The sequence below is a fragment of the Ovis canadensis genome, chromosome 4 (genome assembly GCF_042477335.2).
Source record: "Ovis canadensis isolate MfBH-ARS-UI-01 breed Bighorn chromosome 4, ARS-UI_OviCan_v2, whole genome shotgun sequence".
Taxonomy (NCBI): Eukaryota; Metazoa; Chordata; class Mammalia; order Artiodactyla; family Bovidae; genus Ovis; species Ovis canadensis.
Genome location: NC_091248.1, coordinates 39,851,098 through 39,995,276, shown reverse-complemented (window position 1 = coordinate 39,995,276; position 144,179 = coordinate 39,851,098). Strand labels below are relative to the sequence as shown.

The 144,179-nt window shown below is 40.1% G+C and overlaps 3 protein-coding genes across 6 annotated transcripts; 2 read left to right on the top strand and 1 right to left on the bottom strand.

The window, feature by feature from the left end:
• Window positions 1-8,205: 8,205 nt before the first annotated feature.
• AGR3 (anterior gradient 3, protein disulphide isomerase family member) lies at window positions 8,206-21,076 on the top strand. The gene is made up of 8 exons (XM_069587633.1): window positions 8,206-8,337; window positions 10,722-10,853; window positions 15,138-15,201; window positions 18,637-18,689; window positions 19,221-19,297; window positions 19,533-19,596; window positions 20,063-20,146; window positions 20,855-21,076. Exons 2-8 carry the CDS (start codon window positions 10,745-10,747, stop codon window positions 20,902-20,904), a joined length of 501 nt encoding a protein of 166 aa, XP_069443734.1. The 5' UTR covers window positions 8,206-8,337; window positions 10,722-10,744; the 3' UTR covers window positions 20,905-21,076.
• Window positions 21,077-58,041: 36,965 nt separating this feature from the next.
• AGR2 (anterior gradient 2, protein disulphide isomerase family member) lies at window positions 58,042-77,955 on the top strand. 4 transcript variants are annotated; one of them, XM_069587602.1, is made up of 8 exons: window positions 58,042-58,147; window positions 67,852-67,997; window positions 68,258-68,321; window positions 68,439-68,491; window positions 69,746-69,819; window positions 72,836-72,899; window positions 75,685-75,768; window positions 77,653-77,955. In XM_069587602.1, exons 2-8 carry the CDS (start codon window positions 67,859-67,861, stop codon window positions 77,700-77,702), a joined length of 528 nt encoding a protein of 175 aa, XP_069443703.1. In that variant the 5' UTR covers window positions 58,042-58,147; window positions 67,852-67,858; the 3' UTR covers window positions 77,703-77,955. The 4 variants fall into 4 exon arrangements, with proteins under 4 accessions (XP_069443703.1, XP_069443702.1, XP_069443701.1 ...); XM_069587601.1 differs by lacking the exon at window positions 58,042-58,147 and adding an exon at window positions 64,853-64,938; XM_069587600.1 differs by lacking the exon at window positions 58,042-58,147 and adding an exon at window positions 64,861-64,956.
• A 6,965-nt stretch (window positions 77,956-84,920) lies between these two features.
• TSPAN13 (tetraspanin 13) lies at window positions 84,921-122,595 on the bottom strand. Its single transcript, XM_069587599.1, has 6 exons — window positions 122,146-122,595; window positions 97,968-98,135; window positions 96,921-97,001; window positions 96,017-96,130; window positions 93,147-93,260; window positions 84,921-85,971 (listed from the first exon to the last, which is right to left on the bottom strand). Exons 1-6 carry the CDS (start codon window positions 122,206-122,208, stop codon window positions 85,897-85,899), a joined length of 615 nt encoding a protein of 204 aa, XP_069443700.1. The 5' UTR covers window positions 122,209-122,595; the 3' UTR covers window positions 84,921-85,896.
• Window positions 122,596-144,179: the final 21,584 nt, after the last annotated feature.

Sequence of the window (144,179 nt, the reverse complement as noted above, 5' to 3'; positions counted from 1 at the left end):
AGCACTGGAGAACCAGTTACCCATTCTGCCTCCTCATGGGATCCCTCTTCCAAGCTGTTAGAACCAGCCTCTCCTTCGCTGGGACTCTCACTCTTCACCTCCGTGTATGATGTCTCCCTAAGTGGGAAAAACACATAATCTGTATTCAAAAGATCTAAGTTTGAAACCAAGCTCTGTCACCATGAGCTTGGGCAAGTCACTGAATCTATCTTGGGCTCAATTTAAGGGCAGTAAACGGTAGCTTTTGGCCCAAGATGGCAACCTAGTAAGTCCACATTCTTCTGAACTCTCCTTTGAATGGAGTAGGGAAAAGACTATATATACTTCCTTGTATACCAGGAGTCCCCAGTCTTTTTGACACCAGGGGCCAGTTTCCTGGAAGACAATTTTTCCATGGACCAGGGTGAGGGGGTATGGTTTTAAGATGCTTCAAGTGCATTACATTTATTGTGTATGTGTGCTAAGTCGTTTCAGTCACGTCCGACTCTTTGCGACCCAATGGACCATGACCCGCCAGGCTCCTGTGTCCATGGGATTCTCCAGGCTAGAATACTGGAGTGGGATGCTGTGCCCTCCTCCAGGGGATCTTCACAACTCAAGGATGGAACCTGCATCTGTTACTCTACCTGCAATGGCAGGCAAGTTCTATACCACTAGCACCACCTGGGCAGCCCACATTTATTGCGCACTTTATTTCTATCATTATTACACCAGCTCCACCTCAGACCATCAGGCATTAGATCTCAGAGGTTGAGGACCTCTGTTACAAACTATAGAAAGCCATACTTACTCAAACTGAAAATTCAAAAATACAGGCAGGATCAGAGTGAGAAAGGACTGGTATGCCCATAATCTAAAACATATAAAGCAAAGCTTTCAGGGGCAGAAGGGAAGGGACCCCTCCAGCAGCTCTGCAGTGGGGCCTAAAAATAAGGCTAAGTCACGGGATGGTGGGTGGGAGTAAATTTCAACTTTGCTGGAGTTTCTAGGAAGTGCAATAAAACATGGAGTCTTCATAGAGTAGGGGGCCCCAAAGGCACTCACAGTAAAATCAGGCAAGACACTAACTTCGGAAAGTGACATCATTCCCAGGGTTTAGTATCTGGCTGGACACACCTCTGGAAAGGCATCTTGGCTTGTATACACTGCAGCAAGATTTGCAGTCATACACAGAACACTTTGAAAACAGAAAGGAGGTTTATAATCGAAAAGTGTGACTGCTAACTTTTTAACTGTAATAGAAGCAATAAATACTAAATTGAATGCGACAGGAATCAAATCAACAAGTTAGAAAACAATCTTGAGAAATTCAGGCCTCCAAGGAAGAGGCTAAAGAGATGAAAATCATCAAGGACACATGGATAACAGTATCTGAAATTTAATCTGTGCCAAACAAGTTTTCCAGAAAGAAAAACGTAAACAGAATGAAAACCAATTCCCAGCTACAGAGCAAGAGAAAACACTTCTAGGAACTCAATGCAGACTTAGGCGTTTAAACAAATTTATCAAGTCCTCAGCAAACTTAGGGAGTAGAAATTTATAATACTTTTTTTTTGTTGTTCCATTTTAAGAACAAGCAAAAGACTCCCACAAGTATCTGGACAGAAAAATAAAGTCAGACAGTACAGAGTCAGACTGGCCTCAAATCTTTCCTCTACACTAAACAGAAAAATATTGTACACTAAACAAGCAGAGCGTTAAACAGCTACATCTAGAATTTACTGAACCACCAATAACTCAACATCCAAGCAAGTCTCATTAGCATGAGAGTAACAGACATTCTAGGTTTACACAGATCAGTAAATATCACCCACACACCATCGCTCTAAAATACCACGAAACAAGGAATTCTGGTGGAAAGATATGACAAAAGAGAAATGTCATAAGAAACGAAACCAATATAACTGATTGTCAAAAATGGTCAAAAGTTTCACTATAAAACAAATAAATGCTAAATAGTTTTGTCAAATAGGATGCTATTGACTAAAAGTAACAGGAAACTGACTCGGCTATTTTCAACAATAAGATAAATATATTTAGAATGAGCCCTAAAAAAACGGTGATGATGATATTTAAACACACGCACGCACGCACACACACACACACACACACACACACCCATCTCTACCAGGCTCTTTTAAGATATAGCCACTTTGTCCTCCTTAACTACCCTCATGATACCAAGTTGGCTGCCATAGTTCCATGCATTACATCCAAATGTGATGATATACAGTGAAAAAAGGAGACATCTTCTTTACATTTATTCATTATCATTAATAAGAAAAAAAACTTTTCTTAGACTCCCCCTCCTAGTTCTCTGGCCAGAATCACATCATAAGTTTATGCTAAAACCAAGGCTGGTTGAGAACGGGACCACCATGACTGGGTTAAAACAACCTTGGAGTTCTCAATGTCAGCACTTTTGCCATTTGGGGCTGGATAAGTCTTTGCTGTGAGAGCCATCGTGTGCATTACAGGGTATTTCAAATCATCTTTGGCAGTTACTCACTAGATGCCAGCAGTACCCCCTCTCAGTTTAGTCACTCAGTCATGTCCAACTCTTTGAGACCCCATGGACTGCAGCACACCAGGCTTCCCTGCCCATCACCAACTCCTGGAGCTTGCTCAAACTCATGTCCATTGAGTCAGTGATGCCATCCAACCATCTCATCCTCTGTTGTCCCCTTCTCTTCCTGCCTTCAGTCTTTCCCAGCATCAGGGTCTTTTCCAATGAGTCAGTTCTTCACATCAGGTGGCCAAAGGATTGGAGTTTCAGCATCAGTCCTTCCAATGAATATTCAGGACTGATTTCCTTTAGGATGGACTGGTTGGATCTCCTTTCAGTCCAAGGGACTCTCAAGATTCTTCTCCAAGACACAGTCCAAAAGTATCAATTCTTCGGTGCTCAGCTTTCTTTATGGTCCAACTCTCTCATCCATACATGACTCCTGGAAAAACCATAGCTCTGACTAAATGGACTTTTGTCTGCAAAGTAATGCCTCTGCTTTTTAATATACTGTCTAGGTTACTCATAGTTTTTCTTCCAAGGAGCAATCGTCTTAATTTCATGGCTGCAGTCACCATCTGCAGTGGTTTTGGAGCCCAAGAAAATAAAGTCTGTCACTGTTTCCATTGTTTTCCCATCTATTTGCCATGAAGTGATGGGACCAGATGCCATGATCTTAGTTGTTTGAATGTTGAGTTTTAAGTCAACTGTTTCATCTCCTCTTTCACTTTCATCAAGAGGCTCTTTAGTTCCTCTTCACTTTCTGCCATAAGGATGGTGTCATCTGCATATCTAAGGTTATTGATATTTCTCCCAAAATCTCAATTCCAGCTTGTGCTCTTGCCTCTTCAATATTCTTGCCTTGAGAACCCCATGAACAATATGAAAAGGCACCCTTTCTAGTTTGTCGATGAAAAATGTCTCTAGACAGTGCCAATGGTTTAAAGTCACAGCAATAGAGTAATCAAGATTTCCCTTTGGGGCTACTTGTGAAGTCTACCCCTCCTAAATATATAGCTGCACAGAGACAAGGCAATATCTAAACTAACAAGTTTCTTTCAGAAAAGAGACTTGTATTAGAGAAAATAATCTTAAGAAAGCAATTAACAGTATTTAGTTCAGTAATCCTGTAAAAGGGATATGTATGTTAGTCACTCAGTCACATTCAACTCTTTGGGACCCCATGGACTGAAGCCCACTAGGCTTCTCTGTCCATGGAATTCTGCTGGCAAGAATACTGGACTGGGTAGCCATTCCCTTCTCCAGGGATCAAATCTGGGTCTCCTGCATTGCAGGAAGATTCTTTACCACCTCAGTCACCAGGGACATAAGCAAATGTAACACAAAATTAAAATCTTGTATTATCTGAAACAAAACAGAGGAAAGATGAACGCAGAGCTTTAGCAGGGCTGAGACTGCTAGTACATTGTTTACTCATCAAGCACACAAAATATCAGTCCCTATTAGAAGAACTACAATATGCGACTTACTTGCCTTAAAGAAATTTGTCTTTGAATATTAATTTTCATTGTGGATCTGTATGTTCAATATTTAGCCCTAAGAACCGTGACCAAGAACTGGCTATGTGAAGGGGAAGATCAGCTGTATCCTTTTCAGGGAACACACCTCAGTTAATTCCTTTTGAAGTTATACTCAAAGATGTATACTTCCCCTAGAAACCTAATTTATTCCTTGTCTTGGTGCTTTCACAACTGCAGCTTATAAATATAATTTAGATTTTACAGATCAAACCATAAGCTGTGACTCTTATTTATCCTATTACAAACATTATGTCTGCTGTCTTAAGACCCTTTGTCCTCTAATCTCATGATAATAAGGCCATATCTGCACTTTCTCCAGTTTTTCAAATGAAGCCAGCTCTCCCAATATGATCCAAGAGCCCTGCCCTCATCCACCCAGACCCACTGGTTACTTCTCTCCTTCCCTGGGTCTGTGACTCACTCACTCCTCTTTCTTCTTCCTACTCTCTGTATCCGTTCTTCATCCATTTGAAAACTCTCCTTAGATTCCTCTGAAGGCGTGCCATGGCTGCCTCCCAATTCCGCACGTTCCACTTTAACTTCATCCACAATTTCCAAAACAGGTTCTCTCCAAACTGAATCTGGGGACCCAAGTGGCCAGTCTAAGTCTCAGATCTCCCTCCATCAGAGAAAAAATGTGTTGTCTCTTTGTAGGCGGAGGAACATTTTTATGGATGATAAGGAAAAAGGTTGCCTTCAAAGGTTACAGGTACAAGCCGTAACTGAAGGACTGAATTGTAATGCAAAAAGCAACCTTTGTAATTGTAATCTTATGTAGCCCACAGGACAAGTACTAAAGAATAAATCCCATTTATATCCATACTGTGAAAACACTGCATGTTTATCAAGTGTTTAATTGTAGCAGCCTCAAAGTTCAGAGACTTGAGATACTTAATGGAAATGAAAGGGGTATTGTTTTGCATTGGGAAATGTAACTGCTCTTGACAGAACAAGAATCTGCAGACATTGACCAGGAGAAGCTCATCAACACACTATGCTTTTAAATGTCTGACATAAATTAACATGGCTCAATAACAAATTCTGGAGATACCTATTCCTTTAAAGCAAAGGTGCTTTTTTCTAGAAATCAATATTTTTAAAATAAATATTTGCCTCTACAAGATTTAGAACATAAAGACATATAAACATTTTCCACAGTAGATTCTTTTCTCTTTGAAACTGAATGGTTTCAAAACTTCCTCTTCTTATATGGTACAATATTCAGTATTATTAAATGAAAAAGAGAGAATTAGAAATATTGATAGAATGGCAATATTTGTTCTAAAATAAAAAATACATAGATATATACAAAGATGATAGGTAATAAGCGGAATGGGGACATGCTTGAATACTGAGAAAATATTTCTAGAAAAAAGCTGAAGAAGCTGATAATAATTATTGCCCTAGGAAGATGGAAAATGGAGACCTACTTCCGACTGTCAACGTATCTGTACTGTTTATTTTTTATATATCCTCAGTGAAAGACAATTGAAACACAGACAGACACACAAATGCATGGGCACACACACACAAAATGGAAGATACCCCTAATCCTGAATTCGATTTATGATTTATGTGACCTATTAATCTTGTAAAATTATGGGTCACTGCCCTTAAAAGAATTAACAAGGGTAGACTATCTTGACTGATTAAAAGTCTTTTAATTAGATAAATGTATATACTATTCCCAAGTGAAATGAAATGGTGGTGAAGAAATGACTTGAAACAAAAACTTAAAAAAAGGTATTTGAGATTTTTCAGCAAAATTAAATTATAAGATGAAAAATATCACGTGCCATTGAAGTAAATTTTCTCAAATTTAACAGCTAACCAAGCAACTACAGAAAGAGTTATTTTCTTAAAAACAGTATGGTCTACAGAGAAGTAGCAGTTGAAGCTGATGACAATCCTAAATATACTAATCCTAAGGGCAACTTTGAAAATGATTGCAGGCAATTTTATGAAAAAATATAAGATCACAGTGAAAAATAAAGACCAATAATACCAGAAAAACCTTCAGAAAAATACCAACCACCTGGTGTCTGAGACAAGTATACTTAAGAAACTGATTAATGTTTATTAAAGAATTTTTTAAATTTTGCTATAATGTACATATATTTTAAGTATTTTTACTTGAGAGAAAAATCTTCAATAGAACTATTTGTGACCTACTGTACAACAAAATCAATTTTGGCTGACGTGTATATGTTTCAAAATACCATCTAAAATTACCTAATTCCAATGACCTTTATTAGCTCCTTTTACTCTCAGCGTTGTCCTAGTTTACAAGATATACTACATGGTCACACTAATCAGCTCAGACACCTTGGGACCTCATTCCATTACTCCTCAAGTAGCTGACTTTCTTATTCTCACTATCGATTAAAACCGATCATCTCTGGGGCATTTGACAGGGATGTCCTCAGAATGTTTTAAGATTTTTCTATAAACCACTACCAGTCAAGAACAAGGTGAAAGCTCTTCCATTCTACTAAGAGGAAAACTTACGGATGACTGGCCAGCCGTTCCTCTGCTTGTAAGTACTGGATGTAAAATGAACACTATACCTCAAGTTTCTGAATCTTCAGCAGGAAGGATTCTGTTTCAATAGCATGTTCCAAGGAAGGTTCCCTTTGAGGATTCTATAGAAGAAAGAAAGTACAATTAAACGAACACATGAATCAGAAGTATACTAAGAGAATAATAGAACCTGGCTAATTGGGGTCTCCCTTAGGATCACAGGGAGATTTTAGCAGGAAAACTATAAACTTACTGTACAAAAGGAATACATTTACCACATAAATTTACTATCTCACATACATACATACGTCTTCATAAAACAAAACTGAACATTCCTGCCTTTAAGAGACATGATGTAGGAACAATGACTACTTTCTTAACATGATACAATCAAGCCAGTACTCTATCCGAAGTTAAAATACTAGCAGGACACTCTTTAATGTCAGAAGATAACCACCACCTCCACTCTTTAGCAGTACATTTATTAATATAGTGAATAATCAAAAAAAAAAAAAAGAGAGAGAAAGACAGGGAGGGAGAAAGGAAGACAAAAATTTGTTGAACAACCACCTAGATTAAAGATCAGCCAACTTTTTCTACAAAAGACCTGAGAGTAAATATTTTAAGACTTCACGGGTCATACAGCCTTTGTTTCAGCACTGCACTTCTTCGTTAGAATGCAAAAGTAACCAGAGATAATAGCAAGGCAATGGACATGGTTGTGTTTCATCCAGTCATTTCTATTTATAGACACTGACATTTGAATTTCATACAATTTTCACATGTCACAAATTATGATTCTTTTTATTTTTCACCCAAAAACATTTTAAAATGTAAAAACCACTCTTAGCTCTTGGTCTGCACAAAAACAGGTGGGCCAGGTTTGAAGACTCTGCCCTAGATCACTTTAACAACAATTAAGTCCAAGAAGTAGAACGTGGCGGGGTCAGGTAGATGTGTGTCTGTTGGGGAGGGGGTGAACAGAAAGACAGGCAGTACTGGGGACGGGCAAGAGAAGCTTACTTTCTTTTTGACGCAACTCCATACTTTAAAAATGCTTTTCTGTAATCATAGATTAATTATAAGAAAAAATTTTAAACTATTAGATAAATATAGTATCTAATTACCCGCTTTCCTTTTTTTTTGGGGGGGGGCATGGTAAGGTAAGGGATTTTATACAGAGTCAAATTCTTAAAATGTTAAATTTTAAAACAGCATATTTCTCTTTTCCTCTTTCTCAGAAAAGAAGGGGGGATCTGCTCTCTTCAGCTATTAATTCTAGTTCTGTAAAGAGAGTAAACCTTAGGAATTCCTCTGTTTTATATCTAATCTCAAGCCTCACTGACCTTTCATCGAGAACAATAGTGCGCACACAGTTCCGACATTCAGACCAGTTCCTCCCCTCCCACCACCCCCCTCCCCCACCTTTTCCTGGTGTTGAACTCTAGCCAAACATTAAATTACCCTGGGAAGTAAAAGGTGGATGAAAAAAAAAAAGTACAAAGGTGGTATTTGGCCTCATTCTATCAGGACACTCGATCTCAATTTAGAGAAAGAAGACTCTTTCTTTCTTAGTGTGAGAGGCTAAGAACTGGAGAACAGCACAGATTTTTCAGACAAGCCCATTTTTGTAAGTTTGCAGGTGGACTGTGCTCTTGTTTCAAGGCAGGTGGGGCTCTAGTTCAGGTGTGTGTGTGTCTATAAATCCACACCCATTTTTAACCAGAAACATCCAGAATACACTTCCAGCAAGAGCACTGACTATTTCAGGTAAGCAAGCAAAATTTCCAGATTATTTAATCAGTGGTCAAGCTCAGTTGTATTTAAAGGATCACCTTTTCACTGTATAAAACTGAGGCCTTCAGTAAGTCAGAGGGAAGTTCAGCGAAATTTTTCTTCTTTTAATAAATGAGATTTTCTTTGTTGGCTTCATACTTTCGTCAGGCGAGCGTAGGCTCCTCAGTTTTTGTCTCGTCACAAAAATTTGGAACGATGCTTTTATTCTCTACTTGTATTAATGTTACTATAATAAATTAACATTGATCAAAAGTGACCCTTTAAAAATTATGCTGCAAGTAACAATTGTTCCTCTGTTTTCTTTTTTTAATTTTCATATTGAAGTATAGCTGACTTATAGTATGCAAATTTCTGCTGTACAGCAAAGTGATCCAGTCATAAAGGACATATACGTAAGGAATATAAAGAATATATACATATATATATACACATTTTTATTTTAAATATTCTCTAAGGGGCTCTCTTCCCCAGGAAAGAGAACGGAGGGATGGAGTGAAAGTTTGGGCTTAGCAGATGCAAACTTATATATAGGATGGATAAACAACAAGGTTCTACTGTTTAGCATAGGGAACTAATTTTAATATCCTGTGAAAAGAATGTAAAATTTCACTCCCTCTTTTCTTTTACAGAGAATTTTTAAATATTTAAGTAAATGACATACGTTAAATTACTTTTGAAAAGTAAAGTACTGTCCGAAAATGCTGCCAGTGTTTATAACACCTAACTGTAGACATGTGGTTATTGGCCTCCGAGTGCAGTGTGAGCTGCTCCCAGCACATGACCACATCATGTTCATCTGTGTCCCCCAATTAGATTAACCCAGGCATCTGATACTAGAGGATTGTAAGTCATCATGTTCTATTCACCAGGGAAATGACTACTCATCCGAAACAGTAATATATAAATTGACTGTCTTCATTATAGGATATATTTAATACCTCTTTTACAATTTATCAGTGTCAAACAGAAAACAAATATTTTCATTTTTTTAAGTAGAACACTCTGACAATTATACCTAATAACTTGAAATCTGAAAAAAAAAATCAGTTCCTATTTAAATTTGGCAGCTTTAAACTAAGAAGAAGGTGAAGTTGTAACTTTTTTGCTAGAGATTCTACCTACTTATTTCTGTCTATATCATAAAGAATTTTTTCTCATGCTTCCTCCAGATTAACTGCTTCTTAACTCCTTGCTTCTAAAGATACCTGGAAGAATCTTAAGGCAACTGGGGGCTTTCTTCCCCAGAAAAGAGAATAAAGGCTCATAAAATTTTACAGTCAAATTCAGAGACTTTGAGACTTCAGGGGCTCAATCACAGATCACCTAGAAGCTCCCTGGACCCAAGTTAAGACCCTGCCTTAGATGGTTGCTTCCATTTCTACAGCCACTTTCACCCCAACAAAGCCTGCCCTCCCCACATTGGACTCTGTGTTCCAGACTCAACCATCTTTATCCCCTCCTGAAATCTACCCTTCCTTTGTTCCAACCTTTACAGTACACGATGACATCCATAAGGTAAAAGATGGCATTCTGAAATGTTTTACAGTATTACCAAGTTATAAGAACTTAAACTGTGATACTTATCAGCACCATGATTATTGTTTAACAGGGTTTCTCAATACAAAGAAATTTACAAGTGAATCCTTTCCAGATTAGGAAAGAAAATAATTTAAATAGAACCAAAGCAACCATTTTCAATCCAGGAGAGAACCGAAGGGATGCACCACTGGCAAGAGAAAGATACTGAAATGGGAGGCCTGATTTTTAAACAGGGCAGAGTTGCACACTGAAGGGCAAAAGGCTGAGTAAACGATGGGAGGATAAAGATAAAGGACTATCAAGGAACTGAAAAACAAGAACCTCCATATTCCATTTTTCCTCCCATTTCCATTTTAAGCACTAATTTTTCATGCCTCATCTTACTGTCTTGGTATAAAGTTAAAATGGTGTTTTAATCAAAAGGCAAAGATTATTAATGCATGACACTTGTCACCTTCCCACTGCATTCAGCAGGGGCAAGCCCTTTAATCAACATGATTTTATCTGAGATTTAAAGCAGCACTGTAAGCACTCAAAAGCTGTCAGAAATAGGCTTTGGGTGACTATTTGGGTGTCAACGTCATTGTACCACCCACAGGAAGCCCAAACACTGTGGCTTTTCATCAAGTGGACTTTTATTGAATTGACTGCATTTTTACAATAATTTAAAAATAAAATGTGAAAGTTCTAGATGGTTGTACCATGTCAACTCACACAAGCAAAGCAACCTGTCAGCCTAAGTTTGGTCTAACTCTTAACAAATGTCTTGATGACAGCCTGAGGTAACCTACTAGATTCTGACATTTTTTACCATCCAGTTCTGAAGGATTCTTGAGAAGACATGATGTCACACTCAGCTCTGGTCCTCTGCCTCTTATTCACCACAGTTTCTTCCAACCTTGCCATTGCTATCAAAAAGGAAAAGAGACCTCCTCAGACACTTTCAAGAGGTACTGGAATTTCATTTTATTTTCTAAACTCAGTCATTTGGATTGTTTTAAAATTCTTCATCTCTTGCCCACAGTCTAGTTATAAAACCAACTCAATTAACTGGAATTTTTTGTTGTGCGTTACTTGAAAACAGGGGAAAAAGAACTCCAGAAATTATCAGTTAATTTTAAAGAGAGAGCCAAATCAAATGGAAAAAAAAAAAATGCTGCATCTTCTATAGAAATAGTGGGAAACTGGTTTCATTGCCTATAACTTTGGTAACCAGAGTCCTAGAAAATTCTGGAAAATTCTATTGATTGATATGTCATATTGATATCCTAAATGTAATCAGGATTTCCATAGAATCTGTTCCAGTGCTCTGTCCAGTATTTATTCAGGCAAGAAAATAATTTGGAATGATTTTATACTGGGATCCCTCAAAAATTATTTTATCTCCATCCTCCAAGAATTCTGGTTAACCAAGTGTTTGCTATGCTGACTCTGGGAAACCGCTATAGTATTTTTAGACAACACTACACTGTTTAGAAAACATCTGTTTTGTACCAACTGCTTCGGCCTAAGAAACAATTATATCTTCACCTGTAAAGATATATAAATAAGATCTCAAAATTGATTCCCACATTTCCAACTACCAGAAGTGTAAAGAAAATTATTCATCTGCACATAGCTAATTCTAAATTAGTAGCACATGCCAAAAAAAACTTGACCACTAGTTGGAATGGCAATGTGAACTAAGTAATAAACAAATAGAGATAAACTATAGCATAATTTCAAATTTGAAAATATTGACTTTCCTTCCAAGTTAATTTATCCCTTAATAAATGTACTGGATGCCCACCAACTGCTCACCAATATTCATCCAAAATAATTAATTCTACTTTAGTTTAAAATCACAGAAAGTCTAAAAATATCAGTAAGCTTTTATAAAATAAATAAAAGAGGGAAATATTTTCCTAAGTGTAATTTATCATGTTATCTCCATATATACACATACAATAGTCATAAAACAATGAACTCATTACCTTAAATTGCCGAAGTCCAAACTAGTCACTGCCCTTAAAGACCCTCGAGGGCTGAATTAAACACCCTGTGTAACACCGAGTAGCATACGGAGCTGCTTGGAGTGGGGAGCAGCACCAGTTAGACAGAGACATTGTTAGGGAGAAGAGGGAATATTAATTGGAAAAAGGTAAGAAATTGTTCAATATAAAAGTGAACCCCAAAACCTTAATTTTCTTTGGAATCAAAAGAACTGCTCTGCAACCGGCACCTAGCATACAGTAAGTACTCAATAAACACATATTGAAGATGAATGAAATCTCAGATGAGAAGTAAACATAGCCAGTACTGAATTAGGAATTATGGTAACTAAAATCATGGCATCCAGTCCCATCACTTCACGGCAAATAGAAGGGGAAAAAGTGGAAACAGTGACAGATTTTATTTTCCCGGGCTCCAAAATCACCGTGGATGGTGACTGCACCATGAAATTAAAAGACACTTGCTCCTTGGAAGAAAAGCTATGACAAACCTAGACAGGATATTAAAAAGCAGAGATACCACTTTGCTGACAAGTTAAAGTTATGGTTTTTCCAGTAGTCATGTATGGATGTGAGAGTTGGACCATAAAGAAGGCTGAGTGCCAAATGATGCTTTCTAACTCTGGTGTTAGAGAAGAGTTAGACTTCTCTAGAGTCCCTTGAACTGCAAGGAGGAGATCAGACCAGCCAATCCTAAGGGAAATCAGACCTGAATATTTATGGGAAGGACTGATGCTGAGGCTGAAGCTCTAATACTTTGGCTACCTGATGCGAAGAACTGACTCATTGGAAAAGACCCTGATGCTGGGAAAGACTGAAGGCAGGAAGAGAAGGGGACAACAGAGGATGAGATGGTTGGATGGCAATATCGACTCAATGGACATGCATTTGAGCAAACTCCAGGAGATGGTGAAGGACAGGGAAGCCTGGCATGCTGCTGTCCATGGGGTTGCAAAGAGTTGGACACAATTGAGTGACTTAACAGCAACAACAATGAACAGAGACCCTGAAGACAGTTTAAATTCTGTACCACCTCTGACCTATTGTGATTATGAGGTAAAGTATATAAAAACAATTATAATACAATTATTACTATTTTGCCAAGCTATGAACAAACTGTTTGAGAGCAGGGACTATACTCCCCCACCTTTGTACACCCAGTGCCAAGTGGAGCAAGGCATATAGCAGATGTTCCTTTAATGTTTGCAGAACTAAGTTCACCAAGGGCAGAGACCAGTAATTCTTCCCATTGCTGACATTGTGGCATTGAATGGTATTTGCAAAGGAATAGGGAAATTAAGTAGGAGCCTAGTCTCAATGGCTGTTTCCAAAGGAACTTTTATAGAATGCTAAATATAGCATAAAGTTACTACATAAACTCAAGCAAAGAAAATCCTTCAGGATTACTACAGACAGGAATGATTCCTGCTATGGTGGGGGTACTAAGCTAACATAAGTTGGTCTTCCAATGCCCAGCTTCTAAAATCAGGCAAAACAAACCAACAATATTTCTGGTAAGGGAGTATAATAATACAGTCACTTTGGAAAAAGTCTGGTAGTGCCCCCAGAATGGTAAATGTACAGTTACCATTGGATCCAGCAATTCCACCTCTAGGGATAAACCCAGGGAAGATGAAAACATATGTTCACACAAAAGTTCTCCACCCATGTGTTCACAGCAGCAGTATTCATAAAATCCAAAGAGCAGAAACAACCCAAATGTTCATCAAATGATGAATGGATAAACAAAATGCAGTAGAGTGTTACAGCGGAATGGCCCAAGAACGAAGTCCTAATACGCGCAATGACGTGGATGAGCCTTGAAAACACTGTACTGCATGAAAGCATCCAGCCGTAAAATACATCACATCTTATAGGATTCCACAGACAAACATCTGGAATAAGCTAGCCTACAGACAGAAAGTGGGTTCGGTGTTTCTTAGGGTTGAGGAAATGAAAGGATTAGGTGGTGATAACTGAGTGGTAAAGGGTTTCTTTCTTCAGGTGATAAACATGTTCTCTATTGCAGTGATGGTTGCACACTATGTAATTATACCCAAAAAGTTATCTACTTTCAATGGTTGAATTATATTGTTATTAATTATATTTGATAGCCTATTAACAAACAAGCTAAAACCTGACAAAAATCATACAATCATATTTATCTTGCCTCATAATTCTGCTTCATAAGTCCTGGCCATCTTCTAAGCCATGGTATCAAAACCGAGAAACTCCAGTCTGACACACTTGAAGCATACAAAAAAATCTTGAGTACAAATTAGACTGCAAAAATTTCTATTTTCAAATTAATTCAATCGTTTCCATCTGTAGACTGAGACATTTCCAGAAAATACTTTGAAATACTTTGTGCATTCTCCTCGACAGTCATTCTTCAATCACTAGTATACATCCCCAACTCCTCCCATCACCTCTTTAAGGACCAGTAGGTTCTCTCTCTACTCCTTGTATTCGGTTTCCCTCTCCTCCACTCTTTTGGATGCTTCCAAAATAACTGTGTTTTATTGGTTTATCTCTCAACCATGAAATTTCCACAGCAGAAGTTTTTATCTGTTAAAACTCAAAAGCAAAATTTGAAATTCTGTTTTTTCATGATGTATTCTGATTTTAAAGGCATCCACATCTCTCAGTACTCAAGCTTCAAGGACACAAGACAGTATAGTCCAATATATTCCTAATAGATTTACAAAGTGTGCATGGGGTTCCCAGGGGGCGCTAGTGGTAAAGAACCCACCTGGCAATGCAGGAGATGCAAGAGACTTGGGTTCCATCCCTGGGTCAGGAAGATCCCCTGGAGGAGGAAACGGCAACCCACTCCAGTATTCTTGCCTGGAGAATCCCATGGACAGAGAAGCATGGCGGGCTACAGTCCACAGGTCACAAAGAGTCGGACATGACTGAAGCAACTTAGCACCAGCACTTACAAAGCATGCAGATTACCTAGTCTTCTCCTGTATAATCTGAAAGCCAGAGTTCTCCTGTGGTCCAAAGATATCTTATCAATCACCACTAACCATAATAGCATCTACTGAATATTTACTAGGTTCAAGGCCATGGGTGTTGAGATGTCAAACAGAGTTACAAAACCTCAGCACTACCATCTAAAAGGATACAACCTCTTCCTATCTAGTTATAATCATGCCCTCTATATCAAATTTCACATGTGCATTTCAGAACTCTTCAGGGGTCCTGAGTTGATACACAGATTTCCCTTTTCTGTTTTAGGATGGGGAGATGACATCACTTGGGTGCAGACTTATGAGGAAGGTCTCTTTCATACTCAGAAAAGGTAAAATACCTCTCATTCAGCTTTGACAGATGATACACATACCTCATCATTGAGAGCCAAAAAACTAGCAAGTTAGCTTTTGAAAGGACACAGTAACAATTTGCTCTGATATTGAGTGCTGTTTAAACTAAGAGTTGCTATTAGAATTTTTTATAAACAAGAGTTCTAAATATCCTTGTGTTAATTCTTCAATAACCCAGGCAAGCTTTTATACTGAGGAATAAGTGACTTAACATTTTATTAGTGTCAGACATACAAAATAATGATTGGATATTTGTATATATTGCAGAATGGTACAGCAATAAGTCTAGTTTAGACTTATTAAAGACTTATTTAAACAACATCCACCAAGTAAACTTTTGAATATAAGCTGCATACACAAAACACCTTTACACACTGGGCATTATACAAGCTTAGAAAGAAACCTGGTTTACAGCAGTGCTTCTCAAGGCTGTCTGATTATCAGAACAATTCAGAGAGCCTTGTTTAAAATCCACATTCATGGTCAGCCAGTCCAGTACTTACTGAGTACCCACTGCTATGTGCCAGGCATTGTTCTATACTCAATGACCAAGAGTGACATGATTTTTATCCTTGAAGATCTACTGACTTTGAGGGGATAGAGCTGAGACACTTACATTTTTAAAAGCATCCCAAATGTTTATCAACTGTCAAAAGAGCATTCAATTCAACTCTTCAAAGAAAAAGGAAAGATTCCGAATAATTGAGTAACACACTCTCAACACTGGACGAACATTACCAAAAACCACAGAAAAGTTTACAGAATAATCTTATTATCAAAGAGAAATGCAAACAGTAAACAATATATTAGCAAAGAGGAGCCAGCAGAATACTTAAAAAACACACTCTGATAAAGTGAAATTCAGTTTGGGAATGCCAGAAGATTCAAGATTAAGAAATCTGTTAAAATAATCTAATATTCATAAGGACACAAATCATCCAAGTGTCTCCTATCAACATCAATGGTGAAGAGGCATTTACAATAATGCCAAATCCATACTGGAGCTTTTTAAACTTTTATCCAACAATATCCATTTATTTTTATTTATCCTAACAAAGAAATATCCATCCCAGTAAAAACAAACAAACAAAAAAAACAAACAAACCTAAAAACCCAGTATCACGCTTACTGGGAAAATCAATTAAAGTATCCCGCTGATGGGATTCTTTAATCACCACAATTACTAACATTGTTCTCGAGACACCAGTCAATGCAATTAGATGAAAAAAACTTAAGAAGAGTGTGAAAGTGTCTTCATTTGCAGACGTTGACTGTGTACATGAGAAACTTGACAATCAACTCTAAGTATTTAGAAGTATGGAAATTAAGTTAAATTGTGAAGTCTCTCAGTCGTGTCCGACTCTTTGCGACCCCATGGACTGTAGCCTAATGCCCAGAAACCAGTGGCAACCAGTGGCATATATATATATATATATATATATATATATATATATATATGTAAATAAAATTAAAGGACTTCCCAGGTGGTGCCAGTGATAAAGAACCTGCCTGCCAATTCAGGAGATGTAAGAGACATGGGTATGACCCCTGGGTCAGGAAGATCCCCTACAGGAGGGCATGGCAATCCACTCCAGTATTCTTGCCTGGACAGTCTCATGGACAGAGGAGCCTGGTGGGCTACAGTTCATCGGCTGACAGAGTCGGACATGACTAAAGTGACTTAGCACACACACATAGAAAATTAAAGTGGTTAAATAGCAGAAAAAAAGACAAAACATCTCAGGATAAATGACAGAAAATGCACGAAATCTATTATGAACTGAATGTACTACTGAAAAAATTACAAAGCTATGACAAGAGTTCTGTGTTCTTATATAGGAAGACTCAACATTGTAAAAATGTCAATTCTCTTTATACTTCAAATTTTTTAAAGACAATCACAATATATTAGTACAATTTTTGTTTAAAATTTAATTCTAAAATTGAAATGGGGACACAGACACAAATAGGAACATTCTGAAAAAGAAACCAGTGGGGACTAGCCTTTAATCAATATGTAACATTTTACCAAACTACAATAAAACAATATGTTACTGGTAAATGAACTGAACAGAAAGGAGACAATAGAAATAAAACCAGAGACAACAGAAACTGTGTATGTGGGAAAGTAGCATTTTAAATCAGGAATAGGGGACACAGCGTATGTAAAACAATTACTGTTAGAATTTGAGAGTCATGTGGAAAATAAACTTGGATCCATACCTCACATTTTACACTGAAATAAATTACAAAGATTAATTACAAGGATGAAAGCATTAAGGTACTAGAATATACCACTGCAATATTTTATTTCTTTAACTTCTTGCAGTATGGAAGGGCTGATATCACGGTGAGGCATGAGGCATGCCAAGGACGCAGAAACAAAGCACATAGTTTTTTGCCCTCGGTGCTACTCTTGCCTCAACTTTGTATTTCTTCAGGCTTGAGTATTGCCAAAGTTAAAAAGGAAAAAAAAAAAAAATAGGAAATGTGAAGCTGGTAAATGTTAGCTTTCTATGTTATAAATTTTAAAAGTTGTAGGATTTATTTTACCTAAAATTAATGTAAATTCTAAGTTTGAGGATTAAATGAAATTATTAACAACTCAAAGTTTGTTATTTTCTTTGAGGTCATATTTCATATAATTACCTCTGTTCTTTTAAAGACTTATGATTTATATTTTTACATGTCTCTTTTTGGACCCAACATCCTCTCAAAATTAAACATTAAAAAATATCTTATGTATCCAAATCATAATTCATTTATCCTTTACTATAGTCAACATTCTAACTTTTCTCTAATTCTAAACAGCAGTCAATTAACTACCATAAAAATTTTTTTTCCAACAGTTAAAATCAATCTGACACTGAAAAATATATAGGAAGGGAACTGTCATTGAGATTGCTTATAGAATTATGACAAGAGTGAAAGTTGGTAAAAATAACCAAATATTAATAGCCTTTTTGCAAACTAAAAACAGAAGAAAATAAGTAAAAACTTTATTCTCCTAAAATTTTATACCACATGTTCACTGGAAATGAACGTCTTGTTCATATCCTTTCAACTTTGGAGACAGAATCGACTCTTTCTAACTGTACTACAGTATATGTAAGAATGATCTGGTCAACTTCTTAAGCTATGATTCCTGGACCTCACTCCCAGATTCTGATTGGGCGGACCCGGAGGGAGTCAGAAATTTATGTTTCTAATGAGCTACATTTCTGGTAAGGCTGATGCTTCAGTTCTGGGGTCATTTTATGAATAACACTACTATAGATTACAATGCTGTGATTTGTCAACCTGAGAATTTTAGTTAATGTCTTACAGAAAGTATGAAAACCTTAAATCTAATTTCCTTGTACAGTTTGACTTGAATGAATCACTTGACTCAATTTCACACTCTCTCTGTTTAGTAACAAGCCTCTGATGGTTATTCATCACTTAGAAGACTGTCAATACTGCCAAGGTAATTTACGCTTTTAAGATCATATTGTATTTTCAATATGAAGTAAGAAAGTGACCTAGTTACAAATTAAGAAGGCACTCGAAACTGAAAAAAAAAAAAAAGACAATTGATAGAGTACCACCATTTTACTAAGGGGCTTACTAACTACAATGATTGTTAGCAATCTACTGAATATATTTATATTATGTGTCCTTCAGGATTTTACATCTCTCTGCATCCCCTGCCCCCGAGAAAGGTGGGAAAACTGGCTGAAAAGATGATGCTTTAACCAATGAGTCAATGAATTAAGTGACATTATAAAACTGGTGATTTCAATGTGATTATCCCTTGATGTTCCCCCCCACCTTGGATAGACTGGATAGCAATAGTCCCTCATTGCTTTCCAAAGAGAGACAGAGTAGCAATGGGCCAATCAACTATTAACATCCAAGTTATAGAAGCAAACAAACGCAAAATACTAGCTTTATTTTGCTACATTATTTTAAAGTAATCTTGATCCTTGAAACTAACTGGCATTATCTTTCCCCACAGCACTAAAAAAAGTATTTGCCCAAAATACAGAAATACAAGAAATGGCTCAGAATAATTTCATCATGCTGAATCTCATGGTACATGATCTCTACAATTTTTTTTAATATTTCAATTCAATGGAAAAGTTTAATCTCTTCTAGTTTTTATTTAAAGGCTAAAAGAGCTATACAATATTAGTGGACATAGAATGTTATATAGAATTATAAGAGGCTAAAATATACAATTTACTGAAAATCTGTTTACATAAAGTGTTTTTAAATCAACTGTTAAAAACAATCCAATCCAATAACATTTTTTTTCTTCTTTTGCTAGCATGAGACCACAGATAAGAATTTATCACCTGATGGACAGTATGTGCCTAGAATCATGTTTGTGGGTAATTGTGTAATCTCTTTCCATCAGATTTACAAAATCAGTAGCCTTCTTGCTTTCATTTACTTTCAAATGTTAGTTCATTTGAAACTATTCCTTTTAATACTAGTTGAAGTACTATTCCTTTTAAAGGGGAGTCATTAGTAACCCAGTCAACAACAGCTCTTGTTAGCTCAACAATCAAACTCATTATATCTATATTTGCAACTTATAAATATTAAAGTTTTATTTGTAAATTAACTCATGCTATTAAGTCAATCCCCAAAATACTTTCAATACAGTTCTCTAAACTATGTTGATAGAGAGCTATAGCACACTAAAATGGAAATTCTGATTAATTCATCATGAATTAACATGTATGAAAACTGATTTAGCTTGTAAATATGCTTAACGTTTGTTTCAGAGCTAGAGGCATGAATGGTTTTCAGAAATTTAAAAAAATACATAAGTAACTTATTTTCTGTGGGCAGATCCTTCTTTAACAGTCAGAGCTGATATAACTGGAAGATACTCGAACAGATTATATACATATGAACCTCAGGATTTACCACTATGTAAGTATTCTCATATTATCTTTAACAGTGATGCTAGCAACACTTGACTGTTAGAAGGGTGAGTGATGCCCTCCATCAGCACTTTCCCTCAAACAGTGCTTCCCACCCATCATAGTTCCTGGGGTTGGCAGTGGTGGTTGTGGTCAAAATGTAAACTCTTAGCTCCAGTTGACATCAGAATTTCTGGGACAACTTGGAATCTCTTCTCAACAGGGATCTCTAACAGTCCTTGTGATCACTAAATGTTAAGACCATCAAACAGGATAGAGTACACACTAAAATTACACTTTAAGAAAACCAGTCCATTCTCTTATCAAAGATCATATATGATTCCCTCAAAGTGATTAACAATTAAATCTCTTCCTCAGTCTAATTTGGGACTTTCATTCTTAACAACAGTCACTATTAGCTATGCTTAATAAGATAGTTATGCTTGTCATATCCAACAAAACTAATACAAAATAATCAGTTCACAAAACAGATACCCCCTCAAATCCCTCTGATAAAATTCTTTAACATAAAGGTAATTAATCAGCTCTTAAAGGTCTAATCCCTAAATTTATGTGTATACTTTTATATAATAGTTTTTAATATTGCAGATAAATCCCCATATCTTTATAGTTGTTAAACAGGTTGATTTTAGATTCATGGTTAATTATAACATTTTATACTCTCATTTACTGACAATATATATTTACTTTATTACAGTGATAGAAAACATGAAGAAAGCATTGAAACGTATTCAATCCGAGTTATAATATATTACCTCTAAGAGGTCAAAAGTCATGAAGAAAATCTTCTGGTTAACTGACCAAAACTAAATGGGTGGGTATATGAATTCTGTAACATTATCATTTAGATTCTGAATGTGCTTGAATATTCTTATGAAGGTAAGATGATATTTCAATAAAAGTCAAAACCTGAGCATGACAATGTTGTGGTCTGCCTGCCCTGGTAGCAAAGAAAGCCTTTCCTGAGCTGACAGCTACAGTGGAGACCTAAGAAAAAGGCATCGGCGCTGGTTGTTTCTATTTTCTGATCTATCATTCCTTCCACCAAGTAATCTACTTATTTCTGACCCCTCTATCACATAGAACATGCAAGCTTAGGTCATGCTTGATCTTCATGTCCCCAAAGCAAACGGATTCATCTCTATCCACTTATTGTTTGAACTTTTAGCAGCGCAACTCTTACAATTAACCATTTACTTTTTATCTCTGATTATAATAAATTTAAATAACATTTTAAACTTTAAATACGTTTTTCTTATTAGGTGGATATTTACCACTTAATAATTTTAAGAAGAACAAAACTGTCTCCAGAATAATAAAGAATTCCTCCAACTAACTAGCTGAAGAGCAATCTATACACTCTAAAATTATCAAATGTTCAACCACCAACTTAATTCTTCACAGGAAACTTCTGGAGGATCATATCCACGTCTTCTATGCCTTCAAATAACAGTCCCCCTAAATCCTAATTTTTTATGGACAAAATTTCCATCATCAGTTGGAGTAATTCTAGTTACTGATGAAAATCTCTTAAGCAGCTGAGATTAATATTCAGAAGGGTGTGAATGTTTGAGATGGGCAAAAATTATCCTAATCCATAGGATTTGGCTGCATTTAAATAACTTGATCTTAGACACAAAGGTACACTATCTTATAAGACAGATATACAACATTCATGATGTTGATATCTAATTAATTCCAATGTTTCATGAGTCAGAGAAAGAAAAGTTTCTTTCAGATTTTACTTATTATTCAGTTCATTTTAAGCAGACTTTTAGCAACTGATCAATTAGATATAAATAGGTTACAATGCAGTTCAGTTGCTCAGTCGTGTCCAACTCTTTGCCATGGACTGTAGCATACCAGGCTTCCCTGTCCATCACCAACTCCCAGAGCTTGCTCAAACTCATACCCATGTAGTCAGTGATGCCATCCAACCATCTCATCCTCTGTCGTCCCCTTCTCCTTCTGCCTTCAGTCTTTCCCAGGATCAGGGTCTTTTCCAGTGAGTCAGTTCTTCGAATCAGGTGGCCAAAGTATTGGAGTTTCAGCTTCAGCATCAGTCCTTCCAATGAATATTCAGGACTGATTTCCTTTAGGATGGACTGGTTGGATCTCCTTGCTGTCCAAGGGACTCTCAAGAGTCTTCTCCAACACCACAGTTCAAAGGCATCAATTCTGCAGCGCTGAGCTTTCTTTACAGTCCAACTCTCACATCCATACATGACCACTGGAAAACCATAGCTTTGACTAGACGGACCTTTATTGGCAAAGTAATGTCTTTGCTTTTTACATAACCATCAATATTAGATATCTATGTATCCCCTTTGCAAAAGAATATTAAATATCCTATTTTTATTTTAGATCAAAGTCTAGAGTTTTTTTTAATGCATTCTAAGAGACCAAAGTATATGTGTATTCTCTATAGTAATTTAATATATGAAGAGTAATATAACTGATTTCATTGTTGCATAAATAGTACAGAGGCAGAAAATGTCAGTGGTTATTTGCAGTGAACTAAGAAGGAATTAGCTGATAGTTGCAGTCTTAAGAACTAATAAAATAGAATATTCACTTGTTTTTCTTCAAGTAGTGTAAAAATGTTACTAAATGATAAACTGATTATTCTTTACCATGAAAATATATGTGCCTTTATATGTTTTCATATGTAAATTATATAATTCAAGTATGAATAGAATTACACATACAAGAACATTTACTATACATATAATGTAACTTATTTTCAAATAATGTGTACAATCAATGTAATCTTGCAACCAATTTAGTCTCCATCTCTACTCTAACAATTAAAATTCTATATCTTAGCTGATATTTCTGATGTCTTCATTTTATAAACTCAGTGGTTTAGACTCCATCATTCGTGGTTACCCGAGATTTGAAATGCAGGACTAAGCAGAGAACACATGTGCACATGTAACTTAACTTCCATTACTTTCAGCCGTGTAACCTCTAAAAAGGTATTTATTCCATCATTAATACACCCAATATTAAGAATTATATTACTTATGCTAACTATCTGAAACAATATGTACAATTCCGAGTGTACAGGCATTTTCATAGAGAAGTCTGGGGAACTTTCATTTACATTTCAAAGAAATAATAGTTTTTAAAAGTTACATATTCAAAAGGAGATTAGGATTGTCAGTAAAGAAATTCCAGTTGAATTTAAATGAGAGATTAGCAACCTTTTTTTAAAAATAAAAGTATATCCTAGGCAACATGTAAGACACAGTTATACTAAAAGCATATTTGCCGTTTATGTGAAATTCACATTTAACTGGGTGACCTGTACTTTCATTTCCTAACACTGGCAACCCCTGTCTAGAGTTACTATACAAGCTGCCCCATCTCATTTTTTGCCGAAAATAGCAACATTCCTCTTTTTTGTAACATTTCTATTTCAAGTCAATCAATTCCTAAATTCCAGAAAGTAACTTCAATTATTTTATAGCACTTAATCTGTCCCAATTAAGTTTATATGCTGTGCCATACACTGTGTTTGATACTATAGATCCAAAGGTAAGATAAAAATAAGGCAATTCTGTTCCCGAGAGTTCCTAATCAAATGGTAAGATCCATCATGAGGCTGGCCCTGACTCCAAGTGGGGCTTCACAGAAGATGCAGTGTCCATGCATCTCTATATATCCCACCATCACAGAAATCCACATGGTTAAACAATAAAACACATTATAGGGGCTAAAGAAATTATCTTCATTGATTTTAACTTGAAAATGCAAAAGTGTACCAGGTTTCCTTAGTAAGGTCCTTCAGAATTTTAGATTAGGTTAAGATTCTGTGCCAAGCTTCAGACGAACTTTAACATAGAGGATCACATACTATAAAGACTGAGACAGATGTGCTTGAGAATCTCCAGTAGCACTCCTTGAACAGTACTGCACTGAAAGTGACCGTAACAGGACGTCTGTGTATTCACAAACATCCTTACTGTGTAACAAAAGATAACCTCCCCTCCCCCCTCCTCCATTTTAAACATTGTTTCTAATGCAACGTTTATTTTTTCACAAAAGAAAAGCACTTGGCTGCTGAAAGGCAGCCTCTCTCACATCCACGCATGCACACCCCCTCATAAAATACATGGTGACTGCTTCAGGGGGAGGCAAGACCGTGGCAACCACCTAGAGTACGATGCCATTACGTGTGTAATTCCCCCATGGTTACAGTGCTGAACTTTATGAACATCAGTTTATGAACATCAGTCTGTCCTTAAAAGATGAAATGAACCCACAGCTTTGAAATCAGGCAACTGGATTTTTGGGAAGTAGTGACGGGCTCCTGCAACTTCTTGAAGTACCTTGTAAGTGTTTTCAAGGACAGGATACTGTTACAGGTTGAATTGGGTTCCCCCGAAATTCAGGGGTTGCAGTCTTAAATCCTCCAGTGTTTCCAAATGTGACCTTATTTGAAAATAGGGTCACTGAAGGTCTTATTGACCAAGATGAGGTAAGACTGGAGGAGCGTGGGCCCCAAAACCAGTATGACTGACATTCTAACAAAAAAGGGGATTTTGAACATAGAATCATGCACAGAGACAGAATATCATGTGAAGAGGAAGGCAGAGATCCCGGTGATGCTACAGAAGCCAAGCAATGCTGCACGTTACAGGCAACAGCAAGAAGCCAGATGAGAGTGAACAGATCACCCTTCACAGCAATCAGAAAGAACCAGTCTTGCCAATCAATACCTTGATCTGGGACTCCTAGCCTCATCTGTGAGAGGATAAGTTTCTGTTGTTTTAAGTCAGCCTGTGTGTGGTCGGGGTTGTCAGGACAACCCTAGCAAACCAATCCACATGCTGTCCCCTCCCCCACCCCCAGTTTGGGGGTAAGGAGACACCAAAGTTTCTCCTACGACTGGAGAATCATTTCTCCCTGTAAATTTGCTTTACTCCCCTACCCTCCAAACAAATTTCTGCCCAGCAAAATGTTACTTTAGTACACAAAGACCTTTACATAATTGGTCGTCAGGTTTATGAAACATGAAAACTAATGCTGCGGTTTTAATGCAGAAACAAAAGTCACACCCAGAGAAAGAGCTGATTATCACATTTGGTATTTTTAGTTATTATTAAAGCAAACATACCAAACTCTCTAGTTCCGGGCACTGAGCTGAGATCTTACTCATTAATACCTCATCACAAATGTGAAATACCGTGCCCCTCACTTATGATTAGCTGGGGCCTGAAGATGTTCAATAACTTGATGAAAAAAAAAAAAAAAAGAAATGTCACAAAGCTAATTAGCAGAGCCAGTACTCAAACCCAGCAAGTTTGGCCCCAGGGTCAACACACTTAACCACCATATTATTCCGCTTTAGAGCTGTATGTTGTGAAAAACAGGATTTAATCAAAACTGACAGTGTGCAATAACGGAAAACATGTAATGTGTATTCTTTATAAAAGAAGAGCAGTGCACATTGATTCCAATTAACATTTTATAGAAACACTGTACGCAGTCCCGCTATTCTCGGCTTGGAGATTTCACCCCCAACAAACCAAAAAACTCGCTTCCACCAGCTTTCGGTGATTCTGCAATTCATTCCCAACATGGGCATTTAAGGGAACCAAGAGAAACGGACAGGACGGTGTGATTTACGGTCCCAAACACACCTCCTCGTGAACAACGGCGGATATAAATGACCCGCTAGTCCTACTTTATCACTCTACTGCACCGTACCCACAGGAAACTTTCCAAGAAAGCAGCTTCCTTTTGGCAGAATTCTTCATTCTTAAAGACGTCCTTCCAGGTACCACTACTACGGAGAGCGCAGCTTGCGGGACCAGCTCTCCGTCAGTCCTGACGTCAGCAGCGTTTCCCCCGCCCCTAAAACGCTTGTGATTAGTACTCCCACCTGTCGTCTCCACCCTTAACCCTGGAACACAGAGGCTGTTGAAGCTTTAGTGCCTCCAGGTACTAACAATAAAGGGGCGTTCAGCGAGTTATTAAGAACACCTGTCTACCTGAAACCTAGAAACTGTATTGAAGCGCTCTCTTCTGACTTCATTAGCCCTAAGAGGAACTTAAGAACTGCGTTCACATCAATCATATAACTTTCTCGTATCCTAAGAAAAAATGCTGAGTAAAGCAACACAGCCCAAAAGAGCCGATATATGTAGCTCGCTTTGATTTCATATCTAGATTTGGCAAATAACTTGTATATATCACAGAGGAGTCTTAGCCAATCATGTTTCTTAGGTCAGACATGCTAATACCAATCTAAAACCTTCATAAAAATTACATGGCTGTTGGTTTGTTTCGAAACCTTCAACCTCTAAAATACAAAAATTAGTCATCTTTCTGTGTCCATTTTGTATTAGAGTCTTTTCCAAAGGAGGACAGTCTCAGAGGTAAGCCCTTCAGGGGAACACCACGCAGTGTGATCATCCTGAAATTTGTTTTCTGGAGGGAGGGGGTGAGGGACTGGGCCGTGGGCTGGTGGGTAGCTTTTCTTCAAGAAAGCAATGGCAATGTGCTGTACATCTGAAATCAACGTGATATTCTAAGTCAATTGTATGTCAATTAAAAAGGATATGCAAAAACAATAAAATAATAGTAAAAATAAAGCAAAGGCAGCTGCTTCAAGGAAAAACCACTCCACTACAAATTCATTTTCTAAATTGTGTAAGCTTATTGTTAAGTAGCAAGAGCAAGCTTTTCAGGAAGAACTCTTAAGGTCAAGTGTCAGCCAAATGTCTGTAGTTAAAATGAGGACTTCTACTTATTTCAAAAGATAAACCACTGTGTGTAGAGGGTCCTTTTTTGCTGTCATCCTCTCCACCAAGGATGATCTCTTTCTCTCAGCTAACATGGGCCATCACACCTGTTGCTACTCAGAACAAGATGTGATGTATTTGTTGATTTTATCCCTTGCACCAGGATCAATCATTATCCTGAAGAATTCACAAATGCACCCACATGCCCAAAGCTGAGGATCTTTTTTAGCCTCCGTTTGACCCCACTCCTGGAAAAACTTTTCTCTAACAGAACCTGAAAGCAATCTTTATGGGTTGCAACAAATGTACACACCCTTTGTAACTGGATCAGGCAATCGTAGCATGGGGCAGTGCAAACAAACCCGGGCTCCATAGCGTCAGCGACCTCCACTTAGGAGCTGGAGGAACAGGATGCCAGCCTGCATCCGTCTCCTTACAGGTGGGTGTTGGCTTACTTTAGGCAGATGGTGGGTTTATGAGTCTAATGTATTATATATTTCTCAATAGACAAATATTTGCACTGGACCAGAATGAATAAGAAAAAAATTCCTCAGTTTAGTTTCCAAAGTATATCTGAAGTTTTAGGACACCTCAGCATTTAAACTACTGTAGGAGGTGGGGGAGGGCATCCCTGGTGGCTCAAGCGGTAAAGAACCCTCCTGCCAATGTAGAAGCAGGTTCGATCCCTGGGTCAGGAAGATCCCCTGGAGAAGGAACTGGCAACCCAGTCCAGTATTCTTGCCTGGGAGATTCCATGGACAGAAGAGCCTGGTGGGCTACAGTCCACAGGGTTGCAGAGTCAGACACAACTGAGCCATAAAACAACAGCAAGAGGGCAGGGGAACGAGTCATGAGCCCTGGCTTTCTTTTTTCTTCTGCTTAAAACCTGACCCAGACAATAAAGGAATGGAAGGGAGCCATGTAGTGAGGTCTATTGGGGACTGACTAGATTTTTCCCATTTGGAGGGTTCTTTGACATGTAAGTACATACAAATTAATAAAAGGGTACTAATCAGGTTTCCAGCTTGAATCAGAAAGTGTGGCCTATCTAGTTGTCTTTCTCTAGTAATTTATGTTGTTCCTTCCACAGTATGACAGGGTCATTTTTTATCTTAAATGTGAACTGCACTGGTGAAGAAATCTGAGTAAATGTTCAACAGGTTTAACAGAATATTAGTTTCACATTATGCCTCTAGAGTAGGAGTATACGTACCTGTCTCTTCCCTATAGGCCTGTTTTGTTTTTTTTTTCACTTTTGTTTTTTCTATACTTACTGAAAAGATGGAGGTTAGTATTTAATTTGGGTTCCCTGCTGAACCTGAAAGAGCTTCCTCACTGCAGGGGCAAGGAGACAGATGGATTTCAATGGATGATGACATTATGAAAAACAAATCACCTTCTCTAAAGCAGCAACCCAAGAAAAGCCAGATTTGGCCACTGGAATGAAAATTGATTTCATAAATGCAATAAATGTTTTAAGTCCTCTAAATGTGGTATTTTGACTTTTGAAAATGAGTCACAGTAGGAAAACTTATTGTAAAAAATACTCCCCCAGAAAGCAAAATAGTTTGACCCATAAACTCTTTCATATAGCATGACTGGAAAATTCGATTTAAGAAGGAAGATAATTTGATTCATCTGATTTTCTCCACAAGGAAAAAGCAATCAGAGTAAGATAAAATTTCCAAAGAACTTCTTGCATTTACTTCCAGAAGAAAGGTTCAGAAAAATTCAGTAATTGAGTTTTCCAGTCATGAAAGAGTGTCCTGATATATGGCTTAGAGTAGGACCACAGACGAGAATCTGGGGAAAATATCAAGGAAGGACTATTTTTCTCTCCCTTTTTTTTTTTCTCTCTCTCTCTTATAAATTAAAAATAATTAGAGGAGAACAAAAATGACTTAAAAGAAGTGTCATGACATGAATATCCATTAATGTTCTTTAAGAAGTATGAGTAAAAAATAGGAATAATTTTCAATTATTTTTGCTGGATGGAACCTATACAGCCTGAGAGTTATCTGAGTTAGAATAATTATTTTGATCAAATATTCTGCTTAATTATGACTCATGATACATGAAATATCTTCAAAACATAGATTTTTTAAACTGTCTTAAATAAATGATAAAATTAATCTTTGACTATTGACAGCCTTCTAGTATCTCCAATTTTCATCATACCCAAACAAATAGTTCCCTCTCTCCCTATTGCTCAAACTCTCAGGAGGCTTCCGCAGGCCTGAAGCCTCTCTTGAAATACTTCCCTACTTTTGTTATGTCAGCTCTCTCTTGTTGTCATTCAGTCACTTAGTCGGGTCTGACTCTGCGACCCCGTAGACTACAGCATCGTAGGCTTCCCCATCCTTCTCTCTCCCTATCTCCCTATCTCCTGGAGCTTGCTCAAACTCATGTCCATTGAGCTCTATGCCATCCAGCTATCTCATCCTCTGTCATCCCCTTCTCCTCCTGCCCTCAGTCTTTCCCTGCATCAGGGTCTTTTCCAATGAGTCTGCTTTTTGCATCAGGTGACCAGAGTGTTGGAGCTTCAGCATCAGTCCTTCCAATGAGTATTCAGAGTTGACTTCCTTTAGAATTGACTGGTAACTCTCCATACTGCAGATTTTCTACCTGCCTTTCTAGTCAACCTTTTCTAATGTACTCCCTAAATCTCTGATCAACCTCCCTACTTGGCAAGCACTAGGGCTCCATCCAAGGACCTTCTTTACTTTTTATGTATAATCTCCCCATAAGTGATCTCATCTAATTCTATTTATTTAAAACCCACACATAAACTGATGAGTCACACATTTTATCTTCTGACCTGATTTCTCCACCGGCTAACAGACTCCTTATTAGTAAATGGCACCATCTTAATGGTTCAAACCAAAAACTTCCCATGACTTTGGAAGACTCACCCATGACTATCCCTATTCCTCATTCCCCCAACTAACCCTTCAACAAGTCCTATTGACTGTACTGCTGAAATACATTTATTTGCATATGACCTTTCTTCTGTCTCCAGTGTTACCCTTCCAGTTTATTCATTATAACCTTTCACATAGACAACTGCAGTCGCTTCTGCATGATTCTTCTTGATCCAGCTTTTCTTTTGTAAGTCAATAAATCTGCTTTCTTAACCTAGAATAACCTTTTTTAAAAAAAGGAACAAGGGCAAACCACTCCCTGGCATAAACCCACTTAATGGTTTCCCAATGGGCCATGTCTCTGCATGTTAAGATAAGAAAACCCAGTTGAAATTGACGTAAATGATAAAGGGAATTCTCTGACTCACACCAGGAAGATCCAGAAATAGGGCATCTCAAAACCGTCATCAAAGTTCCATTTTCTGCTTTCTTCTGCCACCTACGGTGTTGAATCTCTTGCAATAATGGGTCATAAAATGTGTGTCAGACACAATCAGGATAACAAAATTTTTGTTCATGTCCAAAAGGAGGGAACAAGTGTCCATGGTCGCCCCTAACTGGATGTCTTGGGTCACAGACACACTCCTGACAAAAATGACTACAATTGGGAAATGACAGAATTGGGAAATGCTGAGAGGCCTGAGCCAACAAGGACCTGAAGCTGGAGATGAGGTCAGTTTCTCACTGAAGAATAAGGGCAATGCATGAAGATGTATAAGATTCACACATTCAGAAAAAAAGGATGTCTTAGTTTGGGTTGCTGTAACAGAATATCATAGTCTGAGTGACAATAATCATTCATTTCTCACAGTTCTGGAGGCTAGAAATGTGGGATCAGAGTGTAGGCAAGGTTGGGTTTTTGGTGAAGGCTCTCGTCCTGCTCTGGGCTTCTCCAGTGGTTCAGTGGTAAAGAATCTTGCTACAATGCAGAAGACCCAGGTTTGATCCCTGGGTCAGGAAGATCCCCTGGAAGAGAGCATGGCAACCCACTCCAGTATTCTTGCAGTGAAAACCCCATGGACAGAGGAGCCTGGCAGGCTACAGTCCATAGGATTGGAAAGAGTCAGACACAACTGAAGTGATTAAGCATGCACACGAACTCTACAGAGAGCTGTCTTCTCCTTGTATTCTCACATATAACAGACAGACAGACAAAGAACTCTCTTGGTCTCTTCTTATAAGTGCGCTAACCTACTCATGAGGATTCCTCCCTCATGACCTAATTACCTCCGAGAGGCATGCATGCATGTTAAGTCACTTCAGTTGTATCCGACTCTTTGTGACCCCATGGACCATAGTCCACCATACTCATCTGCCCATGGGATTCTCCAGGCAAGAATATTGGAGTGGATTGCCATGCCCTCCTCCTGGGGATCTTCCTGACCCAGGGATAAAACCTGTGTTCTCTTATGTCTCCTGCATTGACAGGTGGGTTCTTTACCACTAGGGTCACCAATCCTCACATTCTAATACTATCACATTTGGGAGTTAAGATTTCAACACATGCATTTTTGGAGAGATGCAAACATTTAGTCCACAACAAGGAGAAAAGGAAAGTTAAGTAGGCAAGCAACAATGTTCATGATTCATGGCCTATAAGGTACTACTGACCCGTTTGTTTTCCCAGCCTGCCCTCCAGCACTCTTGTACCAGTCTTCCTTCGCTTGCTGTGTCCACACAAGCTGGCACTTATATTACTCTCTCATGTCAAGAATCTCTTTCTCATTTCAGATTATTTTAACTCATATCTCCTGCCTGAAACAGTCTTCTCACTCAGCTTTTCAACTGGTTCCTTTTAATCCCTCTGATCTTAACCCAGAGGACTGCCTCCTGCCTCTTCTGCTCTGGGCTGCTTAAAACCATGGCAGTTATACATACCCCCATTCTAACCATCGAGCCTTAGATTTCACTACATCTCTGAGAGATTTCATCACAAACAGCCTAATGGCCTAAAAGTTCATTTTACCTTTAATTATTACAATTTGTATGTTATGAATTAAAATAGAGGTTTCATTTAATTCAAAAATAGATATTTGTTACTTTCCCCTTTGAATCAAAAGGAAACTCTCAGAGGAGTATCAGAGAAACCAATCTGGAAACCTTGCTTCCTCAGCAGTCAAGAAATCCTATTATTTGAGAAATAGCCCCAATCAATAAACTAGCAAATCTGGAGTTCCTGAGTCAGGCATCCCATCTGCAATGCCCATAGCAGGCACACCAGTCCTGAATACAGGCAGCTGTTCTGCCAACCTGGTCAGGGCAATGCTTCCTTTGAAAGCACTTTCTGCAAGAATCCCATTTCCTACTGCACTGTGATCATTCCTCCAATGAATATGAAGCTCTTAGACTGGTTTGTTGGAGTATATAAAATCCCTAAGGCTTTAGGAACATGACTGATATTTGAAAATTAGATACTGAGGAGGAAGACAATAACCAGCAATATTTAGCCCAGTTACCAAAAAAAAAAAAAAATTAGCCCAGTTACTACTACAATGAGTTAAAAACTACAAATTGACATAAAAGCTAGCAAACATACTGTGATAAATTAGAAAAGATAACTGTATGATAACTGATTTATAAAACATAAATTTGATAAGAGAAATGTCAAGATAAAATGAGGTACTGGAGCCCTTGAATGCAAACGATGCCTTTATTTGCAGAAGAGGAAAGTATTTGGCAACACCAGCAGGTACCCTAGGAAATTTCCCTGGATTTTGGTTGTGAAAATCAAAACCAGTCATGGGTGCGACTTAGCACGCACATAAGGGCTGAATTTTGGTTATGAAACCTTATTCCAGCAGAGACCCAATTAAATACTGATTACCAAGTGTCTATCTGTGATGACAGTTCTCTGGGTAAAAATACATGTATTTGCAAGACAAATACTGAAAGGCTAATGCTGGCCTCATTTCAGAGCCTGTTAGATTTTTTACAATCCTTGACTTTTCAGTTTAACACTGCATCAATCATTTAGAAGGATTCTTGGGTTATTTATCATTTCCTGTATGTGTATGCCCTTGTTGTAACAATAATGTTTGCCAGATTCTATCATCTCATAGGTTGAAAATGTAAAATACGTACAAGTTACTGAATTAAAACAATCTATTGCAAGATCATTATTTTATACATAACACTAAAAATGATGTAAAGTGTTGCCAATTCAACTATGACACATGATCCATTGTAAAAGCATTATCATTCTTTAAGCTGTTAAAATGCTGAAAAAATGTGCATCTTAGAGGAAATGTGTTTGTAAAAGACATAAGGTAATGCTAAATCTTGGTTTTTAGGGTTAGATTTACTAATTCAGAGTTCCCTGAATCCCAGCAACTTGTTAAGTTACTAAAAGAATAGGTAACTTCTTGTATTTTCTTTAAAGCTCAAAAGGAAGTAGTCTTAAATGAATAAAATGTTTTTCGTGTATTTGGAACCTAATATTTTCAATCTATGTACCTATGAAGTAAGCCAAGCTCTCTCTGACCTAGAATCATGATTGCTACTTTCACTTGCCTCTGTAATTTTAAATGTAAAATGAGAGGTTTGGAGCCAACAATAAATAGATGTTTGACCTTGGACAAATTATATAACCTCTGGATTTTTCTCCTTTATAAATTCAGATAATAACAGGGTTCTCATATAGTATCATTGGCATTGTTACAGTAATCTCCTAGAGTATCTAAGTAAGACAAGTATTATGGCTGATTCATGTTGTACAGCAGAAACCAACACAACATTGTAAAGCAGTTATCCTCCAATTAAACATAAATAAAAAGTAATCAGGAAGAATGCTTGCTCACACACACACACACACACACACACACACACACACACACACACACACAAAAGAGGTGTAACGTGCTTGGAACCAATGGTGCCCAGCACAGTGCAAGCACTGAATAAATTATCATTTCACATCTACTCAAACATGTGAGTAACACAGAATTAAGTTCTATTGACATGCCCATGGGAAGAGGAGTGGGAAAGGAAAGGAAAGTGTTCCAACTACTACTGCTAATTTATAAACCACCTCAAAATTTAATATCTTAAAAGTGCAGTTTTATTATGTGTACTGATTCTGTGGGTCAGGACTTCATACAGAGCACAGGTGCATGATGTTGAGAAGACTTGAAGGTAGCCAGTGACTATAGGGCCTGGCACCCTCTCCAGTACTCTTGCCTGGAGAAGCCCATGGACAGAGGAGCCTGGTGGGCTACAGCTCATAGGATCGCAAAGAGTCGGACACAACTGAAGCAACTTAGCACGCACCTAAGGGCTGTGATAATCATCTTAAGGTGTCTTCATCTGGGAGTTGATGCTGGGCCCTGAGCTGGTCGTCAACCAGAAAATGTGTATGCGTATTTTTCTCATGGTCTGGAAAGGTTTGGGGATCCTACACCATGGTGGCTGGGTTTCAAAGACAAGCATATCCAGAGACAGGCAGAAGTTGTATTGCTTTTCCGACCTGGCTTTAGAAGCCACATAACACACAGTATCACCAGATTGACAAAGAGGTAACAGAACCAATGTTTTAATGGGAGGAGTGTCAGAGTTACATTGAAAGAAGAGCATGTGGAATGGGAGGTTTTGTTGCAAAGTGCCTGGAAACACAATCTTCCAGAGAGAGTGAGAGAAAGTAAGAGAAATTTTCAAGACAACCTGAAGGATGAAAACCTCTTATGGCATAGATTTGCAGCAAAACAATTTGGAAAGGCACTTAATTTTGAAGTGCCAAATAAGCACTGCCTAAATACAGAAACTCACTGAAAACTATCAAAAGTGTATTAGGCTCATATACTTTGAAAGAGAGCAGACTATAACAAAAAACTTTCCTAAACTTGCTTCTTAAACTGAGCAGAACAAAGATAATGAAAAAACATAAAGTTATTGTTAGATATATAGATACTCAGGATTCATCATAAACTAGGTAAGAGGAGAAATTCAGTAGTCAGCATATGCCTGGGAAAAAGAGTAAACAAAAACAGATTGGTTCATAAAAATTCTGTTAGTTTTTAACATTGAATTGTAGAATTCTTATGATTTAAAAATAATTGACCCGTCATTGTACAGATGCTTGCTCCTTGGAAGAAAAGCTATGGCCAATCTGCTGCTGCTGCTGCTAAGTCGCTTCAGTCGTGTCCGACTCTGTGTGACCCCATAGACAGCAGCCCACCAGGCTCTCCTGTCCCTGGGATTCTCCAGGCAAGAACGCTGGAGTGGGTTGCCATTTCCTTCTCCAGTGCATGAAAGTGAAAAGTGAAAGGGAAGTCGCTCAGTCGTGTCTGATTCCTAGCGACCCCATGGACTGCAGCCCACCAGGCTCCTCCATCCATGGGATTTTCCAGGCAAGAGTACTGGAGTGGGGTGCCATCGCCTTCTCCATGACCAATCTAGACAGCATACTAAAAAGCAGAGACATTACTTTGTCAACAAAAGTCCATCTAGTCAAAGCTATGGTTCATCCATCTTAGTCAAAGCTAGGTCCATCTAGTCAAAGTTTTTCCAGAGTCATGTATGGATGTGAGAGTTGGACTATGAAGAAAGCTGAGCACTGAAGAATTGATGCTTTTGAACTGTAGTGCTGTAGAAGAGTCTTGACAGTCCGTTGAACTGCAAGGAGATCAAACCAGTCAATCCTAAAGGAAATCAATCCTGAATATTCATTGGAAGGACTAATGCTGAAGTTGAAATTCCAATACTTTGGCTACATGATGTGAAGAACCGACGCACTGGAAAAGACCCTGATGCTGGGAAAGATTGAAGGCAGGAAGAAAAGGGGATGACAGAAGATGAGATGGTTGAATGGCATCACCAGCTCAATGGACATGAGTTTGAGCAAGCTCTGGGAGTTGGTGATGGACAGGGAAGCCTGGCGTGCTACAGTCCATGGGGTCTCAAAGAGTCAGACACTACTGAGTGATTAAACTGAACTGATGCAAAGTACTAGATTATTTACTTCATATCTGAACTTTGCAACATTATGAAGTTGCTATAATTGCCCCCCTTTTACAGGTTAAAAAAAGTTGAGGCTCAGAGAGAGACTAAAAAATTTGGCCTATTTTATCTGATCCCTGACTCTATGTGTTTTCTACTACCACACAATGCTTTTGACTTGCTTATAAAATTAACTTCTTGAGGACATTAAGTTAAAAGAATCAGACAGGCACTTCTGGCCAGAACCGGAAACGGGGAAATCCCAAGTATCACAGTAAGGTTTTTATTTGAAATAGACTAAAAAAAAATCTGAAGAAGAGGGCATTTAAGGTTCCCAGCCAGCCACAGACCCAACGGTTCTTCAGAGCAATGTGCTTTGACAGGAGCCCCATCACACAAGGCCTAAGTTGATTTTAAGTATTTCTGCAAAGAGTATGAACCAAGAGGAAAAAATAAATTAACTTCAAACAGGAAGAAAGTAGAAATCTTCGGGGATGTCTTAATGGGCCAAAACACAAATTTTGAACAAAAAATTATAAATGTTCCAAAGGTAGTTCCAGAAATCAATAGGGACAAACAAATGACAAAGTACAAATCTGAAGCTGGCTGTGTTAACTAGCTAGAAAAATAAATACAGATATTACATCAATGTTTCTGGAGCTTACTACGGCTATTAAAAAATAGACCGACAGGAAACTCTTCTGGAAGCTTTAACGTGACAGTTCTCCTAAGCCCACTTTCCCGTGTATTCTTCATAGGTTGTATCCCGGACTTTCCTTAGGGACATCATCAGATTTGCATTTTTCTCACTGTCTGAATTAACATGCCCTTCTAGACTTCTCTCAGATAATAAAGTAGTTTATTGAGCTACTGAAACTTTTTTAATTTGGAAATATTTCTTTTAAGATGGTGTGATAAAGTCCTTTTATTGAGGTTTGTTACTTGAGACAAAAAGAATCCTGCATATTTTTTTTCAAATGTTTGTCACAGCACAAAGCAAATTACAGGACTGGACTTTATAACTGATAATCTAATATTGATACTTTCATCTAAGCAGTACATTAAGTTTTCATATGAAGCTGGCTGTTTACCTGAAATCTCTTGGAAAAAGTTAGGGGAAAATGTTCATTCTTAAATTGGAAAGTGAAAACAACTCTCAATGTACTGGCCTTAGCAGAAAATGTAAAAGCAAATTAAGAGTACTAAACTATATTCTTTCCACAAATAAGGTAGTCCAAAATCACTGCAGATGGTGACTGCAGCCATGAAATTAAAAGACACTTACTCCCTGGAAGAAAACTTATGACCAACCTAGATAGCATATTGAAAAGCAGAGACATTACTTTGCTGACAAAGGTCTGTCTAGTCAAGGCTATGGTTTTTCCTGTGGTCATGTATGGATGTGAGAGTTGGACCATGAAGAAAGCTGAGTGCCGAAGAATTGATGCGTTTGAACTGTGGTGTTGGAGAAGACTCTTGAGAGTCCCTTGGACTGCAAAGAGATCCAACCAGTACCTTCTGAAGGAGATCAACCCTGGGATTTCTCTGGAAGGAATGATGCTAAAGCTGAAACTCCAGTACTTTGGCCACCTCATGCGAAGAGTTGACTCATTGGAAAAGAGTCTAATGCTGGGAGGGATTGGGGGCAGGAGGAGAAGGGGACGACAGAGGATGAGATGGCTGGATGGCATCATGGACTCTATGGACATGAGTCTGAGTGAACTCCAGGAGTTGGTGATGGACAGGGAGGCCTGGCGTGCTGCGATTCACAGGGTCGCAAAGAGTCGGACACGACTGAGCGACTGAACGGAACTGAACTGAACTATTTAGAAAAACAAAGCCCTTTGTTGGAACAAAACAAAGCCCTTTGTTGGAACCTCTCCCTGTAACAGTTTATGTATCACCATTTATAATAAAATTCATCCCAGTTATTAATTGCACATGAGCAATTTTAAATTGACACACACAGACACACAGAGGCACATAGACACAGCCTCCATAGAATGGATCAAGAAACAAAAAAGGGCTGGTATCGTCCCTGCTTAAGTGTCTTTCTATGGTACCTAAGGCTAGTTACTGGTGGTTTAATTCCTTTCCTATTCAAAAGCATCTATATCTGAAACCTGCTTTTTTAAGTGTTAACCTAGAAAGCTAGAATAAATCATTAAGAGTATGTTTCTTACCACTTATTATCATTTAGAGATAATTTAGAGAAAAACTGCATTTAGAATATTTCTGCAGCTAGCAAGGGATTACCAGGAGATCATTTTAGCATTCATCTCTAGATTATCTGACCCAGGATGGATGGGCTTGAACAAAGCCAGAGACTAATCCAGTGTTCCCTGGCTCATGTAAATGAATTGGCTGCTGTAACCTCATCCCTAAAATGGGAGATATTTTCAGACCCTGATATTTCATAAACATTCACCCTCCTATAAATGATGACTACTCAAAGGGCCACATTTTAGCATCTTCAACTTATCTTCACAAATAGGAAAAACACTCTCTTTGAAAATGAACATCATTATTCTTTTGTACCTAAGGGTCTAGATTTAAATTCATTATTGAGTAGGGTGTAATTTGAGACTTTTCCCGAAAGCTTTGATTTGGAACTATAAGTAGGATGCTGAGGGAAGGTACCTAGTTAGCAGAAATCCATCCTTATATACCAGGTTTTATATATATAAAACCTATAACTACTCTGTGGTGGCTTAATGGTAGAGAATCCACCTGAAGTGCAGGAGATGCAGGAAACATGGGTTTGATCCCTGGTTGGGGAAGATCCCCTGGAGGAGGGTATGGAACCCACTCCAACATTCCTGCCAGAGAAATCCCATGGACAGAGGAGCCTGGTGGGCTACAGTCCACAGGGTCGCAAAGAGTCAAACACAACAGTAGCGACTTGGCATGCACGCATAGTAAGTTTTATGTCAAACTGATTAAGTTTTTAATTAGCTTGTTGTCTTAAATAAGTAAATATTCCCACCTGAAATCTTATTTACACCACTTTTTGGCACAGACCCACATTTCCAAAGTCATATCAAAGTTTAACGTCAAACCAGCCGGATATCCATTATCATAAAGTCACAGTCAGTGATAACTGACAGTGAGACTCCATGCAACAAAAAAGGCCTTGTTCCAAAGTGGTACTTACCATCTACACAGTTGCATTATTAAAAATGTTGAAGGCAAAGTTCACGTTCTTTTCCCTCTACTATACCAAGAAATTCAGGCTCATCAATGGCAAAGATTTGGATTAACAAAGCAAACAGGGGCTAGAGAGAAATACTGTTATACAGTAATAATTCCCTCTCCTCGGGAGTCATAAGACTACCCCAGGGCTTTCCAGAGGGAATGAACGAACTGGGTAAACTTGGGGCAAATGTCTTTGAGTCTAAGCATCAAGACAAACCAACAGCACCCCTAAAACGGCAAACCTGAAGGGCCTACCTACATGGCTCCACTGGCAGGTTTAATTAACAACATAATTTGATCCTTGATTCAGACAAAGGACTATTTACAGGATGCTTCTGCTCAGTTCCCTGGTGCCTCAGGCAGTAAAGGATCTGCCTGCAATGCTGGAGACCTGGGTTTGATCCCTAGGTTGGGAAGATCCCCTGGAAAAGGGAATGGCAACCCACTCCAGTATTCTTGCCTGGAGAATTCCATGGACAGAGGAGCCTGGCTGGCTACAGTCTATGTCATCACAAAGAGTCGGAATGACTGAGTTAACTAACACACTTCTGCTCATTTGTTCCACCCAAGCACTCAGGTTCACTGTATTCCTTGGCTTGTGGTCAAGCATCTAGGCTTTTGAGTGGTTCTGGACTCAAATCCTAATTCAGTCATTCAAACCTAGACAGCATTTTAAAAAGCAGACATCACTTTGCCAACAAAGGTCCATCTAGTCAAAGTTATGGTTTTTCCAGTAGTCATGTATGGATGTGAATTGGATCATAAAGAAGGTTAAACACCAAAGAATTGATGCTTTTGAATGTGTGGTACTGGAGAAGACTCTAGAGAGTCCCTTGGACAGCAAGGAGATCAAACCAGTCAATCCTAAAGGAAATCAACCCTGAACACTCACTGGAAGGACTGATGCTTAAGCTGAAGCTCCAATATTTTAGCCTAGAACCAACTCGCTGGAAAAGACCCCGAGGCTGGGAAAGATTGAGGGCAAAAGGAGAAGAGGATAACAGAGGATGAGAAGTTGGATGGCATCACTGATTCAATGGACAAGAACTTGGGCTAACTCCAAGAAATGGTGAGACAGGGAGGCCTGGTGTGCTATAGCCCATGGGGTCACAAAGAGTTGGAGAAAACATAGCAACTGAACAACAACAACAACTAATCCTGACCGCTTGAAAACCATAGTTATAAATTCATTGGCTTCTGGGTTATTGCTCCATGTTCAGAAATTTTTGTGAAAGTAAACACAGCTTCACAATGACCAATCTCTATCATTTTTTTCATGCTTTAGTGTTATTTCAACTCTCTAGAACACACATGACTACCTCTGTTTTCTCCTAGAGTGTTCTTTTTCTATTTTCAGTTCCATAGCCATTAATGTCTCTTTCCACATCAGTCCGACATCTTCCTAAGACCATTAATGGGAACCACTGCAAAGGAGGTTGTTAGATCAAGCAAAAGCAATCACCACGATGAAAAATAGAACTCAAAGCCCCAGCACCCCTAAGTGATTCAGCACATTTGTGGAACAAAGCAACAGCCATCAGCACAGCTCTGGGTATCTGAGGAGCTAGAGTGACTTCTACGTTTTCGAGCCACATTCTTAGGTCAAGTGGAATAAGTTTAGCTGCCCTACTTTATCTCACAGTGGTTTTAAGAGGCAAATGATGCGATGTGCATAAAAGAACCTTGTGCCCACAGAAGCACGTTGTCATGGAAATGTGGAAGTAGCTCTATCTTCCTAGAAATAGGTTGTACATTATCATCTCAACTAAGCAGTGGTCTGATTTTCCATAAAATATTTATGTTGGTGAAGATTTTTTTGAGATTTCCTAAGGTTCAGTTCATTGAATACTAATAGATATTATGCAAATGAAATGACAATGAAACCCCTTCCAAATTTTTTTGATCAGATAGTCTGAAAAAAATGCTTGGTTAAGCAAAATTAAACAGACTTCATTCCTGCAGAGCTTCTGAACGCCTTTAAGATGCTAATATGCAATACTTTGTGGGTGCTGTATAATGTGGTTTCTAAGCCTCTTTGACTATAAAACTGTTTTCTTAGGGAACATCTCTTGGCAATAATGCCCAGTGAATATCATTAGGAAACAGAGCACTAATGATTTTTTTCCTCGTACAACTTGCTGAACGAAGCAGAACTTATTCAGCATGTATCTCAGACCTCCAATTCCAGACAGACACATAGAAAGAAGCCAAGGAATTAACACTGATTCCAGCTGAGTTCATCCCTTTTCTAATAACATAAGATAAATAGGATTCTGAGCATCAGATATTTTAGAGACAAGTCAGGCTTTTGCTTGCCAGGTTTCAAAGTAAAATCATCGGTAAGCAGATATCATTAGGCTTAAACTCACCCACCTGCATCACCACAGCCGTTCTTCCTCCCCACCCACCCCCACAACCATATTCTGACATTCTAGGTTCTAACTTTCTCCTTCTCTTTTCCATTCAAAACTTAAGGCCCTAAAATTTCTGGGACACAGCTAGGGGTCCTAGTGAAAGATAAGCTGGACAGCCATGGGCAAGTTACTTCACTTTTCCCGGCCTTGGTTTCCTCTAGTAGAAAGCAGATATAATAGTGCAAACATACTTGTTATTTAAATTTAGGAAGTGAAAAAATTTGAGTAAGTCCCTTGCTATGGAAACACACTGGAGAAGGGACTGGCAACCCACTCCAGTATTCTTGCCTGGAAAATCCCATAGACTGAGGAGCCTGGAAAGTTATAATCTACGAGGTCGCAAAGAATCGGACACGACTGAGCAACTGAGCACACACATGGAAACTCCCACTACCTGCCGTCTGAAAATCAGGAACCAAATTGTTTTAAACAGTGTAATATCCCTTGTTATCCAACTTTGCTATCCACACTTGCCAAACTAAGTAGATGTGAGACTAAGGAGTGCTTGTGGTACCCATATCACAGAGTCACTGGGCAGACTAGATCAGTTAATAACTGCAAGGCATTTTGAGGCTGTCTGGCAGAGTACTTGCTATTCTTATTATTTTGGCTACTATAACATAATATTCTGTGAGTATTAATAATAGACCTAGGGAATTTATTTTTACTTAACAGAAGCTCTCAGTGTTTTAATCCAAAGTTTTAAAGAAAGGACTGACCCTCAAATTTTATTTATGTACTCCTGTGTTTTTATCAGAGGATCTTTTGAGGGGAAAAAGAGAACACAGAGATATGAATCAGGAGACCTCATTTCTGGCCAAACTAATTTCTAGCAAAGTGCTAATCATAACATATTAGGTCAGGGCATAATCTGTGAGGTTTCAGTTTCTCCTTGAGAAAAGTGGAACAAATGCCTACGCTCCTTACCTCATGGAATCAAGAGAAAATGAATATGAAAGTATTCTGCAGGAACTTCCCGGGGGTGCAGGAGTTACCTTCACCTTCCAGTGCAGGGGGCACAGATTCCGTCCCTGAGTAGGGAACTAAGGTTCCACATGGCTCCTGGTCCAAAGACTAAGACATGGCACAGAAGCAATACTGTAACAAATTCAATAAAGACTTTAAACACGGTCCAAATCAAAAAATATTTGTAAAAAAAATAAGCACTCTGCAAACGGTAACATGGAGTAATCAGGAAGGGACTGCTTGCCATTCTACTTAGCTCCCTGCTTACCGTGTTTCTGGGATGGAACCTTAGAATTCCAGTCCTTAAACCCATATGAAACTCAGAGTCATGAACCAATCTGCTGGAGAGGAAATCAGAGCATATTTCACACCGATCGGCAGATGTACAGCAGATTAGCAGGCTGTACATTCTGGAAACAACATTCTATCAAGCAACAAACATTCATGGAGCACCTCCTAGGTTCCAGAAGGTGTTCTTAATGCAGCTCTGGCTGAATCATGAGGTATGTGACTCTACCTACCAAAGCAGGTGCTGATGTAAGCTTTCCCTCTCTCCTGCCATATTGCTGATCCTTATCAAGTCACTTATATTACTGCTCAAGCTTCCTTCTTTGGAAAAATGCTCCCCTGCTTCATGAGACCAGAACTCTTTGCAAGCTCCCGTTACTAAATTGTTTGCATTTCCTCAAAAGGTAAGTCTGACTGAAAACCAGTCTACTTATCAGGAAAGTATCAGGGGACTGATTTCCAACTGCAGTGCCTGCTTTGTGATTCATTTATTTTCTTCGCTTGGAAATTTAATAAACTTTATCTAAAAGGTCATGAGTCCTTCCTGAACAGCACTCCAAAGGTATTTGTATAGCATTTAATATTTAGCCAATCCTTTATGATCAGACTGTTTCTTTTCCTCCTAGCAACCTAAAGTAGTTCATTACTATCACATTCTGTATAGAAATGAAGAAGCTGAGGCTCCAAGGCATAAACAGTTTATTATACTTACTCTATCAGTCAAGTGAGAATCAAGTCATCAAGTTGAACAACACTTTTAATTTCTTTTTTATTTTATGTCCTAAGTATAATTGACTATACAAAGAAGATTTAATCCTAGCAGAAGAAAAAAAAAACTCAGATAAAATATGAATATGGTGCTGTACAATAAAAAATATTCCTGTGTTTTTTCCTTTTCTCTCTTCAATAACCTTTCCCTTTGTCCGAATTATCTGCTAAATTACCCATAAAATATGCTATCAGCTTATTTTAGACTAATACAAAATTGCAAAAAATTAAAAAAAAAAATGACAGGTGACTAAAAACCTTAGGTTAAAAAGAAAGGGAAAAGTCACTGAGATTGAATTGCAACTCCAGAGCCTCTATCCTGTGAACTTCTCTAGTTCAAAAGCAATTTGTTTTTCTAATAAAATAGCATAAACCCTGACTGTCTAAATAGACTTCAAAGTCATGTTCTCCAGCCTCAGCTGGGCCCTTACTGTCTGACGATTCTTTCATACACCTTTATTGAGTCTCAGCCCATTCACATCTTTAGCTTCATCTTCAACACATAGATTCCACAAGTTATTCTGATTTTTGGTAAGTGGATCTTTTACCATTTATGGATGAATGAATGAATCTTTTCCTTTTTCAATTCCCAACTTCACTTAAGCAAACAAAACTCTCTTCTCCTTTAATTCCTCTCACACTTTGGGGCACTTTTCCTGTTATCTCTAACAAGCTTAGATGGACTCCATTCTAAAGTGAACTTTCATCAGCCCTGTTATTTCCTCAGATTATCTCCTCTCTTGATCCTAATTTCTTGAGCTATCAGTATTTGGTTTTCCACAGCTTATTCTCTCCCCAACCATAACCCCAACCCCTAAAAACTGGCTTTTGCCTTCAATTATCTCCTTTTATGTCATACACAAGGCACATTTATTCACTCCGCAATTTTTTTTGGAGCATCACTTGGTGCAAGAAACACGATTGTAACTTGGATTTTACAATCTAGCAGGGAAGACAATTAAGTAACCAGTGAACAAAAATACTTGGAAATACAAGGTACGCTACAAAGGAGATGAACAGGTAGACTGCTGGTGAAAGCAAGGGAAGACTACCTACTGGGGTAGCGTGGTCAGGAAGGCTTTTCTGAAATGGTGGCAAAAAGCCACCATTGTTGTTCTATAGCCTGTAGAATGACCCTTTAGGACAGACCAATCTATAAAGATTTGAGGCAAGAAAGAACTTGGTGCCTTTGAAAAATGAGTCAGTTCAATACAGTAAGTAGGATGTGAAGTAAGGGACCACGGATCCTGGAAACAGACCCACTGGGGTCAGGAGCCATTGCAGGCTCAGATTCTGATGCTATTTCTAGTACAATTCCAGTCTGCCAGGCAGAAAACATTACCTGGAAACGGCAGCTCAGTTTAGGCAAACACTTCCAGCAGAGAGCTCTATCGTGAATGATCAGGATGCCCTAACAAATAAACACAGCAAGCAAATATCCAGAAACAGGCCGCATTCAGAGATTCCAACAGCCAGCATGAGGGGATTCTCTGAGCAGAGCTCTGAGCCCCAGCTATCAAAAGCCAGTTCCAAGGTGGCTCTAGAAGAGGAAGGCTGGTGCCCTATTCTGGGGGTCTGGGCAACCAAGGCAGGAGGTGAACCTGAGGCAAAGGCACCTCAGTGAAGATTCAAGGATAGAAAATAACACAGAAATCCATACACCAGAATCAAAGCAACTTGCAGAATCGACGTGTTGGTGATGAAGCACGGGTCCAGTCATCAGGGAGGACACAAGACTAGGGACCTCAACAGCAATGTGAGTTGATTTCGAGTGTCGGTGTGCTCAGCTCAAACTCTGTTTTCCCTCGCATCTGAAGCTAGGATTTCTGCTGGAAACCAGGGTGCGGCTGAACTCCCCGCTCTGAGTCTTTGAACTGCAGAGAGCAAATATAAGCAAGTTCCTATAAAAGAAACTGTTCTTTCAAAGATTTCAAGGATTTCCTTGTTGCCAGGTCTTATGGTCAGTTTCATCTTTATTTTCCACCACTCCTTGGACCCAATACATCCATCCCATATATACTGCCTTTCTCTTAGCTTAAGGCTTGAAAATCTTTTAGTAAAATCCATCTCCTTCATTTTCACACCAAAGCAGTTGCCAATCCAGTCTATTCTACCTCCTCTGTTCCCCTTCTCTTAATTCTACCAACATAAACCAACTAAGCTGTCATTAAAGCCTCATCTAGAATCCCAAAGTGTCTTCTCTACTTTTAAAGCAATATAACCAATCATTTGTCTTCGTTAAAGCCCGTCTGAACCATATGAGTCTCCCACCAAATGGCTTGCATGCATGTTTCCATCTCCTCTTAGTGACTCACTGCATATTTATTGAATTTCTTCTGGGTGCCAGGTACTGTGCTAGGTACTGATCATTCAGTAGTGGACAAAACAGAGTAGCAATGAAAGGCTTGGCTTACACCAGTGGCTTTCAAATGTTTAGTCCCTAAAATCATTTTGTCCAAAAGAAATTTCTACTTGGAAGCCCAGTGTGTAAGACATACAAAATGAGAGTTGTTCTGATTGAGACAGGGACTGCCTACTTTTTTCTCACATCACAGGATCCTTCAGAGACTCTTTCAAGATATCTTACACTTCCTTGGTTTTCACATACTATGCTTTGAAATACACGCACGCCTGTGCACACAAGTGCACATCCCCACACACACACATACAAACACCTCTGGTTGGAAACCATAAATTTCCTCAATTTTTGCTAACTACTTTCTATGTTTTGTCTTCTTTCGATCACAAGTTCCATTATGCAAACTCAACCACATTTTATTTGACAGTAGTTGTACTACTGCAAAGGGTTTAATTTTTGCAAACTCAAGCATACATTGAATCAGCTTATTCATAGACAGATAATTTAGTGATTCTCACACTACAGACGCAGTGCAAGTGGGCAAGCCTACAGTGGTACTGTAGCTTCTGAGCCAATCACACATTCTCAGCTTCCTTTTATGCTGTATATTACAGATTATAAGGCAGACTCTAAAAATCCTCTACTGACGTCAGGCAGATGGAGATAAAAAATTAAGTTCTAATTTACAAATGAATTGAAGGCATGAGAAATATTATTTATATACATTATAAATATATTCTTCAGGCACTCTGTCTATCAGATCTAATCCCTTGAATCTATTTGTCACTTTCACTGTATGACTGTAAAGGATTTGATTTAGGTCATACCTGAATGGCCTAGTGGTTTTCCCTACTTTCTTCAATTTAAGTCTGAATTTTGCAATAAGGAGTTCATGATCTGATCCATAGTCAGCTCCCAATCTTGTTTTTGCTGACTCTATAGAGCTTCTCCTGGAGAAGGCAATGGCACCCCACTCCAGTACTCTTGCCTGGAAAGTCCCATGGATGGAGGAGCCTGGTGGGCTGCAGTCCATGGGGTCGCCAAGAGTCGGACACAACTGGGTGACTTCACTTTCACTTTTCCCTTTCATGCATTGAAGAAGGAAATGGCAACCCACTCCGGTGTTCTTCCCTGGAGAATCCCAGGGACGAGGGAGCCTGGCAGGCTGCTGTCTGTGGGGTCGCACAGAGTCGGACACAACTGAAGTGACTTAGCAGCAGCAGCATAGAGCTTCTCCATCTTTGGCTACAAAGAATATAACCAATCTGATTTCGGTATTGACTATCTGGTAATGTCCATGTGTAGAGTTGTCTCTTGTGTTGTTGGAAGAGGGTGTTTGCTATGACCACTGCATTCTCTTGGCAAAATTCTGTTAGCCTTTGCCCCGCTGCATCTTGTACTTCAAGGCCAAACTTGCCTGTTACTCCAGGTATCTCTTGACATCCCATTTTTGCATTCCAGTCCTCCATGGTGAAAAGGACATCTATTTTTTAGTGTTAGTTCCAGAAGGTCTTATAGGTCTTCACAGAAATGTTCAGTTTCCTCGGCATTAGTGGTTGGGGCATAGACGTGGATTACTGTGATACTGATTACTGAGTTAGCCTTGGAAATGAACAGAGATCACTCTGTCATTTTTGAGACTGCACCCAAGTACTGTATTTTGGACTCTTTTGTTGACTTTGAGGGCTACTCCCTTTCTTCTAAGGGATTCTTGCCCACAGTAGTAGATATAATGGTCATCTGAATTAAACTCACCCATTCCAGTCCATCTTAATTCACTGACTCCTAAAATGTTGATGTTCACTCTTGCCATCTACTGTTTGACCACTTCCAATTTACCTTGATTCATGGACCTAACATCCCAGGTTCCTATGCAATATTGTTCTTTACAACACTGGACTTTACTTTCACCACCAGCCACACCCCCAACTGGGCGCTGTTTCCACTTTGGCTCAGCCTCTTCATTCCTTCTGAAACTATTTCTCTACTCTTCTCCAGTAGCATATTGGGCACCTACTGACCTGGGGAGTTCATATTTCAGTGTCATATCTTTTTGCTTTTTCATACTGTTCATGCCAACAAAGGTCCATATAGTCAAAGCTATGGTTTTCGCAATAGTCATGTACGGATGTGAGAATTGGACCATAAAGAAGGCTGTGCACCAAAAACTGATGCTTTTGAACTGTGGTGTTGGAGAAGACTCTTGAGAGTCACTTGGACCACAAGGAGATCCAACCTGTCAATCATAAAGGAAATCAATTCTGAATATTCATTGGAAGGACTAATGCTAAAACTGAAGCTCCAATACTCTGGCTACCTGATGCGAAAAGCTGACTCTGAAAAGACGCTGATGCTGGGAAAGATTGAAGGCAGGAGTAGAAGGGGATGACAGAGGACTAGATGGTTGGATGGAATCACTGACCACCATGGACATGAGTTGAGCAAGCTCCAGGAGATGGTGAAGGACAGGGAAGCCTGGCATCCTGAGTCTATGGGGTCACAAAGAGTTGGACACAGTTGAGCGCCTGAACATCAACAATATATATTCTCACTTATAATAATTTATTATTTACTAAAATATTGCCTATAAATACAGACTGATAGACTGTCAAATAATATCCACAGAAGTTAAATTTTAAAAGATACAGAAATTCAGACATTTCTCTCGCACTGAAGCTTTGGGGAATAAGAACTTTTTTCCCAGGGCTAAGAGGTTCTCCCCATATATTATCTTTTACAGCCTCCAGATTATTCTTAAGGGGCAGGAAGTTGCATTATTTGTTTAAGCAAGTATCATTTGTCAATAAAGATAGTGTGCTGGAGAGAAGGAATGGAGAGCAGAATGAGTTTGCTCCTTAGGATAATATGTAACATTTGCAGAGGACTGATTGTATTTCAGGTGCTATTCTTGGTACAAGTTAACTCATTTCTTCTAAAACACCCTGTACCATAGCTACTACTTTTTCCATAGTTCACTCACTAGAAAGCAGAGCTACAAAGAGATTACAGAAATTGCTTCAAGTGCTTCAACTAGTAGACAAGATACAAAGCCAGGCACTGTCTCTGTGATTCATGCTCTTAGCACTGCCTCCCATTGTTCAGCAGCACTGCAGACTGTCCAGTGTGAGCGGAGGACTGATGGTCACAGCTCAGCACGGGACTGATTTTCACAGTTGCTATAACCTTACATTTTAAAAATTACCACTCAGCTTCCCCTCCCCAACAATATCTCTTCCCTTAGCACTTTATATAAAGTACAGACACCCACCACCAATACTCCAGGATCCCCTCAATGGTTTTGTTTTCCTTCATCCTACTTACCTCCATCTAACAAACTTTACGTGTTGCTAACTTATGTGATTAATTGTCTGCCTTTCTGTCAGTTCAGTCACTCGGTCATGTCCGAGCCTTTGTGACCCCATGAGTTGCAGCACACCAGGCCTCCCTGTCTATCACCAACTCCCGGAGTTCATCAAAACTCATGCCCATCAAGTTGGTGATGCCACCCAGCCATCTCATCCTCTGTCATCCCCTTCTCCTCCTGCCCCCAATCCCTCCCAGCATCAGAGTCTTTTCCAATGAGTCAACTCTTCACATGAGGTGGCCAAAGTATTGGAGTTTCAGCTTTAGCATCAGTTCTTCCAAAGAACACCCAGGACTGATCTCCTTTAGAATGGACTGGTTGGATCTCCTTGCAGTCCAAGGGACTCTCAAGAGTCTTCTCCAACACCACAGTTCCAAAGCATCAATTCTTCAGCGCTCAGCTTTCTTCACAGTTCAACTCTCACATCCATACATGACCACTGGAAAAACCATAGCCTTGACTAGACAGACCTTTGTTGGCAAAGCAATGTCTCTGCTTTTCAATATGCTATCTAGGTTGGTCATAACTTTTCTTTCAAGGAGTAAGCTCCTTTAATTTCAAGGCTGCAGTCACCATCTGCAGTGATTCTGGAGCCCAAAAACATAAAGCCTGACACTGTTTCCACTGTTTTCCCATTTATTTGCCATGAAGTGATGGGACCAGATGCCATGATCTTCGTTTTCTGAATGTTGAGCTTTAAGCCAACTTTTTCACTCTCCTCTTTCATTTTCATCGAGAGGCTTTTTAGTTCCTCTTCACTTTCTGCCATAAGGGTGGTGTCATCTGCATATCTGAGGTTATTGATATTTCTCCCGGCAATCTTGATTCCAGCTTGTGCTTCTTCCAGCCTAGCATTTCTCATGATGTACTCTCAATAGAAGTTAAATAAGCAGGGTGATAATATACAGCCTTGATGTACTCTTTCCCTATCTGAAACCAGTCTGTTGTTCCATGTCTAGTTCTAACTGTTGCTTCCTGACCTGCATATAGGTTTCTCAAGAGGAAGGTCAGGTGGTCTGGTATTCCCATCTCTTTCAGAATTTTCCACAGTTTATTGTGATCCAGACAGTCAAAGGCTTTAGCATAGTCAATAAAGCAGAAATAGATGTTTTTCTGGAACACTCTTGCTTTTTCCATGATCCAGCGGATGTTGGCAATTTGATCTCTGGTTCCTTTGCCTTTTCTAAAACCAGCTTGAACATCTGGAAGTTCACGGTTCACATATTGCTGAAGCCCGGCTTGGAGAATTTTGAGCATGACTTTACTAGCATGTGAGATGAGTGCAATTGTGTGGTAGTTTGAGCATTCTTTGGCATTGCCTTTCTTTGGGATTGGAATGAAACCTGACCTTTCCCAGTCCTGTGGCCACTGCTGAGTTTTCCAAATTTGCTGGCATATTGAGTGCAGCACTTTCACAGCATCATCTTTCAGGATTTGAAATAGCTCAACTGGAATTCTATCACCTCCACTAGCTTTGTTCATAGTGATGCTTTCTAAGGCCCACTTGACTTCACATTCTAGGATGTCTGGCTCTAGGTGAGTGATCACACCATCGTGATTATCTGGGTCATGCAGATCTTTTTTGTACAGTTCCTCTGTGTATTCTTGCCATCTCTTCTTAATATCTTCTGCTTCTGTTAGGTCCATACCATTTCTGTCCTTTATCAAGCCCATCTTTGCATGAAATGTTCCCTTGCTATCTCTAATTTTCTTGAAGAGATCTCTAGTCTTTCCCGTTCTGTTGTTTTCCTCTATTTCTTTGCATTGATTGCTGAGGAAGGCTTTCTTATCTCTCCTTGCTATTCTTTGGAACTCTGCATTCAGATGCTTATATCTTTCCTTTTCTCCTTTGATTTTCGCTTCTTGCTTCTCTTCTTCTCACAGCTATTTGTAAGGCCTCCCCAGAAAGCCATTTTGCTTTTTTGCACTTCTTTTCCATGGGGATGGTCTTGATCCCTGTCTCCTGTACAATGTCATGAACCTCAGTCCATAGTTCATCAGGCACTCTATCTGTCAGATCTAGTCCCTTAGATCTATTTCTCACTTCCACTGTATAATCATAAGGGATTTGATTTAGGTAGTACCTGAATGGTCTAGTGGTTTTCCCCACTTTCTTCAATTTAAGTCTGAATTTGGCAATAAGGACCTCATGATCTGAGCCACAGTCAGCTCCTGGTCTTGTTTTTGTTGACTGTATAGAGCTTCTCCATCTTTGGCTGCAAAGAATATAATCAATCTGATTTCGATGTTGACCATCTGGTGATGTCCATGTGTAGAGTCTTCTCTTGTGTTGTTGGAAGAGGGTGTTTGCTATGACCAGTGCGTTTTCTTGGCAAAACTCTATTAGTCATTGCCCTGCTTCATTCCTCATTCCAAGGCCAAATTTGCCTGTTACTCCAGGTGTTTCTTGACTTCCTACTTTTGCATTCCAGTCCCCTATAATGATCCAACCAGTCCATTCTGAAGTAGATCAACCCTGGGGTTTCTTTGGAAGGAATGATGCTAAAGCTGAAGCTCCAGTACTTTGGCCACCTCATGAGAAGAGCTGACTCATTGGAAAAGACTCTGATGCTGGGAGGGATTGAGGGCAGGAGGAGAAGGGGATGACTGAGGATGAGATGGCTGGATGGCATCATGGACTTGATGGACGTGAGTCTGAGTGAACTACGGGAGATGGTGATGAACAGGGAGGCCTGGCGTGCTTCGATTCATGGGGTCGCAAAGAGTCGGACACGACTGAGCAACTGAACTGAACAGATTTCGGTGTTGACCATCTAGTGATGTCCATGTAGAGTCTTCTCTTGTGTTGTTGGAAGAGGGTGTTTGCTATGACCAGTGCGTTCTCTTGGGAAAACTCTATTAGTCTTTGCCCTGCTTCATTCCACAGTCCAAGGCCAAATTTGCCTGTTACCCCAGGTGTTTCTTGACTTCCTTCCTTTGCATTCCAGTCCCCTATAATGAAAAGGACATCTTTTTGGGGTGTTAGTTCTAGAAGATCTTGTAGGTCTTCATAGAACCGTTCGACTTCAGCTTCTTCAGCGTTACTGGTTGGGGCATAGACTTGGATTACTGTGATATTGAATGGTTTGCCTTGGAAACAAACAGAGATCATTCTGTCATTTTTGAGACTGCATTTCAGACTCTTTTGTTGACCATGATGGCTACTCCAGTTCTTCTGAGGGATTCCTGCCTGCAGTAATAGATATAATGGTCATCTGAGTTAAATTCACCCATTCCAGTCCATTTTGGTTCGCTGATTCCTAGAATGTCGATGTTCACTCTTGCCATCTCCTGTTTGACCACTTCCAACTTGCCTTGATTCATGGACCTGACATTCCAGGTTCCTATGCAATATTGCTCTTTACAGCATCGGACCTTGCTTCTATCACCAGTCACATCCACATCTGGGTATTGTTTTTGCTCTTGCTCCATCCCTTCATTCTTTCTGGAGTTATTTCTCCACTGATCTCCAGTAGCATATTGGGCACCTACCGACCTGGGGAGTTCCTCTTTCAGTATCCTATCATTTTGCTTTTCATACTGTTCATGAGGTTCTGAAGGCAAGAATACTGAAGTGGTTTGCCATTCCCTTCTCTAGTGGACCACATTCTGTCAGGCCTGTCCACCATGACCCGCCTGTCTTGGGTGGCCCCTCAGGGCATGGCTTAGTTTCATTGAGTTAGACAAGGCTGTGGTTCATGTGATTAGATTGACTAGTTTTCTGTGATTATGGTTTGTGTGTCTGCCTTCTGATGCCTCTCACAACACCTACCATCTTACTTGGGTTTCTCTTACCTTGGATGTGGGGTATCTCTTCACAGCTGCTCCAGCAAAGCACAGCCACTGCTCCTTACCTTGGACGAGGGGTATCTCCTCACAGCCACCCCTCCTGACCTTGAACGTGGAGTAGCTCCTCTCAGCCCTCCTGCGCCCACGTTTCTATACTAGAATATAAATTCCAGGAAGATAGGAATTCTGGTATTTTTAGTCACTTCTGGAAATGCTAGCAAGTCCAACTATTTTTTGATTGAGTGAAATTTCCTTCACCTTTACTAAAGGTTCATTACCACCAAAGATACTTAAACATCTCATAGTGTGTATACATACACAAATAGATAGGTATCGATATATGTTGTTGTTGTTGTTTAGTCTCTAAGTTGTATACAACTCTTTTATGATGCTGTGAACTGTAGCCCACCAAGCTCCTCTGTCCATGGGATTTTGCAGGAAAGAAAAAACAGTGGGTTTCTACTTCCTTCTTCAGGGGATCTCTCTGACCCAGGAAGATCCTTCCTGAGCCTGTATCTCCTGCATCGGCAGGCAGATTCTTTATCACTGAGCCACCATGGAAGGCCATATAGGTATATACAGACATGTATACATATACATTACACAGGTACACATTCACTGTGTATACACGTACATGCACACACATACACCTGGAGGGTATAGTAAATATATTAAGAACATGGTCAACAGTAAACACTGGGTGTTCTTGGAATAAACATGGCGCATCCTGGGAAGTTTACACTGGATCCTAACTCACCCTCTATCCCATTAGCTTATTTTCTTAGATGTTTACACTGGGGCACATGCATCCTGAATGTTATCACTTCTCACTGTAAGGATACATATATAGATGCAGGAAATAGAGGTCTTTTCCTATTTCTCCGGAAAGAATTAAGTGGCACTGTCATTCTACCCACCCCAAATCGGGCCTCTGTTGGGGCACCCATCTGCTGCCAGTGCGGTTATAATCACCACCTGAATCACCCCAGGCTTGCTGCCAGCTCCCCGCCTCACCAGTTTTCCTTCCCTAGTTCCCCTCTCACCAGTCAGTATGAGTAAAGCCCAGGGCCAGCTCCACCAGGACCTTAAATAAAGTCACTCCCACATCTCCATGGCAATAATCACCCCCTTAGACAACACTCTCGATGCTGTTCCACTGCATCCTCACTTGCAGGAGACAAACGCTGGGTAAAAAGGAATTACATGAGCTCGCACGAATACAAATCAACTCAGACCTGGATACTGCAGTAGACTGGGTTGATTTTATACCCTGCTCAGCTCCCACTCAGTTTCAGAAGCATCCAGGAGTGCCAAATGGGTTTAGGAAATGTGATTTTGTTGCAAGGAAGAGAGCTAGAAGTTGAGAACTCTGCTGAAATGAGGGCCCTGGGGAAAGTGGTTCAGAAAATTCGACCCTGTGGCCAAGAAACACAAGAAAGCAACTTTTTTTTTTTTTTTTTGCAGAGATTTGGTAGAGAAAATGCAAATAAAACAAACTTGGTCTTGTAAAAAATAAAAACTCCACATCTGTCCTATGTGTGGGTGTGGAAATGAAGCTGACACATCCTCATTGTATTGGAATCTTCCAGAGGAAAGCCAGTAACATCAAAATGGTCCCAGATCAGAGATACCACTCAGGCACCTGTCAGACACAAATTCAAAAGTCCTCCCTAGAAACGTGTCATCCACCCAGCACACCAGACTCCTACAGAAGAATAATGTCTAGAAAAGATGATTTCACAAAGTGTATAGATCATTGGAAAAAAAATCTGCTCCCCGCAAAGAGTCAGCAAGCAAACCCAGAAGGTTTGTTTAGCACTGCTAATTCAAATAAGTTTAAAATTGTTAAAGAAATGGTTAAAAGGAAAGACTCAATAAGGGTGGAATGCTATGAAAATAAATGAGTAGAACACGATAAATGCAGTAAAACTTCTAGAAATGAAAAACAGAATCATTGAAATTTATCAGAGCATCCTAGTTCTACGAAATTGGGCAGGAAAAGGGATGAAGCACCCCAGGGCTCTCTGGAAGGACTGGAAATGATTGCATTTACATTAAAGGGAAACATAACCAGGATAGCACTTTGCCCTAGTTCTAGCAGAGAAGGAGATGGCAACCCACTCCAGTGTTCTTGCCTGGAGAATCCCAGGGACGGGGGAGCCTGGTGGGCTGCCGTCCATGGGGTCGCACAGAGTCGGACACGACTGAAGTGACTTAGCAGCAGCAGCAGCAGTGACAAGAAGACACAATAATTCTCTCAAAAGCACCCGGGGCATTATGCTAACACAAGAACAACATGGGAGGATCCTAACTCTTCTGATTTATACACCTTTCTGTCATAGTCATAGTACGTCCCTGGTGGCTCAGATGTTAAAGCGCCTGCCTGCAATGCAGAGACCTGGGTTCGATCCCTGGGTGGGGAAGATCCCCTGGAGAAGGAAACGGCACCCCACTCCAGTACTCTTGCCTGGAAAATCCCACGGATGGGGGAGCCTGGCAGGCTGCAGCCCATGGGGTCGCAAAAAGTTGGACACAACTGGGTGACTTCACTTTTTCTCTTTGTCATAGTGCAGTGCTCTGCCTAGAGGCTCCCTGGTGGCTCAATGGTAAAGAATCTGCCTGCAATGCAGATTCTTGGTGACTAAACCACCAGCCACCGCCTCATGAACACACTGGCATCCTTGGAAGAGGTACATAGAGACAGCAGAGAGTATAAAAAGGGCAGAGGGTTTTCTGGGTCACGTCATTAGGTGGAGGAAGCACTATTTTATTTTTTTCCTCTTGCATTAAGCACTGAAGATAAGTATGACCCTGGAACTACTTTTTCCTTGGATTTTAGATAAGAAGATAGACTCAACAAGGCATTTTTGAGGCCATATCTTTGGGGCTGACCTGTGGTTGGAAGTAAAATATAAAACTCTTTGTTCCTATCCAGCGCTCCAGAATTCTAGCAATTAGTGAGCACTGACTGGCCCCCTGCGCTCCATTTTCCCATCGGTAACTTCCTTCTTCTGAGCTTAATAAATCTTTGTTGCATTATTACCTCACCTGAAACATGCCTCCAGAATGCCTTGTAAAAGGAAAAATGGCCACAAAATCAGAATCTGAGAAAGGGTGCACAGAGCTCTTTCATGGAAATTATTTTTTAAAAATTATGAAGTAGATCTCTCTTTAGTTCCCCTGAAACTGGTAGTGTTTCCAAGGGACAAGATCTCAAAGGGTGTACTCTTTTTTTCTGAAATTGGTTTCTGAAGTTTAATCTTTCTTGGACCACATGTGCCAGAATAAATATTCTATCATTTCATACATGATCGCTGGTTTACTCTAGCTCCGAACATGGAGTCAGTCAACAAAGGGAAGCGGCTTTGCCAAAATTCAGTAAAGTATACTGTTTGCAACAGTAACAAAAGTAACACCCCAAACCACCAGGAATAAACTTTTACTTGTAAAATTTTTGAGAGTGATAATTTTATAGGGAAAAAAGTCTCCATTAAAATTCATGTGTTAGTTTAGAAATCGCAACGCAGCTATTTCAGGCCCTTTTATCCACTTCTCCATCATTCAGTAGCTCTGAACTATCTAAATACCTCTAACAAGCAAAACTAAAGAGGAAACTGCTAAGTCACTTCAGTCATGTCCAACTCTGTGCGACCCCACAGACGGCAGCCTGCCGGGCTCCCCCGTCCCTAGGGCTCTCCAGGCAAGAACACTGGAGTAGGTTGCCATTCCCTTCTCCAATGCATGAAAGTGAAAAGTGAAATTGAAGTCGCTCAGTCGTGTCTGACTCTTACCAACCCCATGGACTGCAGCCTACCAGGCTCCTCCATCCATGGGATTTTCCAGGCAAGAGTACTGGAGTGGGGTGCCATTACCTTCTCCATAAAGAGGAAAACCTTATGATAAAAATTGACTGATGGTTTTGCAAGGAAAGTGCAATTTACTACAAGGAATAAAGAGGATATAAAACAGGAATGGCCAATTACATTTTCAGGGTATTGTGCTTGATAAATTAGCACTATAATAAAACTTCAGAAATCACAGCTAGAGTTACCAATAATAAGACATACACTGGAGTGCATGATTTTAGAAATTTTAAATACTTTCACAGTTTTATTTTCTCTCCCCATCTTCAAGAATTCATTAATCTAAGTGTTCTAAAGGAATCCAAGCTATAAATTATACATATTTTGGACATGTCACATAAAACTTGTTTGAAAGCACTGTGAGGAAATGAAGATTTTCATCTAAGACCATCATAGAATGAGCCTGAGTGGGGAAGCTAGTGAGGTGAATCAGATGAGACTAATCTTAAAATTAAAATAAAATGTCCACATACGTATTTTTAAAAATCCTATTCCTATTTTCATGCTTAAAAAAACAAAAATCATCCTGGTACTACTTCTAATTCACAAAGTGACCTGAATGATTCCATATGGAAATCTCTCTATGGAATATCTGCATTTCGCACCCTACTACCACTGCTAAGTCGCTTCAGTCGTGTCCGACTCTGTGCAACCCCATAGACAGCAGCCCACCAGGCTCCCCCGTCCCTGGGATTCTCCAGGCAAGAACACTGGAGTGGGTTGCCATTTCCTGCTCCAATGCATGAAAGTGAAAAGTGAAAGGGAAGTCGCTCAGTCGTGCCCAACTCTTAGCGACCCCATGGACAGCAGCTTACCAGGCTCCTCTGTCCATGGGATTTCCCAGGCAAGAGTACTGGAGTGGGGTGCCATTGCCTTCTCCTTTCGTACCCTGGATACATTCAAATATCCCTCAAACCACCTGGATAGCCTCAGGAAATTTACCAAATTCACCAACTGCTTTAACATTTATAGTAATCTATTGGTAGAATTTCTTGTGTTGGGAGACTTTTATTTAGCAATGCAATATGAAATAGAAAACTGGTTTAACTGCAATTAAGATACACTTCTAAAATTACATCTTAAATATTCACTGAATTGGAACATTTTTCCACATCATGCAGAGTCTAAAAGCCTATAAGTAATGAGCAAATATGATCTTTTCCTATAAGAACAGATTAGACAAAAGCGTGATATGGTGAACACAGCCACAGCTTGGTATTGAAATGATGACGAGGCCTTACAGAAATCAGGAAGAAAGTAAATGTGACAAGTTTCCTTTTTGTTTGCTTTCAGGGCTGACCTATTGCTCCGGACTAGGAGAATAATTATTACAGAATGAGTCACATAGAAAACACAGGCAAACAGAAGAACACTGAGAATGTAAGTACGTGTTATTCTTTCATTGGTACCTAACTTTAAGGAACTCCGGGGGGTTGGTGATGGACAGGGAGGCCTGGCGTGCTGCAATTCATGGGGTCACAAAGAGTCAGACACAACTGAGCAACTGAACTGAACTGAACTTTAAGGCAAAGACATAGAAACTGTATAGTAAAAACTGTCCCGAAAAGATCAAATCCTGAATGTGACTGTATTTCCTTAAATAACAATCATAGAAGCTTTTGGAAAGCCCCCAAATTACTCAAACCCTGATTTTTTAAAGCAATTATTCCATTATATGGAAAAACCATATAATGGAATTAATTGGTATAAAATGTATACACACGCAGACTCAAAGTAAATTTGGAATCATACTAAGATTATTTTCATCTTCCAAGAAACACACTCAATTATACACACAAAAAACTGAGGTCTTAGGAAGTTACTTATTAGTATTTATCAAATGCAAAAATCATAAGGAAAAGAACACTTTTTTAGAGCTGAGTGACTGGGCACACACACATACACACAAAGAAGTAAAGGTGAAAGAATTACGAGAAGAAATTTATAGAACTGGAGTCAAAGTAAAGCTACCTCAGAAGGGAGGATTAAGCTTTTCCTTTTTAAGTCACTGGCATCCTTAGGACAGACAAGCTTCCGACAGCATCTCTGCTTGTTCAAGGCTCCACCCCAAGGAGTGTATTTGTCATGTAACAATATTGACTCTAGGTCAGACTCCAACCGCTAAGGACACGTCTCCTTAATGCACGTGAAACCTTTCTTTCATATATAGCCAAAGTAGTTGCCAGATCCAAACATATCTGTTTAAATGACTCCTGTTTCCCACCTTCCAAATTCATTAGTAGCAAATCACTTCAATGGCAAGTTCTAAAGATTCATGAGATTATTCCCTTCAGACTCCAAAGAATGATGTCCATGTTCCCTTTAAAAATACTCAGCTTGTTTCTGGGTTTCGTGGGTGGCTCAGTGCTAGAGAATCTGCCTACCAATGGAGGAAACATGGGTTCGATCCCTGGTCTGGGAAGGTCTCACATGCCACAGAGCAACTAAGTCTGTGCACTGCAACTTCTGAGCCTGTGCCCTAGAGCCTGTGTTCCATAGCAACAGAAGCCACCGCATGAGGCCCATGTACTAGAGAGTCAGCCCACTCTGTGCAACAAGAGAAAAGCCCACATGGCCACGAAAACCCAGCACACTCAATAAATAGGCAAAACTTTTTTTTAAATACCCATCTTCTAAAAGATAGAGTTCATGGGGAAATAATTTATCTACTTTGGATGTTCATATGTTATAAATTACTTTTTGTATAATTCTTATGTTCTTTATTCTCATTTTCATACCCAAATTCTCTCTCGTTTTTTTAACCTCCTGCCTCTAGGCTTGCATGATCTTAATTCCCCTACTACTACTACTACTAAGTCACTTCAGTCGTGTCTGACTCTGTGCAACCACATAGATGGCAGCCCACCAGGCTCCGCCGTCCCTGGGATTCTCCAGGCAAGAACACTAGAGTGGGTTGCCATTTCCTTCTCCAATGCATGAAAGTGAAAAGTGAAAGTGAAGTCGCTTAGTCATGTCCAACTCTTAGCAACCCCATGGACTATAGCCCACCAGGCTCCTCCATCCATGGGATTTTCAGGGCAAGAGTACTGGGGAGGGGTGCCATTGCCTTTTCCAACTGGGGATTAAACCTGGGCTCCGGCAGTGAAAGCACCAACTCCTAACCACTGGGCTACCAGGGAATCCCCATAAATTACTTTTCGTTCCCCCTTCCCTCTAAGCTCCACTTCCACGCAGATCTAAAAGGATTTCCGACTGTGGGCCTTTATTCAAGGCCAGCAAAAGACTTGAATGACTCTGAGACTAGCATTCTTTCCAACTTAGGCCATGGTATAACATTTCTGACAGGAAGAAATACAAGGTGGTGCTGTAAAACAAGGGCAGAGAGCTAAATGCTAAATTCTAAAGTTGTGGGTCCTTGAAACGGCTACACTTAGAAGCTTGAACATTCGAGCAATATTGTTTTTAACCTTAGTCTATGGGTCCCACAAAGGGGTCTTCTGATTAAGTTCAGTATATGAATGAGACCTCTGTCAGTCACTCAGTCATGTCCAAACTCTTTGAGATCCCATGGACTGTGAGCCGCCAAGCTCCTCTGCCCATGTGATTCTCCAAGCAAGGATACTAAGTGGGTTGTCATTCCCTTCTCCAGTGGATCTTCCCAACCCAGGTCTCTCGCATTGTAGGCAGATTCTTTACTATCTAAGCCACCTAAAATTATATGTGTATAAGCAATTATTTTCCTACAGAGAACATTGGTAGATTTCATCTACCTAGACTATGTAGTTTATTGCCCGAATCACCAGACTTTTTAAAGTAAAGGGGGATGTTCTCAGTTAATATGCTCAACAACAGGCTTAACCTGAGAATTTTCTGGGCAAACTGAGAATATAGTCACTTTACTCATGACCCAAGAAAGTAATACATCGCTGCACCAGGTAATTTGGCTTTTCATTACTTCAACCCAAGTGACATTCATGAATTTTGATTGAAGGCAATTGATTTTTATACAATCAAGTGTATTATACAAGTGTCTTGGCTAGATGTCAGAGAGCTCTGGAAATCATTCAACTGCCTCTCTTCTCCAGTTCTAAGCCCTACCACCTGCATTCAACGCTGGTTGCTGTTTTGTGCTCTGCAGTTACTACTAACCCTGGATTCAGGAAATGGTGTGGTCCTGGAAATGTATGTCTTTGTACAAAGAGATTATTTCTTGTGCTTTAGAAGCACTTCTTTTCCTCATCCTCCTAAATGGATAAAAATTATCAAGGTTTGGTAATGAGTCTTCCTCTCTACACTTTCCCTTGAGATACATCTAACTGTATCTATAACATCAAATATATCAGTGATTGGGTCACAGTCTTTGATCCATATCAGAGTCCCTAATTCTAGACTCAGGAAATAGGTCCAACCTAGAGGTAAATCTGCTTTCTCTTCGCTAGTCCCTAGAAGGAATAGAAAAAAAGTTTCTATTGATGAAGTAACCAATGAAGTAACTCAAATCTGTAGTATTAAGACTTCCAGGTGAAGCTGAAGAATAAGTTTTGAAAATAGTGGAAAAACCTTTCTGTGTTTGTTAGTGAAGTGCTTGTATAATATAACAGAAACCTCTTTTAGAGAAGCTGAATATTGGTCTGTGACTCTAATTAAGAATGTGACTAGAATTAGGATTTTTAATTTAGAATTATAATGTATTTGGCTGTGAAAAATATTTATAAGATTAATATAACCTGAATTGCTAATGAGTAACTTTAATTTGTGATATTTACAAGAACTGCTAAAGTGCTTAGAAAAGTTTGGGTCATTATGTTGGCAAATGTACCCTGTTGAACATTTTGAAATGTAATCTATCTGATTTAGGTCAGTTTAATTTGATGATACTTATTTTACTCAAATAGCAAGAAACAAATTCTAGGACTTCCCTGGTGGTGCAGTAGATAAGAATCGGCCTGCCAATGCAGGGGACACAGGTTCCATCCCTCGTCCCAGACGCTTTCACGTGCCACATGAACAACTAAGCCTGTTCACCACAACTCCTGAGGCTGTGCCCTGGAGCCCAGAAGCCGCAACCACTGAGCTGGCAAGCACGCCCCAGAGCGTGTGCTCTACATCAAGAGAGGCCGGGGCAGTGAGAACCCCACACACTGCAACAAAGAATAACCCCTGCTCACCGCAACTAGAGAAAGCCCTCTCAGAGCAACAAGGACCGAGAGCAGACTAAACAAATAAAATTTTTTAAAAAAGAAACCAGTTCTAGATATCTGATTACAGCATTATGCTTATAGTTTAAAATATCATCTTGTACACTTCATTGGTTAAGAGGATAGCTATATTTCATGTGATTTTTTTTCTTACTATAAAAAAAAAATTAAAATAGATTTTGAATTTTATGCCAAACTTCTCTGTGCTGAGTCACTTCAGTCGTGTTCGACTCTTTGTAACCCCATGGACTATAGCCTGCCAGGTTCCTCTGGCAGGAACCTTGCCTGATTCTCCAGGCAAGAATACTGGAGTGGGCCACCATTTCCTTCTCCAGCAAAACTTCTCTAATCAAAACCAAATTATTTTTGTATACTTTATACAAATAAACAAAATTTGTACATTTTTAAAGTTTTAGATCTAGGAAGAACTAGGTGTTTACATTTTACTTTTAATAGAGTATCAATTCAGTTCAGTTCAATCGCTCAGTTGTGTCTGACTCTTTGCAACCCCATGAATTGCAGCACGCCAGGCCTCCCTGTCCATCCCAAGAAATGGGAAACGATTGTATTTGTACGCAGAAGCCCCCATACAGCTAAGTGACTTTCATAGAGAAGCAAGTTCTGTACCATCGATAGTATATTCCAGTGCTTACTATGTGCTATGTACCATTCTAAATATTTTTTCTCAGTTATTTTATATAACCTTCCACAGATCCTATAAAGTGAGTCTTACTGTTTCCACTTCACAAGGAAGACGACTCAAGTACAGAGAGGTTAGGTAATTTGCAGGAGTTAGAAGTATACGTAGTAATCATCACACTAAATTTGAACTCAAACCAAAGGTGAATCTATAAAATGCCCCCTTCACCATCGCAGGACACTTCCTCTTGAGGATGAAGTCTAAACTCCTTAAAACAGTATTCAAGGTCCCGGGTAAATCAAATAGCCCCCAAACAACTTTTCAAACCTATTGTTTATGAGTTTCCCAGATGTATCTGACTCTAGCCAGGGGTGGTTCCACTAAATATCCAACAAACATATTCTGGAAATTCTTTATCACTGTCTGCACCTGGAAACCTTGCTGTCTAGCATTAGTCCGAGCATTTTCATGACTAGCAATCTCTATTTCCTCTGAAAAATAATAACAGCTGATACCTATACCACTTGTTGTTCATCACTTCTCGTGTTGGACTCTTTGTGACCCCATGGACTGCAGCATGCTAGGTTTCCCTGTCCCTCACCATCTCCTGGAATTGCTCAAACTCACGTCCATTGAGTCAGTGATGCCATCCAACCATCTCCTCCTCTGTCAACCCCTACTCCTCTTGCCCTCAGTCTTTCCCAGCATCAAGGTCTTTTACCCATCCATTATGGCATGCTCTTCTCATGCAGATGATTAATTTTTAGTGTGGGTCAATCTTAACTCTTCAATCAGATCATTAATAACCTTACAGCAGAGATAATGTATTCAATGTCTTTGTTTCCCCATGGGTATGGCTTACCATCCTGAATTGCAACTGTCCATGGATGTATTTGTCTACCTCAATAACTGACCATGTCTTTTTCATTTTCCTATCTTTAATGTCAGGCATAGTGTTTGCTACATAATCAGGCTTCAAGAATATTTGGTGAAGTGGGTGCTCAAGTGTGTCCAACTCTTTGCAACCCCGTGGACTGTAGCCTGCCAGGCTCCTCTTCCATGGGATTTTTCAGGCAAGAACACTAGAGTGGGTTGCCATTTCCTCCTTCAGGGGATCTTCCTGACCCAGGGGTCGAACCCGTGTCTCCTGCATTGGCAGGCAGATTCTCTTCCACTGAGCCACCTGGGAAGCCCATATAAAAGGCTTACTGCTTTTCAAAGTTGAGCTCAAATCATTATTTTTATTCAAATTCCTAAAGAGATTATTTCTGTGAATTCATTTCAAATGAAAACTCACCATTTTTGAAATCCCTTCCTATTTTGCCCACAGAAACTCAGGCTTTATCAAAAAATTCACCTGCTTGAAAATATTTTGAAATAGTATGATCTCAACTCACTTCAAATTTTATTTTTATAGGGTTTGCATATCATTAGCTAACTTTCTGTTGTTAAAGATTTTTCTGTTCTGAACTTTTAAGGATTACACATAGTTTTCACAGGATTAAAATTTTTTACAGAAAACCCAAGTCCAGTCTTAAAATGTTGAGTGAACTATTGCATAAATTTAAATGAGAAAGTAGTTGCACATCTTAGTTTATAGGTGTGAAAAATGATGGAAATAGCTTCCTGCTATGTTTAGCAGTAAAGTTTGCCATTGAATGAGAGAATATCTGTGAAATACCTTTGAATTCTTTGGAGAGGAGTTCCTGCAAGGTGATTAATAAAAACTCATAGTGTTAGGATATCTTTTTTTCAATAACTTCCTTAGTTTTAATATATTATAGGAATTCTTGGTTTGGATTACTTTCGTACCTACAGTGAATACACATTTTGTTTGCCAAGAAAAGGAAGTACATTGTGTGAAATAATTTATACCATAATGGAGGACAGCAGCTTATATGAGTGTAGGGGTTAGAACAGTGAATCATCTCTTGTGTGTTTCTAACTAAATAGAGGCAATCTGCCCGAGAGAGAGAGAGAAAAAAAAAAAAATTTCTACAAACCACAAATTCCATCCAATCACATAAAGACAAATCAGCCTTCAGGCAAATCAAATGTCTTCATTTAAACTGTACCTGGATTTGGCACTCTGCCCACCTTTCTCAAATCTCTTAACAATATGCTTTCACAAAGAGTTAAAGGCACGCATACTGAAAGGGACTCCCTCTGCAACATTATTTTTTAAAAACAGGGACCTCTTTAGCCCTGGGAAGACCTGGAGAAAGAAAAGTTCCTTTCAGAGTCTGCACCATGTGAATACAGGATTAGTGGGTGGGATTGAGGTGTGCTCAGGTGCATAAATAGAGGCGTGGGCTGAGCCAGCATACTAGGAAGCTTGGACTGCATCGAGGCCGCCTGGCTCACACAGACAGGTGGGTGGGGAGATCCAGGTAAGGCTCCTGACAGTATTGTTAGACGGGCACCTGTTAGAATGAGCTTTGGCCTCTGGTTACCATGTAAAGGTGTAGGCAATCCACAGGCAGAGGAGTGCGGGGCAGTTCCAGGAGCAGCAAAATGGGATTTGGAGAGGGAATTGATGGAATTTTCACCAGAGGCTTCCTAGAACCTCTCTGTGAAGCGATGTTCCTGAGCTGATTCAAGGTAATGCTTTCTCTCCCAGAAAATGAGAGGTTTAAGAGCGAGCCAACTCCTGGAGTTTTCAAGCCTGACACACAGCCCAGGGTCTCCTGTCTTGGTTACTGAGCCCTGATCACCATCTAATGCTTGTTTCTTTCTTACTGGCAAAGCAAAGACCCACAGGGCTGTGAAACGTCAGCTCAGATTAGCTGCTGGGGATTACCGATCAGAATATTATTGCAAATCAGGAAATAGCTTTCCTTCTGTGTCTGATATAAAGATATCCTTATTGCTTATTCAGTCTTTAAATTCATAGCGCAGAATGCAAAAGGAGAGATCTGGTTACTTTCCTAAAGCATTTATGAACAAGGACATTGAAACCTCCTGCAAGGCATTCATTGATGAAGACAGAGATATAATGAGCAGTGAAAAGTGCTGGTTTCATAGTGTGTGTGTGTGTCTCCAAATTATCAGTGTCCTCCATGGTTAGCTTTCTGTTTTGAGGTGGTTTATGCATGCAATTTGCAGATCACAGTCAATTCAGGACTAAAAATTGATGTGTTGAAAACAGTACAGTGAATCTCAGAAAATCTTGTTTGTACAGCAGGAGTTATATTCGGCTCCCTTGAGTCGTTCTGCCATAAAACATGTATGAGGTATCAATAGTTCCAATCTGAAAGCTGCAAAGCTATAAAAAGAAGTCCTAATGGCCACTTGCACAAGAATTGTCAGTGAATTACATAAATACTTCACCACCTGTTTACTGCTATTTTTGCTAATATACATTTGTTGCCATACATAAAATATAAAATCAAACGTTTGTCGATAAATTTCAAGCCATTACTTGCATGATATTTTCTGAATCAACCATTATCCTGAATAGTGTAATTATTCTCACATAAGGGTTCTTGGTTTTTAGTGTTGTTGGCATGAAGAAGAAGTCTTTGTAACAAAAAGGCTAGAAGACTTGTGTAGCACAGTTGGGGTGCTTGTGCAAAATACTGGATACAAAAATTGTTACTGGCGTTTCTGTATCTTTATGGATATAGAAAATGAAGACAGTGTATCCCTGTTTTTGCTTACATCTTTTTTGTGAGACATTGCGTGGCTACTACATACTATGACATAGACAATAATTGGTCAGATTAATACAAGACATCATCTGGATTTGGTAACTTAGCAATGCCTTTTTTTTTTTAATTGGCTAATGCTTAACAAAGGCTTCCCCAGGTGGCTCAATGGTAAAGAATCCACCTGTCAATGCAGGAGATGTGGGTTCAGTCCCTGGGTTGGGAAGATCCCCTGGAGAAGGAAATGGCCACTCATTCCAGTATTCTTGCCTGGGAAATTCCACGGTCAGAGGAGCCTGGCAGGCTATCGTCCAAGGCGTCTCAAAAGAGTGGGACATGACATCACGACTAAACAACAATGCTTAACCTGCTATCAGAATATGAGAAAGTTTACCCCTTAAAAACACTGAACATTGGTGGTCCATCCTGTTTCTCTTGCAGAGTTCATTTAATTTGAAACACACCAATATTAGAGTTAGGTGTTTCTTTTTAACCAGTTTCAGTCTTCGGCTTTACTAGCATCCCAAGTCTCCAGCTTTGCACGTCATGGTCCCTGGACAGCCCTAGTGATTCGTTAGTGCAATTCACCTTGCTAGCTCACTTACTTCCTCACTCACTCATGGACCTTACCTTGCTATTCTCTTTCCCATTCAAAAGCATCTGCTTTGAAATAGTACAACATTTCCTGATATTTAAATTTGGAATACTGGAAAGAAAAGAAAAATTAACAAAGAGACATTTACGAGATTGGTCTCTCTGTGTGATGAGTCCCATAGAATATTTTATGGGATAAAATAGAAATATTTTGTGCACAACCACCTACCTATACAGGCCCACACTAAGCGTCAAAGAATTAGCTCACTGGAAGAAATTTCCACTGATGTATTTTAACCAGTTCAGAACCAATATATCTAGAGTTTGAGTAAATGTTACACTAGGGAGAGAGCTGTGTGTATGCAAGCCTTTAGTTAAAAGATAAAAAGTTGGCAGTTTCTAAATGAAATAAATCATTTCACTCAGATCTTATTTTTCAATGGCAGTGTCCCCATTTTAACAAATATTAAAGAAATATGTATGTTTAGGGCAACTTTTTCCAAACGGGAAGATGGGAGCCAGCAGTGCAAAGTGGCAAGATCCAAAAGCCTTGGTTCTATGCCCCTCTCATTGGTCTTCATTTCTCTGAATTTCAGATTCTTCATCTACAAAATGAGACACTGGGGAGGTGGGGAAAGAGGATATAACTCCTAAGTTGTCTTCTACTATGATGTTTTTTATGAAAAATATAAAATTTAAAAGCAAATTCCCTTAACTATAAGAATATATACGTCTATCTCCTAATTTTCTTAAAATATATCTGTATCTATCTCTACATTGTATATTTCTATGGAGATCTTCATCAGTATATTTTTTTTCTATACAGATCTTATACAGAGGTGGATAGATAGAAATTTATACTATGCATTCTTAGGAAAGTTCTGTGGAAGGTATTTTTTCACTCCAATTGCATGTGCTCAATCCCATCTAAGCCTCAATTCTTGTTGTGTCCCATGCTTGGGTTGCAATCTAAAGACTCTGAAAAATTGCCAGTTTCTTTTTGTTTTACTGGCTTCTTGCTAATTTACTTGTTTTCCATATCAGATTTGCCATGGAGAAGATTCCAGTGTCAGCATTCCTGCTGCTGGTGGCCCTCTCCTACACTCTGGCCAAAGAAACCACAGTCAAACCAGGAGCTAAGAAGGATACAAAGGACTCTCAACTCAAACTGCCCCAGACCCTCTCCAGAGGTAGGAGTCACACTCCCACTGGCCTCCAATTATACTTAATTGGGAAGGATTTAACTCTCAGGCCTGAGATCTGTGTGAACAAATTTTTGTATGTGTTCTTTCTACATTTATCAAAGTTTACCATTATTTCTGTTTTCTCTAGAGGTTTTTGCTCTTCTTTAGTATCAAGTATATAATGATCCCAGTTTTACAACTGTTTATCAACAGCTCTGGGTCTGAAAACATAACAGTTTTAGATACACTGGGTTTTTTTGTTCTAGGTTGGGGAGACCAACTCATCTGGACCCAGACATATGAAGAAGCTTTATACAAATCCAAGACAAGGTAAAGACAAGTTTAGGGAACTCTCTCAAAGCTCTCAAGAGAGCCATCTAGCGATCTTTAGTGACACACAAAATCCTACTCATTAAACATGATCCTATCTCTCTTTGTCTCTTGAAGCAATAAACCCTTGATGATTATTCACCACTTGGATGAATGCCCACACAGTCAAGGTAATTTATACTTCTAAATATAATTTCTTTTATAGGTTTATAGCTTTAGAGGGAGGGTCCAGATCTCTCATCTTTATACCCTTAGCACCCAGCACAGTTGAATTAAAAAGAATATTTTATGTAGTAAACACAGTAACTTCAAATATTTCCACGTTTTGTGTTAACCATTGGCTCACAGTTTGAAAATACCAGCTCTAGAATTCATCCCTGACTTCTTGCTTTGTCTTTTATCCCACATTCAATACATCAACAAATACCAAAGATTTACCCTCACAGTATGTCCAAAGGCCAGCACCAGCCTCCTGTGCACACCATCTGTGCAATCACACAGGACACAGCGCTTCGAAGGCTCCTATGCTTGTTGTAAAGATCAGCTGTTGCCATCTTAAAAGTCATAGTAATTTTTGAACAAAGGGCTCCATATTTTCATTTGGCACTGGTGATGGTGGTTTAGTTGCTGTCTGACTCTTGTGACCCGATGGACTGTAGCCCGCCAGGCTCCTTTGTCCGTGGGATTTCCCAGGCAAGAATACTGGAGTGGGTTGCCATTTCCTTCTTCAGGGGGATCTTTCCAACCCAGGGATCAAACCCAAGTCTCCTGCATTGCAGGTGGATTCTTTACCTCTGAGAAAGGCACTGGGCCTCATATATTACATAGCTGCTGCCCAAATGCAGCCACTTCCTACTACCTCACTGCTACTGCCCTGGTCCACACCTAGATGAGATCTTGCCTAGCTCTGTGACAGGCACCTACCTGGCTGCCCTAGGATGCATCCCTAATATCTTTGAACGTATCAGCCTCTCACTTCAATGTCATTTCCTCAAAGAACTCTTCCCTGAACATTCTATACTTTCAAACTTCTTGCTTTGCTTTCTTTTTCTTCAAAGTGTTTATCTCCACCTAAAACTACTTGCTTGTTTATGATCTGTCTCCTACACAATCATTTCAGTCCTATGAAGAAAGCACATTTTATTTTTTTCCCACTGCTTTATTCCCAGTACATGAAACAGTCTTGCCGCATAGTAACCACTCAGTAAACACGGGTTAAAAAAAAATTAAGAGATGAATGATTGACTGACTGAGCAGGAGAAACAAAGCTGGTCAATGGTCTAGATATTTCTTTGTTAACCATTTGCAGAAAGGGTGGGGTTCAATGCTGTATTAAAAATACAGTTCAGTTTAAAATCTAACAGAGAACAACGGTTTCACCTGGTGATGAGATGAATGCTTCACTATTTTTCTTTGCATTACAGCTTTAAAGAAGGCATTTGCTGAAAATAAAGAAATCCAGAAATTGGCAGACCAGTTTGTCCTCCTCAATCTAGTTGTAAGTTAGCTCTTCATCCTCACTACCATTTCTCTCAGCATTTGAAATGGATGGTTCCTTTTTCCTCTATGTCTTAATCATACTACTTTAACGGGGATCTGTTCTGAATACATCTCATAGACTACAGAGAGAAAAGATTTTATTTTGCATCTGTCTTGCATGTCTACATTTTTGTTTACATGTGTGTGTATATATGTGATCACATCCGTGCCCAGTTGCTCAATTGTGTCCGACTCTGCAACCCCATGGACTGTAGCCTGCTAGGCCCCTCTGTCCGTGGAATATCCCAGATAAGAATACTGGAGTAGTTGCCATTTCCTTCTCTAGGCAATCTTCCAACTCAGGGATTTTGTTTAGTGACTAATAATTTTAAACTGTCTGAATAACACTCTCCTGTGGTCCGGGATTTCTTGGTTGCTGTAATAAGCGGGAAGTCTTTGTCATTTACCAATTCCTTGCTGTGCCCCTTTCCCCTGCAGCCCTGGCTGCTCTCCACCCCTCCATGTGCCCTCTCTCTCTCTCTCTGGAAGAGACAGCTTTCTGGGTGGCCAAATCTAATCACTTCACGAATGCTGTGGGCCAATGCTTCCCTATCCTAATTGGCCATCACCACCTCTCTTCATGGTAAAGCTTTCTGTTTTTACAAGTTCTACTCGGTGTAGAGACAGGATCCACTTCTGTTTCAAAGGCAAGCGATCAGTAAACAACTCAGAAGACTCTTTCGTCACCCGGGACTTCTCTCTCTCTCTCCTCTTTCTGGGTTGACAGGTGAGCTTCTTCAAGGAGCATCCATACCAGCCATTCTTCACCTCCTTCCACAGGCTCCTCTTTCTCCATTTATCCCCTTAATATAAGTGAGTTCCTGATCTCTATTCGACCTATTTCTCTTTCCATATTTTATATTCTCTATGGACAATTTCATCCAGACCTGCTCACTGGTAATTCCCCCCGTCTTCCTCGAATACACAACAGCTTCCAATCTGTGTCCACAACCAAATTTCAGAAATCTTGCAATCAGCTTTAACTTAATATGTTCAACACTGAATTTATCAACATAACAGGTTTTTCACAAAGCTCTTTCTTCTCCATTCCCTATTCCATTAGAGTGTTATTCTAGACTTGACTCTCTGGCAGTCATGAAGGCCTGTGGTTCTGACTTGGAAACAGTCTTACTATTGGTCACTTCCCTGTAAATCCAGGACCGCTGTTTTAGTGTAGGAGTTTTTCACTTTACTAGCTTACAGTAACTGGCTCTCTGACTGCAAAGTAAATCCTGTCTGATTCCACATGATTGTCAGGGTAATTACTCTAAAAACCGAATCAGGATCACGGCTCTTCTAACATCCCTCCAGCGGTTCTCCATTTATGGGCAAATCTGAACACTGTGGTGAGGAGTGCGAGGCCACTCACGAGCCGCCCCCGGAGTAGCTTTCTAGCATCATCTCTCGCCACAGCTTCAGCATCCCTAGCCTTTGTGTGTGTGTTCAGTCACTCAGTCCAACTCTCTGCGATCTCACAGACTGTAGCCCACCAGGCTCCTCTGTCCATGGAATTCTCCAGGCAAGAATGCTGGAGTGGCTTGCCATTCCCTTCTTCAAGGGGTCTTCCTGACCCAGGGATCAAACCTGCATCTCCTATATTGCAGGTGGATTCTTTATCACTGAGCCATCCAAAAGCCATCCCTATACTTTAGACTCATCCAAATACTCGATTATAGAAACTTCTAGGTCTTTCATCTGCCTTTGTATCATCGTCCCCCCTCCTCTGCCCAGAATGACCTCCTTTTCTATGTAACTGACTCCGATTCATTTTCTAAAGATTTCTCTTCACCCACTTCAGAAAGTTCTATGGAACCTGCAGACAGGGTTAAATGCCCCACTCTGGGCACTCGATGCGCCTGCATATCCCTCATCATAGCATCTCACCCACCGGACCCCCAATACTCCTTCCTCATCTCCCAGCATGTGCTAAGTCACTTCAGGCATGTCCGACTCTTTGCGACCCCATGGGCTGTAGCCCACCAGGCTCCTCTGTCCATGGGATTCTCCAGGCAAGAACACTGGAGCGGGTTGCCATTTCCTACTCCGGTGATCTTCCCGACCCAGGGATTGAACCTGGGTCTCCTGCACTGGCAGATGGGCACCACTAGTGCCACCTGAGAGGCCCGTCTCCCAACAGACATGCATTAATTCAAGAGAAGTGCAGGATACTGCTCAATAAAGTTCTGAATTAAAAAATGATAGATGAATTCCCCAGACAATCCTGTGTGTTTTGTAGTTTCTCCAAAAATGACTTCCATTTTTTTCATTGATCTATTTCTTCCTACCTCATCCAAGATGCTTTCCCTGAACACCATCAGTTCAGTTCAGTCGCTCATTCGTGTCCGACTCTTTGCGACCCCATGAACCGCAGCACGCCAGGCCTCCCTGTCCATCACCAACTCCTGGAGTTCACTCAGACTCACGTCCATAGAGTCCATGATGCCATCCAGCCATCTCATCCTCTGTCATCCCCTTCTCCTCCTGCCCCCAATCCCTCCCAGCATCAGAGTCTTTTCCAATGAGTCAATTCTTCGCATGAGGATGGTGGGATCACTAATCTAGAGCCAGACATCCTGGAATGTGAAGTCAAGTGGGCCTTGGAAAGTATCGCTACGAACAAAGCTAGTGGAGGTGATGGAATTCCAGCTGAGCTGTTTCAAATCCTGAACACCATATGCCTCCCAAATTCTCCCTTATTGAGTGCTAGGGCTCCTTATTCATCACAGCCATCAGCTCTACACCTCCTGTTCTGCATCACACTCTGCTCCAGCTTCTTCATTATCTCATGCGTGTAATTAGCTTCTACATCTGTATCACTAAACTCTCTTTGTTAGAGATGTGCCTTATAGTGTCTTAAGTGTTTTAGTGTTTAAGTGTTATAGTGTTTTAGTCCAGGAATGGACATGCTTTTATAACAAGTTTGAAAATAACTGAAAAGGATAAACAAACTGACAGTTGCTTTTTTTCCATCTTAGTATGAAACAACTGACAAACACCTCTCTCCTGACGGCCAATACGTGCCCAGGATTTTGTTTGTTGGTAAGTAAAAGTGACGATGAGATAACACACACTCTGAACACTACACAAACACTGCCACATCTTTTCCTCTGTCCTGCACACCCTCACCTGTTGTTTCACCACAGCCAAGGAAACGACAAAGCTGGGGTGAGGGGTGGTGGGGGATGGTGGGTCCGCTGTTAACTTTCAGTTTCACCAACTGTTTGCATTAGAAAATGCAAGCGCCTACCTATTTTCATACATGACATTGTTTCACCTGCTAATTTGAACTTTTCGTTTTCTGCCATAAGAACACCTGAGATGGAAGTACCCTATTCACTGTTTAAATGTATTTCCCCGAATTATATCATGCCTGGAAATATTTAATCAGGCATCCTTTGGTTTTGTGCACTGGATTTTTCTTTCTGATGCTTTTGATCATTATTTTTAGGTGTGTTATGAATATGAGCTGAAAGAAAAAAAAAAAATCAAAGGAGCCATGCTCCTTCCTGCCCCTGGTACTTCACGCGTGCCGTCTCCTGCCTGCCCCCAGCCTGCCTCAGTATCCCCAGGCCACCTGGGTAATCACTGTCATTCACAGACCTGCTCAAAGCCCCATGACGTGCTCTTGTGGCACTGTGTTCCTCTCAATGGTCACTCTTTCCTCAGTTATATTTTTCCATTTACTGGGTGATTGTTGAATAATTATTGACCCTCAAGTGGCAGAGACTAGATCTTTTTCTGCTCATCATCATATTTTCAGAATGACCCTGTGGTAGGCTGACAGTAAATATTTGTTAAATGACTGAACAAATGAACTGAATTTGCCTTTGATCAAAGTAACTCAGATGGTAAAGACTCTGCCTGCCACGTGGGAGACCTGGGTTTGATCCCTGGGTCAGAATGATCCCCTGGAGAAGCAAATGGCCACCCACTCCAGTATTCTTGACTGGAGAATCTCATGGACAGAGGAGCCTGGCGGGCCCTAGTCCATGGGATTGCAAAGAGTCAGACACAAGTGAGCAACTAACACTTTCACTTTGATCAAGGTGATACTGAAAAAAATGGGGGAAAAAAATCTGTAATTAAATTCATCATATAGCACACCTCACTCTGACCAAGTGTAATTCATCCATGTTCACACTAACCTACAAAACAGAGAGAAAAAGTGAAGGGAGGAAAGGAGCAAGGTTGAACCAGAGCTAATCTTACAGATTTGGTCTTGTTGGGATTTAGAAGACTTAGAATCCTTACATTGAAAGGGCCTTTAGAGGTTATCCACCCACACCCCATGCAGGAATTCTCTTCAGTGCTCCTCTTAAGGGCAGTTTGCAGTGCTGCGCTGTGCTTAGTCGTTCAGTCATGTCCAGCTCTTTGTAACCCCATGGGCTATAGCCCACCAGGCTCCTCTGTCCATGGGATTCTCCAGGCAAGAATTCTGGAGTGGGTTGCCATGCCCCTCTGCAGGGGATCTTCCCAACCCAGGGCTGGAACCCAAGTCTCCCAAATTGCAGGCGGATTCTTTACTGTTTGAGCCACCAGGGAAGCCTAAAGGCATTTTAAGCCCTGTCTAATTCCTCTGGTCATAAGAACCAGGTCCCAGGCAGCTTGCTCTTCCAGCTCAGTAGTTCTCCACGAGGCCTGCATATTAGAATTGCCAGGAAGATGTGAAAAATCACGTTGCCCAGGCTACCTCTCAAACCAGTTAAATTAGAATCTCACAGGGTGGGACGCAGATGTCAGTCTTTGAACGCTCTGCTGGTGACTTCCCTGGGCAGCCAGGGATTGTGAGCCAATGGTTGGGAGACTTAAAAGCTTTTCTTACGTTAATAGATTATGAAGGTGAGACCTTGTGTGTACACCAGGCAGAAGAAGAGTAGATCTTAAGTCTTTTTTGAGCAAACACACGTCAGTTTCCTGTAATTTATGTCTGCTGGTCCCAGTCCAACATTCTGAAATGACAGGGACTGTCCATCAGGTACCAGTGACAGACTTGGCATGCATGAGGCTGGGTTTCATGTGTCCTCTTCATCTAATTCTCAGGTAATAGACCACAGGCTCCTTTAATCACTCTCTTAAGGGAAGGCTGATAGGCCTCTGTATGTCTTAATACCTCCCTTTTGGATGTATCTTGTTTATACCTTTTTTTCCTCATTAATTGATAACTTCAAGTTAAATGTAAAACATGAAAAATAAAAAGACTTAAACCTAGAGGAATATATACACAAGGGACTCTCAAATCTCTATTTTTAACATGCAGCTGGTTAACAATAAAGCAAAAAAAAAAAATCATAGAGGACAACACACAATTATTTTATCTTGGCTGCTCTTAAGAGCTTGCATTCTTCTATTCATTAAAAAAAAAACAACTTTGGTTTGGAAAAGTATCATTTGATGTGTGTTTCTAATTATCTAGGCTGCTCTTGGTAACATATTTCAATTATAACATAATCATTTCAAAAGTTTAAAATAATTCTTTAGTAGAGAATGCCATTGCTTTCACCAAAAACAAAATACCACTTCAACAATGTATATTACCCTGCTTTCAGGCTGCTATAGATAGAACAACAGAGTTTGTAACCTTTTCCACAAATACCACTGCCAGGCTACTGAATGCTCCCAGTCTGGCTCTGGGTACCAGCTGCGGCGGCCGGGTTGCAGACTGGATGGAGGAGAATCCCATCCAGCAGGGCATGTCGTGTTCCTTTCATGGGATGTGAATAAATACACAGGCTTTCATGGGATGCAAATAAACACATAGGCTTCCTCTGCAAAAGAGGTTCCTTTGAAACAAAATACTTCATTCCTTTTGGCTTTTTCTTTGTAGACCCATCCCTGACCGTTAGAGCTGACATCACTGGAAGATACTCAAACCGTCTCTATGCTTATGAACCTTCAGACACAGCTCTATGTAAGTGTTACCTCCTTGGAATATCCATAGAATTGCTGTTGTGATGGGTAGAGTCTACACTGGGAGGGGAAAAAAGCCGTGCTCAGAGACTCCAGAGAAACAGTCTAACCATATCCAGTCTTGTGTTCTTCACCAAATCACATTCATTTTGATCCCATTTTTTAAAATCTCAAAGAATTATTTACGTTAGGTGTCTTTCCCTCCAGGAGGATCCTAGGACCATATTACATGCTTTTCACGTTTCTCTTCCGCACAAATAACTCCTTCTACCACAAAACTGAGTACAACAGTAATAGTACCAGGGTAATAGTAATAATCTGCATGCTTTGTTAATTTTTTTTTTCCCAAAAAACAAAAGTAAAATCATTTAGTCCAGCTTTTTAGAGCTGAATTTGAGTTCAGTTTTAAAGATCAGTAGGAAAGGTGGTTCCAAATAGTTGCCAAGATACTCAATTCCCCAGGGGTTGCCATAAAATGGAAAAAAAAAAAAAAAAGTTTGAGACTCAAGGCAGAAGAACCTCAGTGGGAGACTGTACCTAGCTGTGACATGTAATTAGTCCTTCTGGGAAGAAAACTGGGTTTTGTCCTAAGGATCAATTTGCTCAGTGACTAATGACTGTATAGACTGGCATTGTCCAATTTGTCAGCCACTAGCCACATGGAGCTGTTTAATAGTAACTTTAATGAAAATTAAACAAAATTCAACAAGAGAACACTGTATTTCAAAAAGACACATGTACCACAGTGTTCACTGTAGTACTATTTACAATAGCTAGGAGCTGGATGCAACCTAGATGCCCATCAACAGATGAATGGATAAAGAAGTTGTGGTACCAATATATGATAGTATATTACTCAGCCATAAAAAGGAATGAATTTGAGTCAGTTCTAGTGAGCTGGATGAACCTAATGCCTGTTACACACAGTGAAGTAAGTCAGAAAGAGAAAAAGAAATACGGCATATTAACACAAATATATGGAATCCAGAAAAATGGTACTGATGAACCTATTTGCAGGGCAGGAATAGAGGACTCAGTCACAGAGAACAGACTTGTGGACACAGTGGGGAAGGAGAGGGTGGGATGGAGAGAGCAGCGTGGGAACAGAAACAGTTGCTGCATAACACAGGGAGCTCAACTCCATGATCTGTGACAACCAAGAGGGGTGGGCCAGGGTCGGGGGTGAAAGGAAGGCTCAAGAGGGAGGGGGACACATGTATAGTTATGGCTGATTCACCCTGTTGTATGGCAGAAACCAACGCAACATTATAAAGCAATTATCCTACAGTTAAAAATGAAAATTAAAAAAAATTTCAATCTACAGACACAATGACCACATTTAAGAACTTAATGAACAAGCTATAAATATTTTTCATCATCCCAGAAATTTCTATTGGGTGGCATCGACCTAGAACGTTATTTTGGGAAGGACTGTGAGGTTGCATCCAGCAGCAGGAAAGAATGTCCCAGTCCATTAGCAATGCCTCCACTGGGTGCTGAGAGAGCCAGGGGACGCACACCCCAAGTGTATTGAACATTCTTGATAACAGTATAAAGCTTAACCTATTAAGTCTTAACTTTGGGCTCCTTAAAGGCAGGTATTCTGCACAGGTAATATCACCATGCCTTGTAGAAAATGAACTGAATAAACATTGGAAGCGATCTGGATTATAATGAAAGCCATTTCACGTACTTTTAGAAAAAATTTACAAGATTACCAACTATTCACCCTATGATAAAATAACACCTATTATAAATTAATTAATTAATTTAAAAAAACAGCACCTATTAAACAAGAAATAGAATACTAGAGTTTGGGGATAAACTATAACTATTAATATAATTCTGATGATGTGTTGATTCTTGTAACTTTTTCCTCTGTTAGTGCTTGACAACATGAAGAAAGCTCTCAAGTTGCTGAAGACTGAACTGTAGAGAAAACACAAAATCTGTAAGATCCTCCCTTTGTGTTGGGCCTTGAGACTGGGAACGAGAGGAGGCTCTGAAAAACCGTGGAGAAGGCTGAAGCACTGGTGAACCTACTGATTAGATGATGGTTTCATGTTACAACAGCTTTTTTTTAAAAAAAAACATTGGTTTTACATATACATGTATGAAAATAATATCATATGATTCCATAGTAAGCTGTGATTTTTTAAAAAATAAATCCTTTTAGGGAGTGTTCAAACTGTTCACTTTTTCCCCAACCTGGTCTTTCACGAAAAGCTATTTGGTTGACTCACCAAATAGGATTTTTAAACACAAAGTGTTCGAAAAGGGGACAAGACAAACCTAGTTCAAGCAACAAAGCTCAAAGACAAAATTATCATCTCATCTCACTATAGTTTCTCACTGGGTGACTAAAAGTAGACGTGAGCTTGAACAACAGAAGTATCAAACAATATGCTCTAGGGGGACAGAATATCTAGAAAGGCATCCCGAGCAAATCGGTCTCTAATTGAAGAGGTTCTCCGGTGGCTCAGTGGTAAAGAGCCTGCCTGCAATGCAGGAGACACCAGACATGTGAGTTCGATCCCTGGGGCTGAAAGATCCCCTGGAGAAGAGAATGGCAGCCCTCTCCAGTAATCTTGCCTGGAGAATCCCATGGACAGACCACCATGGGCTGCCGTCAATGGGTCGTAAAGACTCGGACATGAGTTAGCAGCTGAGCATTACCACTAATTGAAGACCACCTTGCCTCACTCTGGCCAGAAACTCCTATGGACACACTTGGATTTAGCAATTCATTTTTATTTAGACTTTGCTCTCAGAGAAAGCCTCTGACAGGTAGCTTTCTCCTTCAGAAGGCCAATTTTGTGAAAAGGTCATTCAGAGAACATCTGTATCCTTGAACACACTCCAACCACATCCTGAGAATTCAGTCTCATACTATATTAGGTTTCTTAAGATTTTAGAGTGCTGGTCTGAAATAAATTCAGTAAGAGCAAAGGGCAGTGACATCACCTCTATGGGGTAAAGATCAGAGGTCACCATCTCTCTTTGGATGGTTAAGGGGGAAGGTGTCATCAGAAATAGGAGAGCAGCTTTACCTATTTTTAACTCTGTATTCTGCCTGACAAAAACTGTTGTTGTTGTGTTGTCCAGTCACTCAATCATGTCCGACTCTGCAACCCCATGGACTGCAGCATGCCAGGCTTCCCTGTCCTTCACCGTCTCCAGAGTTTGCTCAAACTTCATGTCCATTGAGTCAGAGATGCTATCTAACCATCTCATCCTGTCGCCCCCTTCTCCTTTTGCCCTCAGTCTTTCCCACCATTAGGGCCTTTTCCAATGAACACAATGAAAAGACAAAAATTAGCAATGTGTATTCCTATGTACTTACTAATTAATACTAAGTATCACTAATGCACTCAGTACATGTGTGCTCAATTATATCCAACTCTTTGTGACCCCATGGACTGCAGCCTGCCAGGCTCCTCTGTCCATGGGATTCCCAGGCAAGAACACTGGAGTTGGTTGCCATTTCCTTCTCCTGGGGATCTTCCTGACCCAGGGATCGAACCTGCATGCCCTGCATTGGCAGGCATGTTCTTTACCACTGAGCCACCTGGAAAGCCCACTAATGACTTCAATACATATTTAATCTCACATTCATTATTATACAAAATTCCCTTATCATCCAACCTCCACTGCCTTCCTTAGCCCCCAGATGGTTGTGGTGGTCTGTGCCATGCTTTGTATATTGGTTATCTATTGCTTGTCTTCATTAACTTTTTGTTTGTTTGGATAGAGCCCTTCTGAGTAGGTCCTTTGGCATTAGTAACTTTCCCAGTTAATACTTTCTAAAATACTTTCTCTCACACAGTACTGTCAAAGAGCTCTGCACTAATCTGTTCTAAGCCTACACTGATGATTTAAATCCTTAACAAAACTGTCACCAGAGAGACTGGGTGCCCTTCTTGTAAGTAGGTAACCAACTGTGTTTAAAAAGGTAAAATGTTCCATTTAGAAATGTCTCTGAAGGTTAGCTGGAGGAAAAAAAAGACATTTCTACTTGAATAAACTAACATTTTGAGTAACAACTTCTAAGCTATTCAGGTTTCCCTTATTGTACAATGAAAGTGGTTGTTTTTTTCTTTTTTTTTAAGTTGGGCTGATACGAAATATGATTAAGCCCTTAAAATTTATCGAATGTTATTTTAGCAACCCATATAATTTAAAAAATATAAATACATCTCTAAGAAGCCTAATGTTAAGGTCCCACAGGAAAGTGGCAGAGCAACAGTCATTTTAAAAAAACTCATCAACTTTGACCCAGTTTCCTCTACTTGCAATAATTTGTCCCAATTAAATAATTCAAGAGAAATTGTTCTGTGAAGATGCCTATGGCAACATTATTTAAACACCACCTCCAAATCTAATGATTACTTGTTCACTAACAGAAAATGCACTATAGTGTCATCAATAAGTTATAAACATCATATAGAGAAACAAAAAAGACAAGCGAAAAAGAGTTTTTAGGAGTTTCTATGCTATAACTGCAGGTACAGGAAATGTGTCTGTACACAGGTTAGAAAGAGAAGTTGCAAACATCAAAACCATTGTTTTAGCTCATGGAAATGTTAAGAGTGCCTGCTCTTCCTACCAAGCCCTTTACTGTCATCTCACAATCTTTCCTTTGCGTTTAAATAAACTTACATGAAAGCATACCTTGAGAGAGAAACGGAAGAATGCTTTAAGACTAGAGTCTTATTTCAAACAGCTGAATAAAACTGTTGGTAACCTAGACAGGATATAAAATGGTGCAGCTACTATGGAAAAACATGTGACCATTCCTCAAAAAATACAGAATTATCATACATCTGAGAAGTCCACTTCTGAGTAGGTACCCCAAAGATATCTATACACTCACATTCATAGCACCATTGTTCACAACACTTTGGAAGCAAACCAAATATCCATCGATGAATAAACGGGTAAACAAAATGTGCGATGTACATATAGAATGGAGTATTATGTAGCCTTTAAAAGAAGGAAATTCTGACATAGGCTATAACATAGATGAATATGGAGGACATTATGCTAAGTGAAATAAACCAGCCACAAATTCTGCCCCATTTCAATATGAGGCATGTGTATCAGTTAAATCCATAGAGTCAAAGTAGAATGGTGGTTGCCAGCTGCTAAAGGCAGGGAAAAGATGAGGGGTTATTATTGAACAGAGTTTCAGTTTGGGAAGATGAAAAAAACTCTAGAAATAAGTGGTGGTAATGGTTGTGCAACAATGTGAATGTACTTAGTAACACCGAACTACATACTTGAGGCTTAAAATGATAGATGTTATGCTATGTATATTTTACTACCTTCAATTTTTTTAATCAGTTTTATCTGAGGCCCCACAGCATGCAGGGGAGCAGGCAGGGACAAATTCTGGAAAAAAATTAGTAACAAAAAGCATCTGTAAAAGTCATTTATGTAGACCATCAACATACCTGACTACACCTGTTTTAGAACTGTGGTCTTCAAAGGACCAGCTAACTCTGCTCTGGTTTTCTGCTTGCCTGATGCCTTCAGTAATCCTAGGTAGCTACCGAGGTCCCATATTTAGTAATCCCTGGTGAGAACAGAGGCTGAGAGGGAGAAGAAAGAGAGCTCAAAGGCAAGAACGGCACTTTCCAGGGCCCCACCAACAAGCAGACTTCAAAGGCCAGATGAAGTTAGCCGACTTACTATAAGGCCACTTGTCAAGTGGTGACCTTACCAACCTGTCAAAAGCAAGATCCCCAAAGTAAGCAGAGTGGTTTCATCCTCCAGGTGGTGGCAAAGTCCATTCTTCGACATATATTTTAACTCACAGGCAACTCCCTGAAGCCCTTCTCTGCAAAAGAACTCCAAAAGCTGAGTTTCCTGAAGGGAGGGGAGAGAAAAGCGAGAGGAGGGGAGGAGAGGGGAGTGGGGAGGAGAGGGGAGGGCAGGGGAGAAGCAGCCTGGCACTTGGAGGGGGAAGGGGGGGTCTGCTTTTCCCCTTTCCCACTGTCTCAAGAGTCATTTCAAGGACTACAACTGCCATTGACTACAATTGTGATAGTGACATTCCAGAAACATTTCAGCACGAAAAGCTCTGTCTGGTCTCTTTTTTCCTTTCTCCCTCTCCCTCTGGGGTCAGGTGGAAGAGTGGGGCCAAGGGCGCTGCCCCTTTAAAATTATCTAGAAAACATTCTCTGAAAACCCACCTTGTAATTAATTGCACCTGGCACAGAGAGCCTGGTGTAAAAATCAACTGCTAGCCTCAAACATACCGAGGGCACAACAGCTTTAGACAAACCCCTTTTCTGATCCAGACACCCAGACAACGGTTTTTCAACTTATTGTCATCTCCAATAAAACAACTGACATGTGAATGCCCCTATTTGCATAACCATGACGTCTGAAAGTGTTTTTCCCCTAGAAAATACTATGTAGAAACAGGATTCTAACTTTCTCACCACCAGCTAAATGGTGAAACAGTTTCACATATTTACACAGTGCATTTTCAAAAGAATGAATAAACTTAAACAGGGCTAAACAAATATTTAGAAAAACAGTGTGAGCTTGCTTCTGGCTGAAGGAAATGAAGAACTAAAAGCCACTCTTCTGGTTTCTTTTTCCTCTGAAAGGTTCCATGCAGCAACATATTCCTGAGGTTGAAAATGTATAACTGGTTTTCACACCAAAATTACGGTGGCTCAGACACAGGAGCTGAGAGGAATTTAAGCTATATGAGCTGAGATTTCTAGAATGTATAGCCTCAAAATTTTCCATTTGTAGTAGCATTACGTTTTTCTAAAACATTTCTCTATGTGAAATACATATACAGAGAATGAGAGAATTTTTTAAAGCTGAGTTTGTCTTTTTTAATAAGTGCTAGGTTTAGAAGGAAGAAGCTCTAGAGTCTTTAGTCCTCAGTCTGGTCGGTCAAGACAGACCCTGATTTGACATGCAGCCTCCTCTGAATTTACAAAATGTTTTTGTGGCAAAATTTCTGTGCACACAGACAGCAGCCCTCCCGTCATCCTGGGATCAGTCAAACCTCAAGCAGGTTCACCAACAGCCATCTGGGACTCAGAGGTTAGTGGCCCTAAAGAGTCATGCTTCTCAATCCCCAGGCTGTAACTGAGTTGACCTAATTAATGCTGTTGCAATTAGAGCACAAACCAAAGCTATGGGTTGCTTTTCTCTGGAACAGCCCCTTTCCACATAGAATCATTTGTACCAAGAGAAAGTATTCTATTAGGAGATTCCAGAACCTCATGGAAACTTCAAAATGCAATAAAGCAAATGGGGAAAATACAAAATGCTCTAAAGGAAGACAGAGTCCAGAAATCTCACTTCCTTCATGTGTCACACTCTCATGGTACAAGTGGGAACATTTTTAGGGCTGCCCTGAGCCCTGAGGGAGAACAGAACATGTCACCCCAGCCTCTCTGGCATAAAGATCATTGTGAGCTGATTACGTGAGGGTAATCACCGACTGAAACCGCCCACCCTGCTCAGGCAATCACGGAAACCATCTGCATGAGTTATTTTATAACAGGAGATCCTGGTAAGGAACATGGAACTAACAGGCTACCACCAACCAGAAGAATTCAGGTCAAAAGGTTGGAAGGCGACAGGAGATGCGAGTCCATATGTCGTCCCAGAATTCTCCTTGCTGGAGTCCATCTTGACTGAGCGACGTGTGAGCCACTGGGAAGGACCCTGAGTCAGAAAGATCGGCCAGAGACAGCCCGGAAACTAATCACATCACCACAAAACCCAAGAGAGCGAGCCACATGGCAGAAGAGTCCTCTGGGGCTCCCTCACCCTGCTGCTCTCCACCCAGGTGGCCCTTCTCAACAAAGTCTCTTGTTTTGCCAGCCTGTGTGTCTCTGGACAATTCACTTCTGAGTGTTAGACGACCGCCCAACTCTCAGGACCTGGAAGGGGTCCCCTTTCTTGCAACAATTATTTTGGAGGAACAACAGACAGGAGAAGCTCGGAAAAAAAGAGTAGAAACTTACTCTTCTGTAAGATAAACTTACATTTCAATCTCCATTTGTAAATACGTCTCCTTCTCTGTACCAGGAAGAGAAGCATGATTCCAAATCACCAAAAACTCATATCAACGGTGCTGGCTTAAAACTGCTGACAAACCTCATCCTTGTTTACTGTGCCTTTCCTGGTAACTTCCCATAACTGGCTTCCCGACCACCACCACACACACACACACACAGATACACACACACATACACACAGACACACACACACAGACACACACACACAGACACACACACACAGACACACACACACACACACCACACCCCTGGTAACTTCCCATAACTGGCTTCCTGACCACCACACACACACACATACCTGGTAACTTCCCATAACTGGCTTCCTGACCACCACACACACACATACCTGGTAACTTCCCATAACTGGCTTCCTGACCAACACACACACACACACACACACACACACCCCTACCTTTCTCTTGCCCTTAGCTAAAGATGGTATTAAGACAATGGCTTGAGCCATCTCAAAGAGTTAATCTGTCTTTCTGGGTATTTCCTATACATACATGAGGTATACATGTTAATAAACGTCTGTTGGTTCTCTTGTTATCTGTCATTTATTAAGTGGGGTCTGTGTCGAGAACTCAGGAGAACAGAGGGAAAATGGTTCTTCTTCATCTACAACAGCGTGGGAATTGCACCAAGAGAATTTAGCTTTCTTAAAAGATGAGCCAGTCTGTCAGAGGCATGTAAGTACCCACCAACAAAATGCTTTAAAATTCTATATATAGGTCAGCCATTTCTCCTCTTTCTTGCTCTAAAAGCATCAAAACAATTACTAATGAAATATCATATACTACATAAAATATGACAGGTAATTAGTAGTGACAGGAAAGAACTTCTATATTTCCCCCCACCAAGATAAGCAACTTCTCTTTTAAAAAACAATTTTCACATGGAGAAAATAGACACTGAAACATTTCAAGAAAAGATTCTGGCATGACTTACTGGTGCGGGAAGTTAATTCCACGGTTGGATTACAGACTTAAATAGCAACTCAGTTCAACGAACCCAAAGCAAAAAAGAGAATTCCACTTCACTTAATTCATTTATCAACCTTTCCATTACTTTCTTTTAATTCAAACATCCAAAGACGAAGAAAGGTTTCCATACTTTAATTTTTTAACATAATATACAGAACCACAATACTATTTAAATTTCAAATTATGGGAGATCACATTCAAATATGCTTGGATTTGACAAGCTGCTGTGACAATACTGAGAAATTTCATGAGAAGGGTATTTAGAATTTGTAAGATAATCAAATATTGTTTTAATTCATGAGCCAACGAATTAATAGTAACTTGTTTAAAAAGGCAATCTTTTGGACTTCAAATTATTATAAAAGAATACCAAGATTATATATAGATATGCTTTCTGAATTTCTCAAACTCATTTCATTTTGAAGGCCAAAGGTAAACGTTACACATTAGGACATTCAGGAAATCATTTCTCCTTTTCACTTACCTGTAAAAATCAAAACCTAAACCATACTTTCCTAAAGACACGACTATTTCTAGACTACATTAGTGTGATCAGAAAGACTACTAGAACTAACATCACTTTTATATTAACAATATTCACCACATCACTTCTTTCCTAAAAGGACAAAAAACTGGGGAGTTTAGATTTCCCTTGTTGAACTTATAATAATCTCATACTTTCTGGCTTTAATAAACTTCAACTCTTTTTTTCCAGTGAGAACTATCTATACAACACAGTGCCATTTAACAATTATTCCAGTGAGATATACATTAAGAGTCACAATATGATCAACACAATAGTGCCTTACAAAGTTTTTCTGCAGGTAAAAATGCTAAGAAAGGCCACAGTAGACAGTGCCAGACACTGTGAAAAACAGCAGATTACAGCTACCACTGAGGTTCAGAGGAGACCACAAGTTTCAGATTTGTTTCAGCAATGGAAAAAGAAAAACATTTAGAGAAACATAAAAATATATAACTCCACTGTCAATAATGTAATTTTTCAGGTACTGTTTCCTTAAACAGGCAAATTAGCTTAACTTAGAAGATGTGTACAAGATCAGCATATGAAAGATGTTCCTTGTTTTCTCATCAAAGGAATGCACTAGGATTAGCACGAGGGTCTTTCTGGTTCCTGTATCTGTAGGTCAGCCAAACTCCCAGGATCTGGAAGGGAAGCAAGAAAAGAAGAAAGAGAAAGTAACAGTTGTGCCTGTTTACTCAGTTGACCCATAAAATAATCTGAACTCTCTGAAGCACTTTGTATTGTTTGTTCAAAGAGGAAGAGATTTCTTTTTAAAATGTAGTAAGTAACCCAAATTCATTGCCCTAAGAAAAACTGAACACTAGGGTAGGCCAAGTAATGGCGCTCTGAGCTTGTCCACACCATAATCCTCAGAACCTGTGAGCATGCTATCTTACACCATAATAGGGACACTGCAGACATGACTGCGTTAAAGCTCATGAGATAAAGAGATCACGAGAGTGAACTCTGTGATGTAATCAAAAGGGTCCTTGAAAGAGGGAAGCAGGAAGGACAAAAACCAGAGACAGAGCCAAGACAGCTCAAAGGCAATGTGACAACAGAGGCATTAGCAAGGAGAGTCAGAAGACGCCATGCTGCTAGCTTTGAAGATGGAAAAATGTCAATTTGGAATCGAGCCAAGGAGCGCAGGCAGCCTCTAGAAGGTAGAAAAGGCAAGGAAACACGTCTCTCCTAGAGCTTCCAGAAACAGTCTCTACTTTAAGCTTCTGATCTCCAGAAGTTTAAGACAGTAAATCTGTGTTGCTTTAAGCTACTACAAGTGTGATTACTTATTAGAGTGCAAAAGGAAGCAAATACAAACACTAACTTGTCTTAATAGCTAAAATATCATATGTTTTGCTAATTCAAACTAAGTTCAGTGAAAATTAAGCAATAACAAAAACGCTGCAATAAATACATTTTCCAACACAGATCATTAAAAATGTAATTCCTACCTCTCCAAAGGTGGGGAGATGTATACTTTCAGAAAAGTAATTAAATAGTGATTGTCACATTTCCCTCACCATGTTCACTAATGAGATAGCCAATAGAAACTATCATTTTTTTAAATAAGAAATGTGTTCATTCTGGTGGTCCTGCTACCTCAAAGCTGATTTATTTAAAATACTCAAAAATTCTTAGACAAAATTTAATGAAACAAAATGAAATTCAAATTATATTTCCATATTTCAGACCTAGGCCAACTTTTAATCTAAATTTTGTCTGTTCGACTTCATAACTACTCATTAGCTATTGAAACTCGGAGAAGGCAACGGCAACCCACTCCAGTACTCTTGGCTGGAAAGTCCCATGGACGGAGGAGCCTCGTGGGCTGCAGTCCATGGGGTCGCGAAGAGTCGGACACAACTGAGTGACTTCCCTTTCACTTTTCACTTTCATGCACTGGAGAAGGAAATGGCAACCCACTTCAGTGTTCTTGCCTGGGGAATCCCAGGGACGGGGGAGCCTGGTGGGCTGTCGTCTATGGGGTTGCACAGTCGGACATGACTGAAGCAACTTAGCAGCAGCAGCAGCAGCTGTTGAAACTACCTCTAGACAACAGTGGTAAATCCAAAATTTTCTCCATTTACCACAGTAATAATTCCCGAGTTACTGTAAAACTCATGACTGGCAGAGGAGTTCCCTGGTGGCCTAGTGGTTAGGATTCTGGGCTTTCACTGTCATAGCCTGGGTTCAATACTTGGTCGGAGAACTGAGATCCCACAAGCTGTAAGGCATGGCCAAGGAAAAAATAAAAAAAGGAAATTCATGACTGGCAATGCTTATATAGTTGTTACAACATCTAAGGATGTAGGGGCTGCTGGTTTGAGAGGTGAACCAAGGAAAGATAAGTCTAATTTAGGAAATAGCAACCCACTCCAGTACTCTTGCCTGGAGAGTCCCAGGGACAGGGGAGCCTGGTGGGCTGCCGTCTATGGCGTCGCACAGAGTCGGACACGACTGAAGTGACTTAGCAGCAGCAGCAGCAAAGGAAGTAGAAAGTCTGGTTTGGAGTCTGTATGACAAGGCAGGGATGGGGGGAATTTACTTAAACATACAGAGTACTTTGTGTCTAGCTCAGTTCTTCACACTTCACAAATTCATACCATTTGATGAAAAACTCTATATGATAGGAATTGTCATTGTCCTCATTTTACCAATGAGGGAACTGAGGCATGGAGAGGTTAAATAACTGTATAACAATCACCCTGGCCATGAGTGCTAGAGCCAGGGTTCAAATCTGGGGTCCATGCATCTAATTATTTTGTTGCTTGAGAGAAGAATTTGATGTGGTACTGGCCATTCTCAGGCTAACAACATTCCATCTGCCATTTCAGCCACACTCATATTACAGGACTGAAATCCTTTCACACAGAGTAACTTCTCCACCACCCCTCAACCTGCCCGACCATCATTTCCCTGCCCCTGTCTCAGAACCATGGGCACACAGGAAACTTCTGGTTAGTTTTGAGATTGTTAAATACTGTTATTATCAACCCAGGATACAAGCTGATAGTGCAAGTTACAGTCCTTAGGGGAAATAGGGCCATCAAGTAAATTAAATACTCATAACCTGGAGCCATATTCTATCAAAGTTTAATTCCTCCAATTCAACTGTGACAAAACGAGACCACCTCTTCTGTGTGTCCCACTGCCAAACCACCATCTCCTTGCAACCAGGGAGAGCATGACAGGTAGGTCATGCCTAAAGTACAGAAAGATCCAAGTTGTATATTGGATTTTTAGATTACAAAGGTGCTCATGATTTAAAGATTTTCAATGGTAACTTTGACTAGACCTGATCATGAACTCTGCTGATTCTAGAACCTATACCCAGGACATGGTAGGTCACCAAAGTACAGTTTTATAAAATGTCTATGTAGAGTGTGTAACAAGTGTGTCCTTTGCTATTTTTATATTTATTAAATGTAGAAAGATGTAACATAATATACCAAATTATTAATGTTGATGATTTGAGTAGGTAACTTCAGGTAGTAGATCCAGTCTTTCAGCTTCACAATTTTCTGTATTTTCTAAAAGTTTCTACAAAGCATATGTGCTAACTTTTAAAACTTTTTTTTTAAATTTTAAATCAATGTTTCTTTGATGGTTTAAATTTATTTTCATGTGTTACAAAATAGTTCAAACGAACTCTTTCTATTTCTTCTATGATAAGAAATCATCAGCTAGTTAGACTCATCCCTTCAAGTTCTGAGAATTGCTGATTCTGTGAAATACTGAATAAAAATTTAAAAAGAGAAAGTGTATACACCCAAAAAAATATCAGATTGGATAGAATGTTATTAAAATCTCTAGTTAGGTTTCAAAAGGAATTGGTGTATAAAATATAAAGAAGGATTCCATGAAAGAACACTTGCAAAATCTAAGACCCAAGAGTTTATACTCTTAAATGATTAGTATTTTAAAAAAACAGTGGGGGCTGGGAGGAATGAACAGAGCACAGAGGATCTTTAGGGCAGTGAACATACTCTGTATGATACCACAGCAACGGATATATTTGTCTGAACTCATAGATCATACAACGGCAAAAGTGAACCCTAACGGAGGTGATGGACTTGGAGTGGTTACGACGTGCCAGTGTGGGTTAAGCATGACAAATGCAGCGTCTGGTGAGCAGTCGTGATAGTGGGGGAGGCTGTGCATGGGCGGGAGCGGGGAGGGCGATCCTGGACATCTTTGTTCCGTACTCTCAGTATCATTGTGAACTTAACTGCTCTAAAAATACAATCCTCTTTAAAAAAATATGCATAGCTGAAGCAGCGTGACCTGATGAGAAGAAAATGGAGCTGCTCAAAAGGACTAAATTCTCAAAATATATCCCAGATATAAAAAAGAAACCACGTGGCCACTGACTCTGGCTAATGAAGCATATTCAAATTGGTCATTCTGATATTTTTACCATCTATATTTTCAAGTTTTTATGACAAAAATCCAATTTTCTTTTAAAGGAAAGATAGGAAATGTGTACAGAATTGTTTTCAAGTGGTATATGAATTTTCTTGGATCGATGCCATGACCAACCCAGAAATAAGATGGCTCTTTCCTGAGAAAAACTAAAATGAGAAAATGCTTAGATTAGAAAGGGATGTTAGGGGAAACTTCCTTAAAAAAGTGACTACTGAGCTTGGTCTTTATCTCCACTTTGATCATTATAGCTAAGAGTGGACTTTTCATTCTTGAAGGGAAACAAAAATTGAGTTAGAATAAAGTATGTAAAACATACACACATACATGTATATAATGTGCTATCTATATTAATTACACATTTTATACATATGTATATATACATTATATGCATAAATGCAATACATGTCACACACAATTAAAATGAGATCTAATGTGTAACATGCTGACTGTAGTTGATAATACCATATTGTACAATTGAAATTGGCTGACAGAGTAGAATTTAAATGTTCTCACCAAAAAAAAATAGGTAAATGTTAATTAAATTGATGGGGGAATCTTTTCACATGTATAGTGTAGTGTAGTAGCGTTACGTCGCTCAGTTGTGTCCGACTCTTTGTGATTCCATGGGTTGTAGCCCGCCAGGTTCCTCTGTCTCGGGGATCAAACTCAGGTCTCCTGCATTGCAGGCAGATTCTTTTACCATCTGAGCTACAAAGAAGAGCTTCCACATGTATACATCCATCAAATCATCATGATGCACACTTTAAATACCTTACAATTTTGTCTATTATACCTCAATAAAACTGAGATAAAAAATAAAAATAAAATAATAAAATAAAACTGAGATATATGTATGTATTTTTATATTTAGTTGTACAGAGAGAAATAAACTTCTAGGCCCAAGATGAAGCTGCTATAATATTATCCAGGGTGCCACATCAGCGAGTAAAAATACCTGGGTAACTTCTGTGTCCCTGTAAACTCTCCGCTTCACCAAAAGTGCAGCATATTCGGCCAGCCAATCCCCAAAGGCCAAGCCAACTCTAGACCTTCTCCTCCCAAACAAGACTGACTCTCTGGCCCCAGCTAACAAGATATTTTCTATTATTCTCTTCCTTATTCTTCATCCTATAAAAGCTCCTTGCCTTCTGCCTTATTCTGCAGTTCTCCAAAAGAAGACTTTCCACAAAGCGTTAAAGTGTGTTCGTATCACCTATACTGTCTACTTTCACCATTTTTAACATATATAATCAAAATGAGAAACGCCTTTCTAAACATACAAATCAACTGGGTAAACCACATAGGTAGAAGCAATAAACTAACTATGTAAAAGTAACATCTATGAATTTTATTTAAAAGTCATAAAAAAGTGAAGTCAATGCCCAAGAAATTGCAAGCATAACAAGAAGCCAAGCAGAGTGACAGACAAGAGGAAGAGGGGATGGGAGGGAAGGGAGGAAAGAAAAGCAGAACAGACAGCCTTCTGTGTGGCTGGGGAGCCCCCAGCCCTGGGCCCTCCTTTCTAGACACTTTCTGGGCCCTGTGGCCCGCTCTCATCTTTTAAAAAAATTTCCCCTTTTTGGCACAGACTGAGTGACGGGATCCAAAGGGCCTTGACTGAGACAGACTTTAGGCAGGCAACTGATAGAAGAAATGCCAGCGGGCCAGAAACACATGAACTTATTTTCAAATTCACTAGTCACATTTCCAAAAGAGCAAGCAAACTGTAATACTATTTACACCTATTAAACTGGCAAGTATCTTTTAAGATAAAAATATCAAGAACTAGTGCTTAAAGCAAAAGTTGGTAGAATCTCCCCCAAATGGCCATTTGGCAATATTTATCAAACTCTTTTAAAATGCCCACATACTGAATGTGTCATAGTTTACTTTTGGAGGTGTACTCAAAGAAAAAAGCTAGAGAATACAGATAAAAAATTACATACAAGGAAGTTAACTATGGAATTACTTATTATAGGGACACACTGAAGGGGAAATTAAATATCCAAGAAGTTAAATGACAGAGTGAACTTCAAACATACAAAACAGTTAATATTTTTCTGATTTTCTTTTAAAGATAAATGCTTATTCTTACAATAGCCTACCATATATTTCTATAATTATGTGCACAATCTCACCTAACAGCATTACTCTATACATATTATTCTATTATATGTCTACAATAGGGGAGTAACAAAAACAATTAACACAGCAATCATTGGGGTCCCAGCATCTTTTTTTAAGCGGGCATAATATGTACAATTTACTCATGTCTACAAACCAGCAGCTAAACACACAGCACCTGCCATATATCAGGCATTATTCTAAATATTGCAAGCTTTATTAATATATATACTAGCTCCTTTAAGTATCACAACAACTCTATGAAATAGGGGCTTTCCGTTATTATGCCTGTTTGTAAAGATGAAGAAACAGAAGCACAGAAAGAGAAAGTTACTTGCCCAAGGTCAAACCTACTTACCCTGCTTAGCTAGTAAGCAGGGAAAGTAGGTTTCTAACCACACAGTGCATTGTTTAACTAGTGGCTCTTGTCTAGTAAACTCAAATTTAGCCAGCTCCTTATTGGAAAACACAAGCTGGCCCAAAGGTCCACTGTTACAAACAATAAACATTCTTGTGTATCCATTTTACAGAGTTATAGGAACATCTCCATGAAATAAAGCACTGCAGGCAGAATTTATGAATTAAAGAAAAAATTTAATTTGAATATGTATTGACAATTCAGATGCATCAAAAATGTCCATGGTTATCAAGCATTCAACAAAAATAATGAGGAATTCTGCATTCCTCAAAAATTACCAAAATAATATGCATGTGGTTTTGCTTAGATGTATGTCAATATAATAATACACTAATATAATATAAATATTATATAGATAAGAAATTAATAACTGTGGTTACTTAACAGATTTTAGAAGGCTAGGAACAAAGGGGAGTGAGGGATGGAGTTGGAAGGTAATTTTCCAAAGTAAACCTTTATGTAAACATATGTGGGTATACTACACATTAACAGATATATTAAACAATGTGAAGGTGCTACCTATGCCAAAATTATATTTAAAGTTATAATTTATCATACAACTCTAGAAATAGAAGAGACCCTAGAGATGACTCAGTCTAGTCTCTTCATCTGTTTATTTTATTTTACATAATTTAATGATCAAGCATTTCCTTAAAAAGGAAGCTCTATCTTCTGACTTCAAGCCAGGGGTCCTCCTATTGCAATATTAGTTCTCAGTGAAAACATCCATCAATATGTTCCAAAAGTTCAGTGCCATGCTAAGGCAAAAAGCCACACCCTCATGCCCTAGAAAACAGAAATCCCTGTTTGTCCCTGTGACAAAGATACTGAGTTATGTGCACATACCTCTGTAAAACTGAAGAAGAGGCCAATGCCACCGACAAATCTCAAAACCTCTCCCGCATATCTTCCTATTATTGGAGCACAGGGTGAGCAGGGGTGGCTGCTTTTCACACAGCTCTGCATCAATTAAAAAAAAAAAAAAAAAACTTGTATTGAAAAGTACATTTATAATGAGAAAGTTTAAAAAAAAAACTCATCCACATAAAAATTAGTGTCTGGAATATCATATCCAATTGGAGACCATTCTTCTTTAGCAGTGTCCAAAGTGGTTTTAGAAAAGGCAAAGGAACCAGTGATCAAATGGCCAACATCCGCTGGATCATGGAAAAAGCAAGAAAGTTCCAGAAAAACATCTATTTCTGCTTTATTGACTATGCCAAAGCCTCTGACTGTGTGGATCACAATAAACCGTGGAAAATTCTGAAAGAGATGGGAATACTAGACCACCTGACCTGCCCCTTGAGAAACCTATATGCAGGTCAGGAAGCAACAGTTAGAACTGGACATGAAACAACAGACTGGTTCCAAACAGGAAAAGGAGTACATCAAGGCTGTATATTGTCACCCTGCTTATTTAACTTCTATGCAGAGTACATCATGAGAAACATTGGGCTGGAAGAAGCACAAGCTGGAATCAAGATTACTGGGAGAAATCTCAATAACCTCAGATATGCAGATGACACCACCCTTATGGCAGAAAGTGAAGAGGAACTAAAAAGCCTCTTGATCAAAGTGAAAGTAGAGAGTGAAAAAGTAGGTTTAAAGCTCAACATTCAGAAAACGAAGATCATGGCAACCGGTCCCATCACTCCATGGGAAATAGATGGGAAAACAGTGGAAACAGTGTCAGACTTTATTTTTGGGGGCTCCAAAATCACTGCAGATGGTGACTGCAGCCATGAAATTAAAAGACGCTTACTCCTTGGGAGAAAAGTCATGACCAACCTAGATAGCATATTCAAAAGCAGAGACATTACTTTGCCGACTAAGGTCCGTCTAGTCAAGGCTATGGTTTTTCCAGTGGTCATGGGTGGATATGAGAGTTGGACTGTGAAGAAAGCTGAATGCCGAAGAATTGATGCTTTTGAACTGTGGTGTTGGAGAAGACTCTTGAGAGTCCCTTGGACTGAAAGGAGATCCAACCAGTCCATTCTGAAGGAGATCAGCCCTGGGTGTTCTTTGGAAGGAAGGATGCTAAAGCTGAAACTCCAATACTCTGGCCACCTCATGCAAAGAGTTGACTCATTGGAAAAGACTCTGATGCTGGGAGGGATTTGGGGCAGGAGGAGAAGGGGACAACAGAGGATGAGATGGCTGGATGGCATCACTGACTCGATGGACGTGAGTTTGAGTGAACTCCGGGAATTGGTGATGGACAGGGAGGCCTGGCATGCTGCGATTCACGGGGTCGCAAAGAGTCGGACACGACTGAGCGACTGAACTGAACTGAACTGAAAATCCTAAGCTGGCTCCCAAGATACCCCATCCCTGAATAATCACCCCTGGAGACTGGATAGAATTTGTGAATATGATGGGTCCTCTCTCCCATGTTTATGTGGCATTACATAAGTCACTGTCTTCATAAAACGAAGCTCTGTTGTGAGATGGCTGTATAGTTAAGAACTGACTGCAGCTGGAGCTAGGAGACACCAGCAAGAAAATGGAACTTCAGCCCTACAACCACCAGAAGCTGAATTTGGCCCATGATAGCTTCATAGGAGACTCCAAACCTCAGATGAAACTGCAGCCCTGGCTGACACTTCATTCCGGTGAGATCCTGAGCACAGGACCCAGTCAAGCCAAGCCCAGACTCCTGACTTAGGAAAACTAAGGTAATAAATGGATGTTGTTTTAACCACTAAAATTGTGATCACGTAATACACAGCAATAGAAAATTATGAATCCCACAAAGGAGGCCTCAATGAGGGGATATCCAGCTCAGGGCTCAGCAAGGGGGTAATAGAAGTTTCCCCAAAACATAAACACATCTGACTACCAGAAAAGCCAAGCTCCAAGTCTATCCCCATAAAGGACTGGGTTGGACCTGCAAGGTCAGGAGTTAGGCATGATCAACAGAATGGCTCTAATTGGTCCATTGCTAGCTTAGCTTTCAGACAGAAAGGGCATGAAGTTGTGATGGGGAGGAGGGGAGAGAGGAAAGAGGATGGTTCCATGTGTTCTCCACCCTGGGGATATATAGCTGGTTGACAAGCCCAATTTAATACAGACGACTCTCTTCCTTCCCCCCAATAGGCTTCCAAACGAAGACATTTACTCGCTAACCTTTCGCAACTTGTTCTGGGAGGAGCTGAATGGGAAGGAATTAGAGGCAAAGAACCCAAATCATCTTTGGTGTCTGTGGGATATTCAGGACCCTCAGGAATGGATACTTGAGAACAGACAATTGATACAACAGTGTTCACAGAATGGAACACTGGTATATAAAAACGTTTTTTAAGTACAATTCAGCATCAGAAGTCCATGTCTTCCGTGTTTACCATTATTTATCTGTATGCGCTAGTGTGAAAGTCGCTCAGTCATGTCCGACTCTTTGAGACCCCATGGATAGTCTATGGAATTCTCCAGGCGAGAATACTGGAGTGGGTAGCAGTTCCCTTCTCCAGGGGATCCTCCCAAACCAGGGATTGAACCCAGGTCTCCCACATTGCAAGCAGATTCTTCACCAGCTGAGCCATCAGGGAAGCCCAAGAATATTGGAGTGGGTAGTCTGTCCATTCTTCAGGGGATCTTCCTGCCCTAGGAATCGAACCGGGGCCTCCTGCATTGCAGACAGATTCTTTACCAGGTGAGCTACCAGGGAAGCCCATCTGTATGCAATATGTCTCCAAAAATGTTTTATACTTTGTACTTACTGCCAGACAGGTGTCATTTGGGTTAAAACTTCGGAACCCACAGCAGTTTAAATTTCTCTGGATGTCATTCCGAGCACTTGCTGTATTGTTCCAACCAACTTCCAGGAGCTGAGCCTACAAAAACGCATTTAACATATACATTAAAATACAGGACATCCCTGGTGGTCCAGCGGTTAAGACTCTCTGCTTCCACTGCAAGGGGTACATGTTTAATCCCTGGTTGGGGAAGACCTCACATGCCACACAGAGTGGCCATCAATAAATAAATAAAATGTGTTACCCCTGCATAAAATATATAAAACCGGGGCCTACAACTCTTAATACTGTGTATACCTAAAACAAATACTCTTTATAAGACCATCAAAACTTTTCGAAGGGTTATACCTCAATCTGCAACAAAAAGAAGGCACCATTGCTATCTCAAGAATAAAAATTCATGTTCACGTGCAGTTTCAAAGAAGCACTTGGTTCAAAGTTCCCAGAATGTAGCAAGACAAATTTTCCATTGCCCCAAAACTGAGACCCATATTCTTCAAACTAATTAATGTTTGAAAAGAATAATTGCCAGAATGAAACTGCAAACATTCTGGAGCACATGTTTCATTGCATACTGGCAGGGAAAGACTGGGTGAACATCCATTAGCAAGAGCACTTTTAGACCCTGTGAGGGCAAAATTCTACTTCAAAGATGCAAAAAATAGCAACATCTGATGTTGTAGGGCTCAAATCAGCCCCATGAAGGCAGTCAGGCACAAAAGACTTCGACTATATAGAGGGAAATGGCATTCTGAACAAGAAATTATTTTATATTCCAATCACTCCTCCCGCCTCCCTCTTTTTCCCATACTATGTGGTACAATAAAGCAGAAAGAAAAAGAAAAAAAGAAAAAAAACCTTTGCTTACCTGTTGCTCCTGGTTCAGGGCTAAACAAGCACATGATACCGAAAACTGGACAATAAATACAAGCAAGAGAATAATCATGTACTGAGAATCAAAGTTAAGTATACTTCTAGAAATATTTAGAATAACATAAAACAGAGGTACTAACAGCTTCATGAGGCACTAAAAGGAAGCCACCTAGAAAATAGAACAAGGGCACTTGAGAAACTTCAAAAAGAATACATGTAATTTTTATTTTGATAAAACACTGTAGGTATAATTACATAAAAAAATACTAACTACAGTAATTATTTAAAGGCTTTCTGTCATAGAGAACAGACTTGTGCTGCCAAGGGGAAGAGGAGTACAAAGGGATGGCTTTGGAGTTTGGGATTAGCAGATGCAAGGTGTTACATATATAAGAGTGGATAAACAAGGTCCTACTGTATAGTACAGGGAGTTATATTCGATATCCTGTGATAAGCCATAATGGAAAAGAATGTGAAAAAAATACATATGATATGTGTATAACTGAGTCACTTTGCTGTACAGCAGAAATTAAACACAACGTTTAAATCAACTATACTTCAATGACATTAAAAATAAATAATAGCTGATCCATTGTAATTTCATTTAGATTAAAATAAAAATTGTCACATAGAAAAAGGAGGAAGTAAGTATAGATAAATATATGCAAGCTTTCCGAATACGGAGTCTTAAAAAAATCACTGAGAAATTCTCAACCTAATATTAAAGACTTGGAAAGGACCTAGAGGCCACTGAATCAGTTAAACGTAATGCTGAATTTGCAACATACACATAGGACGATACTAAACTTGCAGAATACATTCTTCATGATGTGAAAAGAAGAGAGCATATGTAAACATACAGTAACTTAACTAAGAAATGTTCCTAATATTGGTTGAGCAAATACACATAATGCTTGCCAGGAGCTGCTGTCTGACAATTCATCTCCTGATGGTAATTTTAAGTTAGAGTTATAAAAAGAGTAATCAACAAGGTAAAAACAAACCCAGTGGGGGTAAAACTCCCAGTTGTAAAAAAGGATACAAAAAAAAGCAACACCTGATGGTGTTTCACAGCTCCAATCAGCCCCACTAACGCGATCAGGAACAAGAAGATGCCAACGGCAATGACCACGCCGACCACACGGAGACTGGAAATCAGCCCGAAGCCGATGCCCCATGCAGCAATTCCAATCAGAAGCAGGCTAACCAACTGCAAAAATCACCACAAAGGGCAGTGAGGCGGGAGGGGAAGGGGCAGGGAAAAGGAAGAGGAAAAGTGCCAACTTATATATTAATATCAAGGACATCCTTCAAGCACCTGCTTAGTAGCTTACAAATGATTGCTAACACTTGATACTAGAATACACATGTGATCTCATCATAGTGTTGTTTTAACAAGTATTAATCCTCAGACCCGCTTTTAAAAAACAATCATCTATATAGTGTGGGGCCTCAGAGGCCATCTGGTTTACTAAACCTAAATGATTTCTACTTAAGCTTTTGAACTAATAGCATATTTAAAACTGCTAGACACCAATATATCTCAGTCTAACACACTAGGTTCCTCATGTGGAAATCACATATCTTTCTTTCAAAGCCCAGAACAAGTGAACTTCTCTGGGGTGTCTTCCTAAGTCCCCAACAAACCAAATTCATTTCTCAATTCTCTGAGCAATCTCTGTTCTTCAAATGTGGTTCTACTCTCTTCATCATATTAACACTCTGATTCCAAGCTTATCTCTCATAGGGGTCTGTGAACAACTTAGAGACCCCATCTTTTCACCTCTCTGTATTGCCCACACCTATCACAGAACTTGACCCTTGGAACAGCCAAAAATATCTTGCAGAACTGTCACTGAAATGGATTGCTTTAGATATCATTATCTTTTCCATTAGCATTCAAATATAGAGAGAAACTATTAAAACTTTTAGGACGAATAGAGTGTTAAGAGATTTTAGCTACATTACTTAAACATGGCATTCTGAGTAAGAAGAAATTATTTTACATCCAAACCATTTAATTTGTATTATAAAACAAAGTCAAGTGTAAGAGGTAAACACGTGCCTCAATCGGTCATTACCACTCAAAGTTACAGCTACTTCTTTAAAATAACACTTAAATAGCATGTCATATTAAGATTATAATCAACTGATAGAAGACACAGCTTCAGTAGGTATGTGGGAAGGGTGGGGATGGGGGTGGAACAGGAAAGAGACAGGATCTTCAAGTCAATCAAGTGTTAACCATTTCCTGGAGCAACTTGACAGTTTTTAATACCCTGCTGGGAGAAATAGAAGTATGTAAAATAAACTTTCTAGCACCACTTTGCAGAGAAGGCAATGGCACCCCACTCCAGTACTCTTGCCTGGAAAATCCCATGGACAGAGCCTGGAAGGCTGTAGTCCATGGGGTCGCTGAGGGTCGGACATGACTGAGCGACTTTACTTTCACTTTTCACTTTGATGCATTGGAGAAGGAAATGGCAACCCACTCCAGTGTTCTTGCCTGGAGAATCCCAGGGACAGGGTAGCCTGGTGGGCTGCCGTCCATGGGATCACAGAGTCAGACACGACTGAAGTGACTTAGCAGCAGCAGCAGCACCACTTTGAGGCCTAATAAACTTTGTCTTGAAATACAAAATAAGTCAATACTCATTCAAATGATTCTTTACTGAAACATATACTTTTTTATACATGTAGTTGTTTATCAGACACAAATTTTAAATATCTTGGTACATAAAAATTCTTAACATGTATAGACATATGAGTAAAACGGCTAAATAACAGCAGCTGTTTGTATTTTTATCCACTTATGATAAAGCAGTAAAACTTAGAACAAAAGCAACCATCTGTAGTACAACAGGCCCGAGTTACGAACTTACATGGACCTGGTGGTCTCCACTGCGTACACACAGGAAGCTTTTGTTTTCAGAGGGACACGAAGAGGAAAAACTTCTCACAAACACTCATTTCTCAACTGCTGCTTCTCAGCAGATCTGTCTGCGTCTGACTCTCTTATCACCTCATTCGCAGCCTTCTCAAACTTCAGACTCTCTTGGATGGACAAAAAGTCCTCGGCCCCATCACAAGTGAGCTTATTTCTGACTTTGTTGTATCCAAATATAACACATTTCCTTTCACGAGGTGTGAAAGGCAGAAGCCTGGAGGAGGTGTCAAGGAAGGAGAGGGCGATGCTGCTGGAGGGGCCTCGCCTCCGTGAGGGGAGAGGGCGACGCTTAGCATCCTCACCGCATGGTGGGTAGAAACACTGAAGATGGTCCACATGCTTAACACATCAGACTGACCTGCTGTATGGGTCGGGGTTGTCCAGAGAAACAGAACCAAGAAGATACATACTGAGAGAGAGACAGAGGAGATTTATTACAAGGAATGGGCTTATGTAACTGTGGGGGCTAGAAAGTCCCCAACGTGCAGGGCAGGATGACAGGCTGGAAATTCTGGAAGGATTTCTATGATGCCATTTTGAGACAAAATCCCTTCTCCTTTAGGAAACCCAGTTCTTGTTCTTGATGCTTTCATGTTTCATATTGTACATGAGGCCCACAATTACTGAAAGTCAACTGAGTGTAAATGTTAATCACCTCTAAAAAATACCTTCAGAGCAACATCTAGACGGATGTCTGAAAAAAACACCTTGCAATCACAGCACAGCCAAGTTTTCTGTAAAATTAACCAGCACTCGCCAGCTTCAAGTCCTGCGTGTGATGCCTGTTTATTTAATAAAATTCAGGGGCAGGACATTTACTCTGTATTTTTTTGAGTTTTAGGGCCAAAAAGATCAGAATCATGAAAAATATGATACATAAAATTCTTCTAATCCATAGTTTTGAAGAATCCTTTTGGGAATCATCCCAAATCCTTAATGATATTAATGAAATTCTTGCCACAAGTTAAATATTCATCAACAAATGCTTGGTGCCCACTATATACTGGAAGCCAGAGACTTGCCATCTGGCTTTGTGGAACACACGGGCTCTGCCATAATTATTCAATCAAAACACAAAAGCAGCAACTGATAATCCATAAATCAAAGAGCAGGCTTGTGCTCCAATGACACCTCATTTACAGGTACTGAAACTTAAATTCATATAATTTTCATGTGGACCAAAATATTCTTCCCTTGATTTTTTCCAACCATTTAAAAATGTAAAAACTTAACTTTATTGAGGCTTTCAAGGCCTAAGTCAAAGATCTCTCTTGGTAAATGTCACATAGCACCTGAAAATATGTGGGTTATTTTCAAACATCTTTTGATATTGATTTCTAACATAATTACACAATGATAAAAGAATAGACTCCATATGAGTTCAAAACCTTTAGGCCATGAAGTCTTTGCACCTTGTTTTATGTCCCTGGATATATTCCAGCATCTCTTGGCTTATAGTCTATGGGAACTTAAAATAGAATCTACATCCTGCTATTGTGTGAAAAACCTTACTTATGTTGAATTGGGTCATAGAGGTTTTCAAGTCTACTATCTCCTTCTATGTTTCTGTCTATTCATGCTATTAGCTTTTGAGAGTTTGATACTGAAACTCCAACTAAAACAATCTTAATTTATCTACTTAAACTGTAATACATAATGGAACTATATGTAACGTTGTTCTGTATTTTCCAAGTCTCCTGTAAATGTGTTATCATACTTTCATAAAAATTTAAAAACTAGAAAGAAAGAAGAAAAACATTTTTAATAAAATAACAATGTACAATCATTCTTCTTCGGCAGATTGTGCAATAACAAGCAATGGAATGGATGTGACTCATGGGCTGCAGCTTGCTGACTTTCATTCTAGAATTCAACATAGGAGAGAAGGAAAAAAATCACAATGGTACAGACCATTGCTATGTCAGAGATATTTTACAAGGTGGGCCAGAATATAGAATAATCAACAAACAACAAAAAAAATCCAGATAGACAGAATAAGCCAAAGATTGCAAAGAAACAGTAAGGCAGCAGATAGTAGGCTGAAAAAAATGATCCCAACTGAATACTACCATATGAAGCAAAAGGAGGAATGTTATATCGTATGGCAAAAGATGTCACTAAGTTAAGGGTCTAAAAAGGAGAAACTTATCTTGGATTATCAGGTGGTGTCTAAACGTCATAACAAGCGTCTTTGTAAGAGAGAGGCATATATGTATAATTATGGCTGATTCACACTGTTGTATGGCAGAAACCAGCCCAGCACTGCAAAGCAATATTCCTCCTATTAAAAAATAACAGCCCCCCCCCAAAAAAAAATAAGAGTGGCAGGAGAAGATTAAAGAGACACAGAAAGGAGACAGCAATACAAAGACAGAGGCAAAGGGTAATGAGCCCACAAGCCAAGGAATGCTGGCCACCACCAGAAAAGAGAAGAGGCAAGAAGGCAAGTAACAGGTTCTCCCCTGGGGCTTCAGAGGGCGTGTAATCCAGTTGACTTTAAATATCTGGCCTCTCGAACTGTTAGAATAAATCTTTTGTTTTTAAGCCACCATGTTTGTCGTCATTTGTCACAGCAGGCCACGCAGCTCACACAAAACAATTCACACATTTGGAAACAAGCAAGTCAAGAACATCTGTTAAAGAAATCTGCCTGATATTTTATCACTAACATAATCTCCACCGGTAGAGCTGGAGTGAAGTATTTAGCTATCCCTGTCAGGACCCTCCCAACAAACCAAATCCTTTATTTAAAACAGCAGCATTTTAGCAATAGGAGAAAACTGTTCTCTGCTCTCTCAGCTACCCAACTTACAAGCTCATTAACAATGAGAATCTTTTGGCCTTTGAAAAATAAAATCAACAACTAAAAGGGGGTGGGGGTGGGGTGGGTAGAGCACTTTATCACTTCCATAAGAAGTTCTAACTCCCAAACTAGGCATTACATGGTTACTGAATATATCATCTAGAACACTCACAAGCGTCTCTGCTCTGGTTTTTTTCCTCTAGATGTGTGCTCAGTCATGTCTGACTCTTTGCAACCCCATGGACTGTAGCCCATCAAGCTCCTCTGTCTATGGGATTCTCCAGGCAAGAATACTGGAGAGGGTAGCCATTCCCTTCTCCAGAGTATCTTTCCAACCCAGGGATCGAACCTGTGTCTCCTACGTCTCCTGCATTGGCAGGTGGATTCTTTACCACTGCACCACCTCAGCAGCCTTCTGTGGACCTCTCTGTCAAGATTATTCCTCACCAAGTTCACTCTGCTCTATCTCTAATATAGTTTTACTCTATCTTCATCACTGACACTAGGCACCTCTCCTTCAAAAACCTTTGAGAGGGTATATCAGTTTCCTATTATTGCTTTAACAAATTAGCACAAGCTTAGTGGCTTAAAACACCACAAAAGCACACTCTTATAATTCTAGAGGTCAGAAGTCCAACATGGGTCTTACTAAGCTAAAATTCTGGTGGTAACACTTCATTCCTTCTGGAATCTCTAGGGAGGAATCCATTTCTTCCCCTTTTTCAGATTTTTTTTTAAGTGACAACTTTTAATTCACTTTTGCTTCAAAGTTGTCTTTAAAACTAAGCACACAGAGAAACAAAGCCTAGAAACGAACGAGCTGTGTGTTCACAGAAATAAAAACACCACACGGTATGTGCTAGTAGGTTTGCTCTGAAGACAAAGAATGGAAATCACAAGATCAAGTAGCTATCTTACGAAGTTCTAAGAAAAAAAGATTATTCTACATTCAAATGCAAGTTTAAATATTTCCTCTTCAGCTGCCGTTCTAGCAAAACCAATGTGGCAGCACAAAAGAAAAAGAAAGAAAAAAGAAAAAACAAAGAAAGAAACAAAACATAAAAACACACATTAGCATCAAAGGTCAACACAAGGTCAAAGGTGAGAGTTCAAGCATCATAGAAGCTGAAGAGAAAGGGATTCCAGAAGCCAGGGATTCTAGAAGTTCAGACAGGGATTCTGAACTTCTTGGCCTGTATATTCTCTCCTTCCATCTTCAAAGCCAGCTGTGCTGTATCTTCAAATTTCTCAGACTGCAACTTGCTTCTCTAAGTATATCACATTCTTTGAGTATAAGCCACCTACAACCCTCTTATACAGACCTTTGTGATTACATAGGGCTCCCCCAGGTAATCTAGGATAATCATTCCATCTCAATATGCTTAATTTAATCACATCTTCAAAGCCTCTTTTGTTATATAAGGCCACATAGTCACAGGTTCTAAGGATGAGGATGTGTACCTTGAGGGGAGAGGAATATCAGCCTACCACAGAAGGTTCTGGGAACAGGGGCAACTGAGTTACCCACATAACTGAATCCTTCCTGCTACACATGATTTAAAATATCAAAAAGAGCCTTCACATTTTATTTAAATATATAGCTGACTGCTGAGAAACTATGGGAAATTCCCACAGGCCGGAAAGGAAAGGAGAACTGAAAAGCAGAATAGCAAGCATACAACTGGCGCAACGGGGCCATGAGAAGGTGGACAGGAAGGCCCAGATCAGAACATCACTAAAGGGAAGGACTTGGGCTTTAAACCAGGCAGACATGAGAAGTGGAACTAAGACCCAGGTTTGTCCAGACCTCCAGAGCGCTGTATTTTCAGTATAAAAGGTCACAGAAAAATTACACCACCACCCTCAGGGAGACAGTACAAATTTTTGAACCTCTTCAAAATCTGCAAGAGAGAGAAACTCCAAGCCTACCATGCCTACGTTTGAAGGCTAAATGTACATCATCCAGGAACGCAGGAATCTTCAAGCCCAGCCATTCACAGGAAAGCAGATCACAGGCAGTGACGGCATTTAGAAGAGGAAAGTCAAGAAAGCAAATTCAAAATAACTCAGGAGGGACACTTGAATCTCAGCCCTTACACCATTCCCCCAAAAAATACATAAATAAAACTTTGTTGTCAATCAAAACTCACAAAACATGTAAGCAAAAAAATTCTATCACGAGCGATGCAACGGACACAGCAAAAGGCAAAGAATTAGAGCTCCAAAGAACTTGGGGTAATAGGCCCAACTGAATGAGATTGAAATTCATACGTTTAAACTACCTAAATAAATAAAAGAAGGAATAAAAACAATATGGGGAAAACAAAGCTCACAGAGCAATCTAAAGAAAGCAGAAAGAAGTGAAACATACCATAGGAAGGATAAGTAAAGCTTCATTAAAAAAGGAAAACTGACATGCCTTCAACACATTGTTTTTTAAGAAAAAGAACAAGAGTAAGTTCCTCCAAATTTCCTTAACTGAAAAGAACAGCTATCAAAAAACCAAAGTAAAAATCATACTCAATGGAAAAACTTTAGAAACATTTCTTTCAAAATTCAGGAGTAAGACAAGGGTGCCAGCCATTGCCACTTCTACTGAGCACTGGGGTAGAGGTCTTAGATAACTATGTTTAAGAGTGAACACGGCACAAAGATGGAGGATAAACACAGCTGTGGTTACTCAAATTAATGAGAATATCTACACAGGAAATCCAAAAGACCATAAATGCTATCAAAATTAGTGAGAACCAGAAAAGCTGCTAGAAATAGGATCACCACCACAAAAATCAACAGCGTGCTGATGCACCTCCAAATCTTTTAACGTATTTCTTTAAATGCAATTTCTAATAGGTTCCCAAAATATAAGGTACATACAAACAGGGAAACCTAGGGTGTTGCAATTCATGGGGTTGCGAAGAGTCAGACATGATTTGGTGACTAAAGAACAATAACAACAACATAAACAAATCTAACAGAAGTATTAAAAGATGTCCATGGAGAAAACTGTGAAATGAATTGAAGAACATGAAAAAGACCTAAATTAAATGAAGAGATGTATGTTCATGGTTGGGAACACTCATTATAATAAAGCATCAATTCACCTCCTGTTTAGCCTACAAATGTCATGTATTTCTAGTCAAAGTCTCACTAGGTTTTAGATCATTTATACCATCATCCATCAAGTTACATGGACGAATAAATGTCATCAAAGAGCTAGGAACATTTTTAAGATTAAGGACCAAGCCTGCGGCTGCTGCATTTTTTCTCAGCCCAGCTACAGTATCACTAGCACAGTGCGTAAGAGATGCTTCTAGTGGCAAACCAAGCTTTTTCATTGGCTACATTTAACTGTCCCAAATTTTACCCTTGTTATTGCTTTTACCATGCTCTGCAAAACCTGAGCCTGGCTCTACAGTTTTTGGATCTATTTTAATTAGTAAATTGAAATATATAAACAAAACTAAAAGGACTAAAGAAGTTAAAAATAATCTAATGGTTTGGTAATCAAAATCAAGTAACTAAACAAACATGGTTTGGTAATCAAAATCAAGTAACTAAACAAACAAAAATGCAGACTTGAAGAGACATGGAATTCTAAATCAATATGGAAATAGTAGTCGTTAACTAACAGCTTTTTCACGATTACTTTCCCATTTTGAAAAATAATAGTAGGAATCACTACCTCACACCATAGCTTTATTTTTTTTTTTTTTCACACCATAGCTTTAAAGCCTAAATCTAAAAAGCAAACCTTAAACTTTGTGGGGGAAAGTACAGAATAATGTTTTGCCTTTGTGGTTTGAGACAAATTCTTACACAAGACTGCCCAAAAGCACATGTAATACAAATGTGGCATTTACTATATATAAGAAGTATTCAAAATGTTTTACATTTACTAACTAATGGGCTTCCCTGGTGGCTCAGATGGTAAAGAATCTGCCTGGAATGCAGGAGACCTGATTTCAATCCCTGGGTTGGGAAGATCTGGAGAAGGGAATGGCAACCCACTCCAGTATTCTTGCCTGGAGAATCCCATGGACAGAGGAGCCTGATGGGCCATAGTCCATGGCATTGCCAAGAGTCAGACATGAGTAAGTGACTAACACACACATACACAATCTTCACAACAACCCTGAGAGGTATGCAGTACTACTGCCTCCCTTTTCCAGGTGGAGAAAGTTGTGCACGGAGATGTTAAGAAAGTAGCCCAAGGTTACCCAGCAAGGAAGACACAGAACTGGGATATGAATCCTTGTTCTTACCTACCAAACTAGAAATCACATTAAAATTGTAAATTCTATATGATAAAAAGACACCAGACAAATGTAGGATATGCCTAGGACTAGAGGATGTTTCCAGCACACACACATATATATATTAAAGAACACCTACAAATCAATTTTAAAAAAAACAACACACACATTGAAAAGTGGTCAAAGATAATAAGAGGCAGTTCACTGAAGAAGAATCCAGAAGGCCAATCAACAAATGAAAGATGTTAAATCTCATTATATATCAGGAAAACAAAAATTAGAACAACGAGGTACTCACTAGTGAACTTCATAGCAGATCTCACAGTCACTAGGTTGGCAAAAATTAAGCCTGATGGCACCACAGTGCAGAGACCCTAGAACTTCCATTCAAGTAGAAGTGTAAATTATTGTAGTCACTTTACAGAACAACTTTGTGGTACCTAAAAAGGTTACACATATGTGTCTCTTACTAAACTAGCAATTCTGCTTTTAGGCTAATATCCAAGAAAAATGCCCCTGTCCCCAGCCAGACATATATGTATCAGGATTTTGCTGCAGCCTTGTTTGAAATAGTAAAAAAATTAAAACCACCTCGAACACCATAACTAGGGAATTCACAAACTCTGGTGTGATCACACAGTAGAATACAAGCATTAATCTATTTCTAGTAAATCTAGAAATTCCAAACACAAAAATGAAACAAATTGCATAAATATAGATAAAACAGACCATTTACAAAAATTTTCAAACACAAAAACAACACTATATAGTCTTTGTGGTTGATTAACAGATCAAATGGTCATACAGTTATATAAACATGCATAGAAAGGACATATGTAGATTTTAGGGTAGTGAGTACTTTTGGTGAGGGCTGGGGAAGGGAAGGGAGAGTGGGCCTTGAACTGTACTATAGCTTTTAGCCTCTTACAAAGAGAGAGGGAATTCCTTGGTGGTCCAGTGGTTAAGACTTCATTTTCCAACGCAGCAAGTACAGGTTTGATCCTTGGTGGTCAGGGAGCTCAGCTCTCACATGCCTCATAGCCAAAAACCCAAAACATAAAGTGAAAGCAATATTGTCTCAGATTCAAAGAAGACTTTAAAAAGGAGAAAGAGAGCACTATACTAACTTTGTAAAATCAGTCTGTTGGGCTCAGGAGAGTATACCATATTATTTTCTGTGCATATGAAACATTTCCTAATTAAAAGTAGCTTGAAGATGTAACAGCCCCTTCTTACTGGAACACTAAAACTAAATTCTTCTGCTTTGCTTTCTTCTGTGAAGTTGGTCCAATTTGCCTTATCCAGCCTTCATTCCCACTATTCCCCAAACACAGCTACTCATATCAAGATAGTCTCATTTGTCTCAAATATTTCACATCAAATCCCATCTGTGCATCTCCAGGTACTGCCCACATCCTCCCCTACAATGTGCTGCCATTTAGGAAAAAGGAGGCCTTGCAAGTGAAGGTGGCACAGAAGTGAAGGCACCAGGCAGCCCTTTGTTGAATCTTTACTTGGCTATCACACTTGGGTAGACGTCCATGTGAAACCTGATACCACCTATCGTTTCCCTTAGGTATCCATATCCTAAACGCATATGCATGCACACGCACACACACACACACACACACAAATATACACTTTCATTTGTAACATGGAAGCACACTTAGATTTAACTATCCAACCTAAAACAAGTCTGACATTTATTACTACAAAGGTAAAAAACTGTCCAAACAAAAACTTATTTAAGTGACTCAATTTTCTGATAAATCCCCAAAATATTTTTTTAATTAAAAAATTGAGAATAACATAAATGTTTTCTTGTGTGTGCGACTGCAATTTCCAATACATTATAGCAAAAATCCTTCAAGTCCTTATAATTAACCGTTTGAATTAGAAATAACATCTAAAAGTTATGATATGCTTCTAATTAGATTTGATTATCAGTGTGTCTCTAACTTTCACTAAGAAGGAGCCTTTTAAAGATAATAAAGAAGCAATTTATTTCTGAGTAGTAGTAATTGCATGTTATGGTTGGTTTGTAATTTTGAAGAGAATGGGATTATGTAAAAGTCTACCGAATGAGTGATATAAAAATTATTGATTCCATAAAACTACTTCTAAGTGTATAATTAAAAAGCCTATTTGTCACTACAACCTGGTAGACAAAGGAATTGCAAGAATTTTTTGTTTAACAATAACAACAGTTTCCTTATGAGATCAATTGTAATAGAAAGTAAATTTAGACCTATGACAAATAGTTTCCTTCCTTTGGGAGACAGAAGGCTGATAAAAACAAATTACGGATCTGTTAACTTGTTGATAGTGATGTTTTTTTATGAGCAGGAAGCGTCAACCTTTCCTGTTTTCTCTTTAAAACAAAGAAAAGTGAATACACAAGGAAAGCTTTTAAGAGAGTACAAAAGCTAAAATGAAAGGCCACACCAAGGCAAGATTATAAAAGGGTCTAAAACTGGCATTGCTTTCTGAAGCAAATGCTTAAAAAAGGAGGTCATGGCAAAAGTTCTAGTGCACACATGGACAGATTTTGATGAAGGCGGGTGTCAGTGGCACAAAGTCATCTGGCTGGTGACCTTAACCAAGTCTGTTCATTTTACAGGTGAATAATCCAAGTAGCAAAACGACAGGCTTGGTGACAGAGGCAGAACTGGGGCAAACTTCCTGTCTGGTGCATTTTTTTTATCCCGGTAGGACTGTATCATAGTGCCTACTGGACACAGTGCCTATGTCATAGGTCATCACAGCAACACAGGTCACTTTTAACACTGAGATATAACGGCAAAGACAATATTATAATGCATAAGAAATTGTACGTCTTGCTTCACAGCCAGATCGATATGGGTTTAATTAGCATGTCCTTAACCCTAGCAGACCTGGTTGCACAGTTATAAACCAATAGTAAGGTCCTCACTCATACAGCTTTGCTGTTAATCAACTACCAAATCCCGGCTTACTGATTTCGTGCTTATTTTTCTTTAACCCAACCTGGAGAATTTGTCACATATGCTGACATTCATATACAAGTCCACAGTGCATTCGCTGCCTGGAGTAGGGGAGCAAAAATTTCTACCCAGGATAAAGAGTCCTTATCTCCGAGATCATTCTAGCAAATAAAATTGCTTAAAACTAGTAGATATGCATTTATGCACTTTTTTGGATTGATAACATACAATGCCACTCAGTAGAAATGTCATGCATAATGTTCTTCATAATCTAGTGTGAGTAGGTGTTGAGGCATTAAACCACTGAAACTGAAACTGTTGGTCTCTCACTCCTTACAATACCGTGGACCGTGGCCCACTAGGCTCCTCTGTCCATGGGATTCTCCAGACAAGAACACTGGAGTGGGTTGCCATTTCCTTCTAGAGCAAGCCTTTCAAATGATGAAGAAGTTGCTAGAACATTCTAGAATTAAGAAGATTCAGGCAAATTCCTGCTCAGAGGACAAAGGATCTCTGTAGGGGACATATGGGGTTTTTACAACCAGCACATATATTTCTTATAAAACTCTTAATCCTGGCGTCTCACTGGCCCTCTCCAGCCAATGCTAGTAGCAGTCATGGTTACTCATCCTCCTGCTCACAGTGGTTGGTCCATGGATTGGGCCCATAAACCAACATGGTTAACTAGTATGTCCCGTATGATAACACAGGGATATTGAAAGAGCAAAATAAGGACAATTAAAATTGATTCTGGCAATGGCTTGTCTTATACACGGAAAGTTCTGGCCTCAAAAAGAACCTATGCAGGGGCAAGCTGAGCTGAGAAGTGGACGGAAGGAGCAAGAGTTCTGACCTTTTTTGAGCCCCTTGATCCAGCCATACTTGATGATATAATCGCTGTATTTCCCAATTATATCCTTTTAGGAGTTTGTGCTATCTTGCAAACACATTAAGTTCATTTATAACTTATAGAGAATTCAACCTAACACAAGCTTCATCTTGCAAATGTTTATCGTAACTTTTTAATACTTCCAAACTTGCAGTGACTGTCTACCTTCCCTACTGTGACCATCTTCCCAACCTAAACTAACTCTAAATCCTTCACTTTGTCAATGGGCTTTAAAAAAAAAATATGAGTACTCCCTTTAAGCCTAAAGACCTCTCTGAAACTGGTTCCTTTTGGGACCAAACAAAAAGGGAATCAGAGAAATGAGCCAGAGAAATGTCCTAGGCCATCATCTCCTGCTCACACCCTCCCCAGGCCTGAACTCCAGCCTCAACTTTACTGCTGAGCAGGTCAGTGGTTGCCTGTAAATTGGGACCAAAGGTTATGCAACAGAAAAGAGGGATTACAAAGAAGGATAAGGAAATCTGGGGGGCTATGTGCAAAGTTTTGAATATGATGAAGGGTTGACAGGTCACGTATGTCACAACTTTATCTCATTTATACTTTAAATACATGCAGCTTATTGTATTCCATTAATACCTCAATAGAACTGCTCTCTCTCACTCACACACAGTTTTATAAGGAAAAGCATTTTACAGCATCATCCTTTTTCCAGCATGGAACAAAACCTTATACGGAAAGTTGCAAATGTAACTGGGTGACAAGGAAGAAAGTCACACACCAAGGATGGTAGGGCAGGATGACAGAGGAAGACTGGGACGTTGATAACATGCTTACAAGGTACACTGGTTCTAGACTACCTCCTTCTAGACATCTTGCTACATGAAGACAATAAAGCTTAATTATTATATGAAGCAGAGCAGCTGGGTTTCTGTTGGCTGCCTCTGGACTCTACTCCTAATATGGTGGTCTTCAAAGCTGATAAGATCAGGTCATTCCCATGCTAACTATTTTTTGTTTCCAAATCCCAGGCTAACTGGGGGCTTCCTCAGGGGCTCAGAGATAGAGAATCTGCCTGCAATGCAGGAGACACAGGAGATGAGGGTTCAATTCCTGGGCTGAGAAGATCCCCTGGAGTCAGGCATGGCAACCCACTCCAGTATTCTTGCCTGGAGAATCCCATGGACAGAGAAGTCTGGCGGGCTACAGTCCATGGGGTCACAAAGAGTCAGACACGACTGAAGCAACTAAGCACACACACCCAGACTAACAAATACAAGGGTGTGAAGGGTCTGGATGTCTAGAGGTAATTCACTAGCCACTTCTCCCCACGTCCAGCCATACTCTGCATTCTTCTAATGAGTGCTCTCCACTTTGAGTGCCATACAGGCATAGCACACGGTACCCTGATACTCCTAGCACCTGGCTAAGTGCCTGGTACAGGAGAGGTACGCAAAATATCCTGCTGTCCTAAAAGAGCTCATGATCTCGCTTATTATGCATTAGAGATGCTTACTGCCAAATCTAATCAATAGTTGGGAGGAAGAAATCCAGCTTAATGATCTTCTAGATTATTCTATCTCTATACAATCTATAAAAGAGCTTCATTCTTTCATCAAATATCCACCACACTGTAGAAACAAGAGAGTCCTGAATCATTTCTAGACCCCCTACATTTTTTTGAGCATCCAAACTCTATCAGGGTAAGTGAATTGCTCTGAGGATGAAAGAGAAATGTAGGACCTTTGAAAAAACTGGATGCAACTCTGTAGTTAAATTATTCAAAAATGTTCTGTCAGCACTAGAGCAAGAGAGAGGTCATGATGATATTGGAGGGTAAGAAACTTAAAGTGGTAATAAGATTTACAGGGACTATACCACCAAAATGCAACGTGGCATCCACAGATACATAGAAACTAAGGCCCCAGAACTCTCCCTCTCCATGCTCCAACAGTCAGAATGAGGAATTACACTTGACGCTGAATTCTCCCTCTGAACTTCTGCCTAATGTGGACAACTGAAGAACAATTTTGTGATGACTGAGCATGTATTTCTCTGATGCCAAACATCTGGACACAGATTTGAAGATTCTATTAAAAGTCTGCATATTGCAAAACGCTTAGCTAAATGTTAAGTATTTTGCAATATCCAGACACTTAGCGCTGAAGCCAAGACCTCAATTCTTCATTTCATTTTCATTCCTTAAATGACACAACGAAGGCTGACGTGTCTTTTGTCACGGTTTTCTTCTCTACGTTCTCCTTGGTGCCAAGCACACTGGTTTATACTTACAGGGCACAAAACGGATAGCATATATGTTATCTGCTGGGGAGAAATTATATAAATAGATTCAAAAGTAAGGGATCCTGACTTGCCATCTTCCAAGGATAACTAGTTTAAAGTAGCTCTCACAGCCACCCACAAAGTTTCCACCACAACTTACATCCTCCTTCTTCAGAACGGTTCTGGGAGACAAGAAGCAGAGTTATGGGCAAAACAGCCCTGCACTGACCCCTCCATTCAATATACTAGATGCCAACCATATGCTAAGGAGGTTCTAAGCATTCAGGAAGGCAGAAGTGATTGGGACATGGTCCTTATTGTTGAGGGGCATACAGCCTAACATGACAAAATAAAAGGGCAACTGCTTTTTTCAATGACTTCTTCATTGATCAACTTAAGAATCATGTCTGAGCAGCATCTGACACAGATGCTCAACTCTGCCTCTTTAAAACAGGGTGCACCTGCCTCAACCAGGTTTTCCTCCTACCTGACCAACCATTCCTTCTCAGGCTCCTTTGCTGGCTGCTCATCTCCCAAAACTGTTACTGTAACAGAGTCCTTGGTTCAATTCATGGATCACTACCCTTCTCTACCTCTCCTCCATAACTGGTTGATTTCATCCAGAAGCAATGCTAAATACTACTCTCTACAATTATGACTTGCTGAGTATAAACCTCCAGCTATTTCTCTCCCCTGAACTCCATCATTATTAATCTACCCGCTATCTGACATCTCCACCTGGGTATCTAATTGGCATCACATCCAATACTGAACCCCTTACTTGCCTTCCAAAGCCCATCCAACCACAGTCTACCCATTCCTGTTAATAGCAGATTCAGCCAGCCAGTTGCTTGACTGGCCTCTCTCTCACCCCAAGCTCATCCATCAGGAAATCATATTGGCACCGCCTTCAAAATCTGACTCTCTCTCTTACTTCCTTTGCTATCTTATTAGTCCAAACCTCCGTCATCTTTGCTTAAATTACTGCAATAGCCTCACATGTGGTTTCACAGCTTCCACATTTGTCATCTATAATCTGTTCTCGATTCAGGAGCCAGACAAACTTTTAAATGAAAACCAGGCCCAAAGCCACCCATGGCTCCCCATTTCCTGTGGTGTAAAAGCTCAAATCCTTCAATATGGGTCCAGAAACTCTGACTCAACTTTAACCACTCTACCTACCCCTTGCTCGCTCTGTCCCAGCCCTAGTAGACCCTTCTCTGTCTCTTGCATACGTGAGAAATATTCCTTCAGGATCTTTTTAAAGTCATTCCTTCAACCAACTTTTTCCAGGTGTCTGTTCATCTCCTTCAAGTTTCTGTTCCACGGGTGTCTTCCAGAGAAGGCAAATTCAGACCACCATATATAAAAATATGCTTTCATCCTCCTCTACCCACCACGCTCCCCCAAGTCCATGCTTCATCCTTCTCACTCTATTTTTCTCCATAGCACTTGTTTTTTCTTTTTAACCTTCTTTTCCCAGGTGGCGTTAGTGGTGAAGAACCCACTAAATGCAGAAGACATAAGAGATGGGGGTTTGATCCCTGGGTCAGGAAGATCCCCTGGAGGAGGGCATAGCAAGCCACTCCAGGATTCTTGCCTGGAGAATCCCATGGACAGAGGAGCCTGGTGAGCTACAGTCCATGGGTTTGCAAAGAGTCAGACATGACTGAGCAACTAACACTTTGACTTTGATGATGTGTAACATTTACTTCTTTGCTTATCACCTATCTTCCCCTTCAAATGTAAGATCCATGAAGGTAGGACATTTTGGTTTGTTTTGCTCACTGTTGCCAATGCTCAATTAATATTATTGGAATAAATAAAAGAAAAATTAGTTGGGTTTATCTAATAATATTTATACTAGATTAATAATAAACTGTATTAGACTAATAATGAGCCCTAGACAACTATGACTATAACATAATTTTACAGGAAGTTGATTTGTTCAGGGGAAATATGACAAGAAAAACCTCAGACATATAGATTTTGACCAACAATGGGAGAAGAAGAAAATAATATTTCAAGAAACAGATTCTATAGTAGACTGATAAAAGTAACTCATATTTATTATTTTTAACTATATTTTAATGCTAATTTTCATGTCTTAAAATATTTGCTTGTCTTCTAGATGTGCTTTTGATCAAGTTGCCATGTTTATGCAAGTTTTCATTAGGTATGTTTTACCTCTGGCGAATAGGGAGCAGCCAGTTCTGCAAATTCAATTCAAGAAGTTATTTACAGCATAAGCTCTCTGTTAAAAGCAAACAATGTCAGGAACTGCAGGATGCAATACAGAGAATGGTATGATCTCCGCCAACTACAGGTGGGAAAAAACAAACACAAATGATCTACAGTATGGAGCATTAGTGGCTCAACAGAAAGGACAAAGTGAAATAAAATCTTACAACACTAACTCTCAGCCCTCACTGTAATTTACAATTAGCTAGAAAGCTTTAAAACAGGGTTTTCTAACCAAAAAAATGACATGCCTCCTCCCTCGCTCTGAATCCTGATTGAATCAGTCTTGGGTAGCACTCAAGTGTTACAACTCCCAAGTGAAAATTTAAGGAACCAGTTCCCTCAGACTAAAGAAACAGGAGGCTTTGGGTAACTTTACAAAGACAGAGCAAGGTATGCTAGGTCAAGAGCAGAGGATCAGCAATGACAGGCAACAAAGCACGAAAGGTCTGGGGAAACCTCTGAGGCCGGAATACATGACGAGACGCACATGGTGAAAGATGCTGAACAACATGCTAAGGAATCTGGGTTATTCTCTAGGAGTTTCCATCCATTATCACAAGGAGGTTCGGTTTAATCATGGTTCAGTGACAAGAGAATATGGAGGATCAATTCAGATGAAACAGGATATGGAGGAAGGCGAACTAACCCTAGCCTGTCTTCACCAGTAATGCAAATGTGTTTGAGGTGACGATGGCCCACTTTTAAACTACCTAAAACTGTATGAAAATCAAACCACTGAGATGTTCAAAACTCACTTTTCAAAAGTAGGCTGAAGTACAACTATTCCCTAAATAAATTTTCTTTCTTTGTAAAAGCCTCTTAATTACCTTGTTAAACTTGGTGAAAGAAAATAACCTCATTTCAAATGAGAAAGGACATACATGGCACCTTTGGGTCACTCTATTTTAAAACCAAAAGTTGGGAAATTTCACAGACATATTTGGCACAAAGGCCAATTATAAATGCCAGCTCAACAGCATCATGTGAAAATTCTCGGTTCTGTAAATAGTGAATCATTTTAAATTCAAAATCCAAGTAAATATTCAGCAACCACTTACATATTTTAAATTCACTCAGTAGTTTGAACAAGTGCCGAGAAATAACATAAATCTAACTATATGTTGAAATATTAAATAAGAATAATTTGAAAAATAATGAGAATTTTGAAAAATAGCAAATACAGTAATTTGAAGGCAATTACAGTAAGTAGATTTTTTTCCTTTGGATGAAGTACTAGTGTGTTTTCATTTATTTTAGAGCACAGACTGAAAAAAATTATACTTTTCCGGCCCTCCAATGACCAGAATAGGACTCAAAATAATGTACAGGTAAGTCATTCCATCTTTATACTCACCATACCTCAGCCATTTTTTTTCTTACAACTGAAGGATTAGTATCACTATTTTGAGGGTAGGAACTCTGGCCTCTGTAGGCCTGCTTGAGTTAATATCAGCCTGTAAGTGTTAGAAACCCCAAAAGCTTGAAAATCTTTTCATTATAACATATAGATTTGTAATTCTGAAATTTAACTCCTCTAGGGAAAAATGAAAAATATCATCCACCAGTCAATAAATGAAAAACTCATGGAGACATTTGCCTGAAGTTAAATTCCAAGCAAGCTGTAAAGTTGAAATTCAAACTTAGGTTCTCTTCCTGAATCTAGTTCTTCTCTCCATAGACTGTCCAAATACATGTATTTTATCTGCTATGTTTTATCTATTTTAAGACAATTTCAATTTCAGAGACACTTAAAATGCAAATAAACATATATTTTACAACGGATGTAAACAGGTATGATTTTTGACTGAACAGAGGTTTTTTTCCCCAAAGCAACCCAAGGTATTAGAAAAAATATATATACATATATATTAATAGAAACAAACTTAGATTTTAGGAGAACAAATTTAGAAAAAGAAACAAAACTGAAACTTCTGAAATGACCCTTCTCATTTAAAGACTACAAGTTATTTTCTGTTCTTACATTCTTAATTAAAACTATTCATACACACACACACACACACACACACATTATAACTAGCAGTCCAATTCCTAGAAGTTTTTTCTTCTCTGCTTGAGAAGCAGGAGATATAAATCTTCAAAATGTTACATATTTTAAGATAACACTTACCTCATACTTCCTAAAATTCCCCATCAAAAAACTAGGAATAATTTTTAAAAGCTGCTTTTCACTTTTTTGCCAAAATATTTTCAATCAAAATTATTTTAAAATAAACTATTAAAAATAAAATAGACCATTTTTCTAAAGCAGTTTTCATTTTATCTATATTCTGAACAGTATCCGAAAGACCTGAGCTATCTCCACACTTCCCCAATTCAATCATACTTTCTCTATCCGACAAGGATCTCCCTTAGTCCTAAATTTTATGGCTCCTAAAGTTAGTCCTTCCTTTACATAGCATTCATTTTCCCACCTCATAAATCCTAACTAGATCTTGTCTTCACTGAGGAGGTACTTGCCTTTGTGTGTGTTTATTATTTCCTACAGTTCTCAGCAGAATACACACAATGGGGAAACGTTTATTGACTGAAGAAAACTCTTGAGATCATACGTAGAAAAGATAGTGAATGAAAAAGAGGATTGATAAGGCATGCTTATTTCAAAGCCATTTGGCTCACTGCTATATTCCCAAACTGAGAACAATGCCCTGCACACAGTAGACACTCAATAAGTATCTGGTGAGTGAAGAAACATTGCTTCTTCAAATGGAGAAAGTTCCAGAGCAAGTCACTCATATGATATCATGAAGGTACATGAAGAAATCATTGCTTCTGCCTTTCCTCCTGTATCTATAAACTTGATATTCACTCAGTTCAGTTCAGTCCCTCAGTCATGTCTGACTCTTTGCGACCCCATGAACTGCAGCATGCCAGGCCTCCCTGCCCATCACCAACTCCCGGAGTTCACTCACGCTCACGTCCATCGAGTCAGTGATGCCATCCAGCCATCTCATCCTCTGTCATCCCCTTCTCCTCCTGCCCCTAATCCCCAGCATCAGGGTCTTTTCAAATGAGTCAGCTCTTCACATCAGGTAGCCAAAGTATTGGAGTTTCAGCTTCAGCATCAGTCCTTCCAATGAACACCTAGGATCCAGAACTGATCTCCTTTAGAATGGACTGGTTGGATCTCCCTGCAGTCCAAGGGACTCTCAAGAGTCTTCTCCAACACCACAGTTCAAAAGCATCAATTCTTCGGCACTCGGCTTTCTTCACAGTCCAACTCTCACATCCATACATGACCACTGGAAAAACCATAGCCTCGACTAGACGGACCTTTGTTGGCAAAGTAATGTCTCTGCTTTTTAATATGCTGTCTTGGTTGGTCATAAGTTTCCTTCCAAGGAGTAAGCCTCTTTTAATTTCATGGCTGCAATCACCATCTGCAGTGATTTTGGAGCCCAAAAAAATAAAGTCTGACACTTTATTAGTATTCACTACACTAATGTAAAACTGTTCAGTACAAGCATGTGTGTAGATGCACTTAGTCGTAAATAGTAGTCGTAACTTTTGCCACCACATGGACTGCAGCCAGCCAGGCTCCTCTGTCCAAGGGATTTCCCAGGCAAGAATACTGAAGTGGGTTGGCATTCCCTTCTCCAGGGGATATCTTCCCGACCCAGGGATCGATCCTGCGTCTCTTGTGTCTCCTGCATTGGCAGGCAGATTCTTTACCACTGGAGCTACCTGGGATGTGCAGTACAAGGGATTCTATTAATTGAAACAACCAAACCATAAACAACAAAACTCAACCACACCTTTGGCTAGTGATCACAAATCCATGACAAGTTAGGAGGATGTTCCATCCAACCAATTTAATGACAGGCTTTTCAGACTGATCACCAGTTCTGCTCTAGTCTCAAAGCCATTAGCAGGCCACCTGCACATGTAAACTGCACTGGGCAAGTAAACAGGCTGCTGCTGCTAAGTCGCTACAGTCGTGTCCGACTCTCTGTGACCCCATAGATGGCAGCCCACCAGGCTCCCCCATCCCTGGGATTTTCCAGGCAAGAACACTGGAGTGGGTTGCCATTTCCTTCTCCAATGCATGAAAGTGAAAAGTGAAAGGGAAGTTGCTCAGTTGTGTCCCACTCTTAGCAACCCCATGGACTGCAGCCTACCAGGCTCCTCTGTCCATGGGATTTTCCAGGCAAGAGTACTGGAGTGGGTCGCCATTGCCTTCTCTGTAAATAGGCTGATTGAGTCCTAAGTTCCTGAAGAAAATACTTCAAGAAACAGAGTGATGACTCTCAAAGCAGGCTGTGGCCTTTACACTTGCCACTTTCATATTCAATGTAGGCTTCAACAGCACTTTTAGAAATAATCTCAGGTCTAATCCCACAACTTAGAGTTTATTCCAGAAGCAGTAATCCAGGTGGAACTGAAACCTCTAAGGGGTCCTCCTCTTTATGTCTTAAAAAGAAACGTCTCCCAAGTCTTCAGCCTTTACCCTGTACCCAACCACTTCACATGCCCCATCTTAAAATGATGAGGAGAGACCAGGAAAGATACAGAATCTAAATAATAGCAGCGGTACATTTTCAGCATCTATTTAAGACTTGGTTCAAGGTTAACCTTTCATTTGTTTCCAATTTAAATTGCCGAACTCATCTAAACTTGTTCACAGTTTATAAGCAGTAGACATTAATTCAAGAAATATCCTTTCTCTAAAAAGCCTTAGATTTAAAAAGCTAACCATTTGTACAGTCCTGTGAATTCCCAATTAATTATGTTTTACCATATAGCTATTAAAAAACAATAGAATGCCCTTTGAAGGTCAATGCACTTTGAAGGTTGGACAGATAACGAAAGTCTTACGGCTTCCCTCGTGGCTCAGTCTGTGAAGAATCCACCTGCAATGTGGGGGACCTGGGTTCGATCCCTGGGTTGGGAAGTTCCCCTGGAGGAGGGCACAGCAACCCACTGCAGTATTCTGGCCTAGAGAGGCCCCATGGAGACTGGCAGGCTGCGGTCCATGGGGTCGCAGAGTCAGACATGACTGAGAAACTAAGAACACACATAATAGTCTTAGCATGTTCCTTCAGAATCACCTTTCTCCTTGCTCTCCTGATACCACCGTAGACACAGCTAGAAATGACATATCTGGAAAGCAAGAGAACTAGATTTAATAACAATTTGCCTATGGCACATTAATCTATATAGACCGCTCAATCAACTACGTAGATATTCTATGTACGTAAGCAGATACTATAAGGTGAAATATCTGGTGAACAGGTGACTAAATCATGAGGGGGAGAGGGCAGAAGTCAGAGCATAAAGTGGGGAATATGAAGTTCTAAGCAGGCCATTCAGGCTAATAAAAGAAAATACCTGGAGAACCGGTCAGAATGTATTTACTTAATAAACAATCAAAGTGATAGGCATGCTTCAGGGAACACAAAGGTGAATTCTGATCTGAAATTTGACATGGACCTCCAATTACAAGGAGCTGAATCACCAGGTGTTCCAGAATTTTTCCTAAGTTTATCATTAGTGACATGTTGATTAAATTCCTACTAAGACACACAAACTAGCTGGAAAAACATAGTTTACACCATTTATGTTTCTTTAACATATGCTTCTTTATATCTTGTTTTCAAAGCTTTGCAATCACGTTCACATACACAGGAACAGTAATAGTCAAATGACCCAGCTCTCTCTCCTGTTGGTGACCACAAGGCAGTCTCCCCACTCTGAGGAGGTAACCTAAGCTTACACAGATGGCCTAGCTCTCAGCTAATGAAGAGGAGCTGGGTTTGTTTTCAGGGTGGGTGCTGCAAAAAACACCAGGTGTATTTATAGAAAGGAGCAAGACTATGATAGAGGCATGACGACACAAGTCGAAGTTTCTCTCACCTAGTAAAGAAGCCTGCAGAAAGATCTGGATCCCACAGCCCGGTTTCCACTCCTGACTCTCCAACTACCAACTCTGTAAACTTATTAAAGCCCTTTCTGGTCTATCACCTTATGTATAAAATTTACACAAGCCCCCTTGCCTCGGATGATTGTCAGAAAAAGGAACAAAATAGGGTATGTAACATCTGGGACGTGGGAGTTACTCGATAAATGGCAACCTCCTCTCCCATCCTCCTGTTCATCCAGAATTGCCCCTCAAAAATTACAAAGATACGGACGGCAGGGTTAAAACTAAAAAGCCCAAGCTGGTTGGCAGGGAAAGAACAATTTCGGTGGAGGCTCGCTTATTTACCGGAGGCTTTCGCTTAAAATGGAGTTAGAATATTGGTAACGGGGGACACATGGAAAAAGCATCAGGTATAAGCAGAACTACCCCCCTCCCCCCACACACCTCCCCCAAAGACATTCCTTTAAGTAAGCACGAAACAAACTTCGGAAGCTGCGGATATCCTGTGAACCTACTCGGTGGCCTCAATGAAAATCACAGGCACACGTAGGGCTGAACACGGCGTACACCATCCATAAGCCGCCTTGTCAGTTTCTGATCACGCTATTTTTGCAAAACTGTCTTCAAATCCGAGGCTGCTCTCTCGCCTCCAAATTCGCCCCAGAGGCGGCTGGGAGCCAAGAGCGAGTTGCGGAACGGATAATGAGGATGGCAAAGTGGAGATGTCTGGTCAAATGACTGAAAAACAAGGCGGTGGATGAGGGGGCGGGGTAGAGCAGTAGGGCAGGGACGCGCGGCCACCGAGCCAGAAAGACGGCGGCTTCACAAAGAAAGGAAGAGACTGCGACAGTCGCCGGCTCCTGGTCCCCGGCGGAGACCGATGGCGAAGCCGGGGGCGCAGAGCGTGGGAAGACGGGAAGAGGGGGCCGGAGGAAGTGGCCACGGAGCACCCGAGCAGGTGCAAAGCCCCCAGGCGAAAAGAAACGGGCTCGGGATACTCACTGTGTAGAGCAGGTTGAGCGCGCACAGGCAGTTCTTGGAACACGCGAAGCCCCCGCAAACCATCTTGAAGCCTGTGTTTCCAACTGCAGGTAAAATCTGGCTCCGGCGGAGCCTCCAGACAGCCTCTTTGTCCTTGCCTTCAGGGCCTAGCCAAGGCGAGGCCGCAGCCGGGCTGCGAGTGTGGAGCCCAAGGCTTGGGCTGGGGCTGGGGCTGCAGTGCGCGGCGCGCCCGCGGCTGCTCCAACCCGCTCTGGAACCTGCGGCCGCAGCATTGGGAGCCTGAGCCCGAGCCCCGCCCAGCAGCCCCCTTCCGCCGCCTCGCCCTACGCCCTGATTGGCCGCCGGCGGGGAACAAAGGTAGAAATATGCAAATAAATGCGCTCAGCTAGCTGGGATCCAGGAGGGGAGGGGCGGGGCGGCCCCTGGGAGAGTTGGGCAGGGGCGGAGGCCGTGGGGGAGGGTGCCGGAGGCCAGAGTGTGACAGCGACCTCGCCTGGGTTCCTGGGGAGCAGGTGAGGAGGAGAGGGCGGGGCTCCGCGGAGATCCACGCTGGCAGGGAGGAAGATGACAGCACCTCCCGGCTCTTGGCCCCAGTGGGTGACGTGGCACCATTTTGAATGAGACTTTAAAATTAAGCACCTGGCCTTGTTTGAATGAAGAAAGAAAGGACGGAATGAAGCAATAAATGAATAAATGCGAACGACTTAAACGAGAAAAATGAAGTGGGGAAAATGAAGGAAATGAATAAACGGAAAGATGAAATATCTGCTTTTCTTAGAAAATAGGTTAGATATATGACCTATAATTGTGACTCTTGTCAGGTTAGATGTATCCTACAGGGATTTGCAAAAATGCTAATGAACTTTATGAATACATGTATAAAAAACAGAAAATCACGAGGTTTTTTTGTTTTGTTTTTTTTTGTCCTCCAATCCTGCCTTTCAATAAGCTGAGGTGGCGGGGTCGGGGGAGTGGTCCTCCACAAATAACTGAGAAATTTTAAATGACAGTCTCCACTTCTGTCAATTCATTATCACTTTGAGCCTCTGCTATAGAAATGCATAATGGATCTTCAAATGCCTCGCATGTAAATTGGGATATTAACAGTATGTCAAACACTTTTTGCACAGTTTCTGGCACTGTAAGTAAGGACTCAATAAATGCCAGTTAGTATTAGTATATCTAACAGTTTTTGAATACCTACCGCATTTCAGGCCCTAAGCTAAGCAAATAAAGGTTTGGTTATTTCATGGTGAAGTGAAGTCTGTCAGTTGTGTCCGACTCTTTGCAACCCCGTGGACTGTAGCCCACCAGGCTCCTTGGTCCATGGGGTTTTTCAGGCATGATTACTGGAGTGGGTTGCCATTTCCTTCTCTAGGGAATCTTCCTGACCCAGGGATCGAATCCAGGTCTCCCGCATTGTAGACAGCCGCTTTACCGTCTGAGCTACCACGGAAGCCCATATTTCATGGTGCGTTCTACCAAAAAATGATCTTACAGAGAAATAACCAGATATTTATAAAATATCTAAACCTAAGGGTTCATGCTGAGTAAATTACATTAAATAAAAGCAGCTGATAAAAAGATAATTTGTCTTCTTGGAATTATCTGCTTCCTCTTCTAACCTCTCTTAACCTCCCCAGACCTCACTTCACCAAGAAAGCCACATTAATTCTTTAGCCCTGGTATTATTCCATATTAACCTTTTGTATCTGCCCCAGAAGAGTTTCAGCTTTAAAAAATTTTTAATCTGGAAAATGACTCTCAAACCCAAGTGAAACTTGGTAGCTCAAATTTCCATTTTAGGCGCTCATTTACGAAAAAGAATTAATGGGGAGATCTATTCTTCCTCTTCTCATTAGTGACAAGATTGCTACCACTTGAACATCACTCAACCAACTTTGACAACTCTATGCTTTCTTCATATTACTCTTTATTGTCTCCCTGTGGGTTCATCGTTTTGTGTGTGTGTGTGTGTGTGTGTTTTGTAGGAATGTCCCTTTTCAATCAGGAGTCCAATAGGAAGGAGATGGGCTCATTTCAATGACTGAGAAGAGTTTAATAAAGAGACTGTTTTGAAAAATATAGACAAGGTTAAAGGTAGCAAAACAGGATGGTAAAACAGCTCAGAGCTAGAAAGAGCAAGCAGTCACAATTCCCCTTAAGTCTGAGGGGCAGTCTAAGGGAGCAGTTACAGAAACCAGGCAAGAGCTGCAACCGTAGGAGGGCTGTTAGAGCTGTGGCTGTTAGAGAGAAAACAAAGAAAATACTGCAAATTGGAAAAGGAAACAAGTGAACATGGTGGGATTTCTTAGAATTTGGGTGTAGAAATTTCAGATGATCCCACCCTAACAAGAATGAGCTAGAAAAGCTACAAAATAGTTTTTTAAAAAAGAAAAAGAAAACCTACCAGGAAACAAAGCAAATGAATAGACAACACCAAAAACTCACAGATACAGAGGACAGATTGGTGATCACCAGAGAGGAACGGAGTGGGAATGTGGGCAAAGAGGGTGACCAGTGTTAACTGTATGATGATGGATGGTAATTAGACTTTCAGGGATGATCACTTTGTAGTGTATATGGTTGTAGAATTATAATGCTATACACCAGAAACATACATAATGTTATATACCAATTTTACCTCGATTAAAAAAAAAATTCTCATAGAACTGAAGAAACAAAGACATCTAAAGGGAGCTAAACCCAAGAAGTAATGACATTCTTAGGAAGGAAAAATCCCACAGTGCTTTCACTCTTGAGTGTAAAGTCATTCAGTCATGTCCGACTCTTTGTGACCCATGGACTACATAGCCCATCAGGCTCCTCTGTCCATGGAATTTTTCAGGCAAGAGTACTGGAATGGGTTGCCACTTCCTTCTCCAGGGGACCTTCCCAACCCAGGGATCAAACCTGGGTCTCCCTCATTGAAGGCAGACGCTTTACCATCTGAGCCACCAGGGAAGCCAAGCTTTCACTCTTAGGGATTAGCTATTAGGGGCTTCCCTGGTGGGGAATCTCCCTGCAATCAGGAGACTGCCTGCAGTGAAGGAAACACGGGTTCCATCCCTGCGTCAGGAAGATCCCCCGGAGAAGGAAGTGGCAACCCACTCCAGTATTCTTGCCTGGAGAATCCCATGGACAGAGGAGCCTGGCAGGCTGCAGTCCATGGGATTGCAAGAGTTGGACACAACTTAGCTACTAAACCACCACGGAAAGTAGACTGCCACACAGCCTGGATGGCAAGAGAGTTTGAGGGAGAATGGATACATGTACATGTGTGGTTGAGTCCCTTCTCTGTTCACCTGAAATTATCACAACATTTATAATCAACTATTGGTGTGTGTGTGTTCAGTCATGTCCAACTCTTTGCAACCCTTTGGACTATAGCCCACCAGACTCCTCTATCCATGAGATTTTTCAGGCATGAATACTGGAATGGGTTGCCATTTCCTCCTCCAGGGCATCTTCCCAAACCAAGGATCAGACCTGCATCTCCCATGTCTCCTGCATCGCAGGCAGATTCTTTACCCACTGAGCCATCAGGGAAGTAAAATAAGTTTTAAAACACGTTTAATAAGAAAGAAAGAAGAGTGCCATAGAAAGGGATAAAGAGAAACTAGAAGATTATTTTAAACCATCTTTTAATGTGCACCTGTGGGCTGGTGTTATAGTCTATATTTCTAGGATCCTAGGCCTCAGAGTGAGTGTACACGTATTTGCCAGCTCTAACCCATGGGTCTTCACTTAGTATAAGGATTGGAAGCTCTGTAGCCTGTGATCAGATAAAAGTGCTCCCTCCACAATATCTCAGGATGCACAAACGTCCTCAAGTGTGACAGTGGCTAAAAGCTGAGAAAAGGACAGGAAAGACAGAGCAATCTGGGTCTTTACCCAATCCAAAGCAGTGGCTGCCAAAGGCTAAAGAATTAGCCAAAGAGGAAAATCTCTTTCCCGTGGGCTGCAAGAGCCCTCCAGGACTGGAACAGAACAGCAGGAAAGGGAAAGAACTCACAAGGACGTGAGTGAAATCCAAGGACATGCCTGACGAATGAAGAACGCTCCACAGCGAAAAAAAAAGTAACAGCTAGGTTGTAAGCATGTCTCCTGAGGCTCAGAGTGCTGGTCGCTGGGCTGTAAAGTACAAAGAGATCTGTATGAGGGCTCCTTCGTATAGAAGGAAAACCTTGATTGTAACCTCAAAAACAACTGAAGCCAGTGCTGAAGAATCCAACTAAGCCTGTAACAAGTCCTGACCCAGCTCAATGACAGTGTGTACTACTTAGGTGTCCATAGTAGTACCCTGGCAAAATAACGAATGTACTGTTGTCTGTTGGGAAATACTACTTGCTTCACTCTCAGTGTTCTTTTATATATACCACCTGACACAAAATCAAAATTATGAAAGATTGGATAATCAAAAAAAAAATTGACTATGGTCAAAAGAAGAAATGGAAGCAAAACCAAAGAAGATCCAGATGTTACAGTTATCAGACAGGTCTTCAAAACTCAACCAGGACTGGGTTAGATGTGCAAAAGGCTAATTGGGAGAAACATCTGTGAGGGTAAATAGGGACGTTAACTATAGGAGGCTAGGAGAGTTAAGAGACATCACTTTGCTGACAGATGACCATATAGTCAAATATGGCTACGGTTTTTCCAGTAGTCATGTACAGATGTGACAGTTAGACCATAAAGAAGGCTGAGCACTGAAGAATTGATGCTTTCGAACTGTGGTGCTGGAGAAGACTCCTGAGAGCCCCTTGGACAGCAAGGAAATCAAACCAGTCAATCCTAAAGAAAATCAATCCTGAATATTCATTGGAAGGACTGTTGCCAAGGCTGAAGCTCCAATGCTTTGGCCACCTGATGCAAAGAGGCAACATTTTGGAAAAGACTTTGACCCTGGGAAAGATTGAGAGCAAGAGGAGAAGCGGGCCACAGAGGACAAGATGGTTGGATGGCATCACTGACTCAATGGCCATGAGTTTGAGCAAACTTCGTGAGATAGTGAGGGACAGGGAAGCCTGGCCTGCTGCAGTCCATGGGGTCGCAAAGACTGAGACATGACTGAGCAGCTGAAGAGCAACAACAAAGGACAGTTAAGGGAATGCAATATAGGTCTCACCTCTAGAGAGGGAAGGAAGGATAAAGGAGAGGGAGGAAGGAAGAGGGAGGAAGGATGGATGAAAGGAAAGGAGGAGGGAAGAAGAAAGGAAGAAAGGAAAGAAAGAAGGTCTTGGACTGCAGTGCGGTTTTTAAAAGCTTTGGCCAGGCCAGCAAGGAGTCTTCAAGCCAAAGCCAAACGTCAGAGACATCCAGCACACCCTCCAGTAATGAGCCTGCCTTAAGTACTACCGCAGTCACTGCTTGGAGACATCAACACAAAGGCTCTGATGGATTTCAGAGTATAGCTTGGGGGCTGGCTCAACTATGCTGCCCACAAGAGGAAGGGTGTTTTCTTGTAATAATTCTGACTATATTTCCCCCTCCTGTCTTAAAAATATTTTTCTGGTCACATCTTGCAATTTTTCAGTCTTCATCATTTTACCATGAAGGAATTCTCTAACTTCATCTGGGTAATCCTTTTTAGGTTTTAACAATTCATGTTTTAAAACTCTTTCTTTGTGGCTTATGTTTTTGTTGTTGTTGTTTGGTTGTTAAGTCCTGTCTGACTCTTTGCAATCCCATGGACTGTAGCCTGATTTCTGAGGCAAGAATGCTGGAGTGAGTTGCCATTTCCTCCTCCCGAGGATCTTCCCAATCCAGGTATCGAACTCGTGTCTCCTGTGTCTCCTGCATTACAGGCAGATAGATTCTTCACTCTGATGAGCCACTGGGACTTGGGTTTAGCTTGACACCACCTTTATTTTTTAAATTCTCGATTTTTTTTTTCCTATCAGTTCAGTCACCGTTTCTTTTTTTAATAATTCAATACGAAGACTTGATTTTTTTCAACAAATCCTAAGCAAAATTATTCATAAGCTGTTGCACAGAATTTTTAACTATCTTACCAAAACTCTTCCTAAAATTCTCAGAAATATGAACATAAAATTGCTCATGCACAATTTATGGTCACATAAAACATCAGTAATACAGCAAATTTTAAACTGCTTCCACTGCAGTGAAAGTGAAAATCACTCAGTCGTGTCTGACTCTTTGTGACCGCATGGACTGTACAGTCCATGGAATTCTCCAGGCCAGAATACCGGGGTGGGTAGCCTATCCCTTCCCCAGGGGATCTTCCCAAGCCAGGAATCCAACTGCGGTCTCCTGCATTGCAGGTGGATTTTATATACACTTTGCTATACTATATCTCAACCCCAGGATATTTTCCTTAGTCAATAAAATATTATTATATAAATTAAGTGCCAGTTTTTAAAATATCTATCAGTGATTTTACTAGAATCGATCTAGTTAAATTATTTACGGTGACAGCTTTTTTATTACAAAATTTTTTGTTCACTCTTTCTTCGATATTCTTGTGTCTCCAGGGAAAATAAAGGAAAGAACTGTAGATACTTTCTTCTGGAATGATTTGCAGCTTTTTGGATTGAATGAAGCCCAAGATGGGAGTTTCTTGGCCAAGAAAGAGCCAAGGAACAGATCAATAGCTGCCTTTCTCCTTCTATCTCTTGCTCTGTTTTCTCTATTATCCTTTTTGATGTTTTGCCAAAATTTAGCAATTAAATGCAACACATTCATTCTGGCTACAATAAATATGCTTTACAGAATGTTTCACAATTCATGCTAAAGGACCTTAAATCATAATTCATTCTCAGAAAATGTTTTTCTTCTAACTACAAATTAAATTTGAAGTTCTTTTTTTTTTTCTTGCTTTTACTTGCTTCTTTATTCTCCTGTCCATGTAATGCCAAGAGGATGAAAACATATGGCTATATATGATTATCTTGTCATATATAGCACCCCAAAATCTCAATTCTAAATTTCTGGGATGATGTTGGGTGGCATATTTAGCCATTAATGGGCAAATCCAGCTTAATGGTCAGACAAATCCAGCTTGACTTCCGATCAGCTGACTTAAAAGAGGCGGGACAATCGGCTTCAGGGATAGGATAATCTACTTAACCTTTGCCTTTTTTGTCTCCACATCCTCCCTTTCAATTTTTCTTTATTCACTATGCTAAGAATGTGCCAGGAAGATAACAGTTTAGAAGGAATTGATGACATTTACAATGTTCCATCACATCTAAGACAAAACTTTCTGGAAATCTACCCTATTTCAATTCTGAGGCCTGACCGTGTTTCATTTTGAGTAGTATAGATCATTATGTGTTCCATTAATATTTATTTAGTCCAATGGCTACTTAAGTAAATGTACTATTTTTCATTTGAAAGCTAATAATACTGCCTTAATTAATACAAATACATCAGAATGAATGGGAAAATGTACAATTAAAGTGATCAACCATTTTATAGCTTATTTAAATAAGCTATCATTGTCTTTGAGAAAAACAGAAGGAAACCCAACATTTATGAGTAACTATTTTTGACTTGTAAAAAAATATATCTTTTTGACTTCTAAAAGTGAGATCAATACAGTTTAATGCAGCTTCTGGTACACTGGAAATCATCCAAGCTGGAAATAACTCAGGCATCTATCCATACTAGAAATGGGTGACTAAGTCATGGTGCCCATTAGCGGAAACCAATCCCAAACCAGAAACGAAAAATATCCAGCTACCTCGACCACATGGATGTGTCCTACCCGACATGGACTTAAGTAAGAGAAACCCAAATGCAAGAAGGCAGATTTTATCGTTTCATTTATATAAAATCCAAAAACATAAATTTAATGACAGTATTTAGAGATGATTGCATTTAGAGATGACTGATAAAAATTACAAATAAAATTGAGGGATTGATGACCATAAAGATCAGGTAGTCATGCATTTGGGAGGGTGTGTGTGGAAATAGTAATTGCAAAAAGCTGACAGGGGACTCCTGAGATGCTGACAGTGTTCCTGAATGATCACTTCGTAATTTAACTATGAGAGTGGAGAGAAATATTAATAACCTAAAGTAGCAGTAATCTCATATTTTATATTATGTAAACAATGTTATTCTGGAAAAAAATACACACCCTCCCAAATGTGTAACTACCTGATCCGTGTACTTTTCAAACTTATTTCCTTGCACAAATTTTTCTTTAAAATAGTAACTGTATATTAGAGCATGTAGCTCATAAGGTGACTTTTGTCATTTGAACCCAGGGGGTTTTGTATATTAGCTGATTGCTAAGTCAGTTCAGTCGTGTCGAACTCTGTGCAACCCCGTAGACGGCAGCCCACCAGGCTCCGCCGTCCCTGGGATTCTCCAGGCAAGAACACTGGAGTGGGTTGCCATTTCCTTCTCCAATGCATGAAGGTGAAAGGTGAAAGCGAAGTCGCTCAGTCATGTCTGACTTAGCGACCTCATGGACCTCATGGACTGCACCAGGCTCCTCCATCCATAGGATTTTCCAGGCAAGAGTACTGGAGTGGGGTGCCATTGCCTTCTGCTATAAAATGCCAATGATGTCTTCATAATAATTATTTTTCTTCACGATATTTTGGGCAACCTACCAGGTACAATTTAGGGCAAAGAGACAATTTTTAGAAATAAAAGCATGTCTCAGTTAAGTCATATCCTGTTTATAAGTTCGAGTATACTGGAACACATTGTTAAGCACTTTCCTAAAATAAAGGAACATGGTAAATTTTTTGAGACTTTAAACATCATTCAGAAAAAATGTTTCTACTTTTTGGGCCACACATCTTGTGGGGATCTTAGTTCCTTGACTAGGGATTGAACCTGGGCCACAGCACTAAAATCTCTGAGTCCTAACCACTAGACTGCCAGGGAATTCCTCAGAAAATATTTCTGTTCTTCTCTCTCATTTTATTGAAATTGCCCAGTGTGTGAATTCTAGTTTGGATACTATTTCTTCTTAGAAGTTTGAAGTTCTTTCTTATTAAATTATTATTATTAAATTTTATCTTGCAGTGCTGTTAAAAAGTCCAAAGCCATTCTGATTCCTGATACTTCATTTATGACCCTTTGCATTTTTTTGTTCCTCTCTTTGAAAGTTTGTAGATCTTCTCTTTAACCTCAGTGTTCTGAAATTGGAGGAACACTTTGAGAAAAAGATTATCAAAGTACAAAAAAAAAAAAATTTTGGTACAAAATTAAATTGTCTAAAATGGATAAACACAATAAATTATACATTTTTTAAAAATAAATGATCAGTTCTAAAACCTCGCAAAATCCTAAAAAATATATATATAGCTTTTATTAATCTACTGTCTTAGGTAACTATATATTTCCTATTTTTTGGCTATTTTTTAAATTTTATTTTTAATTGGTAGATAATTACTTTACAATATTGTGTTGGTTTCTGCCATATATAAGCATGAATCAACCATAGGTATACATATGTCCCCTCCTTCTTGAACCTCCTCCCGTTGGCTGCTCACTTTTGATCTCTTTTTTTAATGGTAAATGTTTTGTAATATATTCCACAGAGAAAATAGAAAAGTTATTCAGTCTTTCTCTAACACAGTTAACTGAAATTTTAATGTTTATTATCAGTAATTTAGATTAACTTTTTCTACTCTACAACTTATAATCACAATTCATTAGTGATAATACTATTTAAGTTTGAAGAATATCTGATACTCATTATCTATTTCTGCACAACACATTACATTACCCCCTACATTTAGTAGCTTAAAAAATAATCAGTTTAGTATATCTCATAATTTCCTAGGTCAAGAAGTTGAGCAGGACTTGGTTGGCTAATTCTCCCGCTCTACGTAATGTTCACAGGATTATTTAGTGATATTCAGGGAGCAAGCAGGCTGGTCTGGACAGTCTCTTTTCACGTGCAGATGAGATGCTCTCTCCCCGTGTAGTCAGAGGACCGCCTATTCGTGTAGCCTCTGTGTGCATTTACTACATGATGACTTTGTGCTCTAAGAGATGGAGTGGAAGCTTACAATCCTCTTAAAGACAGGCCTCAGAGCTGGCACAGTAACACTTCTTATACACTGGGCAGAGCAGTAACTTGCCAGGCCAGATTCAAGGGGAGAGGAAACGGACCCAATCTCTTGATATGAGTCTAGGAAAGATTTTGTGGGGTGGTCTTTATTATACCACAGTGGTTCTATTTCAGTGGTCTCTTGCTGTCTAACAAGCTGCCTCCCCCAAAATAGAGACTTAAAACAGTAACTTATTGTTCTCTTTCATGGTTCTGTAGGTTCTCTGAACTCAGTTTGGCCTTTCTCACTCGAGGCTTCTCATTCTGTTGCAAGCAGATGGAGGCTTGAATTGACTGGATATGAAAGATGGCACCTCACCAAATGCCTGGGGCCTCAGTTGGCATGGCTGAAATATGTGGGGGATACAGGCCTCTTACATGACTAGCTTGAGCTTCCTCGCAGCATGGCAATCTCACGGTAATTGGACTTTTTATGCAATGTATTATATTCCTAGAGTACGTTTCAAGAGATCCAGGCAGAAGCTGCAAGATTTCTTAGGACTTAGCCTCAGAACTCACCTACATCACTTTTACCACGTTGGTCAAAACCAAGAAATACAGCCAACGCAGACTTAAGGGAGGAGACTATACAGGCCATGAATACGAGCAGGCTTTGAGGGTAGCTTTAACATTAGCAGCCACTCCCTAACAAATTTCTTACGTATATATGCTCTTCATTTCAAGGCATTTCATAATCTTAAATGCTCTTGAATCAACAACTCAAAAAAATTTGCACTGATAGCCATATATAGTGAAATATTTTACAAGTTTTATGCAATTCTATTGATATGAGAAAACTTCCATTTTGATGAGATATGGTTGAGACAGAATCTTCTATTTACAATTTTACATACCAATGCTTGAAAGGATTTTTCACAGACTTCTTTCAGTCTCTATAAATCACAACATTTCTCCCCAACATTCCTCCTGCGCTGGGTTCCGCAGGATAAATTCATAACCCTTTTCACTTCTGGTGTGGCAGATTAGCGCAGTGGCAGTGAGTTTTCCTGGAAGTCATTCCTAGTCCCATGACCAGCTAAACCATATATGCAATAAATATGAAATAGCTATATAGGGAAGTGACTGCAGGGTACATAACTGTATCACACTAAACCCAAACTAAATATGTCCCTAACTGAATTCAGTTATGTGGATGGCCTCCACAAAGCCACCTGACATGAGGGAGGATATGACAGAGGAAAAGTTAGAATAGAGAGAGTCAGCTGATCAGGGTTAAACATTTATGTATTTTACAGAAACATTGGCCTACTTGAGTACATTGCTAGAACCCCTCCACAAAGCCTTTGAAAGGCTTACTTTAACCTTACTGATAACCTTACTTTGCCCTCCCTGCCCTTTACCTCCAGCTCCTCATCACCCGAGGGCCACTTTCCTCTGCTGTTACAGTATCTGTCACGTGCCTCCTTTGCTCAGACTTTGGCCTGCTTCAATCTACGGCCTATGCGGCAACAAGAGTCGTCACTCTGAAACATAAATTCGACCTGCTTGTAATTCTAGCTTAAAATCCTCAGTGGCTCTTTGGTGGTGGTGGTTTAGTCGCTCATTCACGTCCAATTCATTTGCAACGCCCTGGACTGTAGCCCACCAGGCTCCTCTATCCATGGGATTTCCCAGGTTGCCATTTCCTTCTCCAGGAGATCTTCCCAACTCAGGGATCTAACCTGCTATCTCCTGCATTGTAGGCCAATTCTTTACCACTGAGCCACCATGGAAGCCTGATTCACTGGCTCTTTACCATTTTTCAGATTCCTTAATAAGGTTTGCAAGGCTTTTCAAAGACTGGACTATACCTCTACCTTTCTTCCTAATTCCTCTCATTGGCCTTTCCAAGATTCTTTAATCCAATCACACTGAACTATTTTTATTTCCTGGTATTCTTTTCACTCTGGGACTTCCTAATTCCTAGGGTTAGGTACTGTTAGATATGGTAGATGAAAATTTGACCCTGAAATTTCATAATTCTAACGAAAGTGTATGTCTTGTATATGCAAAATTGAAAGTCAAAACAGCTGCCTTTCATGCAGTGACCCAGTAACACAAGCAGCTTCTATCAAATCACATCAGGGTGACCACCTGCAGCGTACAGTTCAGTTTAGTTCAGTTCAGTTGCTCAGTCGTGTCCGACTCTTTGTGACCCCATGAATTGCAGCACGCCAGGCCTCCCTGTTCATCACCAACTCATGGAGTCTACCCAAACCCATGTCCATTGAGTTGGTGATGCTATCCAGCCATCACATCCTCTGTCGTCCCCTTCTCCTCCTGCCCCTAGTCCTTCCCAGCATTAGGGTCTTTTCCAACGAGTCAGCTCTTCACGTGAGGTGGCCAAAGTATCGGAGTTTCAGCTTCAACATCAGTCCTTCCAATGAACACCCAGGACTGGTCTCTTAGGATGGACAGGTGGAATCTTATGGCAGTCTAAGGGACTCTCAAGAGTCTTCTCCAACACCACAGTTCAACAGCATCAATTCTTCAGTGCTCAGCTTTTGTCACAGTCCAACTCTCACATCCATACATGACTACTGGAAAAACCATAGCCTTGACTAGACGGACCTTAGTCGGCAAAGTAATGTCTCTGCTTTTGAATATGCTGTCTAGGTTGGTCATAACTTTCCTTCCAAGGAGTAAGCGTCTTTTAATTTCATGGCTGCAATCACCATCTGCAGTGATTCTGGAGCCCAAAAAAATGAAGTCTGACACTGTTTCCACTGTTTCCCCATCTATTTCCCATGAAGTGGTGGGACTAGATGGCATGATTTTACTTTTCTGAATAGTGAGCTTTAAGCCAACTTTTTCACTCTCCTCCTTCACTTTCATCAAGAGGCTTTTTAATTCCTCTTCACTTTCTGCCATAAGGGTGGTGTCATCTGCATATCTGAGGTTGTTGATATTTCTCCCGGCAATCTTGATTCCAGCTTGTGTTTCTTCCAGTCCAGCGTTTCTCATGATGTATTCTGCATATAAGTTAAATAAGCAGGGTGACAATATACAGCCTTGACATACTCCTTTTCCTGTTTGGAACCAGTCTATTGTTCCATGTCCAGTTCTAACTGTTGCTTCCTGACCTGCATACAGATTTCTCAAGAGGCAGGTCAGGTGGTATGGTATTCCCATCTTTTTCAGAATTTTCCACAGGTTATTGTGATCCACATAGTCAAAGGCTTTGGCATAGTCAATAAAGCAGAAAGAGATGTTTTTCTGGACCTGTCTTGCTTTTTCCATGATCCAGCGGATGTTGGAAATTTGATCTTTGGTTCCTCTGCCTTTTCTAAAACCAGCTTGAACATCAGGGAGTTCACGGTTCACGTATTGCTGAAGCATGGCTTGGAGAATTTTGAGCATTTACTAGCATGTGAGATAAGTGCAATTGTGTGGTAGTTTGAGCATTCTTTGGCATTGCCTTTCTTTAGGATCGGAATGAAAACTGACCTTTTCCAATCCTGTGGCCACTGCTGAGTTTTCCAAATTTGCTGGCATATTGAGTGCAGCACTTTCACAGCATTATCTTTGAGGATTTGAAATAGCTCAACTGGAATTCTATCACCTCCATTAGCTTTGTTCGTAGTGATGCTTTCTAAGGCCCACTTGACTTCACATTCTAGGATGTCTGGCTCTAGGTGAGTGATCACACCATCGTGATTATCTGGGTCATGCAGATCTTTTTTGTACAGTTCTTCTGTGTATTCTTGCCACCTCTTCTTAATATCTTCTGCTTCTGTTAGGTCCATACCATTTCTGTCCTTTATCAAGCCCATCTTTGCATGAAATGTTCCCTTGGTATCTCTAATTTTCTTGAAGAGATCTCTAGTCTTTCCTGTTCTGTTGTTTTCCTCTATTTCTTTGCATTGATCTCTGAGGAAGGCTGTTTTGATCTCTCCTTGCTATTCTTTGGAACTCTGCATTCAGATGGGAATATCTTTCCTTTTCCCCTTTGCTTTTCGTTTCTCTTCTTTTTACAGCTATTTGTGCTATTTAAAAGCAGGGTAAACACCTGCTTTTAAAACTGTCAGTCATAAGGGGTCCAGACACCTTCTGCTCACAGTCCCTGGGCCAGAATAAGTCAAACTGCTTGAATAACTGCTGAGAACCACTAACCGGGTAACATTAGCCATAAGCTACTCCCATCACATCTTCTCTTTACCATTCCCATCATCATTTTTATCACTCCTTTTGCCCAAGTCTTTTTACTTATCTCTCTACACATTCTTAATACACTAATAACTTCCGTGAGGACTCCCCTGCTAGCTCAGGTGGTAATGAATCTGCCTACAATGCAGGAGACCCAGGTTTGATCCCTGGGTTGGAAAGATCCCCTGGAGAAAGGAATGGCTACCCACTCCAGTGTTCTTGCCTGGAGAATCCCAGGGACGGGGGAGCCTGGTGGGCTGCCATCTATGGGGTCGCACAGAGTCGAACACAACTGAAGTGACACAGCAGCAGCAGAGGAGCCTTGTGGGCTACAGTTCATGAGGTTGCAAAAAGTTGGACATGACTGAGCGACTGATACATGCAAAACTTCTGTGAGAGCAAGAAGCATGTTAGTATGGTTCAACATTTTGTTCTCTCCTAGCGCCTGGGAAATTCTAGGCATTCAATGACTGTTCTCAGAATGACTAAACAAATACGCTGACACTATCAAACGTTGATTACAAGACTCCTAGCCCCGACTTTCCATGAGCCCCTGAAAAAATTATAAACTATAAGACTTCTTCACTTTTTTTTTTTATACTTTACTTAAATCATTATGGTTTCCTATGTTATTCACCCCATTTTAAAGATCACAGAGTTGGGGCTTAGATATCACAAGGGAGTCAAAAGCATTCCCTTTTTAGAGCAGTCCTGAGTTACTTAAACCTTGCACATTGTCAAGAAAAGCCAGTCTTCACGGCTACCCTTAACCAGTTTTCAGAAGATGAGCTAAGCCATGGAATATTCAACCTGATAAGTGCTTTGCATGCCTGAGGCCTTAGGCCATGCTGCCTTTGTGGTGAATGCCTGCTCTGCTCTGGCCGGGGTGCAGTGGACTGGAGTCCATCACACAGGGTTAGAGCCCTGTCTGCATGCATGTGTGTGTGCATGCTTGCTCAGTCATGGCCATCGTGTTTGACTCTTTGCGACCCCATAGACTGTAGCCCACCAAGCTCCTCTGTCCATGGGATTTCCCAGGCAAGAATCCTGGAGTGGGTTCATGCCCTCCTCCAGGAGACCTTCCCGACCCGGGGATCAAACCCGCATCTCATGCATTTTCTGCATTAGCAGACAGATTCGTTACTGCTGAGCCACCGGGGAAGCCAGTGTCTACCTGACTCAGTTCAGTTCAGTTCAGTCTCCCAGTCATGTCTCACTCTTTGCGACCCCATGAGCTGCAGCACGCCAGGCCTCCCTGTCCATCACCAACTCCCGGAGCTCATTCAAACTTATGTCCATCGAGTCGGTGATGCCAGCTAATGATCTCACTCTCTGTAGTCCCCTTCTCCTCCCACCTTCAATCTTTCCCAGCAGCAGGGTCTTTTCAAATGAATCAGGTGGCCAAAGTATTGGACCACCACCTGACTCACCCCAGTAAAAACCAAAGTAAGCTTCCGTGGTCTGAAACATTTCACATGTGTCATCGCATAGCACTGCTGGGAGAATTAAAGTGTCCCTGCGTGAGGGACAGGGAGGGGACTGTCCACTGGGAGGGAGCCCAGAGCTTGCGCCTGATTATTCCCGGACCTCTCCCCATGCAGCTTTTCCCCTTTGCTAATTTTCATCTGTGACCTTTCACTGTAATAACCTGTAACCACACATTTAACAGCTTTTCATAGTACTGATAGTGACCCTTGAGACAGGGTGGACTTGGGGACCCCTGGCACAATATCTAACACACCATGCTCCCTGCCCTGCCAGATTCTAACCTATATTCATTGTAAACTTAGATTTTAAGTTGGAAAATAAATATTTTTTATAATATATAGGAGAAGGAAAATAGCATGGACATATTAATATTTTATTAATGGACATATTTTATTTGAATGGATATATTTTATAATATGTGCATGCTGTTTACCTTCTCCTAGCTGGAGATGGCTCTTGAGAGTCCCTCGGACCACAAGGAGATCCAACCAGTTCATCCGAAAGGAAATCAGTCCTGAATATTTATTGGAAGGACTGATGCTGACGCTGAAACTCTGAAACTCCAATACTTTGGCCACCTGACGTGAAGAACTGACTCACTGTAAAAGACCCTGATGCTGGGAAAGATTGAAGGCAAGAGGAGAAGGGGATGACAGAGGATGAGATGATTAGATGGCATCACCGACTCGATGGACATGAGTTTGAGCAGGCTCCGGGAGCTGGTGATGGACAGGGAAGCCTGGCATGCTGTAGTCCATGGGGTGGCAAAGGGTCAGACATGACTGAGTGATTGAACTAACTGATTGATGCTATTTTCTAGAGATACATAGTTTGAGATTAGAAGTTTGTTAGAAGAACTCAGCAAATAGCACACAAGAGAGTTTTAAATCATTTCTGTGTTTCTTGGCAAGCATCAAGTAAATGTCCAGTTTTAACCAATTATCTTGAGGCAATGTGCAATAAATTAGTTTATGCTGTGAAAACACACAGTCTTACAAAAGTAAGACTGATTATTGCCTCATTTATTTTAGAAAATCATAAGAAATATGACTATTTATTTGGAGAAGTGGTTTTGACACGTGGCATGATATAAATACCACTTACTTGGCAGTCTATAAATCTTGTTTAGCCATGGATTAGGCCTTGCATAAGTCTGATCCTAGAGTTTACTCATCAGGGCTTCCCTGGTGGCTCAGAGGTCAATGCGGGAGACCTGGGTTTGATCCCTGGGTCAGGAAGATCCCCTGGAGAAGGCAATGGCCACCCACTCCAGTATTCTTGCCTGGAGAATCCCATGGACAGAGGAGCCTGGTGGGCTACAGTCCACGATGATACAACTTTTCCGATACCCCGTTTAATCAGAGTGAGGAGGAAAAGAGATAAAACATACGAAAAAAATCTGGAAACATTAAAACGGTACATGAATGTAAAACATTATTGTTGTTGTTATTGTTCAGTCACTAAGTCCTGTCTGACTCTTTTGTGACCTCATTGACTGGAGCCCACCAGGCTCCTCTGTCCATGGGATTTTCAAGGCAAGAATACTGGAGTAGATTGCCATTTCTTTTTCCAGGAGATCTTCCTGAGCCAGGGATCAAACCAATGTCTCCTGAATTGGCAGGCGTATTCTTTACCACTGAGGCACCAAGGAAGCCTGAAACATTATTATATGCTCTCAAATTAGTGGCAACAAGGAAGTGTTTTCAATGTAATTTGTTTGTACTCTCTTAGGAAACTGCTTTTAAGAAGACTCTTTCATAGGAGTTACTTGAATTCTTGACCATAAGACTCATACTTAAAAGCTTAACACTTTCAAGCATAAAGTAATGTGCACTTATATTGTTAACCTCTAGGTCAAGTGGCAGAGTTGGTAAGGAAAGGCATGTTTTATACATTAATTTATAGCTCTAAAATGATGTTAAAGCTGAAATTCCAATACTTTTGCCACCTCATATGAAGAGTTGACTCATTGGAAAAGACTCTGATGCTGAGAGGGATTGGGGGCAGGAGGGAAAGGGGACAACAGAGGATGAGATGGCTGGATGGCATCACCAACTCGATGGACGTGAGTTTGAGTGAACTCCGGGAGCTGGTGATGGACAGGGAGGCCTAGTGTGCTGCAATTCATGGGGTTGCAAAGAGTCGGACATGACTGAGTGACTGAACTGAACTGAACTGATAGCTCTAAAAGAGAGTAAGATTGGACCATAAAGAGAAGATGTTTCAGTAAGCCGGGAGCCAACCCTCATCAATATAAATACTAACCCACTCCAGTACTCTTGCCTGAAAAATTCCCTGGACAGAGGATCCTGGTGGGCTATATAGTCCATGGGTCACAAAGAGTCACCTTCACCTATAAATATGAATTAAAAGCACTTAAACTTGTTTTTGTTCAGTTGCTCAGTTGTGTTGGACTCTTTGCAACCCCATGGACTGCAGTATGCCAGGCTTCCCTGTCCTTCACCATCTCCTAGAGTTTGCTCAACTTATGTCCATTAAGCCGGTGAGGCCATCCAACCATCTCATCCTCTATCATCCCCTTCTCCTCCTGCCTTCACTCTTTCCCAGCATCAGGGTCTTTTCTAGTGAGTCGACTCTTCACATCAGGTGGCCAAAGTATTGGAACTTCAGTTTCAGCATCAGTCCTTCCAATGAATATTCAGGATTGATTTCCTTTAGGATTGACTGGCTTGATGTCCTTAAAGTCCAAGGGACTTTCAAGAGTCTTCTCCAACACCACAGCTCAAGAGCATCAATTCTTTGGCATTCAGCTTTCTTTATGGTCCAACTGTCATATCCATACATGACCACTGGAAAAACCAGAGCTTTCACTAGGGGCACCTTTAATAGTGCTCAAATAACACCAGATATGATCCAATAATGTGACATAATGATTCAGTCAGGATAAGCTAGGTTATGATGTGGTCATGTTAACCCTGAAATCTCATGGATGAACACAGCTGAAGTTTATTCCTTGTTTATGTTGTTTTATCAGAGATGGCAGAGCCTTCTGCTCTGCATTGTCACTGGATTTGGGATGATGGAAGCTAAGGAAATCAAGTCAGAATATTCACTGGAAGGACTGATACTGAAACTGAAGCTCCAACACTTTGACCCCTAATGCAAAGAGCCTATTCATTGGAAAGGACCCTGACGCTGGAAAAGATTGAAGGCAGGAGGAGAAGGGGATGACAGTGGGTGAGATGGTTGGGTGGCCTCACCAATTCAATGGACATGAGTCTGAGGAAGCTCCGGGAGATGGTGAAGGACAGGGAAGCCTGGAAGTCCATGAGGTTGCAAAGAGTCCAATACGACTGAGCAACTGAAGTGAAAATTTTATGTAACAGAAATGACTTGGTCTATTCTACACATTGTGGGTTGATTCCTAGCCAGTATCCATTTACTCCAGTTACCTTCTTCCTTGCTTAAATTATATACTCAATTTCCCAAAAAACATATAGTGCAGAGGAACAGATTCCCGGATTGCAGATTCTCATTCTGTTTGCAAGCCTGGTTCTTAGATGGCTTGCTGGCCTTCCTTGACCACAGGCTTTGCTTCAGGTGTAGACATATGAACTAAGGGGTTTAACTAACGAGAATCTCAGGAGTCTTGCCTGAAATATTGGGACAAAAGTAGCATTTCAGAGTAGGGAGTTATAAAGCATGGCACATGCATGATAAGGGAACCAGTATGAGAATGATGACAACACAGAGAAGGCATAGCCAGTAGAATAAAAGAGAAATGAAGCAAGAGTCACTGACTGGGCTTAGCCAATCACAAAGCCTCATCCTTCCCCTAAACTTGCAGAGGAGCCAATGTGTGTCTTCATAAGGCCATTGAGTCAGATATTTTCTTATGTGCAGCCAAAGATATTTTAACAGATTAAATATCTAAATTCCCAAAACATCTGCACAGCTATACTGTTAACAATAATTTCAATTATATTCCATGCAGTGACCAATGAAACTTCATTCAACAGTCTGGATAAAACCAACTTTAGATGCGATCACATGAGTCTGTGATCCTAAATGAGTTAAAACTGATAACTCAGCAGGAACACAGAAATGAGTCCCGTTGTGTTGGTCAGGGCTCTCCAGAGAAACAGAACCAGTAGGACAAAGGGTGAGAGAGGCACAGGGAATTTATTTATAGGAACCGACTTAACACATTTATGGAGGTGAGAAGTCCCACAGTTTGCTGCCTATAAGCAGGAGAACCAAGAGAATAATTCAAGTCTGACAGCCTGAGAGTCAGGGGAACCAGTGATGCAAGTCTGGGTCCAAAGGCCCGAAAATCAGAGGGGGGACCCGTGGCGTTAAGTCCAAGTCTGAATCTGAAGGGTAGAGAACCAGGAACACTGTTGTCCAAGGGCAGGAGAAGGATGTCCGAGCTTAAGCAGAGCGAGCAAACTCGACTTTCCTCTGCCTTTTTGCTTTCCACAGGGCCTCAAGCGACTGGATGACATCCACCCATAGTGGTCAGGGTGACCTTCTTTACATCCTCACAGGCCAGGAAACGGAGTTTTACCAGCTCTCTGGGCATCCCTTAGCCTAGACAAGTTGACACATTAAATTAGCCATCACAGCCACTGAATAATCCCTCAAACTTGATCTGCTCAGACACCCTTTTCTCTTTTCAGGTTTTGCAACTGCCTTCAGAATATTTCCTTCTTAGCTTTTCTTTTTCAAATTCCTGAAGTATCATCACCCCATCTCCACCCAGCAGTCTCTGTCTTATGCAGCAATATTTAAGAAATCCACGTGTTACTTTTACAAATGACACCTACCAACTGCCTATGTTTGGTACAAAAGGTTAATTGAACATTAAGTGAAATTTATCACTAGCAAACAAAAATTTCAGGAAGAAGGAGTTGAAATGAGCTGAACATGATCTTTGAAAATGTGGCTACTACATCACGGTGCAAATTGTTGGGGAAATAGAATTAAAAATAAAATCTTCTCCCAATCCAAAAATCTCTCCAGAAAGACAGTAGAAAAAGAAACACTTGTTATTATTATTATTATTCCACAAGCATTAAATTTGTTCTAAGAGGCTGCAAGAACAGAGAGGAATCTTAACTTTTTACATAGCCTAGCAGATAGAAGTCATCCTTTACATGTTCAAAAAAAATAGTAACAAGTCCTCAAGTAAGAGGACTTGCCAGCACCGTTTGTCACATGTAGTTTATTCTAACTTTACCTGGTAATTATGTGGCCAGCTACACTATCATTGGCTTGTTGGCTTTACCAAGAAGAAAAGCTACATTCTTATTTTTTTAATGATAGGAGGTAGTTTTGCAACTCAGAACCAAGCACCCACCTAAATAAGTCTGCCACTGTCCCCCAGAAACTGGCAGAGAGGGGTGCTCTCTTCCTTTATGTTCATGTTCAAAGAGACCGCTCCCAGTTTATTGAGAGAAACATTCTCAGGTTACAAAGCTAACCAAATGCCTATCCAGTTCTCGAAAGAATTCAAAGCACTTCCAATTATAGCTTTTCTAAAGTAAATGTCAAAGAAAAAAAAGAAGAAAATCTCTCATTTTCTACAGGGAATCAAGCCTCTCATTTCTCATTTTTACTTGTCCTTACATGATGCACATGTTTTGATTTCATTCTAGGTGTCAAAGACAATAAAATAAGTGAAAATTCATTTAGCAAATATATCTGAGAGTGCCTACTATGTGCCAGGCACATGCTAGCTAGGTCCAAAACCCTTTGTCTTTATTCTAAAATAAAGAAGCTCTGTGCTCAACATCACTATTTATTAGGGAAATGCAAATCAAAACTACAATAACGTAGAGGTAGGTGTGGGGGGGAGGTTCAAGAGGTAAGGGATATGTATGTCCTTATGACTGATTTGTGTTGTTGTATGGCAGAAACCAACACAACATTGTAAAGTAATTATCTTCCAATTAAACATAAATTTAAAAAAGGAAAAGAAAACTACAATGAGGTATCGTCTGAAACCAGTCAGAATGGCCATCATCAAAAAATATAAACGCATGTAAGAATTAAAGATATTAAAATTTAAAAAATAAAAAAAATTAAAAATTAAAAAAATATATATACAAAAAATAAATGGTGGAGAAGGTCTGGAGAAAAGGGACCCCTCCAACAATGTTGGAAGGAATGTAAACTGGTACAGCCGCTGTGGAGACTAGAATGCATGTTCCTTAAAAAACTAAAAATAGAGTAATCATATGACCCAGCAATACCACTCCTATTCAAATATCTGGAGAAGAGCATAATTCAAAAGGATGCACACAGGGAATCCCTGGTGGCTTAGACATATAGAATCTGCCTGCCAATGTGGGAGACGCAGGTTCAATCCCTGATCTGGGAAGATCCTGCATGTCGCAGA

What these genes read in the sequence shown, in the direction of transcription:
- AGR2 (XM_069587602.1), top strand. Translation starts at nt 67,859, where the DNA reads ATGGAGAAGATTCCAGTGTCAGCATTCCTGCTGCTGGTGGCCCTCTCC. An exon ending in GCCCCAGACCCTCTCCAGAG is followed by an intron (nt 67,998 to 68,257) that starts GTAGGAGTCACA and finishes TTTTTGTTCTAG; the next exon opens with GTTGGGGAGACCAACTCATC. An exon ending in ACCTTCAGACACAGCTCTAT is followed by an intron (nt 75,769 to 77,652) that starts GTAAGTGTTACC and finishes TTCCTCTGTTAG; the next exon opens with TGCTTGACAACATGAAGAAA.
- TSPAN13 (XM_069587599.1), bottom strand. Translation starts at nt 122,208, where the DNA reads ATGGTTTGCGGGGGCTTCGCGTGTTCCAAGAACTGCCTGTGCGCGCTC. An exon ending in CGCTCAACCTGCTCTACACA is followed by an intron (nt 98,136 to 122,145) that starts GTGAGTATCCCG and finishes TGATTTTTGCAG; the next exon opens with TTGGTTAGCCTGCTTCTGAT. An exon ending in ATCAGGTGTTGCTTTTTTTT is followed by an intron (nt 97,002 to 97,967) that starts GTATCCTTTTTT and finishes TTTGATTCTCAG; the next exon opens with TACATGATTATTCTCTTGCT.
- AGR3 (XM_069587633.1), top strand. Translation starts at nt 10,745, where the DNA reads ATGATGTCACACTCAGCTCTGGTCCTCTGCCTCTTATTCACCACAGTT. An exon ending in CTCTTTCATACTCAGAAAAG is followed by an intron (nt 15,202 to 18,636) that starts GTAAAATACCTC and finishes CTCTCTGTTTAG; the next exon opens with TAACAAGCCTCTGATGGTTA. An exon ending in TCATCATGCTGAATCTCATG is followed by an intron (nt 19,298 to 19,532) that starts GTACATGATCTC and finishes TTCTTTTGCTAG; the next exon opens with CATGAGACCACAGATAAGAA.